Consider the following 144,179-nt stretch of genomic DNA (forward strand, 5'->3'; position numbering starts at 1 on the left):
AAAGTGTTAAGTAGTAAGATTAAGTAAAAGTTTGAATTTGTTTGAATTATATTTTGATACGCTTGAAAAGCATGTTGTTGAACCATATTGTTTTAGTACTTTAGTTTTGATCTAGTAAGTTTCTAATTAAAGTAAATATTACAAAACTGTATTAATCGGTTTAAATATTTTAAGTTAAGTAGGTTTGTCTGTTTTTAAAAATCAGTTTCTTGTATGTTGTAGAATTTCGGTATTTCAAAAGAAAAATACCTGTAATTAAGCTCATAATATTCATTAATCTAATAGTTAATTTCAATTTTCAAAAGGTTATTAGTAACGTTTTATTTTAATCTGTGATTTTTGTATTGATTTTTTAAAAAGTAAGTATAAATTTAGTAACTGTTGTAGACTACTTTTGGTTATACTACGAGTTCTACCAAAGTTAACCCAAACAATTAAATTATATCTGATTAAAACTTTTGGCTATGTAGAATTTTTGTTTTAACATTTTAATTTATTTTTTATTCTAATATATAAATCATAAAAATGTTCGAAAGACACTTGTTTCAGTTTCTTTATTAAGTATTAATAAAACTTTTACCTTACATGGCTGGGATGGTCTTTTTTGAAACAATTGGTCTTTCAAGTTTGATTTTTGTTGACGTACTTTGGCAGTCGAAACCCTTTCATGAATAACAAAACCTAACTCTCTATAAAAAAATCTTTACGGGTCAAGCTATCGGGAAATCGTATTTTTAGCTATGGTGTTTTCAAAACATACACCTTCAAAGTTTAAAAGTTTACATAGACAAATAATTATAAAAAAAGAAGCAAAATTATAGAAAAAATAATAAAACACAAGCAAAATCAACTGTTGTAACAAAAAATTATAAAACTTATTATTTGTATATAGCCGCAGTTTTAGGACAACTTTTGTACTTGGAAATTTTTTTGTTATATAAAAAAGATAAAATTAATTTTCTTATGTTCAAAAATTTCTATTTAAAAAGTAACTAAGCAGCTAAAAGCTATATTTAAGTACCTAGATTTTAAATTTTAAAAACATTACTAACAATTTAAGTTACGCTAGTTCTATGGAGATTTTGTTGTCAGTGCTACTTTTTGTCAACATGATTTTTGCGCATTTGTTGCTCGTCAGTTTTATGTTTTGATACATTGCCACAAACTTTTAAAGTATCTAAAGAAAATATTAGGTTTATCAATAAAAAAAAAAAACGGTTTAAGTACTATCAAAATCGAAATTCATTTACTTAAACTGATACGTAACTTTTGTAAGTTTTAGTGTTTTACAAATAAGTAATGTGTAACTTTAGAAGTTTATCTTTGCAATAGTTAACCACATATCTAATTCTTGATAACTGATATAGATGTTATATAATTATATGTTATACAATATGAATATGATGTAAAAAATAGTACATTTATTAAAGTTAATTTTTTTTTAACTAAATGACTACAAATGATTTACAGTACTGTAAGTGTTAATATCTAAGTATTCATTCTAAAATGTAAATTTTAAAACATATTGTCGAACCTAAAAATTAACAACACAAAATAATGTTTTTTTTTTCCTTTTTTGGTTCAAACATATTCTTTTTTTTTTATTATAATCATAGTTAATTATTGGTTTTAAACTACCACTTAATTTAAAAATCGAGATAAAATTAAAAACAATTTCTCATCAACTACTACTGATATTTAAAAAAAATATCAGATACAATATTTTAGTTTAAGTTTTTGATCGAATATGATTGTTGGTTTTTACAATGTTATTTTATACATTTTTTTCCTAAAATTAACCTTTTTGAAATTATTATGCCAAGTGCTTAAAGTGAATAAGTTGTGTGTCAAATTATAAAAAAGTTATACGACAAAAATTTTAAAAGCATATATTTACGTTTGAAAATTAAAAAATGCAATAAGTTACGACACTATAATAAAAGCTTGATTAAGTTTGGCTATTATATCAATTTGTGTTATCAAAATTTCAATTTATTTTACAAAACTGCAGTGCTGATTATTTCTAACCTAATATTTAAAACGGTTGTGATTTAACTTGAGTTGGCTTTCATAAAACCAACTAAACTATTTTAAAATAAGCTTGAATGTTTTAGTTTTAATAACTAAAACAGAGCCTATTAATTGCAAGGCCTAAAATATTTAGCTTTTAGAATTACTTATTCTTGCTTAAGAATTTTCTCTAATATTACAGACTTTCTTGAATTAAGTTTTATTAGCTATAAGACTTTTACGATTCATTCAATCTCTAACAGTATAAAACTTTTTTGATAATGCAAAACTTAAAAAAGATTGTTACAGACTTTTAAAAGCAAGTTTGTTTGCAAGCAAAATATACTAATAAACTTATTAAACTAAGACACAGAGAAATTGAAACTAGTTAGCTAAAATGCAAGTATACATTTTTAATAGAGTGTTTTAAATTATGTTTGTTCTTACTTTTGCACTATACATTTTGTTTCAGTTGTTGATTATTTTTGTGGCACCGGTATCTATTTTTAATTAGAGTACTAGTTGAACATATGTAAAATGTTGTAAAGTTTATTATTTTGTTTTGACATTTAAAAAAGTTTTCATCTCATGTAGCTTTGTTTATTTGGTTATAAAGTACATTTTTCTTTTTGAAATTATTTTACTAATTTATTTTTGCTTGCTTACATTGAAATAAAACTTGACAATAATTAAGAACTGTATTAGTATTATTCTTAAAATGTCAGTTTTTCGACTAATTGGCTACTAAAGTTTGTGCTGATTTAAAAAAATCAACTAAATATTTTTAGTACGAGTACAATCGATTGATTTTTTTTTTAAATTACCCTAATAAGACTGTATTTTTTATTGAGTAATTTTTTTATATACACAATGGTTCATTTAACTTTAAGTGTAAATAAAAAACTGAGAAAAACATCAATTCAAGGCACACCAAGGTTTGTTTACAGTGTTTTAGACCAATCACATTTAGTTATCGACAATTTTACACTTATCACGACTTTACTGTTTATTATAAACATTTAATCAATCAGTTGAAAATTTATTTAAAACTATTTATACGAGTAAAATAATAAAACAATTGTTTTATCCTACCACTTTGATCATTACATGCTTTCGGACCTAGGTTTTGTTCTAATTAGAACTTATCAGTCAGTCGTAATTGAAATATTTGCACTAATCAATCTACAAAAGGTTTTAATGTTTGAACATGAAGCTAACGTTTGCTAGCATGATCAGTGACGTCAGCTTTGTACGTTTGCCACGCATAATATTTCATACATTGTCTACTAGACAACACAGCTGGTACGCTCGGTTTATATCAGATAAAACAAAAGATCAGCGAATGTCAAAACAGCCTAAGCCCGGACTATCGTTTAACGTGAGACAAGCTCAAGTTAGCATAAAGATTTATGATATCTCAGGTCATCAGGCAACAAGTTTACGGTAGACTAAGACCCGGTTGCGACTAATTGACGAATATCAATTAGAACAAAACATGTTTCTTAGTCTAACGAAAGCTTTGGTTTGATGATCGAAAACTTTATGGAAACTCAAGTTTGTCTCACGGCACAAGTAAGTCGAGGTTTAGGCTCTCAATTTTGACCAAGTTCACAGGCTTGAAGTAAAAAAAAACTACGCATTGTTGTTACAGTTTAACTAAAAATCTTTATATAAATGGTAAATCTTATCATCTAAACTGTTTTAAGTTTTAGATATTCAAAATAAAAATTTACCTAAAGTTAAATGAAACAGTTTTTATATTGTCTCTTTATTTTTTCTTTTAAAGTAATAATGATGGTTTAATTTACATATAAAATTACTTTAAGTAAGGCTTTTAAGTAGTAGTAAAGTAACGTTAAAAATTAAGAATAAAATTGTTTTTAAGGACATAAAAATAAATGTGTTTTTATAAAAAATGTTACATTAAATTTAACCCATGTGTCGCAGTTGTACAAACTGTATATTTTATAAATCAGCAACTAATTTTTTTTTTTGTTTTTCCTAAAAATATTATTATCTTTTAATTAATTGTCTAATAACGAGTTTTATTTTGACATCATAATTTAACTTTGAAGTTTAAATCTAACGGTTCATGATATTTTAAACTAAGTTGAGAGACAAATTAAAATTGACCAAAATATTAATAAGGATGTTTTTGGTGTAAACATTCATTATCGTAAATTAAGCTTTTAATTAGTGATAACATTTAAAATTTACTCTGATAAGCTATTAACTTTGGTAATTAAAAGTTTACATTGTGGTCTCCTTTAATCTTGCACTAAAATTTTAAATAATAATGTTTTGTACGCTTTACTTATTAACTGTTTTTCAAATTTATTCAGTTAGATTTATTTAGAAAGAGTTAGTTTTATTACAACTTATAATACTTTGTGACTATAAAAGTATGCATTACATACTGATCATATTAAATTCATATATTGATTAAATGATAGGTATTGACAGTACTAAAGCTATATTGTTATTGTTTGAAAACTTCTAAAAAAAAATACACACTAATATTTTTAATCAGTTTTGTATATACATGGGCTGGACACTATTTAAGAAACACTGCTCTTATATAACTAGTACTATAGAATAGGGGCGTGTCTAGACTTTTTTCAAAGGGGGCTCACAATTTTTTTTTCTTCCTAACTTCCCGCGTAAGTACACATTTCTTAGGTATGTACTGCCAGTTAAGTACGCAATATTTAGCCGAAAAACTCTGTTTTTAAAATGCTTTTTTCTGCTCAGAAATAAAAAAATATAAGTAGTAATGGAAAAATATTATGTATTTTTATTTATTATACTGTATTTAATTTAGATAAACTAAAACTAAAAGAGCCGGAATAAAATTAATTTATAATAAAAACATTTTTTCAAGTAATTTCATCTATAAAAATTTAAATTTCACTAAAAAAATGGATAATTGCCTAGGATGATGTCGCACCAATATCAAGCTAACATTATATTAAATTCAATTTTGTCATTTTTTAAGTAATCTCTTTTACCATACTTATAGGCTAAATAATTATATTTTATAAATACATAAACAAAACTTATTTTTCATAAACTAATAAAACTTAAATATTTAATTGCTTTTTTTATGAATTAAAGCAAATGATACAATAACTTATATACATTACTATACTGTAAAATAAAATCAATTAAGTATTTTAGTTTAAAACAAATGAATTTTATTCTAGTTATGTATTTATATAGCTTGTTTAAAACGAAGTATAGTTTTAGATCAATCATACAAGGCTTAAAATATTAATTTTAAGCCTAAAATTATGGTTCAAAAAGTTATTAAACACTATATAATTTCAGCTTGATATTTTTGCGACATCATCCTAGGTAATAACCAAAAATGTTTAGACTTTTACAACTGAATTAAAATATCTTTAAGTTATAATTAAATGTTTGCCTGATGGTGCAGGAATTCTAATAATGATTTTGAAATCTCTCTAAGTTAAAAACATCAAAAAACCAAGAATTAATTTTTTGGCCAAAAGATGTACAAAAATAAAACAACTTAAATAAAAAAAATATTAAAATACCATTAAATGATACAGGAATAAATTGAACTTTTCAAGGTTTAAACCAAGTTGGTTGACACATAAACAAAAAATATAAATTTTTAAGTACAAAAGCTTCACAGAACATTATTATATACAATCAAATAGGTAAAATAAAAATTTAAGTGATTATATTGGACATTTTTTAAGTAAAATTGTAGTACTAGTTCAAAAACAATACTGTATTAAAAGTTATTTACACTAAGTAACAATTTATAGTTTGAACTAAGAGCATCTTAGTAAAAACTTTCCTAGAAAGAAAGTGCTACTTTAAAACTTTTACCTATTATGACGTCACGATTGAAACTTTATTTAAAATCTATTTCAGCTGGGCAAAAAAGAGCATTTTTTGTTAAGAAAACTTTTTAATCTTTCAGTTTTATAAATTCAACATTCATTATTCAAAGTTTATTTCATAACCAAAACAAAGTCAATAAACAACGTTTTTAGTGATATTCTAAGAATTTTTTTTTCTTTTTTCTTTTCTTTTTTTTTCAGGGAGTTCTTAGGAAACAGGAAAACAGTCAAAACACGCTCCTGCTATAGAAAAAAAAATAATTCATACTTTGTTATAACTTTTGTTAAATTGTTTGTTATGAACATGACAAGTTAAAGTTTATGTATTTTTGATTTTAATTTTTTTTCTTAAAATAAAATATTCTTCGTTATTTAAAAAAATATATTGTTACAACACAGTAAAAAAGTATTTAACTTTTTAAATAAAAAAATAAAGCAACAAAAAAATTAAAAGATAAATAAAACTGTCGCAAATAACAGCAACACTCTCTGTTATTTATTTCTCAATCATTCTTTCACATTAAAAAAATATTATTTTCAAACAGTTGTTCTATGTGTAAGTTATTAATTAATATCAAATTATTATCACATATCAAAGTTCGTAAACCTTTTCTTCAACCTCAACGTTAATTAACACTGGTTGAATTTTCTTATTTATTTTTAAACAATAAGAACAAAAATGTTATAAACTCAACAAAAGTTAACATTGAACAACCAAGGCGTAACATTTTCTAATGAGATTAAACTCTATGATAAAATCTAAACTAGCAGCTGTTTATATCATACTAAGATCGGAGTATATGTTAGCAAAAGTTTAGTTTCAACGTAAACAAAGCATAGTTTAGTTTGGTGTAAAGTAGCTAAAGTAGACAGTAGTATTAAATTGTTTAAAAAAAAATAATTTCAATACTTTAGGCTGAGTTTATACAACAAACAAATATTGTTAAGTTCAACATAGTTTTTACCATTAAAAGTTTTAATAAAAAGTAGTAGCTTCTATTCTTATACAATCATAATAAAAACAAATACAATTATTATTAAATTTAGCTCATTAGAATTACACACATAGTTAGTAAAGTACTTAATTATAAATGGTAAACAGTGACTTTTAATTACACTATTTCTGTAATCAAAAATGCAGTAAACGAAGACTAATAAGTTTTAGTAGTTACTTAATTGAATTGTTTTAATTTTCTCACTTTGTTTGTTAATTTAGATTGCTTCACAAATTAATCAATGGCAACAAAACTTAAACTAGTACAATTTTCAATTACTGAGCTGAATAATATTATAAAGTTGACATAACTTTGTTTTAAACGTAGAAAAGTTATATTTTGAATTTTACAAAAAGTATATAAATGTTTTATTTTCATGAAGTAATTTCTAATTATTTGTACAAAGTACTTCAAAATAGTTTAATAAATTTTTTGCAGCATAAAGACTAAGCTTTTATGAATAAGAAACTTAACAAAAAGTAGTCAAAAGAAGTTTTGATATATTGTTTAGATGTAATAATTTAAATTAAGGTAAAAATAGTTGATGAAACATTTCAAAACAATTTTAAAGATAATTTTCATTAAATAAAAAAATAATTTATTTAAATAAACTGTTAATTTGTTGTAATGTAGTGTTTAAATAACTAAGTGCATAACAGTCTCAATAAAAGTGTAAGCTTGGAATGACTTTAAAACTTTTTTGCAATTGTTGCCTGTTTTTCATATAGCTTGTCATCAAAAAACACAAAAATATAAGTCTATTGTACTGAACTTTACGGGTTGTAATTACAGCATAACGTTTGAAGTTTTTTTTTGCAGTTCATACTTTATTTACTTGTACAAAATTGTATTACTCGTTAATATGCTTACCATTATAATTGTATACACTATCGACAGTTAACATGTTTAAAAGTTAATCGATAATTGTTGTGATCTTATTACAACTTTTGAGTATGTTTTCATTAAAGCAAAAAAGCTTTAAAGTCTTTAATGATTTAAATAATTTTCTTTTTGAAGTTTAAGTTTGTTTACTTTTTTATTTAGTATAAAATAAGGTCTGTCAGGTAAAAATAATAGAGAAAAGTATTAACTTACTTGTACCGAAGAATATTTTAAGAGTTTACGATATTGTCCCTTTTGAGAAACTTTGGCTATCAGGTTTCAACAACAGTAAAATTGTAAAAGATGTAAACGGATAACTAATTAGAAAAAGAACTATATCTTATAAAAGAGTGGTGCGATTATTTTCTAAGTTTTGCCAAGCAAGCAATTATTAAAATAAGTTTTGAAAACGCAAAAAAGTAGATCAAAAAAGTCCTTCATGCTTCAAAGTAAAGTGACTTGTATGCTCTGTATCGTAAAGCTTTCTGTAAGTATAGAGTAAATTTACAGAAAACCTAAATTATTTTTGTTAATGTTTTATTACAGTAAAAACTTATGTAAAGCTTGTATGGCCTTTACTGTTTTATAAACGCTACTTAAATGCTTAATAAAATATTTCAAAGACTGAAAACTAGCCCAACTAGACATATTCAAAATATTTACGTAAAAATAAAAATAATAAAATGTTATAAAACCGCTAAACTTTGTCTGATTAGATTTTATTGACTTTGTTAGTTACTTTAATTATACTGTTCTACATTTTAAGCTGTACTTTAAAAACATTTATAAACTAATTAAATGTATTATTTTCTTTCTACATTTGTTTTTGTTATTTTATAAACATTTACGTTTTAAAAATTTTCAATCAAAATTTGTTTGTAAGTATAGATAGTCAAATTTGTTTCACTTAAAGAAAACATTTGAACATTAAATTTTTTTAATACTCCCTAATTTTATTTAAATTATTTATTTTCTAATCTTTTAAAAACATTAACTAAATCCTTTGTGTTTTCAAATATAATAAAAGTGCTTGATGTTTTAAATTGAACAGTTTGTTGTTTAAATATAATAAATAAATTAATATTACTCTAAAATCCAAAAACTAATCTTTAAATAGAAAAGAATTTCTTTAATGATATATTGAATACTTTTATTTTCGCAATACCACGAAACTGGTGTTTATGTTAAAGAATAATGTTGTAAAATGATTAAGACAAAAATAGGCGGTTTTAAAGGTGTTCATCTAAAATCTTATCTTTTTTGTAAAAAAACATTCCGCATTTTGTGGTATTTTTCATTCGTAATGAATAATTGCTTTGTTTTGACCGTTATTTTATTGTAAAAATAAACTTTAACCGTGTTTGATTTTGATCAGTTTAATACAAATTTTTTTATTATTGTTATCCTACGTTATATCTTGTTGTTGTGTTAATTTTGAAACTTAACTAAAATTTAACTTTACCATATACTCAATCTTGATGTTAACATTTAGTTTGTTCTGTTTTGAAGTTAATTATTTATTTTTATTTATTGTTTCCATAACTGTTACATTTCTTTTTAGAATTTTTATTTAAGCGCTAACGAGGTAACGAGGTCTTTGACCGAAACTTAGTTTGCAAAATAAATTCTTGAAAGAATAAATTTATTATTTCTCCTCTAGTAGTTTAGATCTCTTTATTTGTTTTCTCAAAATTGAAACATATAATATTATTGTCCGTCTTTAGTTTTCATAACCTAAAAATTTAGCTTTAAATTCTTTATTAGTACTTTTTTTTAATCAAACCGTGAAAAGAAATATCAACTAATGATAAACTTGGTTCTTAACACTTTTTTTAACAAACAGCTCGAAAACTGATAGTTCAAAGATCCTAAAAAAACATCGTTAATAGGCTAAAATTTGTAAAAAGAAACATGTTTGTGTAAAAGGTTAAATTTTAGTACACCTAATATTCATATAGTTTTTGTTGAACATGAAACTGTTTTGTTATAACATTATAACTACATTATAACAAATAGTTTTTTTTTTAAATGTTTATTTTTAAACACCACTCTTTAAAAAAAATATATTTTTAACTCTTTTAAACTTTCAGTCTGTGTATCACAAAGTTCTAAGTTTATAATGGTACAAACATACAAATTTGAACGAAGTTTTAAGTATGAAACAACTTAATTAAGAAATAAATTAATTGCAGACAAGTTGTCAACTGGTACAATTAAACCTCCTAATGTACGTGTTATATTTTAACGCTATTGACAAAATTGCTTCTCTTTACTTATAGTGATTTCCAAACCGTTTTTTAAATCTTTCAAGTTCTATTTTTTCATAAATAAATTCTAGTTATTAAACTATAATCTAAAAATTTAAACATAAAAGTTAAAATTATTGGTTATGGATTTCATACGGCTCGATACAATTTTGAATTTTAATAGGAACACTGAGTAAGAACTTAATAATCACACGTTTCTTATAATTAGTATTAGATTGAGCTTTAATTGAATCTAATTTTATAGTTGTTTCTTTTTATAGATTAAAGATTCAAAAACATCTTAACTTAACAAATATTTTATATTGTCAAAACAATCTTTAATATGCAATTATTAATTCTTGTTATTCATAAGTGTGAATTTTTTAAAGTAGTTCTTCACCGAGAAATTTTAATAGCTGATTAATCGGTTTTAACTTAAATCTGAAAAACGTTAACAAATATAACAAAATGTTGTATATAATTTAAAAAATGATTAGTACTTTTGATAAAAATTTAAAGAAGTTATATGCCATGTAAAAATAAAATATTGTTCTACAACTGTTTTTAAAGTTTTTTTTAAACATTTACAAAATTTAAACACACTCAATAAACACAAAATCACAAAATAAATTAGTCAAAAGAAATTTTAGATAACGGTGTAAATAATGGAAATATGACAACAAAACAATGGATACCGGATATGTGTTGTGGCAATCGACCTTATAATATTATTATGACAAATAAGAATTTGCTGTTTTGGAAAAACGATATCGAGAAGTATTATGAGATGTTGTCCTGATAGAACAATACTGCCTATAAATACTATTTGGTAATAATTTATTAACGTTTAAATATTAATCCTTGTATACTTGTATTAATTTGTATTTTATGAGCTTTAAAGTTACTAAAAACTAGCTTTAGTGTAATGCTTAAGTTAAACAATTTCATTTTGTAGTAGGTTTTCAAATAATTGTAGTTGATTTTTTTCAAAACTATATTTAGAATACTTTTAGGTCAATAAATGTAAAATAACTTAATACAGTGTTTTTGTACAATTATACTTACAAAGTATTTATTAAGAATTAGTATATATTTAATTTAAACTTAGTTTTCAAATATAAAAATTATTCTATACATCTAAAACACAAACATTATAGTTCAGAATTAAAAAAAAAACAGTAAAGTATATAAACAGTTAAGTTTAATTTTATTTTTATAAAACTAATTCTTTTTTGACTTAATATAAACTAAGATCATAAAACTATCAAAACTAGCAGAGTTATTTATTATAAAAATCATAATTAAATAAGTATATAACTTTATGTTTAACAAAATGATTTTATTTTTTAAGTTTAAATACTTTATAAAAAGTTCGGAGTTAATTTTGTTTCTTTTTTTATCTGTTTCTTTATAGTTTTTTTTATGTAAAATTGGTCTTTAAGTTGTTTACAAATGTCTAATTTTGTCTCATTTAAATTGCAGTTACTTTTTCTCACAATTTTGTTTATAAAAAAGCTTGAAAAATTTGAAATTAACTATAAGTAGACTGTGTGAAATTCTGCGTCGATAAAGTTTTTAACTTTTAAAGTATGTGTGTTTAATTAAAGGCTCAAAGTTACGTTTCTTAAACTTTCTACTCTGGTATTATACTATAGTTTTAAAACTATAGTTAAAAACTTTAAATTTCTTTTAACTATTTTATAATGTAATACAAAATTACTTTGAAAAATTTTTGATGTAACATTAAGTTTTGTCTTTAGACAAAAAATACTTGGTTTAATAAAAAATAACGAAGATATAAAAATAAAAAATATTTCAAAACGTTATTAACAATATTCTGTTTTTTTTTTCTATTTTATTAGAAAATTTTAAACTATGAAATGTATTTAAGTTAAGCATAGTTAAGTCTAAATTTTCTAGAAGCTTAGACTTTTTTATAGTTTATGCAAAATAATATTTTCTAACTTTATTAGAATAAAGGCTTTGAAACATGCACAAGAATCTCAACTATAACATGTCGTTTAAAAACAATTTCTCTTTCAAGTTAATTCAAATTAAAAAATTATAAACATAAATTTTAATTAAGCCGTTGTTTTCATTTATGCCGTTTATTTTTGATTATTTTGAGTCTTTCAAATTAATCTTTAAGCCACTGTCATTTTGGTTGAGGAAGCAATTACATGAAGTGTCAAATATTGAAAAGCGACAGATCAATTTAGAGAAAGAAATCAAAACATTAATAATACAAACTAAGACTTCGTCCAACGTTATATTGCTTATTCTGATAATTTATTATTTTGTAAATTTTTTCACATGTTATGCTGCTATAAAATTTTTGTGGATTAAATTCTTTAAGTTCTACTACACAACATTATTAGCTGTCGTAAAATAAAACATTACTTACTCTAAGAATTTGCAAACAGTTTCAAAATAAACTTCTAAAGAATTTTTAAGGCAACTATGATTTTAACTATTTAAGTTTCAAAATTAAGTTTTCAACAAAATATCAGTAGTAGTTTTATCGCTTTACATTGTCGATTTGCCATCCTTTTTGTATAGTTGTATTACAACTCACCGTAACTTTATCTAATTACAAAAAATAGTACATTTCAGTAGATTGGTTCAGAAGATATAGTACGTAAGTCATACTATTTTTTTTAAGTTAACAATTTAAAGTAAACCTTAAAAACAAAAACTTAAGTATACCAACTGTTTTTTCCAAAATAAACGTAATTGTTAACTGTTTTATTTTACTTATAATTGTTTACTTCAAATAGAGTAAGCTGTTATTCAAAATAACTTAAGTTAAGTTGACAATAAGATATACAAGACACACAATTTAAAAAAAATTAAATATATTTCGAGCAATTCTCATCAGTAGAGTACAAAGCTAACAAGTAATAAGACTTTACAAACTTATATAGTAACCAAGTAATCAAGTAATCATAAAGTAATCAAAAGAATGTTAAAAGATAAAAGCAATTAGTAACAGTTAAAATCATATAATTTTACTTACGTTATAATTAATCAAATGTAAAACTAGAGATAAACAAAATTAAAACAACCCTTATAAAGTATTACGAAAAAAAAGAAATAGTGTTGTCAAAATCCTTTTGCTAACATAAAACAGGTTTCCTTAACAAAATACAAATGGCTTCTAATTTAAACAAGTCAAGTTTACTTTACTACAAGCTTTAATAATTTTAAATCTACTTGAGTTAAAACAGTTTGCACAAGTTGAATTATTAAACAAATGTTCTGCAATCGATGAACGTTTAAATGCATTCAAAATCTGGACCGTAACAAAGTATTAGTAACAAACAGCTTTTTTTATAATTTAACCTGTACATAAGTGTTTGATTTCAATAGTTTAAGCTACTCAATCGGTATTATAATTTATAACCTATTACTTCGACTAATTTCTATCATAAAGTATACAAATACTAAAGTATTGATTTCTAGTTTTATTCTTAGTTTTATATAAAATATCAGTTGCAACTAGTTTATTTTTATGCACTCAAATAAAAAACGGAGAACAATGTTTTAGTTTTAGTTTTCATAATGCAATTTTCCACTTAACTATGTAATAAGTCGTTTTCATTAAAAAAATTTAATGCTTCGACTTTTCAGCAACCATACTTAAGACAAACTTTATGTATATAAAAGACTAAAAATGCAAAAAAAAAAAGTTTTCAATTGCTTGACCATTGAGCAATACTCAAAACAGCTTAAAACAGCAGTTTAAAACAAAAAAAACTTATTTTTTTCAGTTATTTCTTACACATATAGGTTCTTCTTAAACATTAGTATACTGAATTATTTAGAAGTTCTTTTAAAAGATCTATTTTCATATATTTTTTCATAACAAATAAACATTTTCTACTCTACTACAATTAAATTTAAGAATTTCCAAAAAAAAATTAAATTGCTACACAAATAAAACATTATTATTTAACGTTTGAATATTTAAAAGTCGATATTTTTAAAAATGAAAACTTGTCTAACCAAAGAATAACATAGCTTTATAACCTAATTTTAAATAACTTAACATATTCAAAGTATCTAAATTAAAGTTTAATGCCAAAAGTCCAAAAGAATTTAATTAATATTTAAATATTTTTTTATAATAATAAAAATGTAGTTAAAGATAGTATATTTAATTTTCTGTGCTTTTATGCTTGAAACAAGTCTTAAATCTAGAAAGTCAAGCATAGGTAATTAGTTTTCAAATATTCAATTTAGGCTTTTAAGCACATATTTGTTAAAAAATTAGTTAAATTCGATTTGGTTGTCCTTATTCGAATCAAAAATGTTTAACTAGTGTACATAAAATTTATTTAAAAAGTATTTAAAATTGAAATAAAAGCAAAAGAAAAAAAATATGTAGTATGTGTAGTAAATTTACTTAAGCATTATATTTTCAATCAAATCTGAAGAAGTACATTAATAGAATCTGGTTAAAAATACTCTTACAATTATTTTAAATAGTTAGAAAAATAAGATGAGGTGTCAAATATTGAAAAGCTAAACCATAATTTAGCGAAAAAAAAACAAATTTTTTATACCATAAACTTAAACGCTAAACTTAATTATGAAGTAGCAAGTTTATTTCTACCAACTCAATCTAATTACAGTTTATTTTTGTCACATATGTTAAAATTATTGAAAATTATGTGGTAAAAAATCACAAGTTTCACCATACTACTTAATTGACTGTTATTGAGTGCTGTAACAATAAGTAAAAAATATTATTATATTTTGGAAACCTAACATTAACGACAAAACAATTCAAAAAAATTAAAGATAACATTTTTTAAAACGATTATTTTTTAAACGTAAACCTAGTTTATAAAAACTATCATCAAAAAAATACTTTGTGAGTTAATTTTACTACTTATTGAATATAGATTAAACCAAGCTAAATTTCTTTGCAACTTTCATATTATTCATAAACTAAAAATTAAAAGTTTACACTCAAAATAACTTAAAATTATTTGTTTGAAAATGAGTTAAAACATCTCAATAAGCTGTAAATGATAAAATAAAAAACAAATTTATTGTGTGATTAAATAGCTAGCAAAAGAACATAATATATGGATGTTATAGAAATTATTTTTACTAGTTAAATTTTTCAAACCTTAACTGTAGAGTTATATATAGTAAAAAAGAGTTAAATTTACTTCTAATTATAACCTGAGAAAATTTTTAGAAAATTACCTTATCTTAAATGATTCAATTGTAACTAAAATTTTGTTAAATTTGTAATAAATCATTTACACTGTTTTATAGTTTTATAAAGCAACGTAAAATTGTATTAAACAAGTATATACAAAATAAAATCATATATTAACTTGCATATAACAATAAATTTGTAAACAAAAATAAAACTGTTAGGTTTAGAACCAAGTCGTTTAAACGTATTTGAGTTAATTAAAAATCATATATAGTTTTACATACTTTTCACAATTTTTTAATACGTAAAAAAGGTTATATAAAATGATTGAGCTACAACTTGAAAATTTTCAAGAGGAAAAGTAAATCAAATAAAATTATTAAGTATTTGATTAAAAACAATTTTTTTTTAAAGTAAAGACACAAGACAAGTTTAAAAGGTAATATTTTGCAATAAAATTCTAATCAATTTCTTTTAAAACAATAATTTTTACTTTTAAACAAATTTAAAATAAATAAATTTAATAAAAAGTTAAAAAAAAACACTAAAAATAAATTATTTTAAAAATGTAAAAAAAAGAATTAACTTTTTTTTTGTTTTTAGTTGTAGTGTACGTTAAGAGAAATTTTAATAGGTATATCTTATATTAGTTTTAAAATAATGACTTGTTTAAATATATTTAACTTTTGCACTAACATTTAAAGTTCTTTTCTTACAATAACTAAATTTATTTATGTGATTATTGTAATTATCAAAAGTCAAATAAAATAAATCGTACAAAATAAAAAGTTATATCAAAAGAAAGTTTATTTATAGCGTTATACGTTAAGGATACGACAAAGTTAACATAATGGAAACCGTTGGAATACTTTATTTAGATAGCTACAAACTTTAAGAAAATTTCCGCTGAAAACGAACAAGACATTACGTTTGAAATGAAAACATCAATTAGCAAATTTTAGAATTTATAGTACGTATAGGCTAGAATACTTTTAATTACGATTCATTTTTAACTTATAACATTTTTATAACTTACAGAATGAAAATTTTAATTAGAATATCCGCATAGTTTTAAACTTGAAATAAACAATTTCTAACTTAATTATACTATACTCTGTAAATGTATATTACAAACATTTTTTTTTGTATTTGAAAAGTACTATTAAGTAAACTTTATTTCCTAAAAAGTGTTTTTTTTTAACTTTATTTGTTGTTTTTAATATTTTTCTGATAGTTTTTATTTTTTATTGTTTAAGTTTGTTTTATAAGACACTGTTTCATTTTTAGATAAAACTAGGTTTGTTTCAAATTTTTCAAATATTCAGTCCATTTTGTAAAATTGCACAAGTTATCTTTGAAATTGAAACTTTTTCAATCTTGCTTTTTACTTTTGTTTTTTAAAAAACCACCTTTGTTGTCTTTGAAAAACTGCTGTTTCAGTTTCAGATGCTTAAATTCAAGACTTTGAGTGTAATCATTCACATGGAAGCCAGCATTAACTTTCGCTTCAGGATATTCCACAGCCAATGAGCTTTCAATCTTCAAAACATCTGTCATAATCTCGTCAAAAGTGTTTCTGAAGTCAATAATCAGCTGATGATCGTTTTCAGTTATCATAAAAAGTTCATTTTCCAGTTCAAAAAGCAACATGACCTTTGTCAGCTTTTGGTGTTTTTTTGAAACTTTCATCAACATTGATTGACGTTTAAAAACCAGGCTTTCAACTTTGTTGATTTCATTTCTTAATTTTACGCTTCTTTTAGCCTGTTTCAAAGATATCTTAAAATTATTTTAAGCCTTTTAATTTAAAATTTAGATATTTTATAGTTCAAAATCTGTTACTTTTTCAACACATTTAATTACCGTAAACAATGTTTCTAAACCACACAACAGACTTTATTCATTGTAAAACAAAAAATATTTTTTTGTTTCAATCTTTAATTTACATATACCACGTTTGAAAACTGGGGTAGCTGTCTAAATTGCGTGAGCGTACAAAATTGCACGAGGGGACAAAATTGCACGAAAACACAAAATTGCACGAAGATACTTTTGCACGAAGACTGATTTGCACGAGAGCACAAAATTGCACGAAGATAAAATTGCACGTAGACAAAATTGCACGAAGGTTCACTTTTGCACGAGGGTACATTTTTGCCTGAGCAGACAATGATGCACGCAGACACTTATGCACGAAGGGTCATTTTTGCACGAGTGACTATTTAGCACGGAGGGTCAATTTTGCACGAGTTTTGTTTCCTACCCAGAGACGGGTCAAAATTGCGCGTAGACATTTTTGCACGAGGGGACAAAATTGTACGAGAAAATTTTGCACGAAAAAATGTATATAATATATTTATAAAAAAATCAGAAATAAAAAAAATATATAATTAAATAATAGAAAAATACGAAAAAAAAACTATATAATATTAAAAAAATAAAAAAATAAGTAAACAATATTAAGTAAAATTAAAAAAAAACAATTAAATATAAAATAAGTAAATAAAAAAAAAATTTAGTAACTAGAAAAATAAAAAAATGATATTTTTAAGTTAAAAAAAGTTATTTCTCAGAAAAAAATAAATGTTAAATAGATTAAAGTAAATAATAAAGAAGTCAGAATTTAAAAAATCAAATAACTAAATAGTAAATAAATTTTGAACAAATCAAAAAATAAATAAGATTTATAAAAATTAATAAACTTAATAATAAATACATAAAATAAAAGTCCAAAACAAAAGTTAATAAAATTATTAAAAAAAGTTAAAATAAATGAAATAAATAATTAAAAAAGTTTAAAAGAAATACTAATAATTAAAAAATTCAAAATTAACAAACTAAATAATTTGTAAAAATAAAAATAAAACTAGTTTATAAAATTAGATTCTAAACGTTAATAAAATATTACTACCAAAAAGAGTTTTGTTTATACTAATAATTTTTTTTTGTTAAAAATAGAAATTAAGTAATTCTAGCTGTTGTAGTATCTTGTTTGTCTTATTTTCGTCAAAAGCTTGTATCTCCTTTTTCTTCTAAAAAAGTAAGAAGAAAATTGCTTCTGCCAGTGCTTTTGCGCAAGTCTGGGTTAGATAAAGAGAAAAAACAGAGCAGGAGAAACTTAAGATATAATTAGAGCAAAACGCGTGCAAATAGTAATGCAACTAAGATAAAGTTTAGACAAGTAGAAAATAATGATAGATAAATTATGTTTAAAAGGTTAAAAAAAAAAAACAATTTAAGTATAATTTATGGAAGTACACAGCCGTAACAGAATTTTCTACACAATGCACAATAAAAATTTCATCGAACGGATTTTCTCCTTTCTAAATTTTTTTAATTGATTCACTGTTTTGCATGCTCGTTTTTTTCTGTGCAAAAGTATCTTCGTGCAATTTTGTCCCCTCGTGCAATTTTGTACGCTCGTGCAATTTTAACACCTACCCATGTAAATGTTATTATTTTTATTCTATTTTTTAATCTTGTTTTGTTTTATATTAAAGTTTATATAATTTAAATTTAATTTAAGTTTACATCAATACATGTTTATTCTTTAATAAGGGATATTTTTATTAAAATAAAACCCTATTTTTATTTTTATTAAAAACTTTTTTAATTTTTTATAAGTTAATAAACACAATAATTTAGTTTCAATCTCAAAAAAGTAAAAAAATTAAAAAATGAATAAAACTAATATAAACCTAAATAACTTAAAATTAACTACACTAATACATGCTTATTTTATTTTTTTTATAAAATATAAAGGTTTTTATATATTTCTTATTTAGTTATTTTAAGTTATAACTATTTGTGCAAAATTGACCCTCGGTGCATAACTGTCTGTCGTGCAAAATTGACCTTCCGTGCAAAATTGTAACTCGTGCAAAATTGAGCTTCCGTGCAAATTAGTCTTTGTGCAATTTTGTCCCCTCGTGCAATTTTGTACCTGCGTGCAAACTAGTCTTCGTGCAAAAGTATCTTCGTGCAATTTTGTACACTCGTGCAATTTTGTGCTCATGCAATTTAGTCCCCACGTGCAATTTAGTAACCTCGTGCAATTTTATCTTCGCGCAATTTAGACCCGTTCCCTAAAAACTGATAAAACATTTTCTAACAACATTTATTTTTAAAGTAACGTTTGTAAAGTCTAAATATGAAAACTTAGACATCTCTGCAGTTTATTTTAAAACTCTTTACTTTTAATATTTTTTTTAGCAATATTTATAGAAAAATTAATTCCTAGTAAAGTATATACCTTAAAGAATAAAAAAAAATAAGAAACAGGTTTATTTTAGATTTTACATTTAACGTATGTGATAATAAAATCCAAACAAAGTTTTTGTTTTTAACAATAGTTTCTGAACTACATATTTTTGTAGTAAATTTTTAAAAACTTTTATGCCAAACGTAAATTACTTTTTTTTAACCGAAAATTTGCACATTGAAAACTTAATTATTTTAATGCTTACTATATTTAGATTAATACTTTTAATTTAATCTCATTTTACATATTCATATAATAGAATTAAAACAAAACAGCAAAAAATTAAAACTATAGACTAACTTATTTACAACTTTATGTTTTAGAACTATCAGAAACATTCAATGGTAGAAAAAGCAACATTTTAAATAATTTAAAATAAAAGAAATTAGTTAAAGTTAACTAAATCCACTTCCGTTTTTAGGTTTAGCGTGTTAGGTCTATTAAAACTTTTGCAAAAAAAATAGTAGCTTTTAGTTAACATACACATACAAACAAACTATTAATTACTTCAAAATTTAAAATATGCGTCAAGGGTTCAAATAAAGTTTAAGTTTTTTATAGTTAGTTCCATACCACAAAGCATTTTAATCTAAATTCTAAAGGAAACGTAGACGTCAAAGCGTTTTAAAATTACTTTAATTATTATTTTGGTTGAAACAATAAAAATAACGATTTATTAGCAGTAGTTTTTTTCATTAATTAAGAAAAATATATTGGTAACTATAAGAAAATAATTGTATCAAGTTAGAAGTTTTTATTAGTTTTTAAAAATCAACATAAACAATAGCATTACGAGTAGAGTTTTAATTAAATTTAATATGCGAAAGTAAACATACTTTTATTTTTTATTTTTTATGAATTTATGTTCGTATTATGTTGCATGTTACTCAAAAGTCAGTGCTAGAGAAAAATAAAAGAAGTTTTATTAAGCATTATAATATCAAAAGCTTTAAAAAAATAAATAATTTAATCCATTTTATTATTTTTTGAAATAAATTTGATCTGCTTTTTTTTTTCTTTGAAATTTTATCTGAATTATGTTGTGCAAAGTTTTAGTTGAAAAAATATAAGTAATTAAATAAGACAATCATTGATGTGAACAAATTCGCTTTTTTAGTCTTCTGATATAAAGTGACATAAACATTGTTTCAAAAAGAATCAAAAATATTGTAATCTCGCATATTTTGTACAATATTATTATAACCTTTCTAAGAACAACTTTCAGCTGTGATATTTGAGGTATTTGTGATTTTTCTGATTGATTACCTTCGTTTTCCATTTTATTTTCGTTGCCGTACTTGAAATTAATCTGTTTATGTTATTAATAGATTTATATGAAAAATAGTCCAATTCTCATTATTCTAATATAATATAAATTGTATAATGTATTTATTCTTTCAAAAATTTATTTTGCAAACTAAGTTTCGGTCAAAAATTGACCGAAACTTAGTTTGCAAAAATAAATTTTTGAAAGAATAAATATATTACTTCTCCTCCAGCAGTTGAGATCTCTCTATTTGTTTTCTTAAAACCAAAACATATAATAAATTGTATAAGAAAATTCTTTAACGATAACAACCTTCGAATCTTCTTAAAACTGTTTTAGAAACCATAGCTTTTAATAACAATAATAAAAAACAATTTAAATTTTTTTTATTTTAAAGCAAGGTAAAATGCTAACAATATTTATAACATTTTGAGCTTCTGTTGAATCATCAATGTCAATATTTATTTTTCTAACAAAAACTTCGTAAAGTTGCTGTGCTTGGGAATCCAATGTTTTAATTTCTTCTTGTAAATTTATTATATGCCTTAAAGGTTTAGTATTATTTATAACTGATTAAAATGAAATTAAGCCTCAGTCTAAAATTTAGTCATTGCTTATTTAGTTTTATCTCCAAACTAAGAATTTTGTTTTTTTATAAAACTCTTGACGTATAATAATTACAATTAACTGTCCACATACATTTATGACATACAAAAGTATAACTGAATGAAGTGTGGGAAGTATTAAGAATTAATTATATTACAAGTGTTAAGCGTACATGTACTAGCTGTAATTTAAAAGAATACAAAATCGTGTTCTATTCTGACTGTGTTTAACTTACAAGTGCTTCTAAGCTCTAAAAGTATCGATAAATGTTTAAGTAAGACTATAGGATGGAATGTTACCTCATTCAAAAACATAATAAAACTGTAATTTTTTTACAAAATTAAAGTAGGAAAACTCTATATAAGATTAAAAATTTAAGTCAATCATTTAAATTTATACTTTTATTTTGTAAGTCATCTTAGGTTCGCTAATGAGCACAAAGATATTTGTAAAGAGATTCGATTGAGTAAAATAATTAAGATAGTTTTAAGCTTTAACTTTACTTTCCTTAGAATTAGCTGTAGAATTTTAAAACCGTATAGTTCAATACAAAATAAACCATTTACAACAGACAACTAAAAGTTCAAAAACTATTATAAAAAACAAACTAAAGCTTGTGCATAAAAATATATTAATCAGTTTACTAAATCGAAATTATTTGAAAGTATCTTTGTGCTCATTAACGAAACTAAATTGACTTTAAAACTAAGAATTTAATTTAAAATGATTAACTAAAATTTAAAATTTTAAACGACGTTTGCTTCATATCATTGCAGTCAACAAGGCACTGTGGTCTACATAAAAATTTCTTACCACTAAAACGCGAAAGTAGTGTAACATGTGAGAAAAAGAGCTTTGTAAATTTTTTAAAGGTTATAAACTAAGAGATTAACAAAGTTCAACTAACGCTTTGGTTTTTGTTATCAAAGCTTTGATTTCCTTCACTAAATTGATCTGTCGCTTTTCAATATTTGCCATTTCATCTAATTGCTTTCTCACCCAAATTGACTGTGGATGACAGCGACTGAAAATTTTAATATTAAACTCTAGTTTTATAGTGTAGATAAGTATAAGTATGAACAAAGGAAAGTACAGTAATTTAAAAATTAATTTGTGTAAAAATCGTTTTTCAGGAAAGCAAATGCTTTAACAACTGTATATATTTTAAGCTATTAAACACAAGTTAAGAAGCTTACTTTTAAAGAGAGAAACATACTTAAAATTACAAAAACTTTAATAGTTTTCAATTTCTCCAAAACTTAAACCTAAGTATTGTAAATTACTTGCTTTTGGAAATTTATATTTATTTCGACAAAAAAAAGTGCATTTAAACAAACTCCAATTATCTTTAATTTAAAGGATAAAAACTTAAGATAATCTTAACGTAAATATTTGTTGAAAACTACCAAATTTAACTCTCTAATTTTTATTTATTAAAATTAGAATGTTTACTTAAGTAAAGTATGTTTTACATTTTACTGTCAAAATTATAAACAGCACGAGAATTATGTCAACTATATTTTACTTTTATCTTGTTCAAGCGGAAAATTAGCTTGGCATCAATAAATTTTATATAAACAAGGTACAAAGTATAAGCAGTTTGACTGCTTTACTTTACGTAAATTGAATAAATGTAACATAATACTAACATTAAAAACTTAAAAATTTGTCTTTGTTCTCCATAAGTGTCAAGTAAAATGTTTTAAAGCTTGTTTGTAACTAAATTTCAATTTTAAGCTTTAAATATCAACCTCAACCATTGATTATCGAAATTTAAGATAAATTTGTTGTTCAGACTAAACGTGCAGTGATACATAATAAATTTAACAAACTACTATCATAGCATAAATTGTCGCATTTATTCACACAATTTTCATTAAATTTAAAAGTTTAAAACTTCACAAGTTGTTATATAAACTAAGCTGTGGGAACAAAGTCTACAGTTAAAATAAATCTGTAAAATAAATATTTTTGTATAAAAAAAAATAATTTTAGCGACTTCAAACGTTTTGTAGGCTCCCCTTACGAAAAATTTATAATAAAAAGTTTTCAATTAGATTAAATTGAAAAATAAGATAAATTTTGAAAACAAACGATATGTGTGACACTTATATTAGTGGTTTTTATACCTTAAACGTATGTTAAAACAAAAAATTTGATTAAAACTACTATTTTTATCTAGTGTTTTGTTTCATGTAAACAAATAACTTTTTTTTTAAGTCAAATACAACAAATAGAACTAAAATAAGTTTTAAATTTACTTTGAATAAGTCTAAAATGTATAATTTACTAACAAAAACAAAGTTAAAGTTTTTAGTTAGTTTTGGGAATGGAAACTATTTTAGTCTTTAAGGCAAATAAAAAACAATATTTTTTACTTAAATTTTCTTTATTAAAAAACTAATTTACTCAAGACTTATGGTTAATTTCTATAACTAGATATTAAATAAAATTTAAAAACCAAACTAAGTAAGTTTTAATGATTTATTTCAAAAAATTGATAATCAAAAATAAAACTTAAGTAGAAAACTCGGTAATTACTTTTACTTTTATCATATCTTACTTTTTAAAATCCAAATAAAAAGATATAGTGTTTATATTTATTGAAACTCGTATATAAAGTATAAGGGTGTACAGTAAGAAAATGTTTAAATCAATAACTTTTATTAAAACTTAGAAAAAAATTGATTACCAAATAGTATCTATAGGCATTATTGTTCCATCAGGACAACATCTCATAATATTTCTTGATATTGTTTTTCCAAAACAGCACATTCTAATTTGTGAATTATAAGGTCGATTGCCACAACACATATCCGGTATCCATTGTTTTGTTGTTAAGTTTCCGTTATTTACACCGTTATCTGAAATTAGTTTTAATTTTTCATGCAGTTTTTTGTTACTTAAATTATTTAGGATGTTTATTGCACAGATTATGTTACTCCTTGCAAAAGAAAATAAAATATAAAACAACAATTTTGTTAGCATATGAAACTATCTATAGCTATAAATCAACGAAAAGTTACAATTATAGAGAACGAACAGCATTATTTTTTTCGTTGAGCTTTGTCTAACTACGTGACATCATAAACTCACTTTATCGTATAATTATTCATTGATTCAGAGTTGATAATAAATATTTGGTAAATATTAAGTGTTTAAATGAACGTTGTTATGATATAACAAATAAAAGCTTTAGTTTTTTCAATTTAAAAAGTACAAGCTAAGCTTATTACTAAATTTAGTTTTTGTATTTAATACGGAAATCAAAGATTTTGTTTTGCAAGCCGCATTTTGTCCGCGGACCAAAGTTTGAAAACCCCTGATTTAAAGTATTGATAACATTTGAACAACTTTAAATAATAAATATCTATCAATCTTAAAATTTTCTTCAAATTTAATTTAAGTTGTTTTCTACCAACACGTAAGAATTTTTATTCTTAGTTTTTATATGAGATAAATCAATATAATTTTAACGTACTAAAACAATCTTGTGGTGTAACTTACATGAATTCTTGAAGGTCGAAACTTTACTAAGCCTAAGTAATATCGAAAAGTATTTTAAGCATATTAGTTTTAGTTTAAATGCATACTTTAATGTATAAGTATTTTTTTTGAAATCAAGACTGTAATTTAAAAACAGTTTTTTTTTTACTTATTAACAAAATACTCATTTAACATTAACTTGAATTTGTTTTTTAAACAACAAAATTAATGATTTAACACTTTTTAAAGCTATTTGCTATTAATAACAATTTAATAATGAATTTTTTTTAAATTTTGTAGCATATATTTTGAATTTTTTCTCCAATTTAAATAGGATAACATTGGTTAGAGATAAACTAGATATTTTAAGACATCTAAACTATTTATGACATCAAACCTGCAAACGTATGTTTCCTATTTTCACGTTTCTGACAAAACAGTTTCTCTTTACCTGAAGTAATTCGCATGATCATAAATACGACTGTGAAACTAATAAGCCTCTTAAACATCGTTATACCATTGTTTGTTCTTAAAAATACATCTATCATTTGTTGATTCTATCTTAAAAAATAATATAAAATTTTTAAACTAGTAAGTTCTAACTATTTAAAAAAGCTTTTCTCTTACTTTATAAACAAAATTTTATATTTGATAAAAAATACTAATAATTTCAATTATCATTAGTGAAAAGGCTAAACTGTAGTTTTAAAGCAACGATAATTTAGATTAAAGTACTTCCAAGAATTTTATAAAGAATGCTCAAAACTAATGACAAATTGCTAAAAGAAAAAAAAAATCAAAGAGTTTTTGGTAAAAGTTGATAAAAGAAACTTCTTAAAAATAAACTTTTAAACATAAAAATTTAAAAACATAATGATGTAACACAACTTATATATTTTTTTTTAATAGTACAAACTTTACTATTTACCTATAATGTTTTTATACTTTAAGTTCAATGATCTTTAAAACAATTGAAGCTAAAAGAGAAGCTAAATAATTTTTTACATGTGTTTATACCTTTAATGTTTTAGTAACAACAATAAGCTTTTATATCAGTACTAGAAAAATTGTAGACTTTCTAAAAACAATAAAGATTTAAGCTAGACATATTATTTTTCAAACCAAATAAATCTGTTTCAATTGAAAATATGTTATAAATTTTGAATACTATTCTAAATAAAACTACTCACACTTTTAACACTTCATGCAAACACAGCACAATATTTATTTAACATTCCTCGAACTTTTTTTCAACCTTTTTACTTAATCATATCTCTTCTCTTAGTAAAGTAGCCCTTGAGCGAATTTCAACAGTTTGGATCTTTAAAATTTGGAAGAAAGTTTCTATCTTTTTTACTTTTAACATAGCATGACGGTTAAGTATTCCAAAGCACAAAATAACTTTTTAACTGTTTTGATAAAAGTTTTATATATTGTCTATAAAATATAAATATTTATACTTTTTCAGTAAAAAGATGGTTTTGTAACATAAATCATAGTGTTTAGATTTAAACCAAATACTCAAACCGTTCAATAACATTTAAAATGATTTAAAACAAAATCCATAAACAATAGCTAAACAATTATTCATTTCGATTTAAAAAAAACTATAGTATTTTTGTGTCTGATAGATAAAACGAGGTAAGAAAAGTTTAACAACTAAAACCACCAGCAAAGGTTTAAGTTTGTTTTTATTTTGCAAATTTTTGTGTCGTAATTTATGCTGTGATTGATTTAAATTAGATAGCAATAATGTTAAAAGTTAAACCTGTACAAACTTTCGTTTTATTTAAAAACATTAAGTACCAAAAATTTTCACTGAATGATAAAAAAAATACAGTACAATAAGCTTTTAGCAAATAATATGTTTAAAACTAACCTCTAAGCAATAATAGCTAAGTTTTAAAATCAACTGTTACAATTTTTGTAAGACATAAACAATTTTGTTTTATTTCAGTTTCAAGTAAAATTCATATCTATATAGTTCAGAATAACTAGCAATAGGTATAAAAAACAATCTAGAAAAATCTATAGTTTTTTAAGCATAAGTAAACATATATTTAACAGTAATGTTGTACAATTACTATTTAGTTTTTTACATGTTTAAAAGTTAGGTTTTATAAAGTTGAAAGTAATTTTATACATATATTTTATCGTTATTATTTTATATACCTACGATGTTTTAAGTGTTGACTCAAACAAAATGTTTAGTTCTTAAAAATGTGTACCTCAAGTAACTTTGATTTTATTTCTTGTTACTTAAAATAGTTATTAATTTTATAATGTGTTATGCTTGTAATAGGTTTCAATTTGTTTCCCTTTTATATTTTTGAGTTTATAATTAATTAATTTTTGTTTTTAAAACGTGGTAGGCATTTTATAATTGAAAAAATCTACCTGATTGCGAATGTTACAGTTTGTCATAGATTACTTATTTAACACAACCTAACTGTTTAGTTCAAAGCAACTACTTAAAGACTTATTTAGCCTAACAAGAATAGTTTTGAGTTTCTTATAAAAACATTGTTAATTTAAGTTTGAATATACTAAACCTTAAAAATAATCATTAGTGTTATAAAACTTTTGAAAAATTTCGAAAGAAGAAAGTTAGTATTTTTCTTAGTAAAAACAAAAAGCTTAAAGGTGCAATTAATTGATTTCACAACTTTTATAGTATTAAACACTTAGTTTAGAACATGTAAAGTAACAACTAAGAAAAAACTTAGTCTAGAGTACATAAAATAATAATTAAACTGTTAAGAAATAAAACAAGAGGGTTGTTAAAAAAAAAGTTAAATAAAAGCAAAACATTAAAAATTTTATTTGCTATCAAATACTAGTTTAAAAATTTTTAGTTGTTAGTGTAAACAATTATTACTGTCTTCTTGTTTTTATGTAAGCTAATTAACGACTGGTACAGTTTTGCACATGTCAACTAAGTGTTAAGTAGATAAATACTTCAGAAAATTTGAAATAGTTTTACACTGGAAAGACCAGTGTAGATGACTTACCTCAAATGAAGTTTATAAGTTTTAACTAATAAAAAGTATTAAACAAAAATTTATATCAAAGTTAGTATATACTTCAAATGAAGTTTGTAACTTTCTTCAGGCTGTACTGCTGGTTATTTAAGTTAAAAACATATTTTTTACTGCATTAACCAAATTATTAAATTAAAAAAAATTAACTAAGATTATATTTCATAATATTTTTTCTATTTTAAGAACATTTGTATTCAGAAAAGTTTTTTTAGAAGTAATTTTCTGAAGAAATAATCATTTTAGAAGTAATAATATTTAATTAATTAGAAGTTATAGAAAAAAGGAGTCTATTGTAATTAATTGTATTTTGTAATACTTGAAACAAGCGCTAAGTTGCACCGCACGATCATTATAATTCTACCACCGATTTTTTCCTTATTAGAAATAATCACTCAGACATAATTGTTAAAGATTACAGTTGAAATTTAACTATTTAATTTGTTGTCTGAATATTGAAAATGCATTATATGACTATAAGTAGGGGTAGGGAGTACTTGGGTGATGTTTGCTAGACTTTTTTTTCTTTTCGATTTAGATGTGTTTTAGCATTATTAAGAAGAATTTGATATTGAAAACAAAAAAATTTCCAAAAAAAAAATTCCGAACCCAAAAATTGATTTTGACCCCAAAAATCACTTATTTTCATGATTTTTGACTTAAATAGTAATAAAATCACTTATACATGTCCTATACTTATAATTTTTATCTTAAATTAAAGTTTACAGTTATAGGCAAACATTTAAAGACATTTTAACTGTTTTTGTAACATTATGACGTCATAATCACACAAAATATGTAAATGTTGACTGTAAGGGTACATTTTATTAAAAAGAGCTAATTTATTCTGCTGTTGTGCTTTTACATTAGTGTAATGAACTAATGCTTGCATCATTCATTGTTGAACTCAAGAGAATATTTAGAGCTTGTTGCAGTTATGAGAAATGAAGTTTAAAATCAATGATGCAACTTTTTATCAGTTTTATTTTATCAGTGCAGTAAAACTGGCTAGTGCAACAAATCATCAATATATTAATTTTGAGTTTTAGATAAAAAGTTAAAGTTAAATTATATGTTATCTGCTTTATTTTATTTATTTTAAAAGTTTAATAGTTATTAAATTTTTTATAGTTTTATTACACACTAGATAGAAATTTATTTAATTTTTAGTTTATTGTTTAAGTGGTTTGAAAAGTATTAGATATCTACAAGATCTTCAAGTGTTTTATAGTTGACTCAAAAAATTTGATTACTTACTTCTTAGTTGCTTTTGTACTAAAGATTTATAAAGTTCACTATACTGTTAAAGATTAAAAAAACAGTTTTTGTTAATTTTTTACAGATGAATAATAGTAGTAATTTAAGTATAATTCTGGGAGATTGCCTACCAACAACTTATGATGTTGCTATTAACATTTTTAACATTTGTTCTAACCCAAAACCACAAAAGATGAAAAATTGTGTATTATATTGTAGTATTATAACTAAATGGTACAGTTCATTGTTCGTTTATTTTGCAATATTCTTTATTTCTTTATAATAATATAATCATTATTTGCAATCATTAACTTAATGATGCCATAAAAAATTATCTTGCCTATAATACATTATAATTTTTTAATGTTTGGTTATTTATTTTGTTGTTATACTAATTGAATAATTATCTAAGAGTTTTTTAAACACTTATGACTAAATGAATTATGACTTCAAACATCACGCTAATATACATACCAGTACCACATCATTTAAATCTTTAAAGGTAAGTAAGAAGTTTGTTTAAAATGTTAAAGTAACTGTTACTTTTAGAATAAAAAAATTTAAATAGAGCTATGCTTATTAAATTTTTAAAAAGTACTATTTTATCGAAAACATTTACATATTTTGTGTGATTATGACATCATAATGTAACAAAAACAGTTGAAATGTCTTTAAATGTTTGCCTATAACTGTAAACTTTAATTTAAGATAAAAACTATAAGTATAGGACATGTATAAGTGACTTTATGACTATTTAAGTCAAAAATAATGAAAATAAGTGATTTTTGGGGTCAAAATCAATTTTTGGGTTCGGAATTTTTTTTTTTTGCAATTTTTTTTTTAATATTAAATTCTTCTTAATGATGCTAAAACACATCTAAATCAAAAAGAAAAATATAAATTTTACAACATGACCAAAAAAATGTGGTGTACTCCCTACCCCTACTATAAGTAGCTTTAAACAAAATAACAGAATAAAAATAAGTTTCCATAGACAATAAATTCATTATACTGTTTTTCTGTGATGTTTTAAAATAGGTCTAAATATAAAATAAAGGGCTTAAAGTATAGATGCTATCACAAAATTTAAGCTTATTAAAAATCTTTAACGTTTTTGTTCATGAAATCGTTAGTTTGGATTATAAGCATAATTTCTTCACAATCACTTTTGTTTAATATAAAAAAGATAAAAAATGTTAGTATTTGGTTAAAATTTTGTTTCAAAATATTACAGTTAAATCTAATTTAATATAATATTATCTGCTTAACTTTTTTTTACTTTTAAAACTTTTGCAATAGTTTTGTAGTTATAACAGAATTTATACTAAAAAATGTACTTATTTTTTTACTTTTATGTATTGTAGTTATGATGAAAGAAAAAAAAAGTAGACATATTTTAGTTTAAATAAATGTTTGAGTTTGCTTGAATTATAGTACGTTACGCAAGAAAAGTAAGTTGTTGAATCATATTGTTTTAGTACCTAAGTTTTGATCTAGTAAGTTTTCAAATATTACAAAGCTGTATTAATCGGTTTAAAATTATTAAGTTAAGTAGGTTTGTCTGTTTTTAAAAATCAGTTTCTTGTATATTGTAGAATTTCGGTATTTCAAAAGAAAAGTACCTTTAATTAAGCTCATAATACTCATTAATCTAATAGATTATTTCAATTTTTTAAAAGGTTATTGGTAATTTTTTATTTAACCGTTTGAGTTTTGAATTGATTTTTTTTTAAGTAAGTATAAACTTAGCATCTGTCGTAGACTATTTTTGGTTATACTACAAGTTCTACCAAAGTTGACTTAAACAATTAAATTTTATCTGATTAAAACTTGCGGCTATGTAGAATTTTATTTTAATATTTTATTTTATTTTAATATTTTATTTTATCTTTAATTATTTTAAAACGTAATTCATAAATAATTCAAAAGATACTTGTTTCAGTTTCTTTGTTAAGTAATAACAAAACTTTTACCTTACATGGCTGGGATGGTCTTTTTTGAAACAATTAGTCTTTCAAGTTTGATTTTTGTTGACGTACTTTGGCAGCCGAAACCCTTTCATGAATAACAAAACCTAACTCTCTATAAAAAAATCTTTCGGGTCAAGCTATCGGAAAATCGTATTTTCAGCTATGGTGTTTTCAAAACATACACTTTCAAAGTTTAAAAGTTTACATAGGCAAATGTTATAAAAAGAAGCAAAATTATAGAAAAATTATCTCACATGCAAAATCCAACATGATTATCAACTGTTGTAACAAAAAATTATAAAACTTATTGTTTTGTATATAGCCGCAGTTTTAGGACAACTTTTGTACTTGGAAATTTTTTTGTCATATAAAAGTGATAAAAATAATTTTTTTATGTTCAAAAATTGCTATTTAGAAAATAACTAAGCAGGTAAAAGCTATATTTAAGTACCTAGATTTTGAATTTAAAAAACATTACTAACAATTTAAGTTACGCTAGTTCTATGGAGATTTTTGTTGTCAGTGCTACTTTTTGTCAACATGATTTTTGCGCATTTGTTGCTCGTCAATTTTATGTTTTGATACATTGCCACAAACTTTAACGTATTTAAAGAAAATATTAATTTTATTAATAAAAATAAAAAAAACGGTTTAAGTACTATGAAAATCGAAATTCATTTACTTAAACTGATACGTAACTTTTGTAAGTTTTAATGTTTTACAAATAAGTGAAAGTGTAACTTTAGAATTTTTTCTTTGCATTAGTTAACCACATATCTAATTCTTAATAACTGTAAAAAAATAGTACATTTATTAAAGTGAAATTTTTTTTTAACTAAATGACTACAAATGATTTACAGTACTGTAAGTGTTAATATCTAAGTATTCATTCTAAAATGTAAATATTAAAACATATTGTCGGACTTAAAAATTAACAACACAAAATAATGTTTTTTTTTTCCTCTTTTGGTTCAAACATATTCTTTATTTTTTTTATTGTAATCATAGTTAATTATTGGTTTTAAACTACCACTTAATTTAAAAATCAAGATAAAATTGAAAAAAAATTCTCATCAACTACTACTGATATTTAAAAAAAATATCAGATGCAATATTTTAGTTCAAGTTTTTGATCGAATATGATTGTTGGTTTTTAGAATGTTATTTTATACATTTTTTCTTAAAAATAACCTTATTGAAATTATTATGCCAAGTGCTTAAAGTGAATAAGTTGTGTGTCAAATTATAAAAAAGTTATACGACAAAAATTTTAAAAGCATATAATTACGTTTGAAAATTAAAAAATGCAATAAGTTACGACACTATAATAAAAGCTTGATTAAGTTTGGCTATTATATCAAGTTGTGTTATCAAAATTTTAATTTATTTTGCAAAACTGCAGTGCTGATTATTTCTAACCTAATATTTAAAACGGTTGTGATTTAACTTGAGTTGGCTTTCATAAAACCAACTAAACTATTTTAAAGTAAGCTTAGTTTTAATAACTAAAATAGCCTATTAATTGCAAGGCCTAAAATATTTAGCTTTTAGAATTACTTGTTCTTGCTTAAGATTTTTCTCTACTATTACATATTTTCTTGAAGAGGGTTTTATGAGCTATAAGAATTATATGTTTCATTCAATCTCTAACAGTATAAAACTTTTTTGATAATGCAGAACTTAAAAAAGATTGTTACAGACTTTTAAAAGCAAGTTTGTTTGCAAGCAAAATATACTAATAAACTTATTAAATTAAGGCACAGAGAAACTGTAATTAGTTAGTTAGCTAAAATGCAAGTATACTTGTATAATCGAGTGTTTTACATTATGTTTGTTCTTACTTTTGCATTATACATTTAGTTTCAGTTGTTGACCATTTTTGTGGCACCGGTATCTATTTTTAATTAGAGTACTAGTTGAACTTATGTAAAATGTTGTAAAGATTATTATTTTGTTTTGACATTTAAAAAAAGTTTTTATCTCATGTAGCTTTGTTTATTTGGTTATAAAGTACATTTTTCTTTTTAAAATTATTTTACTAATTTATTTTTGCTTGCTTACATTGAAATAAAACTTGACAATAATTAAAAACTGCATTAGTATTACTCTTAAAATGTCAGTTTTTCGACTAATTGGCTACTAAAGTTTGTGCTGATTTAAAAAAATCAACTAAATATTTTTAGTACAAGTACAATTGATTGATTTTTTTTAAATTACCCTAATAAGACTGTATTTTTTATTGAGAAATTTTTTTATATACACAATGGTTCATTTAACTTTAAGTGTAAATAAAAAACTGAGAAAAACATCAATTCAAGGCACACCAAGGTTTGTTTACAGTGTTTTAGACCAATCACATTTAGTTATCGACAATTTTACACTTATCACGACTTTACTGTTTATTATAAACATTTAATCAATCAGCTCAAAATTGATTTAAAACTATTTATACGAGTAAATTAATAAAACAATTGTTTTATCCTACCACTTTGATCATTACGTGCTTTCGGACCTAAGTTTTGTTCTAATTAGAACTCATCAGTCAGTCGTAACTGAAAAATTTGCACCAATCAATCTACAAAAGGTTTGTAATGTTTAAACATGGAGCTAACGTTTGCTAGTATGATCAGTGACGTCAGCTTTGTCCGTTTGCCGTGCATAAGATTTGATACATTGTCTACTAGACAACACAGCTGGTACGCTCGGTTTATATCAGATAAAAGAAAAGATCAGCGAATGTCAAAACAGCCTAAGCCCGTACTTTCATTTAACGTGAGACAAGATTAAGTTAGTTTAAAGATTTAGGATACCTCAGGTCCGCAGACAATAACTTTACGGTAGACTAAGACCCGGTTGCGACTAATTGACGAATATCAATTAGAACAAAACATGGGTCATAGTCTAACGAGAGCTGTGGTTTGATGATCAAAATGATATAATCGAAACTTTATGGAAACTCAAGTTTGTCTCACGGCACACGTAAGTCCAGGGTTAGGCTCTCAATTTTGATCAAGTTCACAGGCTTTAATTTTAATAATTACACATTGTCGTTACAGTTTAACTAAAAACCTTTATATAAAATGGTAAATCTTATCATATAAACTGTTTTAAATAAAAATATACCTAAAAATAAATAAAACATTTTTTTATATTGTTTCTTTATTTTTTCTTTTGAAGTAATAATGACGGTTTAATTTAGATGAAAAATTACTTTAAATAAAGCTTTTAAGTAGTAGTAAAGTAATGTTAAAAATAAAGAATAAAACTGTTTTGAAGGACATAAAGATAAATTTGTTTTTATAAAAATGTAACATTAAATTTAACCCCTGTGTCGCAGTTGTACAAACTGTATATTTTATAAATCAGCAACTAATTTTTTTTTGTTTATCCTAAAAATATTATTATCTTCTAATTAATTATCTAACAACGAGTTTTATTTTGACATCATAATTTAACTTTGAAGTTTAAACCTAACGCTTCATGATATTTTAAACTAAGTTGAGAGACAAAGTAAAATTATTTAAAATATTACTAAGAATGTTTTTGGTGTAAACATTCATTATCGTAAATTAAGCTTTTAATTAGTGATAACATTTAAAATTTACTCTGATGAGCTATTAACTTTGGTAGTTAAAAATTTACACTGTGGTCTCCTTTAACCTTACACTAAACTTTTAAATAATAATATTTTGTACACTTTATTTGTTAACTGTTATTCAAATTTAAACAGTTAGATTTATTTAGGAAGAGTTAGTTTTATTATAATTTATAATACTTTGTGACTATTAAAGTATGCATTACATGCTGATCACATTAAATTCATATTGATTAAATGATAGGTATTGACAGTACTAAAGATATATTGTTATTGTTTGAAAACCTCTAAAAAAAGTACAAACAAATATTTTTAATTAGTTTTGTATAGACATAGGTTTGACACTATTTAAGAAACACTGCTCTTACATAACTAGTACTATAGAATAAAAAATAATAATTCATACTTTGTTATAACTTTTGTTAAAAGTTTATTATGAAGATGACAAGTTAAAGTTTATGTACATCTGATAAACTAAAGACTTATTTTTGATTTTAATTTTTTTTCTTTCAATGAAATATTCTTCAAGATTCAAAAAAATATTGTTACAACACGGTAAAAAAGTATTTAATTTTTTAAATAGATAATAAAGCAGCAAAAAAAAAGTATAAGTTAAAACTGTCGCAAAAATGACAGCAACTTTTTCTGTTATTGATTTATCAAACTTGTTTCACATTAACAAAATATTATTTTCATACAGCTGTTCTATGTGTAAGTGATTAATTAATATCAAAATATTATCACATATCAAAGTTCGTGAACCTTTTGTTTAACATTAACATTAATTAACTGGTTGAAGGTTCTTATTTCTTTTTAAACAATAAGAAAGAAAAAGTTTTAAACTCAACAAAAGCTAACATTGAACAACGAAGGCGTAACAATTTTTATTGAGCTTAAATTTTATAGTAAAATTTAAATTTAAAGCTGTTTATATCGTATTAAGATCGGAGTAAAGTGTTAGCGAAAGTTTGCTTTCAACGTAAACAAAATTTTTTGTTCTGTCTGAAGTAGCTAAAGTAGACAGTAGTATTAAATTGTTTTAAAACATTTACTTTGAAAATTCAAGCTGAGTTTTAATAACAAATAAATATTGTTAAGTTTAACATAGTTTTTACTATTAAAATTAAAAAAAAATTGCAGCTGCAGATCTTATAAAATCATAATAAAAACAAATAAAATTATTAACAAATTTAAGCTTATTAGAAGTAAACACATAGTTTGTAAAGTGTATATTTTTTAAGGTAAATAAGTGACTTTTAATCACGATATTTCTAAACATTAAAAATGCAGTAAACGAAGAATGACAAGATTTTAGTAGTCAACTAGTTAAATTGTTTATTTTTCTCACTTTGTTTGTTTGTTTAGTTGGCTACACAAAGTTAAACAACAGTAACAAATCTAAAACTAGTACATTTTTTCAATTACTGAGCTGTATTATATTATGAATTCGATAGAACTTTGTTTTTAGCGAAGAAAGAACTATATATTGAATGTTACATACATAAATTATACAAGTAATTATTAGTTTGATTTCCAGATATAACTTTTGATTATTTGTACAAAGTACTTCAAAATAATTGAATAAAGTTTTTTGCAGCATAAAGATTAAGCTTTTATAAATAAAAGATTAAACAAAAAAAGTTTTGATAGACTTTTATGTATTTTTTAGATCTAATAATTTAAATTTAAGTAAAAATAGACAAAATAACAATGAATGACGGTTTTAAAAATAATTTCCAGTTAATAAAAAATTAAATAAACTATTAATTTGTTGTGATGTACTGTTTAAAAAACTTAGTGCATTAAAAATTTCAATAAAACTTTAAACGTTTAGCATCAGTTGCCCGTTTTTCATATAGCTAGTCATTAAAAAACACAAAAACGTAAATCTTTTGTTCTGAACTTTACGGGTTATAATTACAGCTTAAAGTTTGAAGTTCTTTTTTCCAGTTCATAGTTTATTTACTTGTTCAAAACTGTGCCAGTCGTTGATATGCTTACAAAAAAACAAGATGACCATTGTATTTGTTTGAACTATCGCCGAAAATTTTTTTAAAGTTGAACGACTATTGTTATGATATTTTTACAACTTTTTAGTATGTTTTAATAAACACAAAAACCTTTAAAGTCTTTATAAATTGCATTAGAAAAATATATTAAAAAAAACCTTTGGCTTCTTAAATTATATTGAATTTTTATTAAGTAGAAAATAAATAAAGTCTGTCAGGTAATAAAAATATTAAAAAACATAACTTAAATTGTACAGATAAAGGTTTTCAAAAGTTAACGGTTTTGTTCCTTTTGGGAAATTTTAGCTATCAGGTGTCAACAAAGTTAAAGTTGTGAAAGGTGTAAATGGATAACTAATTAGAAAAGGACTATATCTTATTTAAAAGGAGTGCCATTCAGTGGCGTAGCGTGGTATTTTGGTCAGGGGGTGCGCAATTTTTTTCTCAAAAAATCCCCTAAATTAAAACTTTTGGGCCGCAAATTTTTCGGGGTCAATTTTCAAGGAAATTTAAAAATTTTCTAAAAATCTATTTCCTACATCATTTTTCAAGCAATCTTCTTCAAATTTTAGAAAATGTTCCTTACATTACAGAAAAAAAATTTACTTATGAATTTAGATAATTAAAATAAATTAAAATTTTATAAAAAAAAAATAGTCTTTTTTTAAAAAAAAAAAAAAAAATTACTACAAATTTTTAAATTCACAAGTAATGTTTTTTTTTTATTGTATAAAGATTAAACTGTTAAAGTTTGAAGAAGATTGCTTGAAAAATGTATTAGGAGATAGATTTTAAACAAACTAGCCTTTTTTCGCTGTTTTAGTTTTCCCTTCCCATAGGGAACCTATTATGCGGCCCGACTTTGACTGGTCATATCTCAAAAAATAATTCAAATCTTTTAAAAAAATAAAAAGCATCTTAAAAAAAGTCTATAAAATAAGATCAACTTCTAAAAAACATGGCTTACCCCCCTCTCCCAACCCCCTATGGCCTTAAACTCTAAATAGTTAGTCAACTAAGTATAAAAATTAATACCTCAGAACATTTTTCTCTGTGCAATTTTTAAATAATGTTCAATATCTATTTTATATCAGCAAAAAAAAATTGTATTAAACTCAAAAAAATTCATACTTTTAGTTTGTTGCAGCTTTTAGTATACTATTTTAATCTTATATGTAAAAATGTTAAATCTTCAGTATTAAAATTGAAAGTTTTAAATCTAAAGCGCTAGTTTTTTTTTAACTTCTACATTTTTACCTATATTACAATATAAAACTGTAAAAATAAATCTTTATAAATGAAGAAAATTTATAATATAAACAAAATTAAAAATAAAAATTTCATACCACTTGAACTGCAGTCTTGAGTAATAGCAATATCTGATGTTGGTCTGCTATTTTTCAATTCAAGCTATTGAACTTCAGATAATTTTACTATCTGACATATTTTTAGACTTGCAACATTCCATACTATATCACTTTGAATATTTTTTTAAATAATATACTAAAAATTAATAAAAACAAGTGTTTACTTTTTCTTTAGTATAATAAAACATATTTTACAAAAAAACAAAAAACAATTAATTTTGAAGATATCAGGATTGCCTTGCCTCACTCTTTGAGTTAAATTAACTGTATTGAGGTAGTTTTTTATGTCATAAGCATTTTAAATTCTTTTAAAGAATTTTTTTATTGTTTTTAAACTTATAGAAACTAGGCTTTATAACAAAGCTTTTAAAACCACTAAATCTACCTTGAATTAAAAAAAAACAAATCTATCCTTAGTCAGCCTGAGCTTAAAAATATTTAAAACATTCTGAGTTATCCTGACTTTTACTGAGACATACTAAAGTTTTCCAAAACTTCATAAAATCCTGAGTTATCCTGATGGTGTGGAAAGATTTTACTAAATGTTTTTGATACAAAACAAAATGTTTAAAAGATAAATTTTTTAAGGTCAACTTTTTCAATGCTTTTAAAAATTCACAAGAAATATAACATTTCACTTATCTTAAAATCACTTTTTCTAAGATCTTTAGGGAATATCATTTTTTAAATACTAGAAACAGTTGGTAGAAAGATTTTTTTTTGAATACCATTTAAAATTTGATTTAAAACTAAATTAATTTAAAATTAATCTATTATGTCTTTCAGACTAAAAATTGATTGTAAAAATTTTGTTTTACAAGTTGCTATAAATTAATTCATGATGTAACTAAAGAAATTTTAAAATAACTTGCTACAAATTTTTAATTTGTTTAATTTTTAAACTTTATGGCTGATAGAATAACAAATTTTGATTTGTTTCTTACCTTAATAAAAAAAAGAAACTACTTTTAATAAAAATTTTAAGTTAAAATAATTCAAACAATAATTTTTGTATAGTAAGATTAAAACTGTAATCACAGTATGAACTGTTTGTTTATTATTTATTTTAATTTATTATTTTATTTTTTTCTGTTTTTTGTTACTTTTCTTTTAAATTATATTGTTAATAATTTTTATTCTTATTATCAATATATTTTTATTTTATTAGCAGTTGTTTATTGCTATTTTTACTACAATTTATTTATTCTTGAATCATTATCACTATAAAACAGGTTTAGCTTCATGGTTTGTTAACAAAATGTTAGCATTTGTCGTTTAAAAAAAATCTGTCATAAGGTTATACTAATGCGGTGCACTAGCTAGTTGCGTACTGTTTGAGTCTAAATTCATATGAATTTATTGAAGTTATAAAATTTTTCCTTATGGAGTTTTTCATCAACATCGGTGCGCATTTGCAATTACGCACCGAATCAGTATACTGGGTAATTTCCCTAACTTGTCACTAATTGGTATTCGAAATTTAGTTTTACTTTTAAAATACTAGAAAAACATAGTTGAAAAAAGGCAAATTAAGCAGAAAAAATAAACAATAAAGGATAAAGGTATTGCGTTTTTTTTCAACTCTTTTTTTTTGGGTGGCACGCATGCGCCAGCGTCCCTCCCCACGCTACGCCCCTGGTGCCATTACTTTTTAAGTTTCTGCTAAGCGAGCGGTTACTAAAATGAGTTTTAAAATGCAAAAACAAGTAGATAAAAAATATACTAAATACTTTAAAGTAAAGTGTCTTGTATGCTCTGTATCGTAAAGCTTTCTGTAAGTAAAGAGTAAATTTGCAAAATCCTCAAAATATTTTTTTTTTCTAATGTTTTATTACAGAAAAAACTTAAGAAAAGCTTTTATAGCCTTTTCTTTTTTATAAGTGCTTTTTAAATGCTTAAAAACACTACTAAAGACTGAAAAATAGCCCAACTAAAAATATTTAAAATATATAGGTAAAAATAAAATTTTAAAATGTTATAAAATTCCGAAAATTTTTCGAATTGAATACTTTGACTTTGTTAGCAATTTTAATTAAAATATTATATATTTTATGCTGTACTTTAAAACATTTACAAACTAATCAAAATTGCTAAAGAAAAATTAAAATCTGTTTGTAAGTATAAATGGTCAACTTTTTTTAACTTAAAGGAAAAATTTAATTAAACATCAAAATTCTTTAACAGTTCATAAATTTATTAAATTATTTACTATAAAATCTTTTAAAAACAATAACTAAATATTTTGTGTTTTTGAAATTTTAAAAGTGTATGGTGTTTTAAGTTGTACAATTTGTGTTTTAGATATACTATCTAAATTTAATTTTACTCTAAAAACCCAAAATATATATCTAAAAAAAAATAAACTTAATGAGATATTGAGTACTTTTATATCAAAATATCACAAAACAAATATTTGTGTTAGAAATAAAATGAAAAATTTGTAAAGAGATTAGGACAAATAGGCGGTTTTAAAGGTGTTAATCTAAAGTTTTATCTTTTTTGTTAACAAATATTCCGTATTTTGTGGTATTTTCCGATCGTAATGAATAATTGCTTTGTTTTGACCATGCTTTAAATGTAAAAAAAAAAAAAAAACGTGATTAGTTTTGATTAGTTTTAATACAAAAACTTTTTCTATTTATCTTATTTTAGTTTTCAAAATCTAAAATTTTAGCTTTATTTTTTTTTTACAAAAAAAAACAGTAAAAATTTATATTTTATAGTTGGTAATATTCACATAAAGTTAGCTCTTAATATTGTTTTTAAATAAAAGGATCTAACAATAATAGATCAATGATCCTAAAAGTAAATTATTGGTTAAGAGTTCAAATGTCTAAAAATTAATTTTTGGGTGAAAAGTTAGAATTTAAATTATACCCACACAATTTTTTAACACAAAAGTGTCTGAAAAAAGATTTTAACTACATTATAACAGAATAAATTTTAGTATATTTCTAAGATTGATCTGACAGAAACATATAATTTAAAAAAAAGTTATAAGTACAGTAACCTCTCGCTTATTTACGCACATTGTGTTCACAGAAAAAGTGCGTAAAGATATGAGAGATCGTAAAGAAACGAGAGGTACCAAATATACTCACTATAATGGCTGTTTTTTGTAGTTGCCTCTAGTTAAAAGCAGACTGGAGACTTTCCCACTTTTAACAAATTTTTTACTTTATTTATAAATTTGAAAACAAAAGATAAAACTATACACACTTAAGAAAAAAAGAATTTAAATTAATACAAAATAATAATACTTGTAGACAAATTTAACCAATTTTAATAATAATAAACAATTAAGATTTGTGTTTATTGTAAGCTCTGTATTTATTACGGATCACTGCTACTTTTTGCTTGGAAGTTTCATTAGCTTTCTACTAGATGTTTATTCATATATAGGGCAAGAGTATTTTTTATTTTTTTGTGTTTTTCACACATTATTTCAGTATACATTCATTGTTTGTTTTAATATAACTTCTTATTATTAACAAAAAATTCTAAAGCACTTAGGTGTAACTAAAAGTTAATCAATTAGTCAAGGAACATAAGTTTACAAAGTCTAAAGATATAGAGAGGTGCGTTAGCATTTAAAATTATATTTTAAATTAACAATATACAATAAACCTAATTTGTGCATTATTGAAATTAAAAAAAATTTTTTTTGAACTTTTTAGAATTCTAAAATGCGTAACTAAACGAGAGTGCGTAACGTCACGAGTGCGTAAAGATGCGAGAGGTTACTGTATGACATAAGTTATAGGAATACAATAAATTGCAGAGAAGTTGTCTACTGATACAACTAAACTTTGAAACAAATTAATTCTATTTTTACAATTTAAACAAAAATGCCTCCCTAAACTTGTTTGCTCTAAAACTAATTTGCAAACTATCTTTAAACACTTCTTCAAGTGTTGTGTTAAATTGCAAAAAAAGTTTTTAAACTATACTTTTCAAAATTTAAGCGAACAGTTAAAAACTATAGACTAAGGATTTAATACACTTAAACACAACTTTTGATTTTAAACGGAACGCAGAGTAATAAATGGTTTATTACATTTATTCGATAACCAGTATTAGATTGAGCATAATTGAATTTAGTTCTAAAGTTTTTATTTCTTGAAAAGTATTAAATTTTGAAAAACTACTAATAAAACTTCCATAATTTTATTAACAAAACATATTTTCAATAAATAGTCAAAATATTTCATATTACGTAACAAAGACATATGTTACATAATATATTTGTAATTATTAAAAGCTATAGTTTACCTATAATCGAGAAATATTATGAGACATTGTCGATATGAAACAACACTGCCTAAAAATACTATTTTCAATAGTTTATATATAGTTTAAAAACTAATTCTCGTGTATACTTCTAATAACTTTTAATTAATGAGCTTTAAAATTGCAAAAAGCTAGCGCTATTGTAGCGGTTGAGAAAAAAAAGTTTATTTTTAAAGAAGTTTTTTAAACAATTGTTGTCGAAAGGTTGCTTTAACACTGTAAACTATATTTGGAGTAATTTTTAGGCCGTTTTGATTTTAATATTATAAAACTAATAGAGTGTTTTTATATAAAACCCTTACAAATAAAACTTCAGAAGTTTTCACATGTTTAATTTGTACTAAGTAACTAAATTAGAGTCGAAGTTCAAACATATCTATTCGGCATTTTAAACAGAACCCAAAAAGTATTTAATCAGTACTGTTTTTGGTTTTTTGTAAAAGTAGTTCTTTGTTCGGCTTAATAAGTCATAAAACTATTAAAGTAAAATTAAATCTATGTACAAAAAAGTTATAAGAGATGAAGTAAACAACTGCATGTTATAAAAATGTTCATTTTTTATTGTATTCTAAAAAAGTTTATAAAGCTTTTCGTGTCATAGTAATTTGTTTTGCCAGTTTATTTTTAAGAAAAATAAATAAAACTAATACTACGGTATGTTTTTTAAAGTTGTTAATGATATATTTCTCATTCTTTTCAAGTATATAGATTTAAATATGGAAAATTAGCACATTCAAGTTTAAAATTTCTTGAAACTCTGACTTTTTATTATTTTTTTCAATCTATAATTTTTATATTTGTTTAAACTAAAAAACACAAACTATCATGTGAGTTTCAAAAATAAACACCTTATTAAACTAATTCTAAAATTATTATTTTAACGAAAAATTAAACTGCAGTTAGACGGTTGTTTTCGTTTTTTTATTTAGTTTTTCTAACTTTTCGAATTGTTCGAATTAGTCAAACTACTTCAAGTCGCTGTTCATCAACAGTCAATTTGGGCAAGGAATCAATTAGAAGAAATGTCGAATATTGAAAAACGACATAGAAATTTAGCGAAGGAAATCAAACCTTTGATAAAACAAACTAATATGTTAGTTGAACTTTGCCAAAAGTAAACTGTATATAGTCATAATTTGTTTCAATATAAACTATCTCACATGTTTAACTGCTTAAATTTTTTGTGGTATAAAATAGTTTATGGCCTACCACATATCCTTGTTAACTGTCGTAAAATTAAATAATATTCACAATAAAAGTTCACAAGCATCTTAAAAAAATATCAAATGATAATAGAACTTTTTTTTATGCTTTAATAAGACATCAAAAGCACATATGATCTTTGTTGTTTAAGTTGCGAACTTTAGGTTTCAAAAAATACTAATAGAAGGTTTATCTCTGTACATTGTTAAAATCCAATCTTTTTCGTATAGTTGACCACAATTCACTTACAAGTTGTTGAAGCAATTAATTTACTTATTAGCTGGTTTAATGCTATAAATTAAAAACCACTGATTGTAGTTGATTTTTTTGTAAATTTTTGAAAAGTTTTAACTTCAAAGAAAAATTCTTTTAGTTACTTAAAATGGTACATTAAAAAAGTGTTTTAAAAACTAGTTTATTTTTGCTCAGTAAATTGATTTAGTTGAACTAGGATTTACCTTTTATGTATACTTATACGAAAGAAAAATACTTTATAAAAAAAACGCACTGTTTTAAACAAAAAAAATAAGAGTTTTTTCTTTTTAAAGACTGATTAAAATCAAAAGATTAAATCATCGTGTTAACTTTTTTACTAACTTAAGTATGTCAGTATTTACATTATCAATCTTTAGTAGAATTAATAACTATAAAAAAATATCTCTGTCATATTTTTAAAGAAATTTGAAAAATCGAAAGGAGACACGTTAGTATAAATGAAAATTTAATGTGTATGTGGTAGTACTGAAATAAAATATTTTTCTAAGATAAAATCTTCGGTTTCAATAAATATTAAGTTATCTTGCTTGTAGTTAAAAATGGTACTAATGTATTTTTCATTGATTTAAAATACAGTAAAAACAGTAACAAATGTTTTTATTTAAAACATTCTTTAACATTTCGCATTTTCTGCAGTTTATTTGTTACTTTGAATGATTGATTAAATGTTTTTTTTTTTTTTTTTTTTCTAAATACATACTTTTCAAAGTTTTATTATCATATACTCCTTTTTCTTAATTATTAAGCTTCATCGTATTTAGATTGCTTTATGTTTAGTTATATTAAATTATAGTTAAGTATTTATACGAAAGTTGAGAACACTTGTGGACAACTCAGCGGGGCTAAAAATATCAGAAAAAGTGATTTGCAGAATAAAAAACATACATTTATTACAGATATAACTTTTTCAATTAAAAATTAAAACAAAATATTTATTTAAAGGACTTAGTCTGTCACCAAAATCGATCTAAAATAACTTTGAATACTATTTTAACAAAAAATCTCAATTTTATATGTTTTAAACAATTTGTTTTTAATCTTAGTTACACTTCAAAATAGTTAAATTTCTGCATATGATCCGAATCCGTCCCACGGTTCATATATATTTTTTTTGTACAAAATTTTCAATCCTTTGTTTGATAGTAGCATTCAAAAAAATTGTTTTTTTATTTAATTATTAAATTTTAGATCATTTTTATTATACTTACAGTTTAGTTAAACCTTTTGTTACTATTTCAATCCAAGGCTATGTTATTGTATAAATTATTGTTATGAGTGATACACTAACTATTATTCTATTAATTTAATCCTTGCAACATATCTCTGCTATAAACATTCAAAATTGAATTAAAACAACTTAACAAATGTTTTTTTTTTCTAATATAAAATTTATCATACTTGATATAGTTTGAGATATTCAATGAGGATAAATATAGGTTTTAATTTTAAATAACTAAAATTTGCTACAAATGCTGTTTAAATAATTAGTTTTTTAATAATTACTTTTAACTGTAATTTACAAAGTAAAAATTGTATAATCACTTGCAAAAGTAAACTTTCAAAACAAGTGGTATTATGATTGTTAAAAAATTAATAGAGAAACTATTATCATTTATTGATTTTGAAGAAATACAAACAAATTTATTGAGTAAAACTCCAATAAGTAAAAAGTAAAAAATCACGTAATAAAATAGTAACTATCAACCAGTTCTTAAGAAAAATTTAATAATTTATGTTTGATGATTTTCAGAGGTAAGTCAAATCTTACTGAAGTTAACTTCACTTCAAACAGTTATTTTAATCTGTTAAGTTGAGTATAAGATATTTTATCGGAATTGAATCTTGTTGGTTTACACATGTTTAAATAGTGAGACGCATGTATGAAGCTAAATTTAAGAAATAATCTTCCCGGCTCTTTTCCTTTCAAAATAACATTAGTTAAAGCTATAATATTAATTTGTGTTTTTTTTTTGTATTGTTTATAATTTTTTAAAAAGAACATTTTTCATGAGATATTTAGATTCAGCATTCAAAATCAAATAATGATAACTTTAAATATATTTTAATCGATCAGATATGAGTTTACACAAAAATAAACATTTGAATTTTACTCATTGACGGTTCGACAAGATATGTGTCATGAAATAAGCTAAAATAAGAAATTAATGTCAAAAAATAAAATAACGAGTTCTTATAACCCTTAAAAATATATTTTTTTAATCGAATCGAATGTTTTATGTTAAAGTAAGATTAATATAAATTTTCAAATACGTTAAAGTCTAATTCGATGTTGTCTAAGGTATTTAAGACTTTATTTGTTTTTTATACGTGTTCAGGTGCCATAATTACTTTAAAATATTAGTTAAGTGGTAAATTGTAACTTGAAACTGAATATTTAAATAAAAAGCAATTAAATTTGTTTATCATAAAGTTTTGACTTATTATGCATTTTTGTTTTACTTTGAAAAAAGTATTATTTGTTTACATGAGATTTTTTTATCGAAGACTTCACAATTGTTGCCATAAACAATCAGTTTGGGTGTAAAAGAAGTTAGATGAAATCTCAAAAGTTGTAAAATGTAATAGACGTTATATGATATATATATATATGTATTTGATACAACAACGAAAATGATAGTAAAACTAAAGTAAACATTTTATAGTTGAGTTTATATATGTTTATGTTATTTTCGCATACTTAATGCTAAAACACTTTGTGCTAATAAATATTACAATTTAAAACACACTATCTTTTTGATTGCTATCATATTGATAACAATCACCAGAAGTAAGGTTTTTACAAAATTTGACATAAAAACTATAATTTTAAATAATTTTATAATTTATATACTTGCCTTTTCAACAGCATCATTATTTCTTTCAAAGATATTATTACATTTATAAAACTAACAATTCTCTTGTTGGTGTTTAAAGGACTTTGTGCTTTAATTAAACTTTTAAAAATATTTTAAATGACGTAAAGAAAAATTTTAAAGTTTTCTATAGTTTTTTGAAAGATTATATTTATTTCAACAGTTCACACGGTTTAAATACTTTAAGTCAATATGTTAACGTTAATAACGTTAAAATAGGTTAAAAGTTTATTAGAAAGAAATTAGATTTGTTTATGGAGTACAAATATATACCTTCAACTATAATTTAAATAATAAAATAATTTTTAGAAATATGTAATCTAACTAGAAATAAGAAAATAAAAAATTTGTCTTTAATTAAATTAATCAAAATCTTTAATAAGCTTTTCAAGGTTTTTGTGCACACTTGAATACTTAGTTTTTAGCTACGCTATTCAAAGTTTTATATTTTTAATTATTTATGTTTGTTATATGTTTAGTAAACTTGGAGAATATTTATGTGAGTTAATAAATATTTTTACTTAACCATACAATACTATAATAGAAATTTGATAAAATCACAATTATCATATACGACTATTTGACATATCTGAATATAAATTTATTACTCTACTACAAAACCTTTTTTAAGTTGAAAACAAAATTTCATAATATTTAAAAAACACAATTGAAGTACAACTAACAATTTCAAGTATGAAAATAACCTTAAACTTATAATACATAATTAAGTTTAATAATTTTTAATAAGTTTTAAATTGTTAACTACATAATTGCACACTTAGTATTTTATTTTTAATATGTTGCTTAAGTATTTTAGTGAATTATATTTACTGAGATACTTATGTTGAACTATAAGCACGAGTTTTTATATATTACTAATTTAGAAACAGCTTAGTTTATTGTTTGAGCTAGCTACTTTAAAAATTTTTATTCTGGTGATTTGTCTAAAAGCAAAACTTTTTAATTTTCTGTATAATGAAAGAAACGCTTATAAATAAATGATTATTTATGATTTTAGGTTTCACTAAAGTTATTGTTTGCACTAAAACATTTCTAAACCTTTTTTTTTAGCTTAATATTAATTATAGGTTCAATGTAGTTTTATATAACAGTCACTCAAAGTAGTTATGCACAAAATTCTAGTAAGCGTTTTCAGTAACAAAAACATATAAAATAATTTTTAAGCTTAAATTTAAATAAAATGTATTATGGAGTTTTTTCAGTTGTAAATTTGTGTAAAAAGTCTTATAATATCATAAAAATTAACCCAACAAGATTGTTTTAGACCAAAATGAATTCGAAACCAATCAAAAGAAAGCAAATAGTTCTTAAATGTATAAGTACTGCATTACTTTATAATTTTTTTTCTATTAAGTAACCGCAAACTAATGCTGGTAAAATATTTCAGGAAAAATTATAATATTCAAGGAAAACTTTATAGAATGTAAAGGATTAAAAGCAAGTTAATTTTATTTACTGCTTATTACTTGTGCAAATCTGTACCAGTGGTTAATAAGTTCACCTATAACCAGGATGACAGTTACAGTTGTTTGCCAAAATAAATACTAAAGTATTGCTAAAGTAGAAGTTAAAAGTTATTTTAGTGCATTTTAAATATTTTATGATTTATATTATAAAATTCTAATACCTAAATTGTAAAGATAAAGTTACTTTATACGTGATTTATTGCTTTAAAAATAAAGTTTTTAATTTAATTTGTAGGTATATTATTGTTTTTATTTGGACAAAACATAACACAGTCTTATCAACTATATTCTTTTTTAAAAATTTAGGCTTTAATAAAATGTTGTCTATTTTAAAAATATATAGTTTACATTTATAAAAATTTACTAAAATTATATAAAACTCTGTTTGTAATATAAATTTTAGGCTAGCAACGTTAGTTTAACTTTGCTAATACTTTGTAGTTACTACTAAACAATTTTGATTAAACCTTTAAGTAATATTCAAAAGTTTTCATTTCCCGTGATTAATGGCTTAAATTTTCAAATTCACACTTCTTTTCAATTAAAGTAAAAAAATGTAATTCTAATAAACAAAAAAATGTACGAATCATGTAGACTAGCCAATATAGAAATATTCATTTAGGTATTATGACGTTAGAAACTAAATATTTAAGAAAATTTAAATTTACACACAAGTAACATTTTTATAAATACAACATTTTATTAGTAGTAAACGTAAATTTTTTGTACTTACAAAATATTAAACCTATGAGTTGTGAAATTAGAAAAAAATTGTTGACAACTATGTTAAAACTATGTTAAAGCTATTGACATATTTATTAGTAAGTCAACTAAAAGAAATAAACTACAAATTAGTTTTAAATTTAGAAATATTTTTATAAGTTATATAAAGATTTCACATATGGTTTTACTCGATTTAGTTATTAAAAACATGAAAAATACTTATCAAGATTTTTAACGGATTCAATACATACTTTACAAAACCTAATCAATTACAGTTATTAAACAAACTGATAACTATTTTTTTAAAAGCTAAAATACTTTTATTTTATTTTATTTTCTTTTAAAAAACAACAAGTTTTTCTTTTTTTATTTTATAAGCTTTTTTAATCTGCTCATAAATTACAAAATTATTCTTTTTAAATAACTTTTTTTATTTTTAGAGTTATTTATTTTTAATTTATTTATAAAATTTAGAATTAAAGCTTATTTAAGCACATAATAACAGTTTTTTAAATAACTGTTTGGCATTGTATGTATTATGATATTTCTAACCGAAATGTTTAAACTTAGATTATACTTTTAACATCAATATTAATCACAATTATTAAGGATAAGTATAATGTTTAATTTAATGTCGTTTTTAGCAAAGTTGAATTTAGTAATAGAAATTAAAATTTTGGTAAAACAAACAAATAACTAACTGAACAGAAAAAAGATGATAACTTGAACTATAATTTTGTTTTTCTCTCATGCTTAAATATTTTTTAAAAGTTTGTGTTCAGCTGTGTTTTTAACACCACTAGTTGCAAATGTTAGACTTTTTTTTATACATTCAGTATTTTTAGTAAGCTTTTGGTAAAAGTTAAAATTAAGGTATATTAAATAAAACTAAATATTTATAAACTTTTTACAGGTGTTATCAGAGAAAACAAACAATAAAAAAAATTGTGGTGTTAATAATTGAAATTCAAAACATACCATGTTGAATTTTATTAAATTCATTCATAATTACTAATTAATAAAAACATATAAAGTTTTTTTTATATATGTTTATTAAGTAATAATATAACTTTTAGTTAAACTTTAGGAACACAATAATTAATCAAACGAAAATGTAGTTAATTTACCTTTGATGAAATATTTTTAAGGTTTAAGTTTATTCTACGAACATTTGAAACTAGACTGAACCAAACTAAAATACCTAACAGTTTTTAAGTAAATTAAAAATCAAAAATAAAACTGAAAGTCTTAATTAAAAAGAACTATATTATTATTTATTTAAAAATTAAATACGATATCTCATTAAGCTTTTTATGATAAATAAAGAATACAATTGATTTTTTTGCTATATAGTTCGCAAAAAACATCATGTATAAAAGTTTTAGGTTTTTTTGACAGTTGTGTTTTACAAACCTTGAGCTGTTGACTCAATTTTTTAAATATAACTTAAAATTAAATTCTAACTTTTAACAAATAAAATTTTCAAAAACTTAATCTTATCATAAATAATTCACTTGTAACTAAACTATATTTAACAAATCTTACAATTCGTTGTAGATAATTTATACTGTTTTTTACAATTCATTAAGTTATAGTATTAGTTTTTGAAGAAGTAACAACGGATAAAGTAATTTATTAATTTGCACATAGCAATACATTTGTAGGAAAAAAAAAGTCTTTTGAACGTATTACGGTTAATCAAAAAAAAATATTAAATAGCTATGACTATTTTTTAATTCGTAAAAAAGGTTATCTAAAATGATTGATTTACAATTTTAAAAATATAAAGGAAAAACATAAATAACTAGGAAAAATAAAACATCTGAATTTTAATTGACTTTTTTTTATAAATAAATGAGCAATTTTTATAAAACATTGTTTAGTAACTTTTTGTTTTAAAACTTTTATAAAAACATTTTCCTCTAAAGTAAAATTAAATATTTGTTTTATGTTGACAAAAGCTTAATGAAAAAGATATTTATTAAAACACTAAAAACAAATTATAAAATCATGTAAAACATAGAGTTAAACTGTTTTATATTTTTGATTGTACCGAACTTATTGATTAAATTCGTTAGGTCAAGTTAATGTAAGTCTTAATAAAAATAAACTATTTTTTATGTATAATGTGTTCATAAAAATTTAAAGGTAATTTTCTTATAAAACTTAAAATTACTTATGTGAAAAAATTAGTTGTTAATACAAAAAAAAAATAAAACCGTTTCACATAAAAAACATTATCAAAACAAAATATAAATAAATTTATACGTTAAAGCAACTCTCTTATTATATAGTATGCGAGATTTTTTTAAAGTTAGTTTAGTGGAAACCGTTGATTTAGATTACTAACACAATAATTACGAATAGTAAACTAGTAATAAAAATGAGTTTACTTTCTAAAGTTTTAATAACTCAAAATTAAAATTATTAAAAGTATTAACGAATATACTTGAAAAATCCTTAACTAGTCACTTTTATACTGTACTCTTATTGTATAAAACAGACATAAATAACTTTGTAAAAAAAATACTGTTTAGTATTCATTCTCTAAGAAATATAGTTGTTTAAAGCTTATTTGTTGTTAATACTTAATATAGTTTTCTATTTACTGTCTTAAGTTTGTTTTTAAAAGCCATTGTTTCATTTTTAAACAAAATTAAGTTTGTTTCAAAACTCTTCAAATACTCTGTCCATTTTGTAAAACTGCACAAGTTATCTTTGACAACTAATTTTTTCAAATCTTGCTTTTTACTTTTGTTATTGAAAATATTTTCGTTATTGTCTTTGAAAAGCTGCTGTTTCAGTTTCAGATGCTTAAATTCAAGACTTTGAGTATAATCCTTTATATTTAAGCCAGTATTAACTTTCGTTTCAGGATATTCCACAGCAAATGAGCTTTCAATCTTTAAAACATCTGTCATAATCTCGTCAAAATTATTTCTGAAGTGAATAATCAGCTGATGATCGTTTTCAGTTATCATAAAAAGTTTATTTTCCAGTTCAAAAAGCGACGTGAGCTTAGTAAGTTTTTCGTGTTTTTCTGAAATTTTCACCAACATTGATTGACGTTTGAAAACAAGACTTTCAACTCTGTTGATTTCGTTGCTTAATTTTACGCTTCTTTTAGCCTGTTTTAAAAACATTTAAAAATTAATCTAAGCCTTTTAAACGGTGAAATTCCATTAAATTTTGTTCAAATCTGTTACTTTTCAAACAAATTTAATTACCGTAAACAATGTTTTTAAGCCACACAACAGGCTTTATTCATTGTAAAACAAAAAAATATTTTTTTGTTTAAATCATTAATTTACATATACCACGCTTAAAAACTAATAAAACATTTTCTCTGAAATTTTTTTTTAAAGTCACGTTTGTAAAGTCTAAATATGAAAACTTAGACATCTCTGCAGTTTATTTTAAAACTCTTTACTTTTAATAGTTTTTTTAGCAATATTTATAGAAAAATTAATTCCTAGTAAAGTATATACATTTAAGAATAATTAAAAAAAAAAGAAACAGGTTTATTTTAGATTTTACATTTAACGTATGTGATAATAAAATCCAAACAAAGATTTTGTTTTTAACAATAGTTTCTGAACTACATATTTTTGTAGTAAATTTTTAGAAACTTTTATGCCAAACGTAAATTACTTTTTTTTTAACCGAAAATTTGCACATTGAAAACTTAATTATTTTAATGCTTACGATATTTAGATTAATACTTTTAATTTAATCTCATTTTACACATTCATATAATATAATTAAAACAAAACAACATAAAATTAAAACTATAGACTAACTTATTTACAACTTTATGTTTTAGAACTATTAGAAACATTCAATGGTAGAAAAAGTAAAATTTTATATAATTTAAAATAAAAGAAATTAGTTAAAGTTAACTAAATCCACTTCCGTTTTTAGGTTTAGCGTGTTAGGTCTATTAAAACTTTTGCCAAAAAAAAAATAGTAGCTTTTAGTTAACATACACATATAAACAAACTATTAATTACTTATTGATTTTAAATATGCGTAAATGGTTCAAATAAAACTTAATTTAATTCATTTTTTATAGTTAATTCTATACCACAAGGTATTTTAATCTAAATTATAAAGGAAACGTAGACGTCAAAGCGTTTTAAAATTACTTTAATTATTATTTTGGTTGAAACAATAAAAATAACGATTTATTAGTAGTAAATGTTTTCATTAATTAAGAAAAATATATTGGTAACTATAAGAAAATAATTGTATTAAGTTAGAAGTTTTTATTAAATTTTAATAAAAATCAACATAAACGATAGCATTACGAGAAGAGTTTTAATTAAATTTAATATGCGAAAGTAAATATACTTTTATTTTTTATTTTTTATGAATTTATGTTCGTATTATGTTGCATGTTACTCAAAAGTCAGGGCTAGAGAAAAATAAAAGAAGTTTTATTAAGCATTATAATATCAAAAGCTTTAAAAAAATTAATAATTTAATCCATTTTATTATCTTTTAAAATAATTTTTTTCTCTTTAAAATTTTATCTGAATTATGTTGTGCAAAATTTTAGTTGAAAAAATATAAGTAATTGAATAAGACAATCATTGATGTGAACAAATTCGCTTTTTTAGTCTTCTGATATAAAGTGACATAAACATTGTTTCAAAAAGAATCAAAAATATTGTAATCTCACATATTTTGTACATAGTCATTGCTAACCTTTCTGAAAACAACTTTCAGCTGTGATATTTGAGGTATTTGTGATTCTTCTGATTGATTACCTTCGTTTTCCATTTTATTTTCGTTGCCGTACTTTAAATTAATCTGTTTATGTTATTAATAGATTTATATGAAAAATAGTCCAATTCTCATTATTCTAATTTAATATAAACTGTATAATATATTTATTCTTTAAAAAATTTATTTTGCAAACTAAGTTTCGGTCAAAAATTGACCGAAACTTAGTTTGCAAAAATAAATTTTTGAAAGAATAAATATATTACTTCTCCTCCAGCAGTTGAGATCTCTCTATTTGTTTTCTTAAAACCAAAACATATAATAAATTGTATAAGAAAATTCTTTATCGATAACAACCTTCGAATCTTCTTAAAACTGTTTTAAAAACCATAGCTTTTCATAATAATAACAAAAAACATTTTAATTTTTTTTTACTTTAAATCAAGGTAAAATGCTAACAATGTTTATAACATTTTGAGCTTCTGTTGAATCATCAATGTCAATATTTATTTTTCTAACAAAATTTTCGTAAAGTTGCTGTGCTTGGGAATCCAATGTTTTAATTTCTTCTTGTAAATTTATTATGTGCCCTAAAGATTTAGTATTATTTATAAGTGATTAAAAAAAATAATAAGCCTTAGTCTAAAATTTAGTCATTGCTTATTTAGTTTTATCTTCAAATTTAGAATTTTGTTTTTTTATAAAACTCTTGACGTATAATAATTACAATTAACTGTCCACATACATTTATGACATACAAAAGTATAACTGAATGAAGTGTGGGAAGTACTAAGAATTAATTATATTACAAGTGTTAAGCGTACATGTACTAGTTGTAATTTAAAAGAATACAAAATCGTGTTCTATTCTGACTGTGTGTAACTTACAAGTGCTTCTAAGCTCTAAAAGTATCGATAAATGTTCAAGTAAGACTATAAGATGGAATGTTACCTCATTCAAAAACATAAAAAAACTGTATCTTTTTTACAAAATTAAAGTAGGAAAACTCTATATAAGATTAAAAATTTAAGTTAATCATTTAAAATTATACTTTTATTTTACAAGTCATCTTAGGTTCGTTAATGAGCACAAAGATATTTGTAAATAGATTCGATTGAGTAAACTAATTAAGATAGTTTTATGCTTTAACTTTACTTTCCTAGAATTAGTTGTAGAATTTTAAAACCGTATAGTTCAATATAAAATAAACCATTTACAACAGACAACTAAAAGTTCAAAAACTATTATAAAAAATAAACTAAAGCTTGTGCATAGAAATATATTAATCAGTTTACTAAATCGAAATTATTTGAAAGTATCTTTGTGCTCATTAACGAAACTGAATTGACTTTAAGACTAAGAATTTAATTTAAAATGATTAACTAAAATTTAAAATTTTAAACGACGTTTGCTTCATATCATTGCAGTCAACAAGGCAGTGTGGTCTACATAAAAATTTCTTACCACTAAAACGCGAAAGTAGTGTAACATGTGAGAAAAAGAGCTTTGTAAATTATTTAAAGGTTATAAACTAAGAGATTAACAAAGTTCAACTAACGCTTTGGTTTTTGTTATCAAAGCTTTGATTTCCTTCACTAAATTGATCTGTCGCTTTTCAATATTTGCCATTTCATCTAATTGCTTTCTCACCCAAATTGACTGTGGATGACAGCGACTGTAAATTTGATAATAAACTCTAGTTTTATAGTGTAGATAAGTATAAGTATGAACAAAGAAAAGTACAGTAATTTAAAAAATAATTTGTGTAAAAATCGTTCTTCAGGAAAGCAAATGCTTTAACAACTGTATATATTTTAAGCTATTAAACGCAAGTTAAGAAGCTTACTCTTAAATATAGAAACATACTTAAAATTACAAAAACTTTAATAGTTTTGAAACTCTCTAAAACTTAAACTTAAGTATTGTAAATTACTTGCTTTTGGAAATTTATATTTATTTCGACAAAAAAAAAGTGCATTTAAACAAACTTCAATTATCTTTAATTTAAAGGGTAAAAACTTAAGATAATGATAACGTAAATATTTGTCGAAAACTACCAAATTTTACTCTCTAATTTTTATTCATTAAAATAAGAATGTTTGCTTAAGTAAAGTATGTTTTACATTTTACTGTCAAAATTATAAACAGTACGAGCATTATGTCAACTATATTTTACTTTTATCTTGTTCAAGCGGAAAATAAGCTTGGCATCAATCAATTTTATATAAACAAGGTACAAAGTATAAGCAGTTTAACTGCTTTACTTTACGTAAATTGAATAAATGTAACATAATACTAACATTAAAAATTTGAAAATTTTTCTTTGTTTTCCATAAGTGTCAAGTAAAATGTTTTGAAGCTTGTTTGTAACAAAATTTCAATTTTAAGGTTTAAATATCAACCTCAACCATTGATTATCGAATGTTAAGATAAATTTGTTGTTCAGACTAAACGTGCAGTGATACATAATAAATTGAACAAACTACTATCATAGCATAAATTGTCGCATCAATTTACACAATTTTCATTAAATTTTAAAGTTTAAAATTTCACAAGTTGTTATATAAACCAAGCTGTGGTAACAAAGTCTACAGTTGAAATAAATCTGTAAAATCAATATTTTTGTACAAAAAAAGTTAATTTTAGCGACTTCAAACGTTTTGTAGGCTCCCCTTAAGAAAAATATATAACAAAAAGTTTTCAATTAGATTAAATTGAAAAATAAGATAAATTTTGAAAACAAACGATATGTGTGACACTTATATTAGTGGTTTTTATACCTTAAACGTATGTTAAAACAAAACATTTAATTAAAACTACTATTTTTATCTAGTGTTTTGTTTCATGTAAACAAAAAACTTTTTTTAACATCAAATAAAACAAATAGAACTAAAATAAGTTTTAAATTTACTTTGAATAAGTCTAAAATGTATAATTTACTAACAAAAACAAAGTTAAAGTTTTTAGTTAGTTTTTGGTATGGAAACTATTTTAGTCTTTAAGGCAAATAAAAAACAATATTTTTTACTTAAATTTTCTTTATTAAAAAGCTAATTTACTCAAGACTTTAGGTTGATTTCTATAACTAGATGTTAAATAAAGTTTAAAAACCAAACTAAGAAAGTTTTAATGATTTATTTCAAAAAAAGTTGATAATCAAAAATAAAACTTAAGTAGAAAACTCGGTAAATCCTTTTACTTTTATCATGTCTTACTTTTTAAAATCCAAATAAAAAGATATAGTGTTTATATTTATTGAAACTCGTATATAAAGTATAAGGGTGTACAGTAAGAAAATGTTTAAACCAATAACTTTTATTAAAATTTAGAAAAAAATTGATCACCAAATAGTATCTATAGGCAGTATTGTTCCATCAGGACAGCATCTCATAATATTTCTTGATATTGTTTTTCCAAAACAACACATTCTTATTTGTGAATTATAAGGTCGATTTCCACAACACATATCCGGTATCCATTGTTTTGTTGTTAAGTTTCCATTATTTACACCGTTATCTGAAATTAATTTTAGTTTTTTCAAACAGCTTTTTGGTACTTAAATCTTTTAGGATGTTTATTGCATAGACTATTTTACTCCTTGCAAAATAAAATAAAATATAAAACAACGATTTTGTTAGCATATGAATCTATCTATTGCTATAAATCAATTAAAAGTTAGAAGTATAGAGAACGAACAGCATTATTTTTTTCGTTCAGCTTTGTCTAACTACGTGACATCATTTACTCACTTTATCGTATAATTTTTTATTGATCCAGAGTTAATAATAAATATTTGGTAAATATTAAGTGTTTAAATGAACGTTGATATGATATAACAAATAAAAGCTTTAGTTTTTTGAATTAAAAAATTACAAGCTAAGCTTATCACTAAATTTAGTTTTCATATTTAATACGGAAATCAAAGATTTTGTTTTGCAAGCCGCATTTTGTCCGCGGAGCAAAGTTTGAAAATCCCTGATTTAAAGCACTGATAACATTTGAACAACTTTAAATAATCAAACTTTACTATCAATCTTAAAACTTTTTAAAGATTTAATTTAAATTGGTTTTTACTAACACGTAAGAATTTTTACTCTTAGTTTTTATATAAGATAAATTAATATAATATTAACGTACTAAAACAAGCTTGTGGTGTAACTTACATGAATTTTTGAATGTCGAAACTTTACTTAGCCTAAGTAATATCTAAAAGTATTTAAAGCATATTAGTTTTAGTTTAAATGCATATTTTAAAGTATAAGTAGTTTATCATTTTATTTAATTATTTTTGAAAATCAAGACTGTAATTTAAAAATAGTTTTTTTTTCTCTTTTAAATATAATACTCATTTAACATTAACTTTAATTTTATTTTAAAACAACAAATTTAATGATTTAACTCTTTTTAAAGCTATTTACTATTAATAAAAACTTAATAATGAATTTTGTTAAAATTTTCTATCTTATATTTTTAATTGGTTCTACAATTAATATAGGATAACATTGGTTAAAGATAAACTAGATATTTTTAGACATCTAAACTATTTATAACATAAAACCTGCAAACGTATGTTTTCTATGTTCACGTTTTTGACAAAAAATCTTCTCTTTACCTAAAGTAATTTGCATGATCATAATTAAGACAGTGAAACTAAAAAGCTTCTCAAACATCGTTATACCATTGTTTCTTCTTAAAAATGCATTTATCATTTGTTGATTCTATCTGAAAAAATTAATCTTAAAAAATTTTAAACTAGTAAGTTCTAACTATTTCAAAAACCTTTTCTCTTACTTTATAAACAAAATTTTATATTAAGTAAAAAATACTAAAAATTTCAATTTTCATTAGTAAAAAGGAAAAACTGTGGTTATAAAGTCACGATAATTTAGATTAGAGTAATTAAAAGAATTTTATAAAGAATGCTTAAAACTAATGACAAATTGCTAAGAGAAAAAAGAATCCAAAAGTTTTTGGTAAAAGTTGATAAAAGAAATTTCTTAAAAATATTTTTTTTTAACATAAAAGTTTAAAAACATAATTTTTTTTTAATAGTAAAAATTTTACTATTTACCTATAATATTTTTATGCTTTAAGTTTAATGATCTTTAAAACAATTGAAGCTAAAAGAGAAGCTAAAGAATGTTTTACATGTTTTTATACCTTTAATGTTTAGTAACAACAAAAAGCTTTTATATCAGTACTAAAAAAGTTGTAGAGTTTCTAAAAACAATAAAGATTTAAGCTAGACATATTATTTTTCAAACCAAATAAATCTGTTTCAATTGAAAATATGTTATAAATTTTGAATATTTTTTGAATAAAACTACTCACAATTTTAACACCTTATGCAAACACAACATAATATTTATTTGACGTTCGTCGAACTTTTTTCAAGCTTTTTTCTTAAACATGTCTCTTCTCTTAGTAAAGTAGCCCTGGAGCTAATTTCAACAGTTCGGATCTTTAAAGTTTGGAAGAAAGTTTCTATATTTTATAGTTTTAAGATAGCATGACGGTTAAGTATTCCAAAGCACAAAATAATTTTTTAACTGTTTTGATAAAAGTTTTATATATTGTCTATAAAATATAAATATTTATACTTTTTCAGTAAAAAGACGGTTCTGTAACATAAATCATAGTGTTTAGATTTAAACAAAATACTCAAACCGATCAATAACATTTAAAATGATTCAAAACAAAATCCATAGACAATAGCTAAACAGTTATTCATTTCGATTTAAAAACACTACAGTATTTATAGTGTCTGATAGATAAAATGAGGTTAGAAAAGTTTAACACCTAAAACCACCACCAAAGGTTTAAGTTTGTTTTTATTTTGCAAGTTTTTGTGTCGTAATTTATGCTGTGATTGATTTAAATTAGATAGCAATAATGTTAAAAGTTAAACCTGTACTAACTTTCGTTTTATTAAAAACATTAAGTACCAAAAATTTTCACTGAATGATAAAAAAAAATACAGTACAATAAGCTTTTAGCAAATAATATGTTTTAAACTAACCTCTAAGCAATAATAGCTAAGTTTTAAAATCAACTGTTACAATTTTTGTAAGACATAAACAATTGTGTTTTATTTCAGTTTCAAATAAAATTCATATCTAGATAGTTCAGAATAACTAGCAATAGGTATAAAAAACAATCTAGAAAAATCTACACTTTTTTAAGCATAAGTAAACATATATTTAACAGTAATGTTGTACAATTACTATTTAGTTTTTTACATGTTTAAAAGTTAGGTTTTATAAAGTTGAAAGTAATTTTATACATATATTTTATCGTTATTATTTTATAAACCTACGATGTTTTAAGTGTTGACTCAAACAAAATTTTTAGTTCTTAAAAATGTGTACCTCAAGTAACTTTGATTTTATTTCTTGTTACTTAAAATAGTTATTAATTTTATAATGTGTTATGCTTGTAATAGATTTCAATTTGTTTCCCTTTTATATTTTTGAGTTAATAATTAATTAATTTTTGTTTTTAAAACGTGGTAGGAATTTTATAATTGAAACAATCTACCTGATTGCGAATGTTACAGTTTGTTATAGATTACTTATTTAACACAACCTAACTGTTTAGTTCAAAGCAACTACTTAAAGACTTATTTAGCCTAACAAGAATAGTTTTGAGTTTCTTATAAAAACATTGTTAATCTAAGTTTGAATATACTAAACGTTAAAAATAATCATTAGTGTTATAATACTTTTGAAAAATTTCGAAAGAAGAAAGTTAGTATTTTTCTTAGTAAAAACAAAAAGCTTAAAGGTGCAATTAATTGATTTCACAACTTTTATAGTATTAAACACTTAGTTAAGAACATATAAAGTATCAATTAAAAAAAAAACTTAGTCTAGAGTATATAAAATAATAATTAAACTGTTAAAAAATAAAACAAGAGGGTTGTTAAAAAGAAGTTAAATAAAAGCAAAACATTAAAAGTTTCATTTGCTATCAAATACTAGTTTAAAAATTTTTAGTTGTTAGTGTAAACAATTATTACCGTCTTCTTGTTTTTGTGTAAGCTTATTAACGACTGGTACAGTTTTGTACATGTCAACTAAGTGTTAAGTTGATAAATGCTTCAGAAGATTAAAAATAGTTTTACACTGGAAAGTCCAGTACAAATGACTGACCTAAAATGCAGTTTATATGTTTTAACTGATAAAAAGTATTAAACAAAAAATTAGTTTAAAGTTAATATATATTTTAAATGAAGTTTACAACTTTCCTTAGGGTTTAAGGTTGGTTATATAAGTTTAAAACATAGTTTTTACTGCATTTTTGTTTATTAAGTAATATTTTCTTCTATTTTAAGAATATTTTCTTTAGAAGTAGTTTTCTGAAGAAGTAATCATTTTAGAAGTAATAATATTTAATTAATTAGAAGTGATAGAAGCAAGGTTTCTATTGTAATTAATTTTGTTTTGTAATATTTGAAACAAGCACTAAGCTTCACCGCACAATCATTTGAATTCTACCACCGATTTTGTCCTAATTAAAACTAATCAGTCAGACATAATTGTTAAAGATTACAGTTGAAGTTTAACTATTTAATTTGTTGTCGGAATATTGAAAATGCATTATATGACTATAAGTAGCTTTAAACATAATAGCAGAATAAAAATTAGTTTCCATAGACAATAAATTCATTATACTGTTTTTCTGTGATGTTTTAAAATAGGTCTAAATATAAAATAAAGGGCTTAAAGTATAGATGCTATCACAAAATTTAAGCTCATTAAAAGTCTTCAACGTTTTTGTTCATGAAATCGTTAGTTTGGATTATAAGCATAATTTATCCACAATCATTTTTGTTAAATATAAAAAAGATAAAAAACGTTAGTATTTGGTTAAAATTTTGTTTCAAAATATTACAGTTAAATTCAAATTGTGAACTTTATTTATTAAACGATAAGAAAATATACGAATCAAAACGGTTACACATTGTATTTTTGATGTGATTTGCATAATAAATATGTTTATGTTAGTTTAATCAACAATAACAAAAACAAAAACTATTGTTACCTAATATAATTATTTTAAGTCATAATATTCAAAACAATAAATTTTTATGTATAGTTTTACGCAGAACAGTTAAATAGGACTATTTATTGAAATTTATCTTTATTTAACTCAATTCAATAAAATATTTATGTTATAAGATTTAAATTAACAAAAACATAATATGCTTGTATAAAATTTAAATTAAGATTCTTTGTCAGTATATGTTAGTTATACTATAGCTGTGCTTCTTCAAAAATTAAAAATTAAAATTAACTTATTTTGAAGAAAATGTTTTATGTCGAAGTCGTTATAAATACATTTTTGTAAACTGTTTTCCAATTTTAGACAACTGTTTGCATGTGATTAAAAAAATTTCAATCATAATGACTTAAACATTTTAAATAAAAGTTCAAACAGTTTAAATAGCAAACGCTGTTGATCAAAATCATATAAAATTAGCTATTTTTAAGCTATGTAGAGACAGTATTGTTTGTAAACCATACAATAAGGTTTAATTATTTCAGTGAATATTTTGGTTTTTAACCAATAATTTAATTTTTTTTCAATAAACATTTTCAAGTTGTCTAGATTTACCTTTTTTTAAAAAAAACGTCTGTGAAATCTAAAATATGATCATGTGTACAACAATTAGTCATGGATATTTCAATTATTTAAATCGTGATTATACAGTTTAACCCAATTTTTTTTTATATCAATATTTTTCGTTTATATTTGCAACATTAAGAATCTACCTGTTGACAGTTCAAAATATTTTTATACTCTAGTATTTAAATCGTTTTAAAATTAAATAAATAAGATTTTTTGAAAATACTGTTATGCTCAAAAAATTTTTATTAGCTGATTAAAAAACTTTACAAGTGGAAGACATATATCAATATAATATTATTTGCTTAATTTTTTTTTTACTTTTAAAACTTTTAAAACATACACCTTCAAAGTTTAAAAGTTTACATAGGCAAATGGTATAAAAAGAAGCAAAATTATAGAAAAATTATCTCACATGCAAAATACACTGTTGTAACAAAAAATTATAAAACTTATTTTTTGTATATAGCCGCAGTGTTAGGACAACTTTTGTACTTGGAAATTTTTTTGTTATATAAAAGTGATAAAATTAATTTTCTTATGTTAAAAAAATTGCTATTTAAAGTGTAACTAAGCAGTTAAAAGCTTTATTTAAGTACCTAGATTTTAAATTTTAAAAACATTACTAACAATTTAAGTTACGCTAGTTCTATGGAGATTTTTGTTGTCAGTGCTACTTTTTGTCAACATGATTTTTGCGCATTTGTTGCTCGTCAGTTTTATATTTTGATACGTTGCGACAAACTTTAAAGTATTTAAAGAAAATATTAATTTTATCAATAAAAATAAAAAAACGGTTTAAGTACTATCAAAATCGAAATTCATTAACTTAAACTGATACGTAACTTTTGTAAGTTTTAGTGTTTTACAAATAAGTAAAAGTGTAACTTTAGAAGTTTATCTTTGCAGTAGTTAACCGCATATCTAATTCTTAATAACTGTAAAAAAATAGTACATTTATTAAAGTGAATTTTTTTTTAACTAAATGACTACCAATGATTTACAGTACTGTAAGTGTTAATATCTAAGTATTCATTTTATAATGTAAATATTAAAACATATTGTCGGACCTAAAAATTAACAACAGAAAATAATGTTTTTTTATTCCTCTTTTGGTTCAAACATATTCTTTATTTTTTTATTGTAATCATAGTTAATTATTGGTTTCAAACTACCACTTAATTTAAAAATAAAGATAAAATTAAAAACAATTTCTCATCAACTAATACTGATATTTAAAAAAAATATCAGATGCAATATTTTAGTTCAAGTTTTTGATCGAACATGATTGTTGGTTTTTAAAATGTTATTTTATACATTTTTTCTTAAAAATAACCTTTTTGAAATTATTATGCCAAGTGCTTAAAGTGAATAAGTTGTGTGTCAAATTATAAAAAAGTTATACGACAAAAATTTTAAAAGCATATAATTCGTTTGAAAATTAAAAAATGCAATAAGTAACGACACTTTAATAAAAGCTTGATTAAGTTTGGCTATTATATCAATTTGTGTTATCAAAATTTTAATTTATTTTACTAAACTGCAGTGCTGATTATTTCTAACCTGATATTTTAAACGGTTGTGATTTAACTTGAGTTGGCTTTCATAAAACCAACTAAACTATTTTAAAATAAGCTTGAATGTTTTAATTTTAATAACTAAAATAGCCTATTAACTGCAAGGCCTAAAATATTTAGTTTATAAAATTACTTATTCTTGCTTAAGATTTTTCTTTAATATTACAGATTTTCTAGAATTAAGTTTTATAAGCTATGAGACTTTTACGTTTCATTCAATCTCTAACAATCTCTAACAATCTCTAACTTTTTTGATAATGCAAAACTTAAAAAAAATTGTTACAGACTTTTAAAAGCAAGTTTGTTTGCAAGCAAAATATACTAATAAACTTATTAAATTAAGGCACAGAAAAACTGTAATTTGTTAGTAAGCTAAAATGCAAGTATACTTGTATAATAGAGTGTTTTATATTGTGTTTGTTCTTACTTTTGCACTATACATTTTGTTTCAGTTGTTGATTATTTTTATGGCACCGGTATCTATTTTTAATTAGAGTACTAGTTGAACATATGTAAAAGTTGTAAAGATTATTATTTTTTTTTACATTTAAAAAAAAATTTCATCTCATGTAGCTTTGTTTATTTGGTTATAAAGTACATTTTTCTTTTTAAAATTATTTTACTAATTTGTTTTTGCTTGCTTACATTGAAATAAAACTTGACAATAATTAAGACCTGTATTAGTATTACTCTTAAAATGTCGGTTTTTCGACTAATTGGCTACTAAAGTTTGTGCTGATTTAAAAAAATCAACTAAATATTTTTAGTACAAGTACAATTGATTGATTTTTTTTAAATTACCCTAATAAGACAGTAATCTTTATTGAGTAGTTTTTTTTATACACAATGGTTCATTTAACTTTAAGTGTAAATAAAAAACTGAGAAAAACATCAATTCAAGGCACACCAAGGTTTGTTTACAGTGTTTTAGACCAATCATATTTAGTTATCGACAATTTTACACTTTTCACGACTTTACTGTTTATTATAAACATTTAATCAATCAGTTGAAAATTGATTTAAAACTATTTATTCGAGTAAAATAATAAAACAATTGTTTTATCCTACCACTTTGATCATTACATGCTTTCGGACCTAAGTTTTGTTCTAATTAGAACTCATCAGTCAGTCGTAATTGAAATATTTGCACTAATCAACCTACAAAAGGTGTTAATGTTTGAACATGGAGCTAACGTTTGCTGGTATGATCAGTGACGTCAGCTTTGTACGTTTGCCACGCATAATATTTCATACATTGTCTACTAGACAACACAGCTGGTACGCTCGATTTAAATCAGATAAAACAAAAGATCAGCGAAAGTCAAAAGAGCCTAAGCCTGGACTTTTATTTAAAGCGAGACAAGTCCAAGTTAGCATAAAGACTTATTATACCTCAGGTCATCAGGCAACAAGTTTACGGTAGACTGAGACCCGGTTGCGACTAATTGACGATTTTCAATTAGAACAAAACCTGGGTCTTAATCTAACGAAAGCGTATGGTTTGATGATCGAAATAATATAATCAAAGCTTTATGGAAACTCAAGTTTGTCTCACGGCACACGTAGGTCCAAAATTTTGATCAAGTTCACAGGCTTGAAATAAAAACAAACTACACAATGTCGTAACAGTTTAACTAAAAACCTTTATATAAATGATAAATCTTATCATATAAATTGTTTTAAATTTTAGATATTCAAAATAAAAATTTACCTAAAGTTAAATGAAACATTTTTTATATTGTATCTTTTTTTTTTCTTTTTAAGTAATAATGACGGTTTAATTTAGATAAAAAACTACTTTAAGTAAGGCTTTTAAGTAGTAGTAAAGTAACGTTAAAAATAAAGAATAAAATTGTTTTTAAGGACATAAAAATGAATGTGTTTTTATAAAAAATGTTACATTAAACTTAACCCATGTGTCGCAGTTGTACAATCTGTATATTTTATAAATAAGCAACTTTTTTTTTTTGTTTATCTTCAAAATATTACTATCTTCTAATTAATTGTCTAATAATTAGTTTTATTTTGACGTCATGATCAATTTCGAAATCTAAATCTAACCCTCTATGATATTTTAAACTAAGTTGAGAGACAAATTAAAATTGACCAAAATATTACTAAGAATGTTTTTGATGTAAACATTCATTATCGTGAATTAAGCTTTTAATTAGCGATAACATTTAAAATTTACTCTGATAAGCTATTAACTTTGGTAGTTAAAAATTTACACTGTGGTCTCCTTAAACCTTACACTAAGCTTTTAAATAATAATATTTTGTACGCTTTACTTGGTAACTGTTTTTCAAATTTATTCAGTTAGATTTATTTAGAAAGAGTTAGTTTTATTATAATTTATACTACTTTGTGACTATAAAAGTATGCATTACATACTGATCACATTAAATTCATATATTGATTTAATGATAGGTATTGACAGTACTAAAGCTATATTGTTACTGTTTTAAAAACATTAAAAGAAGTACAAACTAATATTTTTATTTAGTTTTTTATATACATGGGCTGGACACTATTTAAGAAACACTGCTCTTACATAACTAGTACTATAGAACAAAAAATAATAATTCATGCTTTGTTATAACTTTTGTTTAAAGTTTGTTAGGAACATGACAAGTTAAAATTTATGTATATTTGATAAAGTGAAGACTTGTTGTTGATTTTATTTTTCTTTCAAATGAAATATTCTTAATTATACAAAAAAATACAACACGGTACAAAAGTATTTAATTTTTTAAATAGGTAATAAAGCAACAAATAAATTAATAGATAAATTAAAACTGTCGCAAAAATGACAGCAACACTCTCTGATATTTATTTATCAAACTTATTTCACATTAACAAAATAATATTTCCATACAGTTGTTCTATGTGTAAGTGATTAATTAATATCAAAATATTATCACATATCAAAATTCGTGAACCTTTTCTTTAACCTCAACATTAATTAACAGGTTGAGTGTTCTTATTTATTTTCAAACAATAAGAAAGAAAAAGTTTTAAACTCAACAAAAGCTAACATTGAACAACGAAGGCGTAACATTTTTTATTGAGCTTAAATTTTATAGTAAAATTAATACTTAAAGCTGTTTATTTCATATTAAGATCGGAGTAAAGTGTTAGCGAAAGTTTGCTTTCAACGTAAACAAAGTTTTTTGTTCTGTCTGAAGTAGCTAAAGTAGACAGTAGTATTAAATTGTTTTAAAACATTTACTTTGAAAATTTAAGCTGAGTTTTGATAACAAATAGATATTGTTAAGTTCAACATAGTTTTTACCATAAAAAGTTTTAATAAAAAGTAGCAGCTTCTATTCTTATACAATCATAATAAAAACTAATACAATTATTAATAAATTTAGCTTATTAGAATTACACACATAGTTAGTAAAGTACTTAATTATAAATGGTAAACAGTGACTTTTAATTACGATTTTTCTGAAAATCACAAACGCAGTAAACGAAGACTGCCAAAATTTTAGTAGTTACTTAGTTAAACTGTTTTAATTTTCTCACTTTGTTTGTTAATTTAGATTGCTACACAAATTAATCAATGGCAACAAAACTCAAACTAGTACAATCTTCAATTACTGAGCTGAATAATATTATAAAGTTGACATAACTTTGTTTTAAACGTAGAAAAGTTATATTTAGAATTTTACGTACAAAAAGTATATAATTGTTTTATTTTTATCAAATAATTTCTAATTATTTGTACAAAGTACTTCAAAATAGTTTAATAATTTTTTTGCAGCATAAAGACTAAGCTTTTATGAATAAGAAACTAAAAAAAGTAGTTAAAAAATTTTTTAATATATTGTTTAGATGTAATAATTTAAATTAAGGTAAAAATAGTTGATGAAACATTTCAAAACGATTTCAAATTTAATTTCTATTAAATAAAAAAATAACTTATTTAAATAAACTGTTTATTTGTTGTAATGTAATCATAGAAGCCAAATGTAGCTGAAACGCAGAAAATTAGTTAAAAAATGAGCTATTTTCCACAATAGCTGTTAGCTTAGCATAAACCTCTTTTAACCTAAATTTTGATTTTTATAGCAGAACGGCCTTGAGGGGCGTCACGTAAACGTAAAGGGGAATCTCGTTGTACAAAACATTTTGAAAAATAATTTGTCAAAATTTATAAACTGTAGTAACAATGCTTGTAACTACAAGTTGTAAGGCTTAAAATAATAAATTTAAACTGACAAGTTAAAACATTATAAAAGGTTTTAAAAGAACACTGCTCTTCAAATAAATTAAATTTGGAAATATTTAAAAAATGCTCATGCTCATAACTTTTATAAAAAAAATCATCAGTATTAAAAAGTAAATTCAGTATATTCAGTAAATTTCAGTTAGTTATATATTTTTTTCATTATTTTAGGTAGAAAATTAATTATTTAAATGTTAATTTAAGCTTATATAAACTTTTTTATATTGTTTAACGAAAATAAGACAAATAAGACTTTCAGCAAAATATTAAGCTTAGTAAGTTGTCTATGAAACATTTCCAAATTCTTAATTACACTGATAATACAAATTTTTAAATTGACAAAGTGTTCAATTTAATGTTAAGAAGCAAAATAGAGGGTGAAGTAAATCTGATGGTTGTCTACCATAAAAAATTAAAATATCCTAGAAATAAAAAATAAATTGTAATTAAAGTCTTAAAATACTTAAAGATTTTTATCAAAAAGTTTTCTTTTTTGTTTAATTTTTGTAATCTATTTTATATATTTGAATGTTATAATGAATTTTTAAATTACTATTTATTCAAACATAAGTTTATCATTTTTTCAAAAACGAAAATAAAGTTTAAATTTTTTTTTTAAATTGCCTCTTTGGCTTAATTTTTGCACATTTTTGCTGGTCACTATTTACTCAAAAAAAAAAAACAACAGATTGAGTATTAATGAAATGGGTAAATAAGATTTCTTGAAACAACCTATCTGCAAAATTTAATGTAAAACTTCTCGCAGTGCAAAACAAAAAAGTTCAAAATTTACTTTCCGTAATGTTTACGCCAAAGTTACTAGTTCAATCAAACCCAAATTTCGTATACGTAATCAGTATGATGTAACGATTCTAGCAAGTTTAAATTTTTTTAAAAATATTCATTTATGACGTCACAATAAAAAAAACTGTGCTTTCCGTAATGTTTACGTCAAAGTTACTAGTTCAATCGAACCTAAATTTCGTATACGTAATCAGTATGACGTAACGATTCTAGCAATTTTAAATTTTTTTAAAAATATTCATTTATGACGTCACAATAAAAAAAACTGTGCTTTCCGTAATGTTTACGTCAAAGTTACTCGTTCAATCGAACCCAAATTTCGTATACGTAATCAGTATGACGTAAAGATTCTAGCAAATTTAAAATTTTTCAAAAATATTCATTTATGACGTCACAATAAAAAAAACTGTGCTTTCCGTAATGTTTACGTCAAAGTTACTAGTTCAATCGAACCCAAATTTCGTATACGTAATCAGTATGACGTAACGATTCTAGCAAATTTAAAATTAAAAAAAAATATTCATTTATGACGTCACATTAAAAAATACTGTGCTTTCCGTAATGTTTACGTCAAAGTTACTAGTTCAATCGAACCCAAATTTCGTATACGTAATCAGTATGACGTAACGATTCTAGCAAATTTAAATTTTTTTAAAAATATTCATTTATGACGTCACAATAAAAAAAACTGTGCTTTCCGTAATGTTTACGTCAAAGTTACTAGTTCAATCGAACCCAAATTTCGTATACGTAATCAGTATGACGTAACGATTCTAGCAAATTTAAAATTAAAAAAAAATATTCATTTATGACGTCACAATAAAAAAAACTGTGCTTTCCGTAATGTTTACGTCAAAGTTACTAGTTCAATCGAACCCAAATTTCGTATACGTAATCAGTATGATGTAACGATTCTAGCAAGTTTAAATTTTTTAAAAAATATTCATTTATGACGTCACAATAAAAAAAACTGTGCTTTCCGTAATGTTTACGTCAAAGTTACTCGTTCAATCGAACCCAAATTTCGTATACGTAATCAGTATGACGTAACGATTCTAGCAAATTCAAAATTAAAAAAAAATATTCATTTATGACGTCACAATAAAAAAACTGTGCTTTCCGTAAGTATTAATTGAAAAATTTGTTTTAGAAAATTATATTAACATAAATAATTCAAAAAACTTTAAAGAATGCGTCCGAAGATAGATATTACCTTGGAAAACTTTTCAGAAACCTTAAAAGTCATTAATCAAACATCTTTTTTTACTATTTGGCAGTCTAGTCCAAAGGAAGCATCTGAGGTGTTTGTCAAGTTTGTACTTACTGGTTGGAGGAAGTTTAAGAAGGATAAGTTGCTTAAAGAAACTTACAAAGTGAGAAACTTTTTTATGAACAAGAAGATTTCAAACGTAGAAGACTTGAGATTAAGTTATGGTCAAGCCCCGGAATATTCTTCGAGAGTTATGTTGGGATCTGAAAAGATTAAGGAAGTGAAATGCAGCTCTAGTGATAGTAAAAACCAAAACCAACCAATTGAAAGTGTACCGGAGTTGGAACCTTCATTTGAACAAAACCTACATAATGTAATTCACCTTTTATTTTTATTTTATATTATTTATTACAGAAAGTTTAATAAACATATTTTAGGACAATGTACTAAATAAAGAAATAAAGAAACTAAAATAAGTTATTTAAAGTTTTTAACGTATGATATTATAATATTTATTTAAGATACTATATTTCAGACGGATTGTTCTAGTTGTGCAAGATGGTTTCATAAAAGTTGTGCCAAACAAAAAAATGAGGATTTTTTTTGCGATTTATGTACTTGATTTAATTTTTATTCAAATTAAGCATAAATTTAAATTAAGCTTATATTAACAGTTATTGTTAAAATTGTTATTTTATTGATTTTCAACTACTTCATTCAATATTGCATCATTTTGACACTTATTTTGTCGTGCAGTTATTTTCTAGTTTTGTTTAAACATTTTTCATTTTCTCATTACGGAAAGAACAGTTTTTTTTTATTTAGACGTCATAAATGAATATATTAAATTTGTTTTAAATCTACTAGAATCCTCACGTCATACTCATATATGTATAAAATTTTAACTTGATAATTAAGTACTTTAATAATTTTATATAGTATTGAAAACTATAATGTTGAAGTTATAGTTTATTGAACGACAAAAATTTTTGATTCTAGGACCTGGTGCACGAAAAACTTTTAGGTTATCGAGTTGCTCATCACGGATACCTTTTAACGTCTTGTCAAGGAATTTTTATTTTTTGCATAATTTGTTTTTCTTTGTGATTAAACGGGTCCGATTTTAAGTGAAACGTAGTTCTTCTGATATTTGCTGAGTCAGCATTTTTTTAAATTAGTCTTTTAATTTTTTTTATTTTTTTAACTTTAACCTTTGATTTTAGCAACATATGAAATATTTACTTTTTCTTTTGCACTTTGAGTGGACTAATGTAATTCTGCACTTTTTGTTCTGCACTTTGAGTAAAATGATGAAATATTGCACTTTTTGCACTTTTTGTTTTGAACTTTTTGTTTTGCACTTCCAAAAGTTGAACATCAAAATTTAATTTAATAATGCCACACATTTTTAAAGTCTAGGACTGTTTGTATAGTAGCCATATACAAAGTAGCCTACAAATGTGCATAACTGTGATAACCATTAAAATAATAAAATTGGTTAACATGTGTTATTAAGTTAGTCCAGTTTTATAAGCTAACTCTTATTAAAAATATCTTTAAACACTCTCCTTTTGTAACTACTAAATATTTTAACTGTATACTTATTAATTATTCAAGAGTTAGCTAAATGACTTTAGACTAGTAAAAAACATTTTAAGTATTATTTTAGAACTTAACAGTTATATAATGTTTTCTTTTTAATTTTTAACACTTTATTTACTCTATTTAGCTCTTCTTTGACTTCTTAAATAAGTTCTTCTGTTATTTGATAAATGTTTTTGTTTCAATTTTGGTTTTGATAAATCATGTTTTTGAAGAATTCTAGAAGTTATGATTTCATAGCTTAAGTTTAGAAGTGTACAAATTTTTCTAAAAACAGCTGTGTTTAAATCAAAATCTAAACAATGTCTTTTATTCACTAAAAAAATTAACAAAGTATTATGTAAAATAATCCTAAAAAATTTAAAAATAAGTTTTGTGTAATAAGTATATTAAAATGGTAGTTAAATAATTGATCCTAATCATCTAATTGTTACAAAAAGGAATCATTAAGAACAGTTTTAATAAAATATTCATTAAAAAAATTTGATGGATTTGCTTCATTAAAAAAAATTTCTGCTCACATTTCCCATATCCTACAATATATGAGCAAAAAATAAAATTATTTCTTTTAAAGCATTCAAATAGTCAATGAAAATGTACATTAATTTTTGTGGTGGACTTTAGATAAAATGATTGTGCTAAAAATTAATGTTTCAGTTTTAAAATTTGTTTGTATCATGTAGAAATTTCACATCAGTAGATTAGTTTTTTTATAGTATCATCCATAAAGTCTATAGTAAGATTTTTTATACAACCAAAAACAGTTTCAATTAACTTTTAAGATATATTCAGTTTAAAAAAGTTTTAGATACATACTGTGTGTGGCACTCTTCGGCTAGTATGAACTTTTTTTGAAATCTCATGCTAGTGCTGATTTTTAAGTATCTCATACCAGTTTTTATTTCTTACAATTATTGATTTTTAAAGTTCTTTTGTAATTATTTAGGTATCTTTTTGTATTTAAACTTAACTAGTATTATTTTTATTCGAAAATTTGCTAACCAAAACGTTCTGTTTCTATTTTATTATAAACTCTAACTAGTCTCAGGTAACACAGGCTGACTATTTTGCCTCAAAGATAGGCAATTCTGATTATTATTAACTCAGCTAAATTATAACTACTTCAACTTAGTAGTTAGAATAGTTAAAAGCAAAGTATACATTTGTAAGTTGTTTAAAAAGTAGGAAAAACATCTATCTAACTAACTAATGAATTTTTATTAAGTATTAAGTAAAAAAAAATATTTAATATTTATTTTAATACCTTATTACTAACAAAACAATGTTTTACTCCTATATTTGCTTATAGGAGATCCTCAGTTGTTGTTAACAAATCTGAAAAAAAAAAATGAACAAATAAATGGAAGTAAAATAAAATTAAAAACAAAATATTTAAATAGGCATTTAAGTCAAGAACTTTAAATTGATTAATTTAAAAAAAGTAACAATATTAGTAAAAAATATGTACAATTATGATTCCAAAGATTTATTTAATCCAAAATACTAAAAAAATATTATTTGTTATTTTATGATAGTTAACTTTATAACAGCCTATTTAATATAAAGCACTAAAACATTTATTTGTCACAGCTGGTTAAAAATGATAACAGTCGAAATGGAAGCACCTACTAGGAACAATAAACAAAAATACACTTCTAAATGGAAATCTGTTCCTGAGTTTAAAGGTAAAGTAGTTGATTATTGCTTTACATAAATAAGACTTATCTATTAAATACAGAATATGATTTTACTAATAGACTGGATTATGCCTGATGTTTCTAGTTCATACCACATAAGATGTAGATATTGTAAGAAGAGATTACAAGCGAAATGCTCAAGTCTTAAATACCATGCTAATACTAGCCAACATTTGAAAAAAGTTAATTTTAATTAATCATCCTACCAAAAATTTTGAATAACAATTAAAAACATGTTAAGGGCTTAGGGATGTAGATCACCATTTTTACAATTTAGTCTTATAATATTGAATTTTAAGTACTACAAGTTACAAGTTGCTTTTTACAAATTAAAAAAAATCAAATAACTTTTTGAGATATAGCAGATCAAATTGGACGACAACAATAGGTTCCTTTTGGGAGGGGAAAACTAAAACAGCAAAAAAAGACTACTTCACTAAAAATCCATCTTCTTCTACGTAACGTTTTTGAGATAAATGCCACAAACTTACAGAATATACTCCTTGCAATTTTAAAAAAATTGTGTAGGAAGAGAATTTAAAAAAATAAAAATAAATAATTTGTGACAAAAAAACAAAAAAAAAACTGTTTGTTTTTTGTTTATTTTTTTATAATTTTATTTTTTTAATTTTAAAAACATTCTTTCTGAAAAAGTTTTAAAGATTTTTAAACAACATATCCTGAAAGTTTGAGGTATTTATCTCAAAAAACGTAAGAGAATATAGATTTTTAGTGAAATAGTCTTTTTTTGCTATTTTAGTTTGCCCCTCCCAAAAGGAATCTATTGTTGCCTCCCACTTTGACCTGATATATCTCAAAAATTGTTTTTTATTATTAAAATCAGTAAAAATCATCTTGTAGCTTAAAAACTCAATAAAATAAGATCAAAATGTGAAAAAGTGTTTAACTCCCCTATGCCCTTAATACTTTTATTACAATTTTGTTAGTACTGCTTGATTTTAAAAATAACTAAGTTAATTTTCCTACTGATCTACTATTAGCATGTAGTTTTTATAGATATTCATGATTAAAACTTCAGTAACAGGTTTTATTCATTATTTTTTTCATAAATGGACTAGACTATGCATGCTTGTTTTCTAAAATATTATCATTTTGTATAAACTTTACCTGAACACAGTAAGCTGAAAACGGATTAAAGCGGCCATTGGTTATAATAAAATAATTTTGCTGAAAAAAAATTGTACAAAGTGTTAAACATAGTTTGATTTCTTTGTTTTAAAATTGGTTTTGTTGTTTTTCTGCTTAAAGTATTTAAGAAGTTATGTAAGTTTAAATCCAACTATTTTTTGACTATACAGTTTGAAAACTACTCCGAATTCTTCATAGTTTTGACAAATTTTTTTTGCAGAATGTTAGAGAAAAATTTCTGTAAGACTAATTTAGAGAAACTTTTTTAGCATTTTTCTTAAACTTTGTTGGAATAGTATTGGTAAACACAATAAGTTATTTAAAAACTTAAAATTTTTAACTTAATTTTTTTTATTTGGTATTTTTTCAAGAAAAAAGTGCAAATAGGCATCAGGATGTTGTTTGTATAAACCTAAAATTACTTAATTTCCTAATGATAATTTGTTTTGTAAAATTGTATATAGAATTTTTATCGTATTTGCTAAAACATAAAAATGAAGATATTTTAGCACCAAGCAGTTGAAATACTTATTCTCTTTTAGAAATACTTTGTAATTACCATAAATACATCAATGAAATTTTCAAAAGATTATAAGTTTTAAATTGAGAAAATATACACTTTTTTTCAACTTTTCAAAGAATTCTGACATTTTTTAACACTAAACCAAAGAAAACAAAAAACCTAAAAAAAGGTTTTATATAAAAGCTTCTAAGGTATTTTTTAGCAGTTGATGTTGGCCTTAATTTTGACATAAATTTAAGTTTTTTTCAACTTATTTTTCTCTATTTAAAAAGTAAAAATTTGCTACAATTAAGCTTACATAATTTAATTTAATTCACTGGCCACTAGTGAGATATTTATATAACAATACTTTTATATTTTTTTTTACTGAGAGATTGTTTCTTCCAAAGTATGTTAAAGTCCACAGTTTTCATTTAATAAAAGTGTTTAATATTGAAGAATAATATACTACACGTACATGTTTTGCATATGAAAGCAATTTAAATCTAACTAAATTCTATTCGAACATTTTATAAACATTAAAAGTATTATCAGTAAACATCCAATTATTTCTAGTAATCTATTAAGTTTGATAAAGTGTATTTTGTATTTGTATCAAAGTTGTTTTTTATTTTTTATTTAACTTTTTTATTAAAATATTTGTACAAATTGATTAATTTTTAATGTTTTATACTTGAATAAATTTTATAGCTTTCTATTTTTAATGATATTTTTTGTTTAGTATTAATGTGTTTATTCTAGTTCAACCTATTTAACAAAAAACTTTTTTGACTAAACAGGAATTCATATCACTTGAAGCACATTTTAGTAAAGCCAATCGCAAAAATTTGGTTAAGATTTCGAGAGACTGTTCCAATTTGATAGTTGTTCCAGGAGCACTCATCTCTTTAAGTTAGTTTTTTTCAATATTTCATTTATTCTAAATAACTCATCAGTGTTTGTAATTTATCTATTTATTTATTTTTAGACCATCTTCCCTAATTAAAAAGATACTTTGGTCTTTAAGTTAGTTAAAAAAAAAAGTTTTTTACCTTTAAAATTTTTTTTTTCAACTTAATAAAAGTATGATTCCAATTTTTCCACTTCATAATACTTATATTGTTTTTCTAACTCTTCGTTTTAAAATGTATAATAATATTATATTTAACTACAATGGATTTTCAAATATTTAAAAATTTATTTTTGAGTGATAAACAAGTTTTTGAAATTCTAATTTCTGTAAAAAGTTTCAAATACAAACATATGTAAAACAAAGCTTTTGTAGTAATATTTTAAAAGTTTTAACTAATTTACACAACCTTTTATATGTTCTTAACAAATAATAAGCAAAAAACCTTGAATTTGCTTTATTTTTTTTTTGCAATTAAGAAAAACATTAAATATATCAATTAAACTTAGATATAAATTTACTAAAATGCAAAAAAAAATCAACAAATTTTAAAACTTTTGTATAAAAATTTTTATTTTTATTAGAAAGCTAATCCAAGTTTAAGTAAACATTAGAGATTGAAAATACTCAAAATGCTTTATTTTCTGTTATAATTTGCTCTTGTTTTGTGGCATGTAATACAACTTTCTGATCAAAAGAACTGTAATTTTTATTTTTAGTTAACTTTAATATTACTTCATGAATACTGTATCGGTTGAATTGAAGTTTAATAGATGCTAAAGAATTTTGAAAAAATGTATAGCTTGGTCTTACTCTGTAGATTTTTAACTAAATTATATGTTGTTTATTTAAAATTTTTAACTAATTTTTAAATATAGCTGTTTAAAATTAAGAGCACATTTAATTTTAAAAATATTTAACAAATGTTAAATTTACAATGATAGACAATAAAATGATTTAGATAATTGTTTGAACTAAAAGAAAAAAAATTAAATTGGTTTTATATATGTTTTGTAACTATAAATATATGAATTTTTGTTATATACTAAGTATTTCATTTCCTAATTGTTTGCAATTTTAATTATAATACATTAAAAATAACATACTTCACTCCTAGGGTAACTTGAAGTAATTTGTTCTAAATGTTTTTTCAGGCAAACTTTAAAAAAATATTTTTTTTTAACCTTTTTTATTTTCAATTAGTTCAGTGCATATTTATTATTTTATTATCAACAGTTTTATGTAACAAATTTTGCACTTAATTAAATTTAGTTGTGTTCTAAATGTTCACAAAATGTTGTTCTTGTGTTTTTTGAAGATATAGAACTAATAGTTTCAAAACAACTTAAGTAATTATATAAACTACTTCTTTTTTAATTAAAGTGTGTTCAAAAAAATTTTTTTTTGTATTATTAGATCTTTTAAATTTATTTAGTTTTGAACAAAAAATAAATTTTTGGTTATTATTAATAGTCATGTTTATTAAAAGATCAAACATTTTAAAATTATATACTGTAGCAGTTAACTTTTTTAAGTGATGTATGTTGAAAGATTGAGGGTTTCAATAAAAAATTCCTCCTTGTATGGTTTTTTTTACATTTTGGTGTTATTTTTTAGACAGAAAAATTAATTAAGTGGCTTAAAAATAAAAAACAGTTACTGTTTAAAGCAATTTGTTTTAATTGCTTTGGAGTTTCTTTATGTTTTAAGCCAACTTTACAATCTACAATGTTATTACTGATGTTTTTTCTACTTATTTTTTATTAGTTACGAGTTTATTTAGTTTTAGTCTATTTAAACTATTTTTTACATTAAATGTAAAATTTTACTAACTTAGTATACAAACTTTTTTTAAAATTTTAGAAATAGTAAACAGTTTTTTATTCAGTGTTTCAACTTATGAATTGTTGGTTTTGTTAAAACTTATTTGTCTTGTTGATTTCTGATTTACAAGTTTTTTAGAAATGCTTAAACAAATCAGTTGTATAAACCAAGCTTATGTAACATTTTAAAATATTTTTAAATTCATATTGTTTTTTTATTAAACCTCTATTTTCGTTCAGATGTTTAAAATAATTGAATGTTTAAAACTAAGTTAAATTTTTACCTCGTACCTTGGAAGTTTTGTTTTTAATAGAATATTTTGATATTTAGTAGTTTTGATCTTAAAATGCTTTTTAAGCTGTATCTTTCTATATTTTCTTCATACTAAATTTAAAGTTATTCATAATTTTTTTATCATAAAAGCTTTTATAGAAATGAAATTTTGAAACTACAAATGTAAGCTCTACATTTTATGTGAAAACTACCTTTTAGAAAAAATAGTGTAGAAATTTTTAAAAATCTACTTGATTAGTCTTTTTAATTTCACAGTAGATAATTTGATGTTTTTTGACCTTTTTCTTATTAATTTTTCAAATAAATACCTAAAATAATGACATAAAACATTTAGTTATGAAGCTTAAATAGTATTACCTATTATTTTTATGGTTTAGTTTTAAGGAGTACCAATAGAAGCAATTTAATTCTAATAGCTTTAATCCATTTGTTTTTCATTATTATGATGAACAAAAAAGATTAAAAGACCAGCTTAAAATTTAAAATAAATTCTTCTAGGTGTTTTATATTGTAAAATAAGTTTTACTGTTTATAAGATGTGATTTTTAGTTATGTAAATAGTTTTGCAGGATTTTAGACAGTGAACTATTACAATTTCTGCAATTAATATTTCTGCATTTACTTTGATTTGTTTTTATTATTTGATTTTTTTATATGTTAACTATGATAAAGCTTTAGTTTTTAATACATTTTTTTAGCTAGTTTATTGCAAATTTTTTCAACAAGTTACTTAATATATTTCAAGTATTGGAAAAAATACTTAAATTAGCTACAAAAATTAAACTAGCTACTTTAAGCTAATGAATTTTTTACATCTAAAAGTTTTCTGTATCCTAAAGGTAAATGTACTGAATTTGTATACGTCCAATTATTAGAAAAGATATCTTTTTTTTTTAAGTTTATCCAAAAATTCTGTTCACTGTAGGAATATATACAAACTAAATAAATAAAGATTTTTTTGTTAATAAAATTTATTATAAAACTGATAAATAACCTTTTCATTAAGTACACTTGCTAAATTTCACTTTGTATTCAAAATAAAAGTCTAAAACTATATAAATTTACAGTTCGATAATAAATTAATGTATTTTTTAAAATACTCTACTAATAATAAGAAAAAAAAGCTTTTATCCACTATTATCGTTAAAATTTAAACCAAAATTTATTACAAAAAGGTTACATATTTTGAAGTTACTGTAAATTATAAAAAAATCATTGTCTAAACATTAAGTACCATTTCATTTACATAATTTTAAAAGAATCGTTTTTTTTATAAAAATATAAAAACAATCTTATAATTTGCTTTTTTTCAAAAAAAAGTGTTTATTACTGCTATTTTGAGACTGAATTTACAGAAATATATGATTAAAGTTCTTAATCAAGAAATGATTTCTTTGATTAGAACATTTAGTACATTTAAAAATTTTTTGTTTTGTTTTTCTTTAATTTTATAATGTTTTTATACATTTATTTAAATAAATTAGAAAAAAAAAACTCATAAATAATAATATTCTGAAGCAAATATTAAACTTAAATTCACTTAACTTAAAATTGAAAAAGTTACATACTATGCAATTTTTTTTAATTCTAAATCCAAAATTAAACAGCAGTGCGAACTCAATATTTGCAAATTTAACCGACTGTGCGAACTCAAAAAACTCGAACCTAACTTATAGATTTCTGCATTTGAAAATAATTTTAAGTATGAGCAAAAAACTGTAAGCAACTTTTAAATACCGGAATTTGTACTTTTAGTTTGCAAGAATTATTCTTTTAGTATTTTAGTCTAAAGAAGTTAATTTTAGTAAACTGAAAGTTAATAAGAATAGCACTATAGTATAGTGTTTTATTTGTAGACTAATTCATTTACTGAAATTCAAAGAAAGCCAAACTTAGCTCTTGGGCGATACTTAACGGTTAAAAATTTATATATGTCAATTTTCCTATAGAAGTTGAATGAGGGCAAAAATAGCAGAAAAATTCTGGCAACTATGAATGTAATGTTTAAGTAACTAAGTGCATAACAGTCTCAATAAAAGTATAAGCTTGGAATGACTTTAAAACTTTTTTGCAATTGTTGCCTGTTTTTCATATAGCTTGTCATCAAAAAACACAAAAATATAAGTCTATTGTACTGAACTTTACGGGTTGTAATTACAGCATAACGTTTTAAGTTATTTTTTTAAGTTCATACTTTATTTAATTGTACAAAACTGTATTACTCGTTAATATGCTTACCAATATAATTGTATACACTATCGACACTTAAAATGTTTAAAAGTTAATCGACAATTGTTGTGATCTTTTTACAACTTACAAGTATGTTTTCATTAAAGCAAAAAAGCTTTAAAGTCTGTAATGATTTAAATAAAAAAAAATTTTGAAGTTTAAGTTTGTTAACTTTTTTATTTAGTGTAAAATAAATAAAGTCTGTCAGGTAAAAATAACGAAACTGGTGTTATGTTAAAAAATAATGTTGTAAAAAGACTAAGATAAAATAAGGCGTTTTAAAAGGTGTTAATCTAAAATTTATCTTTTTTGTAAACAAATATTCCCATTTCGAGGTATTTACCAATCGTAATGAAAAATATCATTGTTTTGACCGATATTTTATTGTATTTGATTTTGATCAGTCTTAATACAAAACTTAGTTTTTTTATTGTTTTCCTACGTTATATCTTGTTGTTATGTTGATTTTGAAACTTGACTAAAATATAATTTACCATATACTCAATCTTGATGTTAACATTTAGTTTGTTCTGTTTTAAATTAAAAATTTTAAGTAAAAATCTGTTTTTATTTATTTTTATTTATTTTTTTCATGACAGCTACATTTCTTTTTAGATTTTTTATTTAAGCGCTAACGAGGTCTTTGACCGAACCTTAGTTTGCAAAATAAATTCTTGAAAGAATAAATTTATTATTTCTCCTCTAGTAGTTTAGATCTCTTTATTTGTTTTCTTAAAACTAAAACATATAATATTATTGACCGACTTTAGTTTTCATAACCTAAAATTTTAGCTTTAAATTCTTTATTAGTACTTTTTTTAATCAAACAGTGAAAATAAATATCAATTAATGATAAATTTGGTTCTTAACACTTTTTTTAACAAACATCTCGAAAACTGATAGTTCAAAGATCCTAAAAAACATCGTTAATAGGCTAAAATTTGTAAAAAGAAACATGTTTGTGTAAAAGGTTAAATTTTAGTACACCTAATATTCATATAGTTTTTTTTGAACATGAAACTGTTTTGTTATAACATTATAACTACATTATAACAAATAGTTTTTTTTTTAATGTTTATTTTCAAACACCACTCTATAATTTTTTTTTTTTTAATTATTTTAAACTTTCAGTCTGTGGATCACAAAGTTTTAAGTTTATAATGGTACAAATATACAAATTTGAACGAAGTTTTAAGTATGACACAAGTTAATTAAGATATAAATTAATTGCAGACAAGTTGTCAACTGGTACAATTAAACCTCCTAATGTACGTGTTATATTTTAACGCTATTGACAAAATTGCTTCTCTTTACTTATAGTGATTTCCAAACCGTTTTTGAAATCTTTCAAGTGCTATTTTATCATAAATAAATTCTAGTTATTAAACTATAATCTAAAAATTTAAACATAAAAGTTGAAATTATTGCTTATGGATTTCATACGGCTCGATACAATTTTGAATTTTAATAGGAACACTGAGTAAGAACTTAATAATCACACGTTTCTTATAATTAGTATTAGATTGAGCTTTAATTGAATATAATTTTATAGTTGTTTCTTTTTATAGATTAAAGATTCAAAACATCCAAAACAATCTTAACTTAACAAATACTTTATATTGTCAAAACAATCTTTAATATGCAATTATTAATTCTTGCACTTCATAAGTATGAATTTTTTTAAAGTAGTTCTTTATTGAGAAATTTCAATAGCTGATTAATCGGTTTTAACTTAAATCTGAAAAACGTTAACAAATATAACAAAATGTTGTATATAATTTAAACAATGATTAGTACTTTTGATAAAAATTTAAAGAAGTTATATGCCATGTAAAAATAAAATATTGTTCTACAACTGTTTTTAAAGTTTTTTTTTCAACATTTACAAAAGTTAAACACACTCAATAAATATAAAATCACAAAATAAATTAGTCAAAAGAAATTTCAGATAACGGTGTAAATAATGGAAGTTTAACAACAAAACAATGGATACCAGATATGTGTTGTGGCAATCGACCTTATAATTCACAAATTAGAATGTGCTGTTTTGGAAAAACAATATCGAGAAATATTATGAGATGTTGTCCTGATGGAACAATACTGCCTATAGATACTATTTGGTAATAATTTATTAACGTTTAAATATTAATTTGTGTTTTATGAGCTTTAAAGTTACTAAAAACTAGCTTTAGTGTAATGCTTAAGTTAAACAATTTCTTTTTGTAGTAGGTTTTCAAATAATTGTAGTTGATTTTTTTCAAAACTTTATTTAGAATACTTTTAGGTCAATAAATGTAGAATAACTTAATACAGTGTTTTTGTACAATTATACTTACAAAGTATTTATTAAGAATTAGTATATATTTAATTTAAACTTAGTTTTCAAATATAAAAATTATCCTATACAGCTAAACCACAAACATATTAGTTCAGAATTAAAAAAAAAAACAGTAAAGTATATAAACAGTTGAGTTAAATTTTATCTCTTTAAAACTAGTTCTTTTTTGACTTAATATAAATTAAGATCATAAAACTATCAAAACTAGCAGAAGCAGAGTTATTTATTACAAAAATTATAACTTAATAAGTGTATAACTTTATGTTTAACCAAAATAATTTTATTTTTTAAATCTAAATAGTTTATAAAAAGTTCGAAGTTAATTTTGTTTGTTTTTTTATCTATTTCTTTATAGTTTTTTTATGTAAAATTGGTCTTTAAGTTGTTTACAAATGTCTAATTTTAAAGATCTCATTTAAATTGCAGTTACTTTTTCTCACAATTTTGTTTATAAAAAAGCTTGTAAAATTTGAAATTAACTAAAATAAGACTGTGTGAAATTCTGCGTCGATAAAGTTTTTAACTTTTAAAGTATGTGTGTTTAATTAAAGGCTCAAAGTTACGTTTCTTAAACTTTCTACTCTGGTATTATACTATGATTTTAAAACTATAGTTTAAAACTTTAAATTTCTTTTAACTATGTTATAATGTAATACAAAATTGCTTTGACAAAATTTTGATGTAAGATTAAGTTTTGTCTTTAGACAAAAAATACTTGTTTTAATAAAAAATAACGAAGACATAAAAAAAAAAATTTTAAACGTTGTTAACGATATTCTGTTTTTTTTTTTTCTGTTTTATTAGAAAATTTTAAACTATGAAATATATTAGCATAGTTAAGTCTAAATTTTCTAGAAGCTTAGACTTTTTTATAGTTTATGCAAAATAATATTTTCTAACTTTATTAGAATAAAGGCTTTGAAACATGCACAAAAATCTCAACTATAACAGGTCGTTTAAAAACAATTTATCTTTCAAATTAATTCAAATTAAAAAATTATAAACATAAATTTTAATTAAGCCGTTGTTTTCATTTATGCCGTTTATTTTTGATTATTTTGAGTCTTTTAAATTAATCTTTAAGCCACTGTCATTTTGGTTGAGGAAGCAATTACATGAAATGTCAAATATTGAAAAGTGACAGATCTATTTAGAGAAAGAAATCAAAACATTAATAAAACAAACTAAGACTTTGTCCAACGTTATATTGCTTATTCTGATAATTTATTATTTTATAAATTTTTTCACATGTTAAGCTGCTTGAAAATTTTTGTGGATAAAAATTATTTAACTTCTACTACACAACATTAGCTGTCGTAAAATAAAACATTACTTACTCTAAGAATTTGCAAACAGTTTCAAAATAAACTTCTTAAGAATTTTTAAGGCAACTATGATTTTAACTATTTAAGTTTCAAAATTAAGTTTTCAACAATATATCAGTAGTAGTTTTATCGCTTTACATTGTCGATTTGCCATCCTTTTTGTATAGTTGTATTACAACTCACCGTAACTTTATCTAATTACAAAAAGTAGTACATTTCAGTAGATTGGTTCAGAAGATATGGTACGTAAGTCATACTATTTTTTTTAAGTTGACAATTTAAAGTATACCTTAAAAACAAAAACTTAAGTATACCAACTGTTTATTCCAAAATAAACGTAATTGTTAACTGTTTTACTTTACTTAAAATTGTTATTTCAAATAGAGTAAGCTATTATTCAAAATATCTTAAGTTAAATAGACAATAAGATATACAAGACACACAATTTCAATAAAACTTAATATTTTTCCGCAATTCTCATCAGTAGAGTACAAAGCTAACAGGTAATAAGACTTTACAAACTTATATAGTAACCAAGTAATCAAGTAATTATAAAGTATTCAAGAAAATATTAAAAGATAAAAGCAATTAGTAACAGTTTAAATTATATAAGTTTACTTACGTTATAAATAATCAAATGTAAAACTAAAGATAAACAATTATAAAACAACCCTTATAAAGTATTACGAAAAAAAGAAATGGTGTAGTCAAAATCTTTTTGCTAACATAAAACAGGTTTCCTTAACAAAATACAAATGGCTTCTAATTTAATCAAGTCAAGTTTACTTTACTACAAGCTTTAATAATTTTAAATCTACTTGAATTAAAACTGTTTGCACAAGTTGAATTATTAACCAAATTTTCTGCAATCGATAAACGTTTAAATGCATTCAAAATCTTGACCGTAACAAAGTCTTAGTAACAAACAAATATTTTTTATAATTCAACCTGTACATAAATGTTTTATTTCAATAGTTTAAGTTACTCAATCGGTATTATAATTTATAATCTATTACTGCGACTAATTTGTATCATAAAGTATACAAATACTAAAGTACTGATTTCTAGTTTTATTCTTAGCTTTACATAAAATATCAGTTGCAACTAGTTTATTTTTATTCACTCAAATAAAAAACGGAGAACAATGTTTTAGTTTTAGTTTTTATAATGCAATTTTCCACTTAACTATATAATAAGTCGTTTTCATTAAAAAATTTTAATGCTTCGACTTTTCAGCAACCATACTTAAGACAAACTTTATGTATATAAAAGACTAAAAATGCAAAAAAAATTATAATGTTTTTAATTGCTTGAACATTGAGCAATACTCAAAACAGCTTAAAACAGCAGTTTAAAACAAAAAAAAAACTTATTTTTTTCAGTTTTTGCTTACATCTATAGGTTCTTCTTAAACATTAGTATACTGAATTATTTAGAAGTTCTTTTAAAAGATCTATTTTCATAAAAAATAAACATTTTCTACTCTATTACAGTTAAGTTTAAGAATTTCCAAAAAAAATTAAATTGCTACACAAATAAAACATTATTATTTAACGTTTGAATGTTTAAAAGTCAATATTTTTAAAAATGAAAACTTGTCTAACCAAAGAATAACATAGCTTTATAACCTAATTTTAAATAACTTAACATATTCGAAGTATCTAAATTAAAATTTAATGCCAAAGGTCCAAAAGAATTTAATTAAATTTTAAATATTTTTTTATAATAATAAAAATGTAGTTAAAGATAGTATATTTAATTTTCTGCGCTTTTATGCTTGAAACAAGTCTTAAATCTAGAAAGTCAAGCATAGGTAATTAGTTTTCAAATATTCAATTTAGGCTTATAAGAACATATTTGTTAAAAAATTAGTTTAATTCGATTTGGTTGTCCTTATTCGAATCAAAAATGTTTAACTAGTGTACATAAAGTTTATTTAAAAAGTATTTAAAATTGAAATAAAAGCAAAATAAAAAAATGTGTAGTATGTGTAGTAAATTTACTTAAGCATTATATTTTCTATCAAATCTGAAGAAGTAAATTAATAGAATCTGGTTAAAAATACTCTTACAATTATTTTAAATAAGTAGAAAAATAAGATTAGGTGTCAAATATTGAAAAGCTAAACCATAATTTAGCGAAAAAAAACAAAATTTTTATAACATAAACTTAAACGCTAAACTTAATTATGTAGTAGCAAGTTTAGTTCTACCAATTCAATCTAATTATAGTTTATTTTTGTCACATATTTTAAAATTATTGAAAATTATGTGGTATAAATCACAAGTTTCACCATACTACTTAACTGACTGTTATTGAGTGCTGTAACAATAAGTAAAAAATATTATTATATTTTGGAAACCTAACATTAACGACAAAACAATTCAAAAAAATTGAAGATAAAATTTTTTTAAACGATTATTTCTTTAACGTAAACATAGTTTATAATAACTATCATCAAAAAAATACTTTGTGAGTTAATTTTACTACTTATTGAATATAGATTAAACCAAGCTAAAATGCTTTGCAACTTTTATATTAATCATAAACTAAAAATTAAAAGTTTACACTCAAAGTAACTTAAAATTATTTGTTTGAAAATGAGTTAAAATATCTCAATAAGCTGTAAATGATAAAATTAAAAACACATTTATTGTGTGATTAAATAGCTAGCAAAAGAACATAGTATATGAATATTATAGAAACTGTTTTTACTAGTTAAATTTTTCAAACCTTGACTGTAGAGTTATATATAGTAAAAAAGAATTAACTTTACTTCTAATTATAACCTGAGAAATTTTTTTGTAAATTTACCTTTTCTTAAACGATTCACTTGTAACTAAAATTTTGTTAAATATGTAATAAATCATTTACACTGTTTTATAGTTTTATAAAGCAACGTAAAATTGTTTTAAACAAGTATATACAAAATAAAATCATATATTAACTTGCATATAATAATAAATTTGTAAACAAAAATAAAACTGTTAGGTTTAGAACCAAGTCGTTTGAACGTATTTGAGTTAATTAATATCATATATAGTTTTACAATACTTTTCACAATTTTTTAATACGTAAAAAAGGTTATATAAAATGATTGAGCTACAACTTAAAAATTTTCAAGAGGAAAAGTATATCAAATAAAATTATTAAGCATTTGATCGAAAACAATTTTTTTTTTTAAGTAAAGACACAAGACAAGTTTAAAAGGTAATATTTTGCAATTAAATTCTAATCAATTTCTTTTAAAACAATAATTTTTACTTTTAAAAAAATTTTAAATAAATAAATTTGATAAAAAGTTGAATAAAACACTAAAAATAATTTATTTAAAAAAAATAAAAAAAAAGAATTAACTGGTTTTTTATTTTTACTTGTAGTGTACGTTAAGAGCAATTTTAATAGGTATATCTTATATTAGTTTTAAAATAATGACTTGTTTAAATATATATAACTTTTGCACTAACATTTAAAGTTCTTTTCTTACAATAACTAAATTTATTTATGTGACCATTGTAATTATCAAAAGTCAAATAAAATAAATCGTACAAAATAAAAAGTTATATCAAAGGAAAGTTTATATATAGCGTTATACGTTAAGGATACGACAAAGTTAACATAATGGAAACCGTTGGAATATGTACTTTATTTAGATAGCTACAAACTTTAAGAAAATTTCCGCTGAAAAAGATAACGACATTACGTTTGAAATGAAAACATCAACTAGAAAATTTTAGAATTTATAGTACGTATAGGCTGGAATACTTTTAATTACGATTCATTTTTAACTTATAACATTTTTATAACTTACAGAATGAAAATTTTAATTAGAATATCCGCATAGTTTTAAACTTGAAATAAACAATTTCTAATTTAATTATACTATACTCTTTAAATGTATATTACAAACATTTTTTTTTGTATTCGAAAAGTACTATTAAGTAAACTTTATTTTCTAAAAGGTGTTTTTTTTTTTAAGTTTGTCTGTTGTTTTTAATATTTTTCTGATAGTTTTTATTTTTTATTGTCCTAAGTTTGTTTTTCTAAGACACTGTTTCATTTTTAGACAAAACTAGGTTTGTTTCAAAACTTTTCAAATATTCAGTCCATTTTGTAAAACTGCACAAATTATCTTTGAAATTGAAACTTTTCCAATCTTGCTTTTTACTTTTGTTTTTTAAAAAACCACCTTTATTATCTTTGAAAAACTGCAGTTTCAGTTTCAGATGCTTAAATTCAAGACTTTGAGTGTAATCATTCACATGGAAGCCAGCATTAACTTTTGCTTCAGGATATTCAATAGCCAATGAGCTTTAAATTTTCAAAACATCTGTCATAATTTCGTCAAAATTATTTCTGAAGTGAATAATCAGCTGATGATCGTTTTCAGTTATCATAAAAAGTTTATTTTCCAGTTCAAAAAGCGACGTGAGCTTAGTCAGTTTTTTATGTTTTTCTAAAATTTTCACCAACATTGATTGACGTTTAAAAACGAGACTTTCAACTTTGTTGATTTCGTTTCTTAATTTTACGCTTCTTTTAGCCTGTTTCAAAGATAAATTTATCTAAGCCTTTTAAACGGTGATATTCCATTAAATTTTGTTCAAATCTGTTACTTTTCAAACAAATTTAATTACCGTAAACAATGTTTCTAAGCCACACAACAGGCTTTATTCATTATAAAACAAAAATATGTTTTGGTTTCAAGTTTTTCATGTACAAATACCACGCTTAAAAACTGATAAAACATTTTCTCTGATATTTTAATTTTAAGGTCACGTTTGTAAAGTCTAAACATGAAAACTTAAACATCTGTACAAGTTGTTTTAAGTTTGTTACTTTTGTTAGTTTGTTTTAATAGTAATTATAGATAAATTAATTTCTAGTAGTAAAGTATACAGTTTTAACTACCTAAATGAAAAAATGATAATTTAAGAAAGAGCTTTTTTTTAGATTTCACAATTAACGTATGTTATAAAAATTCATAATAAAGTTTTTATTTCTAACAATAGTGTCTTAATTACATACGTTTGTAGTGAATTTTTACAAAGTAATTTGCCAAACGTAATCTACTGTTAGTTAATCGAGAACTTGCATGTTGTAATTTATTAATTTTAATGCTTACTGTATTTAGACTAAGATTTTTAATTTAATCTCATTAATCATTGTACACCTTCATGACATATAATTAAAACAAAACAACAGAAAGTTTCAATTGTAGGTTAATATTGATATATATGACTTGATAATTTAAAACTATTATAAATATTTATTTTTAGAAGAAGCAACATTTTGAAAAATCTTAAATAAAAGAAATTAATTAAAATTAACTAAATTGATTTTAATGTTTAGGTTTAGCGTGTTAAATCTTGTATAACTTTTAAAAAGAGAAAAATAGTTTTGAGTGTAAATACACATATAAACAAACTACTAATTACTTGAAAATTGAAAATATGTTTCCATGGTTCAAATAAAGCTTAATTTTTTTTTAGTTTTTTTTATACCACTAAGTGTTTTAATCTAAACTCTAAAGGAAACGTAGACGTCAAAGCGTTTTAAATTACTTTAATTATTATTTAGGTTGACACAAAAAAATAACGATATATTAGCAGGAATTTTTTTCATTAACTAAGAACTGGTAATACTAAGAAAAAACTTTTATTAAATTTAAGTTTAATTAGTAAACAGTTTATATTATTTCTTAATAAAATTTAACGTAGACATAAGCACTATCCGAAGGATTTTAGTTTAACTTTTTAAACTAGAAAATACATACTTTTAGTTTTTATTTGTTTATGATTTTGTTATAATGCTATGTTTCATGTTACTCAAAAATCAATGATACTAGAAAATAAACATTTCATTAAGTAAAATGTTATTAAAAGCTTTACAAATTTTTATTAATTCAATCCATTTTAATATGCTTTGAAAAAAATTAGATCTGTATTTTTTTTTCTTTTGATATTTAATCTAAATTATGTTGTGGAAAACGTTAGTTGAAAATATGTAAGTAGTTGAATAAAACAGTCATTGCTGTTAAAAAAAAAAGTTTTTAAATATTCTCATATAAGTAATAAAAGCTTACAATAAACAATATTACAATCTCATATGTTTTGTACATGATTATTAACAACCTTTCTGAGAACAACTTTCAGCTGTGATATTTGAGGTATTTGTGATTTTACAGACAGATTATGCTCGTTTTCCATGTTAACTTTATTTTCGTTTGCATACTTGAAATTAATCTGTTTATTTTGTTAATAGATTCACATGATAAGTTGTTCAACTCTAATATAACCACACATGTTTTATAAGAAAATTGTTTACCTAAAATAATCTTAAAAGTTTCTTAAGACTGCTTTAAAAATCAAAGCTTTTAACGATAATAAAAACATCTTAAAAATTTTCATTTTTAATCAAGGTAATACTCTAACCATTTTTATAACATTTTGAGCTTCTGTTGAATCATCAATGTCAATATTTATTTTTCTAACAAAAGTTTCGTAAAGTTGCTGTGCTTGGGAATCCAATGTTTTTATTTCTTCTTGTAAATTAATTATGTGCCTTAAAAATATAATATTTATTATATCCAGCAATAAAAAATATTTTTTTACCTAATTTTAAAAAATACAGTCTAAGTCTAAAATTCAAATACTGCTCATTTAATTTTATCTCCAAATATTCGTTAAATATTTTATTTTTCAATTAATGCTTTACATATAATAATTCCAATTAACTAACGACATACTAAAGTATAGATGAATGTAGTTTGGGATGTATTAAGAATTAAACTTATTACAAAAGTTAAGCGCACATGTACTAGTTGTAATTTAAAATAAGATAAAATCGTGCTCTTTTTTGACTATGAGTAAGTTACAAGTGAAATTTTATAGCTTTAAAAATATCAGTGAGTGTTTAATTAAGACTATAAACAGGAATGCTACCTCATTAAAAAAAAAGAAATACAGTAGATAACTTTATAAAATAAAATTTGAACTTAAAAAAAATAACTTATTTATTTTAAGTTAATCATATTAAATTAAATTAAAGTCTAGAAGTCAACTTAGGTTCGTTAAGAAAAACAAATATATTTTCAAACAATTTCGATTGGGCAAACTGATTAAAATAGTTATATGCTTTAACTTTAGTTTTCTTTAGAATTAGTTGTAGAGCTTTAAAATATGTATTGTTTAATTAGAAAAAACATTATTTATTATAACAAAAAGGTTATATAACATTGTAAAAATAAAGTAAAATTTAAGCATAAAACTATCTTAATCAGTATACTTAACCGAAATTATTTACAAATATCTTTGTGCTCATTAACAAACCTAAATTGAATTATAGACAAGCAATTAAATTTAAAATGATTAACTTAAAGTTAAAACTTTACTCATATTACTAATATTGCGTATCATTACAGTCAACATAACAGTGTCGCTAACTTAAAAACGTAATACCTATAAAACACAAAACTAGTATTATTTATAAGAAAAATAAGCATTATAAGTTTTGAAAATTTGTCAAATTTGAACCAACATTTTAGTTTGTGTTATCAGAGTTTTGATTTCTTTCACTAAATTTATCTGTCGCTTTTCAATATTTGACATTTCATCTAATTGCTTTCTCACCCAAGTTGACTGTGGATGACAGCGACTGTAAAATTTAATAATAAACTTTTATTTTATGGTGTAGAGAAGTACAAGTATGAACAAAGGAAAGTACAGTAATTCTAAAATAAATTATGTAAAAATCAATTTTCAAGAAAGCAAATACTTTAACAACTGTATATCTTTTAAGCTACTAAACACAAGTTTAGAAGCTTAGTTTTTAAAATAGAAGCATACTTAAAATTACAAAAACTTTAATAGTTTTGAATTTCTCCGAAACTTAAACCTAAGTATTCTAAATTACTTGCCTTTGGACATTTACATTTATTTTGACAAAATAGTGCACTCAAACAGACTTCAATTATCTTATGTTTAAAAGATAAAAACTTAAGATAATGTTAATTTAAATGTTTGTCAAAACTGCAAAATTTTACTCTTTAAATATTATTTACTAAAACAAGCATGTTTATTTAAATAAAAGGCTTTTTACATTTTACTTTTAAAATTATAAAAATATTATATATAAACAAGATATAAAGTATATTTATAAAATCTAAGTAATTTATTTTAAAATGTAACGTAATACAATTAACTATAAAACTTTTAAAACTATATTTTTGTTTTCCGAAAATGTCAATTAATACGATTAAAAGTGTATTTTTTACTAAGATTAAATTTAAATGTTTATCATAAATAAACCAAATGTAAGAGATAAATGTGATTCAAAGTAAACTTCCTACTTAGTAAATTAAACAAACTGCTTTCATAGTATAAACTGTCGAATCAATTTACACAAATTCCGTTCAACTAGTTTTATATTTCACAAATTGTTTTATTAACAAACTTGGTAAAAAATGTCTGCATTGAAAACGAGGTTACAACTTCTTTTTTTAATAAAGTATAGTTATGTACAAAATAAGTGAGGTTTTATTTATACTTAAGCCATTGCATACGGTTCAAAAATAGTACAATTGCAACTTTTATTAGAACTTAAACAAATTGGTCACCAAATAGTATCTATAGGCATTATTGTTCCATCAGGACAACATCTCATAATATTTCTTGATATTGTTTTTCCAAAACAACACATTCTAATTTGTGAATTATAAGGTCGATTTCCACAACACATATCGGTATCCATTGTTTTGTTGTTAAACTTCCATTATTCTCACCTTTATCTGAAATTATTTTTGATGTTTTAATGATGAATACTTATTGCTAGAATATTTAAGTCATTGCAAAACTCATACTTTTTCAGAAAATTTGAATTTAGTCATTTAAGATAATTATGACTTTGTAACCTTTAATTAACTTTAAATTTAGATAATTATTAAAACTTTTAATTTTTAAGGCTTTTGATTAAAAGGAGGCTTTTGATTAAAAGTTTAATAAAACTAACAAACAAAACAAAAAGTGTATTATAATAGCGCAGAGTTTACAGCAATAAATAACAAAAATGTTCATTTGGTACAAAACTTTGAAAAAAATCATTTTCCTGCCACAAAAAAAAGGTTAAAAAATTCTAAATTGTTTATCGATTCATAGTTTATAGTCAATAGTTGGTTAATTTTAAGTACTTTAAGGTAAAAAGCTATAAAAATACAAATTTAAGCTATAGTTTTTTATTTAGTATAAAAATCAAGATTTTAATAAGTGAATTAAATTATCATTTATAAAGCATGGATCGCATATTTGTTTTGCAGACAGCATTGGACCCGCATCCCACAATTTGCCAATCCCTGACATAAAGTAATGTTTAATACTCATACTTTAAACAAAAAGTACCTATCAATCTTATTATTTTATTGGATTTTATTTGATATTCTTTCTACTAACACGCATAAGTTTTACATTTGGTTTTATTTTAATTTAAAATATGAGTTAAATAAAACTAAAACAAGTTTGTGGCTCACTTAACATAACTGTTTTTTGAGTAGAAACTTTACTTAGCCTAAGTACTACCTAAACTAAATTTAAACAAGTAGTTTGATATATTTTTATACTCTAGCATTTATAATTTTTTTTAAATAACATCTTGTGAAATAATAAAGCTGTAATTTAATAATAGATTTTTATCCTTTCAAATAAGTATGCTTAAATATTCAAAGTATGTTTAAGTTTCGTTTTAATAAATACTGATAATAAGTTTTTATACCTTTAGGCTTTTAGTAAAAGTTGCTACTTTAATAGCACTGGAATATAAGGTTTTGAAAATTAGTTCTATAACTTAAATAGCATTAGTAACAGTTAAACTAAATGTAGTTAGACAAAAATACTATTTGCAAGAACATTAAATCAAACCTTTAAACGTATGTTTTCTATTTTCACGTTTCTGACAAAACAGTTTCTCTTTACCTAAAGTAATTTGCATGATCATAAACACGACAGTTAAATTGATAAGGTTGTTAAACATCATTATACCATTGTTTCTTCATAAAACATTTATAATTTCTTGATTCTATCTTGAGAAAAACAAACAATTACCAAAGGTCAAAACCTGTAAATTTAAATTCTTTTTCAAAATCCCTCTTAAAATTTATAAATTAAATTTAATGTTTGATAAAAAATACTAACAGTTTCCTTTTTTATTATGCTCTAGTCAAATAGTAATATGTTGTTTTAAAAGTCACGATAGTTAAGTTTGAAGTTAAAAACAAAGAGTTTTTAAAAATACTTAGTGTTAATGGAATAATATTTAGTTGGGAAAAGTACAAAAATATTCTAAATCCATAAGTTGATAAATAAAGTTTCTTAAACTTTAGTAAACCTAATAGTTTAAAAAACATAATTATTTAACAGAATTTATCTGAGTTAACTAGATTAAACTTTTAAGACTCTAATTTTCATCCTAGTTTTGTTTTTTACTTAAAGTTTAGTCATTTATAAAATACAGCTCAAGTAAACTTTATCTTTGTTTTTGAACAGCATATTTAAACAAACAACGGCAGGCTTTAATATAAGCAGTAAAAATGTATTTGTAATTTTTCTAAAAATATAGTTTTTTAAGTTATGTTCCTTTAGACCAAACAAATATGACTTAATAATATGTATGTAATAAAAAACTTCTTCAACAAAACCTCTCACACTTTTAACACTTCATGCAAACACAACATATTTTTCATTCGTCGAACTTTTGTTTCAACCTTTTTCCTTTATCATATCTCTTCTCTTAGTATAATAGACCTTAGAGCGAATTTGAACATCTTGGATCTTTAAAATTTGGAAATAAATCTACGTTTGATAAACTTGAAACAGCTTGAGGGTTAAATATTCTAAATAACAAAATATATTTATCAATGTTTCTTATTGTTTTGATAAAAATATGATATATAGGATATGAAAATATGTATTTACAAATTTTTAGTTAAGAAAAAGAATTTTCCTAACATAAATCATAATGTTTGGTTTTAAACTAAAAGATTTGCACCGTTCAATAATAATAAAAAATAGATTACAGACAATAACAAAGTAATTATTCATTTTGATTTAAAAAACCAAAGCGTTTGAAGAAATATAATGAGGTTACAAAATTTTAATACCTTTAACCACTAATAAAAGTTTGAGTTTGTTTTTATTTACATATATTGTATTGTAATATATGTTGAAATTGATCTTAATTAAGTAGCAATAATGTTAAACAAAAACGTCTACGAACTTTCGATTTATTTAAAATCACTGAGTGACTACAAAAACAAAAGGACAGTAAAGTAAACTTTTAGCAAACAACATTTTTTAGATTAATCTAAGTTGTTAACAATAAAAGTAAAATTTTAAAACTGTCTGATCGAAATGTTATATGACTTGAATGAATTCGTTTAGCTTTAAATTTAAATATATACTTAGAAAATGCACTAAAAATATCAACTGGTATACAGTAACATTCTAGAAAAACATACGTCACTTTAAATCTATGCAAAATACATTTATTTAACATCATAAGTTTTCTTACATTTTGTTATTAGGTTTTGTAAATATTCAAAAGTTACGATTTTTACTTGAAAACAGTTGTAAACAATTAAAATGTACTTATATTTGAAAAATAAGGTTAAAAGTTAAATTTAATTTTTTAAACGACAAAGTTAAGAACTTAAAAAAGATTACTTAAATCTTTAAATAATGTTTAAATATCCATTCAAACAAATGTTCAGTTGTTCAAAAGTTTATACCTTAGGTAGCATTTCGTTTGTTTTTAGAAAAGTTTATGTTGTATAAACTAGCTTGTAAACTTTATTATGCTTATAATTGTTTTTTGACTTGGTCAGTTTAATATTTTGGGCTAAAAAGTTTTTGTTTTTTTATATTTAGTTGATATTTTAACTGGTAACAATGTAAAGTCTATTGATTTGCAAATGTTACAATAAGTTATAGGTTACTTATTTAAAATAACTTAATGGTTTATTTCATACCTTAAAATATTAATTTTATTCATCAAGAATAGTTTTGTGTTATTTAAATGAGCGATATTGCTTTAAGTTTAAATGAACTTAAGCTTAAAAAAAGGATTAGTGTTGAGTATTTAAGATAAAGTTTAATAAGAAATACCAAAAAAAAACGAGCTAAAACTTGCTATTAGATTATTTAATTTTATTTTATTACTTTATGCTCAATCTAGAATATATAAAGTATTTATTAAGTTATTAATAATTATACTACAGGGTTGTTCGGAAATTCAAGTTAAAGGAAATAAATAAAATGCTTCAATTACTATTAAGTGATAGTCTAAAGTAATTTTAGTTGTTAGTGTAAACAATTATTACCGTCTTCTTGTTGGGAGCGGGTCAGAATGACACAGCGACAAAATGACACGGTCGTCAAATAGACACGGTGCGTCACTTTGGCACAGCGACAAAATGACACGGTGCGTCACCTTGGCACAGTGCGTCAGTTTGGCACGGAGGGTCACTTTGGCACGGCGACAAAATGACACGGTGCGTCACTTAGGCACAGAGGGTCACTTTGGCACGGCGACAAGATGACACGGTGCGTCACTTTGGCACAGCGACAAAATGACACGGTGCGTCACCTTGGCACGGTGCGTCACTTTGGCACAGAGGGTCACTTTGGCACACGACAAAATGACACGGTGCGTCACTTTGGCACAGAGGGTCACTTTGGCACGGCGACAAAATGACACGGTGCGTCACTTTGGCACAGAGGGTCACTTTGGCACAGCGACAAAACGACATGGTGCGTCACTTTGGCACGGAGGGTCACTTTGGCACAGCGACAAAACGACACGGTGCGTCACTTTGGCACGGAGGGTCACTTTGGCACAGCGACAAAACGACACGGTGCGTCACTTTGGCACGGAGGGTCACTTTGGCACAGCGACAAAATGACATGGTGCGTCACTTTGGCACAGCGACAAAATGACACGGTGCGTCACTTTGGCGCAGCGACAAAATGACACGGAAGGTCACTTTAGCACAGCGACAAAATGACACGGTGGTTAATAAGGGAGGGAACGATTTGTTGTGAAACTTCAATTTTTATTGGTATGGACAACGATCTTATTTTTCTAGGAAACTTTTCGGTTTCCTGTCTTCTAACCGGTTTTGTAGAATCAGCAACAATCACATTAATTAACTTTAAAAACAAAGACCGCAGGAATTTTTGATCGTGACTTCATAAAATAAAGTGAAACTTGTAATGTTTATACCTTCTATTCTCATCGTCGTACTTATAAAAAACATGCTCGTTTTTAAGCAATAGCAAGTGTTAGGTGTGCTTAAAATCTGTGCTTAATAAACAACAACTAGTTGTTTATACCAAACAACGTTCACAAAGATGCAAAAGCAGCAATTTTTTTAACAAAATACGACTGCAAAAATTAACGAAAATTTATTTTTGATTACTTTCGAATGGAAAATTTTAAACACAGTTTAGTACTAGAACTTAAAACGAGTAATAAAAATTAGAAAATGACTTGCCATTTTACGACTAAAAAGATAAAAACTCATATAATTTAAACTTCAGCAACATTCTGATTTAAAAAATACAATCTTCATTTTAGATCAATCATTCAGTAGATCAAAACAATAAACTAGTAGATGTAAATACAGAGGAAAATTTGTTTTATAAACTAAAACTCGGACGTTATCGAAAGCAACTTTTCTGCTGTTGTAATTCTAAATTCTAATGCATTTCTTATTTTACGTTTTTATGCTTACAAAAATTTATACTTGCGCTATTTTGGCGACTTCATAGGTTGCAAGATTAAAAATAGAAAATTAAATATTATTTTCATAACAGAGTTAAGACAAAACCGAGTTTTTTAAAACTTTGTAATAAAGCTCAAGAATATAAAGTAGAAGAAATGTTTTACACGAAAATTAAAATCTGCTTTTACTGTATCATTATAAAATTTATTTACTGATTTTGTATTAAATACAAATGCAATTAAATCCTTATATGCAATAAAATACTATAATATCTGTCATACTCTAAGTTTAATTTTTTGTATTTTAGACTAAAACGTTTTGTAAAAATAAAAAAGACTTAAAGTATTAACTTTGATAGAATGGCTGCAGCTTTAATTAGAAGGCTGCAGCAGCAATGTTGTATGTATAACCTCTTCTAGTGATTTTTTTTAAGTGATAAATATATAAATGCGCATGAATGGTTGCATCAGACTCTTAATTTTCTTTCAACTGTTCATAATACTATTTTTAACTTTTTCATAAATTTAGGCTCCAGGTCCGTTTATTTTAATTATTTGCTTTCAGACAAGTTTATAACATATTTTCAATACAGAGTTTTAAATAAACATCCTAACTTATTAATTTTTGTTAAATATAAATATATATACATATTTAATATAAATGGCTAGTTACTACAAAAGCAGCTTAACTCTGTATTTTTATAAACTACAGTTAAAACACGCATGACTTATTCTTACTACGAAATAACTCTGTATTAATTTAAATCTTAGTTATTTTTTTAAACAATTCCTGATAATAAATTAATTAAACTTAACAACAAAAAATACTAAATTTTATTCATTACATAAATATGAAAAGTCGTGAAACGTAAAAAACAAACTTAAGAAATTTATGTTTTTATACTATGACTTAAATTTTAAAGCAATGTAACATATATAGTTTCAAATGTATCAAGCTACTATAGTTTGAAAAACGTATAATAAATCTTTTGTTTAACTAATTACTATCAAAATTTTACAATTAAAAGTTATATTACTGAAGAAGTTTAGTTTTGCATATAAGTTTGTTAATCCATGCTATCGTGACGCACCGTGTCATTTAGTCGCTGTGTCAAAGTGACGTACCGTGTCATTTTGTCGCTGTGCCAAAGTGACGCACCATGTTATTTTGTCGCTGTGCCAAAGTGACCCTCTGTGCCAAAGTGACGCACCGTGTCATTTTGTCGCTGTGCCAAAATGACGCACCGTGCCTAAGTGACGCACCAAGTCATTTTGTCGCTGTGCCAAAGTGACCCTCCGTGCCAAAGTAACGCACCGTGTCGCTTTGTCGCTGTGCCAAAGTGACCCTCTGTGCCAAAGTGACGCACCATGTCATTTTGTCGCTGTGCCAAAGTGACGCACCATGTCATTTAGTCGCCGTGCCAAAGTGACACACCGTGCCAAGGTGACGCACCGTGTCATTTTGTCGCTGTGCCAAAGTGACGCACCGTGCCAGAGTGACGCACCGTGTCATTTTGTCGCTGTGCCAAAGTGACGCACCGTGTCATTTTGTCGCCGTGCCAAAGTGACCCTCCGTGTCGAAGTGACGCACCGTGCCAAAGTGACGCACCGTGTCATTTTGTCGCTGTGTCATTCTGACACCCGAACCTTCTTGTTTTTATGTAAGCTTTTTAACGACTGGTACAGTTTTGTACAAGTCAACTAACTGTTAGGTAGATAAATGTTTCAGAAGATAAGAAATAGTTTTACACTTGAATGTCCAGTTTAGATGACTTTCACTGAACATTTTCAATTACATTATCAGACTTAAAAATTTAAAACACTAATTAAGTCATCTTCAAAGTAAAAATGTAATTAATTTTAATAATTTAAAGTATATGCTTAAAGATTTTGCTGTAAAAAAAATATAATTTATTTTTTCTCTTCTTTTGGTTCATAGATATTCTTTTAAATGTTTTATCATAATGATAGCTAACTATTGGTTTATATCTACTACTTAATTTAATACTATAACTTATAAATTCTTAAAAAATTGAATTTTTTTTTTTAATTGTTATGGAATGTGTTGACATTTAACAAGTTGTGTGTTATACGTTTAAATATTTATACCACAATAATTTTAAAAGCACATAATTATGTGAGAAAATTTAAAAATGCAATAAATTATGTCACTACAGTAAAAGTTTGATCAAGTTCGGTTATTGTATCAATTTGTGTTATCAAAGTTTTAATTTATTTTACTAAACTGCACTGTTGATTATTTTTAACCTAACATTTAAAACAGTTGTGATTTAACTTAAATTGGCTTTCAGAAATCAACAAAATATTTTTTAAGAAACTTGAATGTTGTAGTTTTAACAACTATAATAGCCTATTAAGTGCAAGGCCTAAACTGCTTGGTTTAACAAATTAAATATTCTTGCTAATGATTTTTTCTAAAGTTATAGATTTTCTTGAATTAAAATTTTAAGATTGAAAGCATTTATGTTTTCTTCTTTATCAAACAATTTAAAAACACTTTTGAAGGTGAAAAACTTTGAAATAACTAATTAAAACTTAAAATGTTTGAATCAAAATGTACAATGTTTAACTGTGTTTTATTTTTCTACATATTTTTTCTAAACTAAGTAGAAAATAAATTAAGAATATAAAATAAACATTACTAATAAAAATCAAGCAAGTCATACACAACTTAAATAAATATTTTTTGTAATTGAACTGTTTACAAAATACATTCAAAATTTAAGATAAGGAAGCTACTTTGGCAAATAAGTGCTCAATTATGGTATATTTCTTCTGACGTAAACAATAAGTTTTATATTATAAAGGTGAAAAAGTAAAGAGTTCTTACAAACTCATATTAATAATTTTTACAAAAATCGAATAAAATTACCAATGCTAAAGAAATTAGTGCACTGGAAAACCAAAAAAATTATTTCAAAAAACTGACTATTTTTTCCAAAAGGTGATGGCATTGTATTAAACAAAATTACTTAAGTAATTTATAAGCTAAGTATTTTAATTGTTTTTATGGAAAACAAACAAAAACAGTAGTGAAAAGTTGACAATTTAAAATAACTGTGCAAATATACATAAACAGTGTTTAAGTACATTTGCCTAGTTATTCTTAATGGCAGCCGTAGTTTTTGATGTGTATATTAAAAACATTTTAAATTATGGCTGCCATTATATTTGAAGACTCAGTTTATATTTGATTTTTATATTTAGTTTAAAAAAATTAAGTTTTTTATAATGAAAATCAAGTTGTTAGAAAAATTTCTACAATCACAACAACGTTTTAAAAGTTGTAGCTTATGTAAACAATTTTCTTTATAAGTTGACAGCTAATTAAAGAAAAAACATTTTAGAATTTAGAAATATTTTTCAACAAAATATGTTTGCTGAAAAATTTTTATTCGGTGTTGTTTGTATTTAAAAAGTTTTTTTTAGTTACTAACAAAGAATAAAATATATATATAGTTTTTAGATATTATGTTAGGAAATGAGGATATTAAAATATTACATTTAAAATAAAACCTAATGATTTGTTTTAAGAACTATGAAAAACTATCGACTGAGAAATTTTTTAAAGAAAAACAATACAATCATTTACAACAAATTAAAATAACCACAAAATTTTAAAGCACTTGCAATTAAAATTGAGATTACATAACTTCAGCACGATTAAAACCACAATTTTTTGTCGTAAAGCTTTTTTACAAACGTTATTGTGGTTTACTTAGTGTGAATTTTTTTTTGTCATTACAATTAGTAGACATCTTAAAAAATTTATTTATTAAGTAATGATTTATATTATTTGGTATATCAACACGATTATCCTTAGTAAAACCTACAAACATATAAAACATTTAGTTATGAATACATAACTTACTACGCTGAATAAAAACAGGTATTTTTTAATATTATTTACAACAAACTTGTCATCTTTTGCAAACTTTTTAAAGCAAGTTTACTCGCAAGCAAATTATACTGATAAACACATTAAATTAAGACACAGATTAACAGAAATTAGTTACTTACATAATTTCAGAAATGCAAGTATACTTGTATAATAGGGTGTTTTATATGGTGTTTGTTTTTATTTTTTAATTATAAATTTTGTGTCAGTAGTTCATTATATTTTGGCACCGGTATCTTTCTTAAAATGGTGTAAAGATCGTGTTATTGTGACCTTTGTTTGTTTGGTTATAATATATTATTTTTTTCATTTAAACACATTCTACTATTTTATGTTTACTTGCTAACATAAAAATGAAAATTGACAAACATTTTAAACTGTATTAGTACTAATTTTAAAATACTAGTTTTTCGACTAATTGGCTACTAAAAGTTGTGCTGATTTTAAAAAATGAACAAAATAATTTTAGTACAAATACATATGATTAATATTTTCAAAATTTCACTAAAAAGACTGTAGTTTTTGTGGAGTAATTATTTTTTATATACACAATGGTTCTTTTAACTTTGAATATATGTTTATTAGAAAAATGTCAATTTAATGCATACCTAGGTTTGTTTACTGTTTATAAAACCAATCATACTTAGTTATCAAAAATTTTTACACTTATAACGACTTTACTGTTTATTATAAACATTTAATCAATCAGTAGAAATTCGATTTAAAACTATTTATCCGAGTAAAATAACAACATAAATGTTTTATTACACCCTTTCGATCATTACAACCTTTCGGACTTAAGTTTTGTTCTAATCAAAACTCATCAGTCAGTTTTAACCAAAAAATTGGGGCCATTATTCTACAAAAAGGTTTGTCATGTTTAACCATGGAGCTAACGTTTGCTAATATGATCAGTGACGTCAGCTTTGTCCTTTTGCCGTGCATAAGATTAGATACATTTTCTATTAAGCATCACAGCTGGTACGCTCGGATTAAATCAGATAAAATAAAAGATCGGCGAATGTCAAAAGAGCCTTAGCCCGGACTTTTATTTAAAGTGAGGTAAGCTTAAGTTAGTTTAAATGTTTATGATACCTCAGATCATCAGGCAATAAGTTTACGGTAGACTGAGACCCGGTTGCAACTAATTGACGATTATCAATTAGAACAAAACTTGGGTCTTAATCTAATGAAAGCGTATGGTCTGATAATCGAAATTATATAATCAAAGCTTTATGGAAACTCAAGTTTGTCTCACGGCACACGTAAGTCCATGTTTAGGCTCTCAGTTTTGATCAAGTTCACAGGCTTGAAATAAAAACAAACTACACAATGTCGTAACAGTCTAACTAAAAACATTTATATAAAATGGTAAATCTTATCATATAAATTGTTTTAAGTTTTAGATATTCGAAATAAAAATTTAACTTAAGTTAAGTAAAAAACTTTTTTATATTGTTTCTTTATTTTTTCTTTTGAAGTACCAATGACGGTTTAATTTAGATAAAAAATTACTTTAAGTAAGCCTTATAAGTAGTAGTAAAGTAACGTTAAAAATTAAGAATAAAACTGTTTTGAAGGACATAAAAATAAATGTGTTTTTATAAAAAAATGATACATTAAATTTAACCCATGTGTCGCAGTTGTACAAACTGCATATTTTTAAATCAGCAACTAATTTGTTTTTGTTTATCCTAAAAATGTAATTATCTTCTAATTAATTGTCTAATAACGAGTTTTATTTTGACATCATAATTTAACTTTGAAGTTTAAATCTAACGCTTCATGATATTTTAAACTAAGTTGAGAGACAAATTAAAATTGACCAAAGTATTACTAAGAATGTTTTTGGTTTAAACATTTATTATTGTAAATTAAGCTTTTAATTAGTGATAACATTTAAAATTTACTCTGATAAGCTATTAACTTTAGTAATTAAAAATTTACATTGTGGTCTCCTTTAACCTTACACTCCACTTTAAAACAATAATGTTTTGTACGCTTTACTTGTTAACTGTTTTTCAAATTTAATCAGTTAGATTTTTTCAGAAAGAGTTAGTTTTATTATAACTTATTATACTTTGTGTACTATAAAAGTATACATTACATACTGATCACATTAAATTCATATTGATTAAATGATAGGTATTGACAGTACTAAAGATATATTGTTATTGTTTGAAAACCTCTAAAAAAAAAGTACAAACTAATATTTTTATTTAGTTTTGTATATACATGGGCTGGACTCTATTAGCACTGCTTTAACATAACAGTTTGTTTAAAGTTTGTTATGAACATGAAAATTTAAAGATTATGTATATCTAATAAAGTGAAGACTTGTTTTTGGTTTTAACTAATTTTCTTCAAATAAAACATTATTCATAATTCAAAAAAAATTGCTTCAACACGGTAAAAAAGTATTTAACTTTTTAAATAGTTAATAAAGCAGCAAAAAATTAAAAGATAAGTTAAAACTATCGCAAAAATGACAGCAACACTCTCTGATATTTATTTATCAAACTTATTACCAAAATATTATTTTCAAACAGTTGTTCTATGTGTAGGTTATTAATTAATATCAAATTATTATCACATATCAAAGTTCGTGAACCTTTTCTTCAACCTCAATGTTAATTAACACTGGTTGAATGTTCTTATTTATTTTTAAACAATAAGAAAAAAAATGTTATAAACTCAACAAAAGTTAACATTGAACAACCAAGGCGTAACATTTTTTAATGAGATTAAACTTTATGGTAAAATCTAAACTGAAAGCTGTTTATATCATATTAATATCGGAGTAAAGTGTTAGCAAAAGTTTAGTTTCAATGTAAACAAAGCATAGTTTAGTTTGGTGTAAAGTAGCTAAAGTATACAGTAGTATTAAATTGTTTAAAAAAAAAATTCAAAGCTTTAGGCTGAGTTTATACAACAAACAAATATTGTTAAGTTCAACATAGTTTTTACCATAAAAAGTTTTAATAGAAAGTAGCAGCTTCTATTCTTATACAATCATAATAAAAACAAATACAATTATTAATAAATTTAGCTTATTAGAATTACACACATAGTTAGTAAAGTACTTAATTATAAATGGTAAACAGTGACTTTTAATTACGATATTTCTAAACATTACAAATGCAGTAAACGAAAACTAATAAGTTTTAGTAGTTACTTAGTTAAATTGTTTTGATTTTCTCACTTTGTTTGTAAATTTAGATTGCTACACAAATTAACCAATGGCAACAAAACTTAAACTAGTACAATCTTCAATTACTGAGCTGAATAATATTATAAAGTTGACATAACTTTGTGTTAAACGTAGAAAAGTTATATTTTGAATTTTACGTACAAAAAGTATATAATTGTTTTATTTTTATGAAATAATTTCTAATTATTTGTACAAAGTACTTCAAAATAGTTTAATAAATTTTTTGCAGCAAAAAGACTAAGCTTTTATGAATAATAAACTAAAAAAAGTAGTTAAAAGAAATTTGATATATTGTTTAGATGTAATAATTTAAATTAAGGTAAAAATAGTTGATGAAACAGTTCAAAACGATTTTAAATATAATTTTTATTATATAAAAAAATAATTTATTTAAACAAACTGTTAATTTGTTGTAATGTTTAAATAACTAAGTGCATAACAGTCTCAATAAAAGTATAAGCTTGTAATGACTTTAAAACTTTTTTGCTATTTTTGCCTGTTTTTCATATAGCTTGTCATCAAAAAACACAAAAATATAAGTCTATTGTACTGAACTTTACAGGTTGTAATTACAGCATAACGTTTGAAGTTATTTTTTGCAGTTCATACTTTATTTACTTGAACAAAACTGTATTACTCGTTAATATGCTTACCATTATAATTGTATACACTATCGACAGTTAAAATGTTTAAAAGTTAATCGACAATTGTTGTGATCTTATTACAACTTTTGAGTATGTTTTCATTAAAGCAAAAAAGCTTTAAAGTCTGTAATGATTTAAATAAAAAAAATTTTTTAAGTTTAAGTTTGTTAACTTTTTTATTTAGTATAAAATAAATAAAGTCTGTCAGGTAAAAATAACGAAACTGGTGTTTATGCTGAAAAATAATGTTGTAAAAAGATTAAGATAAAAATAGGGGGTTTTAAAGGTGATAATCTAAAATTTTATCTTTTTTGTAAACAAATATTCCGCATTTTGTGGTAATTTTCATTCTTAATGAATAATTGCTTTGTTTTAACCGTTATTTTATTGTAAAAATAAAATTAAACCGTGTTTGATTTTGATCAGTCTTAATACAAAACTTAGTTTTTTTTTTATTGTTGTCCTGCGTTATATGTTGTTGTGTTGATTTTGAAACTTAACTAAAATTTAACTTTACCATATACTCAATCTTGATGTTAACATTTAGTTTGTTCTGTTTTGAAATTATTTATTTATTTTTATTTATTATTTCCATGACTGTTACATTTCTTTTTAGAATTTTTATTTAAGCGCTAACGAGGTCTTTGACCGAAACTTAGTTTGCAAAATAAATTCTTTAGAGAATAAATTTATTATTTCTCCTCTAGTAGTTTAGATCTCTTTATTTGTTTTCTTAAAACTAAAACATATAATATTATTGTCCGACTTTAGTTTTCATAACCTAAAAATTTAGCTTTAAATTCTTTATTAGTACTTTTTTTTAATCAAACAGTGAAAAGAAATATCAATTAATGATAAGCTTGGTTCTTAACACTTTTTTTAACAAACAGCTCGAAAACTGATAGTTCAAAGATCCTAAAAAACATCGTTTATAGGCTAAAATTTGTAAAAAGAAACATGTTGGTGTAAAAGGTTAAATTTTAGTACACCTAATATTCATATAGTTTTTTTTGAACATGAAACTGTTTTGTTTTAACATTATAACTAAATTATAACAAATAGTTTTTTTTTTTAAATGTTTATTTTTAAACACCACTCTTTAAAAAAAATATTTTTAACTCTTTTAAACTTTCAGTCTGTGTATCACAAAATTCTAAGTTTATAATGGTACAAACATACCAACTTGAACGAAGTTTTAAGTATGACACAAGTTAATTAAGACATAAATTAATTGCAGACAAGTTGTCAACTGGTACAATTAAACCTCCTAATGTACGTGTTATATTTTAACGCTATTGACAAATTTGCTTTTCTTTACTTATAGTGATTTCCAAACTGTTTTTGAAATCTTTCAAGTGCTACTTTTTCATAAATAAATTCTAGTTATTAAACTATAATCTAAAAATTTAAACATAAAATTTGAAATTATTGGTTATCGATTTCATACGGCTCAAAACAATTTTGAATTTCAATAGGAACACTGAGTAAGAACTTAATAATCACACGTTTCTTATAATTAGTATTAGATTGAGCTTTAATTGAATATAATTTAATAGTTGTTTCTTTTTATAGATTAAAGATTCAAAAACATCTTAACTTAACAAATAATTTATATTGTCAAAACAATCTTTAATATGCAATTATTAATTCTTGCACTTCACAAGTGTGAAATTTTTTAAAGTAGTTCTTCACCGAGAAATTTTAATAGCTGATTAATCGGTTTTAACTTAAATCTGAAAAACGTTAACAAATATAACAAAATGTTGTATATAATTTAAAAAATGATAAGTACTTTTGATAAATATTTAAAGAAGTTATATGCCATGTAAAAATAAAATATTGTTCTACAACTGTTTTTAAAGTTTTTTTTTCAACATTTACAAAATTTAAACACACTCAATAAATACAAAATCACAAAATAAATTAGTCAAAAGAAATTCCAGATAACGGTGTAAATAATGGAAGTTTAACAACAAAACAATGGATACCAGATATGTGTTGTGGCAATCGACCTTATAATTCACAAATAAGAATGTGTTGTTTTGGAAAAACAATATCAAGAAATATTATGAGATGTTGTCCTGATGGAACAATACTGCCTATAAATACTATTTGGTAATAATTTATTAACGTTTAAATATTAATTTGTGTTTTATGAGCTTTAAAGTTACTAAAAACTAGCTTTAGTGTAATGCTTAAGTTAAACAATTTCTTTTTGTAGTAGGTTTTCAAATAATTGTAGTTGATTTTTTTCAAAACTATATTTAGAATACTTTTAGGTCAATAAATGTAAAATAACTTAATACAGTGTTTTTGTACAATTATACTTACAAAGTATTTATTAAGAATTAGTATATATTTAATATAAACTTAGTTTTCAAATACAAAAATTATCCAATACAGCTAAAACACAAACATATTAGTTCAGAATTAAAAAAAAAACAGTAAAGTATATAAACAGTTGAGTTTAATTTTATTTTTATAAAACTAGTTCTTTTTTGACTTAATATAAACTAAGATCATAAAACTATCAAAACTAGCAGAGTTATTTATTATAAAAATCATAACTAAATAAGTATATAACTTTATGTTTAACCAAAATGATTTTATTTTTTAAGTTTAAATACTTTATAAAAAGTTCGGAGTTAATTTTGTTTGTTTTTTTATCTGTTTCTTTATAGTTTATTTTATGTAAAATTGGTCTTTAATTTGTTTACAAATGTCAAATTTTAAAGATCTCATTTAAATTGCAGTCACTTTTTCTCACAATTTTGTTTATAAAAAAGCTTGTAAAATTTGAAATTAACTAAAAATAGACTGTGTGAAATTCTGCGTCGATAAAGTTTTTAACTTTTAAAGTATGTGTGTTTAATTAAAGCCTCAAAGTTACGTTTCTTAAACTTTCTACTCTGGTATTATACTATAGTTTTAAAACTATAGTTTAAAACTTTAAATTTCTTTTAAATATGTTATAATGTAATACAAAATTACTTTGACAAAATTTTGATGTAACATTAAGTTTTGTCTTTGACAAAAATACTTGTTTTAATAAAAAATAACGAAGATATAAAAATAAAAAAATATTTTTAATTGTTATTAACGATATTCTGTTTTTTTTCTATTTTATTAGAACATTTTAAACTATAAAATATATTAGCATAGTTAAGTCTAAATTTTCTAGAAGCTTAGACTTTTTAATAGTTTATGCAAAATAATATTTTCAAACTTTATTAGAATATAGGCTTTTAAACATGCACAAAAATCTCAACTATTACAGGTCGTTTAAAAACAATTTCTTTTTCAAGTTAATTCAAATTAAAAAATTATAAACATAAATTTTAATTAAGCCGTTGTTTTCATTTATGCCGTTTATTTTTGATTATTTTGAGTCTTTTAAATTAATCTTTAAGCCATTGTCATTTTGGTTGAGGAAGCAATTACATGAAGTGTCAAATATTGAAAAGCGACAGATCAATTTAGAGAAAGAAATCAAAACATTAATAATACAAACTAAGACTTTGTCCAACGTTATATTGCTTATTCTGATAATTTATTATTTTGTAAATTTTTTCACATGTTAAGCTGCTCGAAAGTTTTTGTGGATAAAAATGTCTTTAAGTTCTACTACACAACCTTTATAGCTGTCGTAAAATAAAACATCACTTACTCTAAGAATTTGCAAACAGTTTCAAAATAAACTTCTAAAGAATTTTTAAGGCAACTATGATTTTAACTATTTAAGTTTCAAAATTAAGTTTTCAACAAAATATCAGTAGTAGTTTTATCGCTTTACATTGTCGATTTGCCATCCTTTTTGTATAGTTGTATTACAACTCACCGTAACTTTATCTAATTACAAAAAGTAGTACATTTCAGTAGATTGGTTCAGAAGATATGGTACGTAAGTCATACTATTTTTTTTAAGTTGACAATTTAAAGTATACCTTAAAACAAAAACTTAAGTATACCAACTGTTTATTCCAAAATAACGTAATTGTTAACTGCTTTACTTTACTTAAAATTGTTTATTTCAAATCGAGTAAGCTGTTATTCAAAATAATTTAAGTTAAATAGACAATAAGATATACAAGACACACAATTTCAATAAAACTTAATATTTTTCTGCAATTCTCATCAGTAGAGTACAAAGCTAACAAGTAATAAGACTTTACAAACTTACACAGTAACCAAGTAATCAAGTAATCATAAAGTAATCAAGAAAATTTTAAAAGATAAAAGCAATTAGTAACAGTTTAAATTATATAAGTTTACTTACGTTATAATTAATCAAATGTAAAACTAAAGATAAACAATGATAAAACAACCCTTATAAAGTATTACGAAAAAAAGAAATAGTGTTGTCAAAATCCGTTTGCTAACACCAGAACAGGTTTCCTTAACAAAATACAAATGGCTTCTAATTTAATCAAGTAAAGTTTACTTTACTACAAGCTTTAATAATTTTAAATCTACTTTAGTTAAAACTGTTTCCACAAATTGAATTATTAACCAAATGTTCTGCAATCGATTAACGTTTAAATGCATTCAAAATCTTGACCGTAACAAAGTCTTAGTAACAAACAGATTTTTTTATAATTCAACCTGTACATAAATATTTGATTTCAATAATTTAAGTTACTCAATCGGTATTATAATTTATAATCTATTACTTCGACTAATTTGTATAATAAAGTGTACAAATACTAAAGTATTGATTTCTAGTCTTATTCTTAGTTTTATATAAAATATCAGTTAAAACTAGTTTTATTTTTATTCACTCAAATAAAAAACGGAGAACAATGTTTTAGTTTTAGTTTTCATAATGCAATTTTCCACTTAACTATGTAATAAGTCGTTTTCATTAAAAAATTTTAATGCTTCGACTTTTCAGCAACCATACTTAAGACAAACTTTATGTATATAAAAGACTAAAATGCAAAGAAAAAAAATGTTTTCAATTGCTTGAACATTGAGCAATACTCAAAACAGCTTAAAACAGCAGTTTAAAACAAGAAAATTTTTTTTTTTCAGTTATTGCTTACACATATAGGTTCTTCTTAAACATTAGTATACTGAATTATTTAGAAGTTCTTTTAAAAGATCTATTTTCATATATTTTTTCATAACAAATAAACATTTTCTACTCTACTACAATTAAATTTAAGAATTTCCAAAAAAAAATAAATTGCTACACAAATAAAACATTATTATTTAACGTTTGAATATTTAAAAGTCGATATTTTAAAAAATTAAGACTTGTATAACCAAAGAATAACATAGCTTTATAACCTAATTTTAAATAACTTAACATATTCGAAGTATCTAAATTAAAGTTTAATGCTAAAGGTCCAAAAGAATTTAATTAATATTTAAATTTTTTTTTATAATAATAAAAACTCAGTTAAAGATAGTATATCTAATTTTCTGCGCTTTTATGCTTGAAACAAGTCTTAAATCTAGAAATCAAGCATAGGTAACTAGTATTCAAATATTTAATTTAGGCTTTTAAGCACATATTTGTTAAAAAATTAGTTAAATTCGATTTGGTTGTCCTTATTCGAATCAAAAATGTTTAACTAGTGTACATAAAATTTATTTAAAAAGGTTTTAAAATTGAAATAAAAGCAAAAGAAAAAATATGTAGTATGTGTAATAAATATACTTGACCATTATATTTTCTACCAAATCTAAAATAGTACATTAATAGAATCTGGTTAAAAATACTCTTACAATTATTTTAAATAAATAGAAAAATAAGATGAGGTGTCAAATATTGAAAAGCTAAACCATAATTTAGCGAAAAAAAACAAAATTTTTATAACATAAACTTAAACGCTAAACTTAGTTATGTAGTAGCAAGTTTATTTCTACCAACTCAATCTAATTACAGTTTATTTTTGTCACATATTTTAAAATTATTGAAAATTATGTGGTAAAAAATCACAAGTTTCACCATACTACTTAACTGACTGTTATTGAGTGCTGTAACAATAAGTAAAAAATATTATTATATTTTGGAAACCTAACATTAACGACAAAACAATTCAAAAAAATTAAAGATAAAATTTTTTAAAACGATTATTTCTTAAACGTAAACCTAGTTTATAAAAACTATCATCAAAAAAATACTTTGTGAGTTAATTTTACTACTTATTGAATATAGATTAAACCAAGCTAAATTGCTTTGCAACTTTTATATTAATCATAAACTAAAAATTAAAAGTTTACACTCAAAGTAACTTAAAATTATTTGTTTGAAAATGAGTTAAAATATCTCAATAAGCTGTAAATGATAAAATAAAAAACACATTTATTGTGTGATTAAATAGCTGTCAAAATAACATAATATATGAATATTATAGAAACTATTTTTACTAGTTAAATTTTTCAAACCTTAACTGTAGAGTTATATATAGTAAAAAAGAGTTAACTTTACTTCTAATTATAACCTGAGAAAATTTTTAGAAAATTTACCTTATCTTAAATGATTCCCTTGTAATTAAGATTTTGTTAAATTTATAATAAATCATTTACACTGTTTTATAGTTTTATAAAGCAACATAAAATTGTTTTAAACAAGTATATACAAAATAAAATCATATATTAACTTGCATATAACAATAAATTTGTAAACAAAAATAAAACTGTTAGGTTTAGAACTAAGTCGTTTGAACGTATTTCAGTTAATTAAAAATCATATATAGTTTTATATACTTTTCACAATTTTTTAATACGTAAAAAAGGTTATATAAAATGATTAAGCTACAACTTGAAAATTTTCAAGAGGAAAAGTAAATTAAATAAAATTATTAAGCATTTGATTGAAAACAATTTTTTTTTAAAGTAAAGACACAAGACAAGTTTAAAAGGTAATATTTTGCAATTAAATTCTAATCAATTTCTTTTAAAACAGTAATTTTTACTTTTAAAAAATTTATAAATAAATAAATTTGATCAAAAGTTAAATAAAACACTAAAAATAATTTATTTAAAAAGTGTAAAAAAAAGAATTAACTGGTTTTTTATTTTTAGTTGTAGTGTACGTTAAGAGAAATTTTAATAGGTATGTCTTATATTAGTTTTAAAATAATGACCTGTTTAAATATATATAACTTTTGCACTAACATTTAAAGTTCTTTTCTTACAATAACTAAATTTATTTATGTGATTATTGTAATTATCAAAAGTCAAATAAAATAAATCGTACAAAATAAAAAGTAATATCAAAAGAATGTTTATATATAGCGTTATACGTTAAGGATACGACAAAGTTAACATAATGGAAACCGTTGGAATACTTTATTTAGATAGCTACAAACTTTAAGAAAATTTCCGCTGAAAACGAAAAATACATTACGTTTGAAATGAAAACATCAATTAGAAAATTTTAGAAATTATAGTACGTATAGGCTGGAATACTTTTAATTACGATTCATTTTTAACTTATAACATTTTTATAACTTACAGAATGAAAATTTTAATTAGAATATCCGCATAGTTTTAAACTTGAAATAAACAATTTCTAACTTAATTATACTATACTCTTTAAATGTATATTACAAACATTTTTTTTTGTATTTGAAAAGTACTATTAAGTAAACTTTATTTTCTAAAAAGTGTTTTTTTTTAAGTTTATTTGTTGTTTTTAATATTTTTCTGATAGTTTTCATTTTTTATTGTCTTAAGTTTGTTTTTATAAGACACTGTTTCATTTTTAGACAAAACTAGGTTTGTTTCAAAACTTTTCAAATATTCAGTCCATTTTGTAAAACTGCACAAATTATCTTTAATATTGAAACTTTTCCAATCTTGCTTTTTACTTTTGTTTTTTAAAAAACCACCTTTGTTGTCTTTGAAAAACTGCTGTTTCAGTTTCAGATGCTTAAATTCAAGGCTTTGAGTATAATCCTTTATATTTAAGCCAGTATTAACTTTCGCTTCAGGATATTCCACAGCCAATGAGCTTTCAATCTTCAAAACATCTGTCATGATCTCGTCAAAAGTGTTTCTGAAGTGAATAATCAGCTGATGATCGTTTTCAGTTATCATATAAAGTTTGTTTTCCAGTTCAAAAAGCGACGTGAGTTTTGTCAGTTTTTCGTGTTTTTCTGAAATTTTCATCAACATTGATTGACGTTTAAAAACGAGGCTTTCAACTTTGTAAATTTCGTTGCTTAATAAAACGCTTCTTTTAGCCTGTTTCAAAGATATCTTAAAAATTATTTTAAGCCTTTTAATTTAAAATTTAGATATTTTATAGTTTAAAATCTGTTATTTTTTTAACACATTGAATTACCGTAAACAATGTTTCTAAACCACACAACAGACTTTATTCATTGTAAAACAAAAAATATTTTTTTGTTTTAATCTTTAATTTACATATACCACGCTTACAAACTGATAAAACATTTTCTCTGAAAATTTATTTTTAAAGTCACGTTTGTAAAGTCTAAATATGAAAACTTAGACATCTCTGCAGTTTATTTTAAAACTCTTTACTTTTAATAGTTTTTTTTAGCAACATTTATAGAAAAATTAATTTCTAATAAAGTATATACCTTTAAGAATAAAAAACAAAATTAAATAAGAAACAGGTTTATTTTAGATTTTACATTCAACGTATGTGATAATAAAGTCCAAACTAAGTTTTTGTTTTTAACAATAGTTTCTGAACAACATATTTTTGTAGTAAATTTTTAGAAACTTGTATGCCAAACGTAAATTACTTTTTTTTTAACCGGAAAATTTGCACATTGAAAACTTAATTATTTTAATGCTTACTATATTTAGATTGATACTTTTAATTTAATCTCATTTTACACATTCATATAATAGAATTAAAACAAAACAACAGGAAATTAAAACTATAGACTAACTTATATATAACTTTATGTTTTAGAACTATTAGAAACATTCAATGGTAGAAAAAGCAACATTTTATATAATTTAGAATAAAAGAAATTGGTTAAAGTTAACTAAATCTACTTCCGTTTTTAGGTTTAGCGTGTTAGGTCTATTAAAACTTTTGCAAAAAAAAATAGTAGCTTTTAGTTAACATACATATATAAACAAACTATCAATTACTTCAAAATTTAAAATATGCGTCAATGGTTCAAATAAAGTTTAAGTTTTTTATAGTTAGTTCTATACCACAAAGCATTTTAATCTAAATTCTAAAGGAAATGTAGACGTCAAAGCGTTTTAAAATTACATTAATTATTATTTTGGTTGAAACAATAAAAATAACGATTTATTAGCAGTATATTTTTCCATTAATTAAGAAAAATATATTGGTAACTATAAGAAAATAATTGTATTAAGTTAGAAGTTTTTATTAGTTTTTAATAAAAATCAACATAAACGATAGCATTACGAGAAGAGTTTTAATTAAATTTAATATGCGAAAGTAAATATACTTTTATTTTTTATTTTTTATGAATTTATGTTCGTATTATGTTGCATGTTACTCAAAAGTCAGTGCTAGAGAAAAATAAAAGAAGTTTTATTAAGCATTATAATATCAAAAGCTTTAAATAAATTAATAATATAATCTATTTTATTATCTTTTAAAATAAATTTTTTCTCTTTGAAATTTATCTGAATTATGTTGTGCAAAATTTTAGTTGAAAAAATATAAGTTATTGAATACGACAATCATTGATGTGAACAATTCGCTTTTTTAGTCTTCTGATATAAAGTGACATAAACATTGTTTCAAAAAGAATAAAAAATATTGTAATCTCACATATTTTGTACATAGTCATTGCTAACCTTTCTGAAAACAACTTTCAGCTGTGATATTTGAGGTATTTGTGATTTTTCTGATTGATTACCTTCGTTTTCCATTTTATTTTCGTTGCCGTACTTGAAATTAATCTGTTTATGTTATTAATAGATTTATATGAAAAATAGTCCAATTCTCATTATTCTAATTTAATATAAATTGTATAAGAAAATTCTTTACCGATAACAACCTTCGAATCTTCTTAAAACTGTTTTAAAAACCATAGCTTTTGATAATGATAATAAAAAACATTTTAATTTTTTTTTTTTAAATCAAGGTAAAATGCTAACCATTTTTATAACATTTTGAGCTTCTGTTGAATCATTAATGTCAATATTTATTTTTCTAACAAAAATTTCGTAAAGTTGTTGTGCTTGGGAATCCAATGTTTTAATTTCTTCTTGTAAATTTATTATGTGCCTAAAAGATTTAGTATTATTTATAACTGATTAAAAAAAATTAAGCCTCAGTCTAAAATTTAGTCATTGCTTATTTAGTTTTATCTCCAAATTTAGAATTTTGTTTTTTTATAAAACTCTTGACGTATAATAATTACAATTAACCGTCCACATACATTTATGACATACAAAAGTATAACTGAATGAAGTGTGGGAAGTATTAAGAATTAATTATATTACAAGTGTAAAGCGTACATGTACTAGTTAGAAGCACTTGTAAGTTACACACAGTCAGAATAGAACACGATTTTGTATTCTTTTAAATTACAACTAGTACAAGCTCTAAAAGTATCGATAAATGTTTAAGTAAGACTATAAGATGGAATGTTACCTCATTCAGAAACATAATAAAACTGTAATTTTTTTACAAAATTAAAGTAGGAAAACTCTATAAAAGATTAAAAATTTAAGTCAATCATTTAAAATTGTACTTTTATTTTACAAGTCATCTTAGGTTCGTTAATGAGCACAAAGATATTTGTAAATAGATTCGATTGAGTAAACTAATTAAGATAGTTTTATGCTTTAACTTTACTTTCCTTAGAATTAGTTGTAGAATTTTAAAACTGTATAGTTCAATATGAAAAAAACCATTCACAACAGACAACTAAAAGTTCAAAAACTATCATAAAAAATAAACTAAAGCTTGTGCATAGAAATATATTAATCAGTTTACTAAATCGAAATTATTTGAAAGTATATTTGTGCTCATTAACGAAACTAAATTGACTTTAAAACTAAGAATTTAATTTAAAATGATTAACTAAAATTTAAAATTTTACTCATATGACTTATACTTCATATCATTGCAGTCAACAAGGCAGTGTGGTCTACATAAAAATTTCTTACCACTAAAACGCGAAAGTAGTGTAACATGTGAGAAAAAGAGCTTTGTAAATTTTTTAAAGGTTATAAACTAAGAGATTAACAAAGTTCAACTAACGCTTTGGTTTTTGTTATCAAAGCTTTGATTTCCTTCACTAAATTTATCTGTCGCTTTTCAATATTTGCCATTTCATCTAATTGCTTTCTCACCCAAATTGACTGTGGATGACAGCGACTGTAAATTTTAATAGTAAACTCTAGTTTTATAGTGTAAATAAGTACAAGTATGAACAAAGGAATGTACAGTAATTTAGAAAATAATTTGTGTAAAAATCGTTTTTCAGGAAAGCAAATGCTTTAACAACTGTATATATTTTAAGCTATTAAACGCAAGTTAAGAAGCTTACTCTTAAAGAGAGAAACATACTTAAAATTACAAAAACATTAATAGTTTTAAAACTCTCTAAAACTTAAACCTAAGTATTGTAAATTACTTGCTTTTGGAAATTTATATTTATTTCGACAAAAAAAAAGTGCATTTAAACAAACTTCAATTATCTTTAATTTAAAGGATAAAAACTTAAGATAATGTTAAGGTAAATATTTGTTTAAAACTACCGAATTTTACTCTCTAATTTTTATTTATTAAAATAAGAATGTTTGCTTAAGTAAAGTATGTTTTACATTTTACTGTCATAAATATAAACAGCACGAGAATTATGTCAACTATATTTTACTTTTATCTTGTCAAGCGGAAAATAAGCTTGGCATCAATCAATTTTATATAAACAAGGTACAAAGTATAAGCAGTTTAACTGCTTTACTTTACGTAAATTGAATAAATGTAACATAATACTAACATTAAAAAATTAGAAATTTATCTTTGTTCTCCATAAGTGTCAAGTAAAATGTTTTAAAGTTTGTTTGTAACTAAATTTCAATTTTAAGGTTTAAATATCAACCTCAACCATTGATTATCGAAATTTAAGACAAATTTGTTGTTCAGACTAAACGTGCAGTGATACATAATAAATTAAACAAACTACTATCATAGTAAAAATTGTCGCATCAATTTACACAATTTTCATTAAATTTTAAAGTTTAAAATTTCACAAGTTGTTATATAAACCAAGCTGTGAGAACAAAGTCTACAGTTGAAATAAATCAGTAAAATCAATATTTTTGTATAAAAAAGTTAATTTTAGCGACTTCAAACGTTTTGTAGGCTGCCCTTACGAAAAATATATAATAAAAAGTTTTCAATTAGATTAAATTGAAAAATAAGATATATTTTGAAACCAAACGATATGTGTGACACTTATATTAATGGTTTTTATACCTTAAACGTATGTTAAAACAAAAAATTTAATTAAAACTACTATTTTTATCTAGTGTTTTGTTTCATGTAAACAAAAAACTTTTTTTAAAGTCAAGTACAACAAATAGAACTAAAATAAGTTATAAATTTACTTTGAATAAGTCTAAAATGTATAATTTACTAACAAAAACAAAGTTAAAGTTTTTAGTTAGTTTTGGGTATGGAAACTATTTTAGTCTTTAACGCAAATAAAAAACAATATTTTTTACTTAAATTTTCTTTATTAAAAAACTAATTTACTCAAGACTTATCGTTGATTTCTATAACTAGATATTAAATATAATTTAAAAACCAAACTAAGTAAGTTTTAATGATTTATTTCAAAAAAAAGTTGATAATCAAAAATAAAACTTAAGTAGAAAACTCGGTAATTACTTTTACTTTTATCATGTCTTACTTTTTAAGATCCATATAAAAAGATATAGTCATAGTGTTTATATTTATTGAAACTCGTATATAAAGTATAAGGGTGTACAGTAAGAAAATGTTTAAACCAATAACTTTTATTAAAACTTAGAAAAAAATTGATCACCAAATAGTATCTATAGGCAGTATTGTTCCATCAGGACAACATCTCATAGTATTTCTTGATATCTTTTTTCCAAAACAACACATTCTAATTTGTGAATTATAAGGTCGATTGCCACAACACATATCCGGTATCCATTGTTTTGTTGTTAATCTTCCATTGTTTACACCGTTATCTGAAATTAATTTTAATTTTTTCAAACAGCTTTTTGTTACTTTAATTATTAAGGGTGTTTATTGCATAGACTATTTTACTCCTTGCAAAATAAAATAAAATATAAAACAACGATTTTGTTAGCATATGAAACTATCTATAGCTATAAATCAATGAAAAGTTACAATTATAGAGAACGAACAGCATTAGTTTTTCGTTGAGCTTTGTCTAAATACTTGACATCATATACTCACTTTATCGTATGATTTTTCATTGATTCAGAGTTGATATTAATTGTTGGTAAATATTAAGTGTTTAAATGAACGTTGTTTTAGTATAACAAATAAATGCTTTAGTTTAATTAAATTTAAAAAAGTACAAGTTAAGCTTATTACTAAATTTAGTTTTTATATTTAATACGGAAATCAAAGATTTTCTTTTGCAAGCCGCATTTGATCCGCGGAACAAAGTTTGAAAATCCCTGATTTAAAGCACTGATAACATTTGAACAACTTTAAATAATAAGTATCTATCAATCTTAAAACTTTCTTCAAGTTTAATTTAAATTGTTTTTTACTAACACGTAAGAATTTTTACTCTTAGTTTTTATATAAGATAAATTAATATAATTTTAACGTACTAAAACAAGCTTGTGGTGTAACTTACATGAATTTTTGAATGTCGAAACTTTACTTAGCCTAAGTAATATCTAAAAGTATTTAAAGCATATTAGTTTTAGTTTAAATGCATATTTTAAAGTATAAGTAATTTATCATTTTATTTAATTATTTTTAAGATCAAGATTGTAATTTAAAAATAGTCTTTTTTCTTGTTTTAATATAATACCCATTTAACATTAACTTTAATTTTATTTTAAAACAACAAATTTAATGATTTAACACTTTTTAAAGCTATTTGCTATTAATAAAAATTTAATAATGAATTTTGTTAAAACTTTCTATCTTATATTTTAAATTGGTTCTACAATTAATATAGGATAACATTAGTTAAAGATAAACTAGATATTTTAAGACATCTAAACTATTTATAACATCAAACCTAAAAACGTATGATTCCTATTTTCACGTTTTTGACAAAAAAGCTTCTCTTTACCTGAAGTGATTTGCATGATCATAATTAAGACAGTGAAACTAAAAATCTTCTCAAACATCGTTATACCATTGTTTCTTCTTAAAAATGCATTTATCATTTGTTGATTCTATCTGAAAAAATTAATATAAAATTTTTAAACTAGTAAGTTCTAACTATTTCAAAAAACTTTTCTCTTACTTTATAAACAAAATTTTATATTAAATAAAAAATACTAAACATTTCAATTTTCATTAGTAAAAAGGAAAAACTGTGGTTTTAAAGTCACGATAATTTAGATTAAAGTAATTCCAAGAATTTTATAAAGAATGCTTAAAACTAATGACAAATTGCTAAGAGAAAAAAGAATCCAAGAGTTTTTGGTAAAAGTTGATAAAAGAAACTTCTTAAAAATAATTGTTTTTAACAAAAAAGTTTAAAAACATATGTTTTTTTTTTAATAGTACAAATTTTACTGTTTACCTATAATATTTTTATGCTTTAAGTTTAATGATCGTTAAAACATTTGAAGCTAAAAGAGAAGCTAAAGAATGTTTTACATGTGTACATATATACCTTTAATGTTTTAGTAACAACAAAAAGCTTTTATATCGGTACTAATAAAATGTAGAGTTTCTAAAAACAAAAAAGATTTCAACTAGACATATTATTTTTCAAACCAAATAAATCTGCTTCAATTGAAAATATGTAATAAATTTTGAATATTTTTTTAAATAAAACTACTCACACTTTTAACACCTCATGCAAACACAACATAATATTTATTTGACGTTCGTCGAACTTTTTTCAACCTTTTTTCTTAAACATGTCTCTTCTCTTAGTAAAGTAGCCCTGGAGCTAATTTCAACAGTTCGGATCTTTAAAGTTTGGAAGAAAGTTTCTATATTTTATAGTTTTAAGATAGCATGACGGTTAAGTATTCCAAAGCACAAAATAATTTTTTAACTGTTTTGATAAAAGTTTTATATATTGTCTATAAAATATAAATATTTATACTTTTTCAGTAAAATGATGGTTTTGTAACATAAATCATAGTGTTTAGATTTAAACCAAATACTCAAACCGTTCAATAACATTTAAAATGATTTAAAACAAAATCCATAGACAATAGCTAAACAATTATTCATTTCGATTTAAAAAAAACTACAGTATTTTTGTGTCTGATAGATAAAATGAGGTAAGAAAAGTTTACCACCTAAAACCACCAGCAAAGGTTTAAGTTTGTTTTTATTTTGCAAGTTTTTGTGTCGTAATTTATGCTGTGATTGATTTAAATTAGATAGCAATAATGTTAAAAGTTAAACCTGTACAAACTTTCGTTTTATTTAAAAACATTAAGTACCAAAAATTTTCACTGAATGATTAAAAAAAAATAGTACAATAAGCTTTTAGCAAATAACACGTTTTAAACTAATTTCTAAACAATAATAGCTAAATTTCAAAATTAACTGTTACAATTTTTGTAAGACATAAATAATTTTGTTTTATTTCAGTTTCAAGTAAAATTCATATCTAGATAGTTTAGAATAACTAACAATAGGTATAAAAAACAATCTAGAAAAATCTACACTTTTTTAAGCATAAGTAAAGTAAACATATATTCAACAGTAATGTTGTACAATTACTATTTAGTTTTTTACATGTTTAAAAGTTAGGTTTTATAAAGTTGAAAGTAATTTTATACATATATTTTATCGTTATATTTTTATATACCTACGATGTTTTAAGTGTTGACTCAAACAAAATGTTTAGTTCTTAAAAATGTGTACCTCAAGTAACTTTGCTTTTATTATTTTGTTACTTAAAAATGTTATTAAGTTTTATTATAATTTATGGTTGTAATAGGTTTCAATTTGTTTCGCTTTTATATTTTTGAGTTGATAATTAATTAATTTTTGTTTCTAATACGTGGTAGGCATTTTATAATTGTAACAATGTACAATCTACTAGATTGCGAATGTTGCAATTTGTTATAGATTAATTATTTAATATAACTTAATTGTTTAGTTTAAAGAAACTAGTTATAGATTTATTTAGCTTAACTAGAATAGTTTTGTGTTTTTTTATTGTTATTTTTTATTTCATTGTTATTTGTTATTACATTTGTTATTTGTGTTATTGTTATTTGTTATTAAATTGTTATTTCAACTTTGAATATACTCAACCTTAAAAAAAATCATTAGTGTTATAATATTTTGAAAAAAATTTAAAAACGAGAAAGTTAGTATTTTTCTTACTAGAAACAAAATAATTAAAGTTGCAATTAATTGATTTAACAAGTATTGTAGTATTATACATTTTGTTTAGAACATGTAAGGTATTAATTAATAAAAAACTTAGTCCATAGTATATAAAATAATAATTAAGTTGTTAAGAAATAAAACAAGAGGGTTGTTAAAAAAAGTTAAATAAAAGCAAAACATTAAAAGTGTCATTTGCTATCAAATACTAGTTTAAAGTATTTTTAGTTGTTAGTGTAAACAACTATTACCGTCTTCTTGTTTTTATGTAAGCTTATAAAAGACTGGTACAGTTTTGTACAAGTCAACTAAGTGTTAAGTTGATAAACGCTTCAGAAGATTAAAAATAGTTTTACACTGGAAAGTCCAGTGTAGATGACTTACCTCAAATGAAGTTTATAAGTTTTAACTAATAAAAAGTATTAAACAAAAATTTATATCAAAGTTAATATATATTTCAAATGAAGTTTGTAACTTTCTCCAGGCTGTACTGCTGGTTATTTAAGTTAAAAACATATTTTTTACTGCATTAACCAAATTATTAAATTAAAAAAAATTAACTAAGATTATATTTCATAATATTTTTTCTATTTTAAGAACATTTGTATTCAGAAAAGTTTTTTTAGAAGTAATTTTCGGAAGAAATAATCATTTTAGAAGTAATAATATTTAATTAATTAGAAGTTATAGAAAAAAGGAGTCTATTGTAATTAATTGTATTTTGTAATACTTGAAACAAGCGCTAAGTTGCACCGCACGATCATTATAATTCTACCACCGATTTTTTCCTTATTAGAAATAATCACTCAGACATAATTGTTAAAGATTACAGTTGAAATTTAACTATTTAATTTGTTGTCTGAATATTGAAAATGCATTATATGACTATAAGTGAGGTAGGGAGTACTTGGGTGATGTTTGCTAGACTTTTTTTTCTTTTCGATTTAGATGTGTTTTAGCATTATTAAGAAGAATTTGATATTGAAAACAAAAAAATTTCCAAAAAAAAAATTCCGAACCCAAAAATTGATTTTGACCCCAAAAATCACTTATTTTCATGATTTTTGACTTAAATAGTAATAAAATCACTTATACATGTCCTATACTTATAATTTTTATCTTAAATTAAAGTTTACAGTTATAGGCAAACATTTAAAGACATTTTAACTGTTTTTGTAACATTATGACGTCATAATCACACAAAATATGTAAATGTTGACTGTAAGGGTACATTTTATTAAAAAGAGCTAATTTATTCTGCTGTTGTGCTTTTACATTAGTGTAATGAACTAATGCTTGCATCATTCATTGTTGAACTCAAGAGAATATTTAGAGCTTGTTGCAGTTATGAGAAATGAAGTTTAAAATCAATGATGCAACTTTTTATCAGTTTTATTTTATCAGTGCAGTAAAACTGGCTAGTGCAACAAATCATCAATATATTAATTTTGAGTTTTAGATAAAAAGTTAAAGTTAAATTATATGTTATCTGCTTTATTTTATTTATTTTAAAAGTTTAATAGTTATTAAATTTTTTATAGTTTTATTACACACTAGATAGAAATTTATTTAATTTTTAGTTTATTGTTTAAGTGGTTTGAAAAGTATTAGATATCTACAAGATCTTCAAGTGTTTTATAGTTGACTCAAAAAATTTGATTACTTACTTCTTAGTTGCTTTTGTACTAAAGATTTATAAAGTTCACTATACTGTTAAAGATTAAAAAAACAGTTTTTGTTAATTTTTTACAGATGAATAATAGTAGTAATTTAAGTATAATTCTGGGAGATTGCCTACCAACAACTTATGATGTTGCTATTAACATTTTTAACATTTGTTCTAACCCAAAATCACAAAAGATGAAAAATTGTGTATTATATTGTAGTATTATAACTAAATGGTACAGTTCATTGTTCGTTTATTTTGCAATATTCTTTATTTCTTTATAATAATATAATCATTATTTGCAATCATTAACTTAATGATGCCATAAAAAATTATCTTGCCTATAATACATTATAATTTTTTAATGTTTGGTTATTTATTTTGTTGTTATACTAATTGAATAATTATCTAAGAGTTTTTTAAACACTTATGACTGAATGAATTATGACTTCAAACATCACGCTAATATACATACCAGTACCACATCATTTAAATCTTTAAAGGTAAGTAAGAAGTTTGTTTAAAATGTTAAAGTAACTGTTACTTTTAGAATAAAAAAATTTAAATAGAGCTATGCTTATTAAATTTTTAAAAAGTACTATTTTATCGAAAACATTTACATATTTTGTGTGATTATGACATCATAATGTAACAAAAACAGTTGAAATGTCTTTAAATGTTTGCCTATAACTGTAAACTTTAATTTAAGATAAAAACTATAAGTATAGGACATGTATAAGTGACTTTATGACTATTTAAGTCAAAAATAATGAAAATAAGTGATTTTTTGGGTCAAAATCAATTTTTGGGTTCGGAATTTTTTTTTTTTGCAATTTTTTTTTTTTAATATTAAATTCTTCTTAATGATGCTAAAACACATCTAAATCAAAAAGAAAAATATAAATTTTACAACATGACCAAAAAAATGTGGTGTACTCCCTACCCCTACTATAAGTAGCTTTAAACAAAATAACAGAATAAAAATAAGTTTCCATAGACAATAAATTCATTATACTGTTTTTCTGTGATGTTTTAAAATAGGTCTAAATATAAAATAAAGGGCTTAAAGTATAGATGCTATCACAAAATTTAAGCTCATTAAAAATCTTTAACGTTTTTGTTCATGAACTCGTTAGTTTGGATTATAAGCATAATTTCTTCACAATCACTTTTGTTTAATATAAAAAAGATAAAAAATGTTAGTATTTGGTTAAAATTTTGTTTCAAAATATTACAGTTAAATTCAAATTGTGAACTTTATTTAGTAAACGATAAGAAAATATACGAATCAAAACGGTTATACTTTATATTTTTGATGTGATTTGCATAATAAATATGTTTATGTTAGTTTAATTAACCATAAAAAAAACAAAAACTATTGTTACGTAATATAATAATTTTAAGTCAATAATATTCAAAGCAGTAAACTTTTATGTATAGTTCAACGCAGAGCAGTTAAATAGCGTTATTTATTGAAATTTATCTCCATTTAACTCATTTCAATAAAATATTTTATTATAAGATTAAACATTAACAAAAAAATCATATGCTTGTATAAAATTTGTATAAAGATTATACATTCATATATGTTAGTTATACTATACCTTTGCTTCTTCAAAAATAAAGAAATAAAATTACTTATTTTGAAGAAAATTTTTTATGTCGAAGTCGTCATAAATACATTTTTGTAAACTGTTTTCTAATTTTAGACAACTGCTTGCATGTGGTGAAAAATTTTCAATCATAATGACTTAAACATTTTAAATAAAAGTTCAAACAATATAAATAGCAAACGCTGTTAATCAAAAACATATAAAATTAGTCATTTTTTAGCTATGTAGAGACAGTATTATTTGTAAACCATACAATAAGGTTTAATCATTTTAGTAAATATTTTGGTTTCTAACCGAAAATTTAATTTTTTTTCAATAAACATTTTCAAATGTCTAGATTTACCTTTTTTTATAAAAATGTCTGTGAAATCTAAAATATGATCATGTGTACAACAATTAGTCATAGATATTTCAATTGCCTAAGTTGTGTTTATACAGTTTAACTTTTTATTTTCTATCAATGTTTTTCGTTTATATTTACAACAATAAAAATCTACCTGTTGACAGTTCAATGTTTAAATTGTTTTTAAAATTAAAAATAAATAAGATTTTTTAAACACATAGACTTACTCAAAAAAAAACTTTTTCGCTAACTAAAAAACTTTACAAGTGTAAGACATATATCAATATAATAATATCTGCTTAATTTTTTTTTTACTTTTAAAACTTTTGCAATAGTTTTGTAGTTATAATAGAATTTATACTAAAAAATGTACTTATTTTTTTACTTTTATGTATTGTAGTTATGATGAAAGAAAAAAAAAGTAGACATTTTTAAGATTAAATAAAAGTTTGAGTTTGTTTGAATTATATTTTGATACGCAGGAAAAGTAAGTTCTTGAATAATATTGTTTTAGTACTTAAGTTTTAATCTAGTAAGTTTTTAATTAAAGTAAATATTACAAAACTGTATTAATCGGTTTAAAGTTATTAAATTAAGTAGGTTTGTCTGTTTTTAATAACCAGTTTCTTGTATCTTGTAGAATTTCGGTATTTAAAAAGAAAAGTACCTTTAATTAAGCTCATAATGTTCTTTAATCTGATAGATAATTTCAGTTTTTTAAAAGGTTTTTGGTAACTTTTTATTTTAATCTGTGATTTTTGTATTGATTTTTTTAAAAGTAAGTATAAATTTAGTAACTGTTGTAGACTACTTTTGGTTATACTACGAGTTCTACCAAAGTTAACCTAAACAATTAAATTGTATCTGATTAAAACTTTTGGCTATGTAGAATTTTTACTTTAACATTTTAATTTATTTTTTATTTTAATATATAAATCATAAAAATGTTCAAAAGATACTTGTTTCAGTTTCTTTATTAAGTATTAAAAAAACTTTTACCTTACATGGCTGGGATGGTCTTTTTTGAAACAATTAGTCTTTCAAGTTTGATTTTTGTTGATGTACTTTGGCAGTCGAAACCCTTTCATGAATAACAAAACCCAACTCTCTATAAAAAAATCTTTACGGGTCAAGCTATCGGAAAATCGTATTTTTAGCTATGGTGTTTTCAAAACATGCACCTTCAAAATTTAAAAGTTTACATAGACAAATAATTATAAAAAAAGAAGAAAAATGTAGATCAACTATCTTACAAGCAAAATACAACATGATTATCAACTTTTGTAACAAAAAGTTATAAAATTTATTGTTTTGTATATAGCCGCAGTTTTAGGACAACTTTTGTAATTGGAAATTTTTTTGTTATATAAAAGTGATAAAATTAATTTTCTTTTTAAAAATTGCTATTTAAAAAGTAACTAAGCAGTTAAAAGCTATATTTAAGTACCTAGATTTTAAATTTAAAAAACATTACTAACAATTTAAGTTACGCTAGTTCTATGGAGATTTTTGTTGTCAGTGCTACTTTTTGTCATCATGATTTTTGCGCATTTGATGCTTGTCAGTTTTATGTTTTGTTACATTGCCACAAACTTTTAACGTATTTAAAGAAAATATTAGTTTTGTCAATAAAAATAAAAAAACGGCTTAAGTACTATCAAAATCGAAATTCATTAACTTAAACTGATACGTAACTTTTGTAAGTTTTAGTGTTTTACAAATAAGTAAAAGTGTAACTTTAGAAGTTTATCTTTGCAATAGTTAACCACATATCTAATTCTTAATAACTGTAAAAAAATAGCACATTTATTAAAGTGATTTTTTTTTAAACTAATTGACTACAAATGATTTACAGTACTGTAAGTGTTAATATCTAAGTATTCATTCTAAAATGTAAATATTAAAACATATTGTCGGACCTAAAAATTAACAACACAAAATAATGTTTTTTTATTCCTCTTTTGGTTCAAAAATATTGTTTATTTTTTTTTATTGTAATCATAGTTAATTATTGGTTTCAAACTACCACTTAATTTAAAAATAAATATAAAATTAAAAACAATTTCTCATCAACTACTACTGATATTTAAAAAAAATATCAGATGCAATATTTTAGTTCAAGTTTTTTATCGAATATGATTGTTGGTTTTTAGAATGTTATTTTATACATTTTTTTTCTTAAAAATAACCTTTTTGAAATTATTATGCCAAGTGCTTAAAGTGAATAAGTTGTGTGTCAAATTATAAAAAAGTTATACGACAAAAATTTTAAAAGCATATAATTACGTTTGAAAATTAAAAAATGCTATAAGTTACGACACTATAATAAAAGCTTGATTAAGTTTGGCTATTATATCAATTTGTGTTATCAAAATTTAAATTTATTTTACAAAACTGCAGTGCTGATTATTTCTAACCTAATATTTAAAACGGTTGTGATTTAACTTGAGTTGGCTTTCATAAAACCAACTAAACTATTTTGAAGTAAGCTTGAATGTTTTAATTTTAATAACTAAACTAGCCTATTAACTGCAAGGCCTAAAATATTTAGTTTATAAAATTACTTATTCTTGCTTAAGATTTTTCTCTAATATTACAGATTTTTTTGAATTAAGTTTTATAAGCTATAAGACTTTTACGTTTCATTCAATCTCTAAAAGTATAAAACTTTTTTGATAATGCGAAACTTAAAAAAAATTGTTACAGACTTTTAAAAGCAAGTTTGTTTGCAAGCAAAATATACTAATAAACTTATTAAATTAAGGCACAGAGAAACTGTAATTTGTTTGTAAGCTAAAATGCAAGTATACTTGTATAATAGAGTGTTTTATATTATGTTTGTTCTTACTTTTGCACTATACATTTTGTTTCAGTTGTTGATTATTTTTGTGGCACCTGGATCTATTTTTAATTAGAGTACTAGTTGAACATATGTAAAATGTTGTAAAGATTATTGTTTTGTTTTGACATTTAAAAAAGTTTTCATCTCATGTAGCTTTGTTCATTTGGTTATAAAGTACATTTTTCTTTTTAAATAATTTATTTTACTAATTTATTTTTGCTTGCTTACATTGAAATAAAACTTGACAATAATTAAGAACTGTATTAGTATTACTCTTAAAATGTCAGTTTTTCGACTAATTGGCTACTAAAGTTTGTGCTGATTTAAAAAAAATCAACTAAATATTTTTAGTACAAGTACAATTGATTGATTTTTTTGAAATTACCCTAATAAGACTGTATTTTTTATTGAGTAGTTTTTTTATATACACAATGGTTCATTTAACTTTAAGTGTAAATAAAAAACTGAGAAAAACATCAATTCAAGGCACACCAAGGTTTGTTTACAGTGTTTTAGACCAATCACATTTAGTTATCGACAACTTTACACTTATCACGACTTTACTGTTTATTATAAACATTTAATGAATCAATAAAACTTTGATTGAAAACGATTTACACGAGTAAAATAAATGTCTTATCCTACCACTTCGATCATTACACGCTTTCGGATCTAAGTTTTGTTCTAATTAGAACTCATCAGTCAGTCGGAACCGAAAATTTTGCACTAATCAATCTACAAAAGGTTTGTCATGTTTAACCATGGAGCTAACGTTTTCTAGTATGATCAGTGACGTTAGCTTTGTACGTTTGCCGTGCATAATATTAAATTGCCTACTAGACAACACAGCTGGTACGCTCGGTTTATATCAGATAAAAGAAAAGATCGGCGAATGTCAAAACAGCCTAATCCCGGACTTTTATTTAAGGTGAGACAAGCTCAAGTCAGCAACTAATGTCATCAGACAATAAGTTTACGGTAGACTGAGACCCGGTTGCGACTAATTGACGAATATCAATTATAAAAAAAAACCTGGGTCTTAATCTAACGAGAGCTGTGGTCTGATGATCAAAATGATATAATCAAAGCTTTATGGAAACTCAAGTTTGTCTCACGGCACACGTAAGTCCATGTTTAGGCTCTCAGTTTTGATCAAGTTCACAGGCTTGTGATAAAAACAAACTACCACAATGTCGTAACAGTTTAACTAAAAACCTTTATATAAAATGGTAAATCTTATCATATAAATAGTTTTAAGTTTTAGATATTCAAAACAAAAATTTAACTTAAGTTAAGTGATTTTTTTTTAATATTGTTTCTTTGTTTTTTCTTTTGAAGTAATAATGACGGTTTAATTTACATAAAAATTACTTTAAGTAAGGCTTTTAAGTAGTAGTAAAGTAACGTTAAAAATTAAGAATAAAATTGTTTTTAAGGACATAAAAATAAATATGTTTTTATAAAAAATGTTACATTAAATTTAACCCATGTGTCGCAGTTGTACAAACTGTATATTTTATAAATCAGCAACTAATTTTTTTTGTTTATCCTAAAAATATTATTATCTTCTAATTAATTGTCTAATAACGAGTTTTATTTTGACATCATAATTTAACTTTGAAGTTTAAATCTAACGCTTTATGATATTTTAAACTAAGTTGAGAGACAAATTAAAATTGACCAAAATATTACTAAGAATGTTTTTGGTGTAAACATTCATTATCGTAAATTAAGCTTTTAATTAGTGATAACATTTAAAATTTACTCTGATGAGCTATTAACTTTAGTAATTAAAAATTTACATTGTGGTCTCCTTTAACCTTACACTAAACTTTTAAATAATAATATTTTGTACGCTTTACTTTTTAACTGTTTTTCAAATTTATTCAGTTAGATTAATTTAGAAAGAGTTAGTTTTATTATAACTTATAATACTTTGTGTACTATAAAATTATACATTACATACTGATCACATTAAATTCATATTGATTAAATGATAGGTATTGACAGTACTAAAGCTATATTTTTATTGTTTGAAAACTTCTAAAAAAAAAGTACAAAATAATATTTATAATTATTTTTGTATATGCATGGGCTGGACACTATTAAATAGCACTGCTTTAACATAACATTTCGTTAAAAGTTTGTTATGAACATGAAAATTTAAAGTTTATGTATATCTGATAAAGTGAAGACTTGTTTTTGGTTTTAATTATTTTTCTTCAAATAAAATATTCTTCATAGTTCAAAAAAATATTGTTACAACACGATAAAAAAATATTTAATTTTTTAAATAGATAATAAAGCAGCAAAAAAAAAAAAGATAAGTTAAAACTGTCGCAAAAATGACATCAAACCTTGTTTTACATTAACAAAATATTATTTTTAAACAGTTGTTTCTATGTGTGATTAATTAATATCAAAATATTATCACATATCAAAGTTTATGAACCTTTTCTTTAACCTCAACATTAATTAACAGGTTGAGTGTTCTTATTTATTTTTAAACAATAAGAAAGAAAAAGTTTTAAACTCAACAAAAGTTAACATTGAACAACGAAGGCGTAACATTTTTTATTGAGCTTAAATTTTATAGTAAAATTTAAACTTAAAGCTGTTTATATCATATTAAGATCGGAGTAAAGTTTTAGCGAAAGTTTGCTTTCAACGTAAACAAAGTTTTTTGTTCTGTCTGAAGTAGCTAAAGTAGACAGTAGTATTAAATTGTTTTAAAACATTTACTTTGAAAATTTAAGCTGAGTTTTAATAACAAATAAGTATTGTTAAGTTTAACATAGTTTTTACCATAAAAAGTTTTTAAAAAAGTTGCAGCTGCAGATCTTATAAAATCATAATAAAAACAAATAAAACTATTAACAAATTTAAGCTTATTAGAAGTAAACACATAGTTTGTAAAGTATATATTTTTTAAGGTAAATAATGACTTTTAATTACGATATTTCTAAACATTACAAATGCAGTAAACGAAGCCTGACAAATTTTAGTAGTCAATTAGTTAAATTGTTTTAATTTTCTCACTTTGTTTGTTAGTTTAGTTGGCTACACAAAGTTAAACAACAGTAACAAATTTAAAACTAGTACATTTTTTCAATCACTGAGCTGAATTATGTTATAAATTTGACAGAATTTTTTTTCAACGAAAAAGAACTATATATTGAATGTTGCACACATGATTTATACAAGTAATTATTAATTTGATTCCCAGATATAACTTTCGATTATTTGTACAAAATACTTAAAAACATTTGAATAAAGTTTTTTTGCAGCATAACGACTAACTTTTATAAATAAAAGTTTAAACAAAAAAAGTTTAGATAGACTTTGATGTTTTGTTTGATGTAATTATTTAAATTTAAATAAAAATTGCCAAAATAACAATGAATAACGATTTTAAAGATAATTTCCAATTAAAGAAAAATTATTTATTTGTTGTTGTGTACTGTTTAAAAAATTAAGTGCATTAAGAATTTCAATAAAAGTATAAGCTTGGAATGAATTTAAAACGTTTAGCATTAGTTGCCCGTTTTCCATATAGCTAGTCATTTAAAAACACAAAAACGTAAATCTTTTGTTCTGAACTTTACGGGTTATAATTACAGCGTAAAGTTTGAAGATTTTTTTTCCAGTTCATACTTTATTTACTTGTAAAAAACTGTACCAGTCGTTGATATGCTTACCAAAAAACAAGATGACCATTGTATTTGTTTGAACTATCGACGGTTAAATTTTTTTTTAAAGTTAAACGACTATTGTTATGATATTTTTACAACTTTTTAGTATGTTTTAATAAATACAAAAACCTTTAAAGTCTTTATAAATTGCATTTGAAAAATATATTAAAAAAAACCTTTGATTTCTTAAATTATATTGAATTTTTAATAAGTAGAAAATAAATATAGTCTGTCAGGTAATAAAAATGTTAAAAAACATAACTTAAATTGTACAGATAAAGGTTTTCAAAAGTTAACGGTTTTGTTCCTTTTGGGAAATTTTGGCTATCAGGTGTCAACAAAATTAAAGTTGTGAAAGGTGTAAATGGATAACTAATTAGAAAAAGGACTATATCTTATTTAAAAGAGTGGTGCCATTACTTTTTAAGTTTTTGCCAAGCGAGCGGTTACTAAAATGAGTATGAAAATGCAAAAACAAGTAAATAAAAAAATACTAAACACTTTAAAGTAAAGTGTCTTGTATGCTCTGTATCGTAAAGCTTTCTGTAAGTATAGAGTAAATTTACAAAAACCCTCAAAGTAATTTTTTTGTTGATGTTTATTACAGAAAAAACTTAAGAAAAGCTTTTATAGCCTTTTCTTTTTTAAAAGTGCTATTTAAATGCTTAAAAACACTATTTAAGACTGAAAAATAGCCCAACTAAAAATATTTTAAATATATAGGTAAAGATAAAATTTTAAAATGTTATAAAATTCCGAAAGTTTTTCGAATTGAATATTTTAACTTTGTTAGCAATTTTAATTAAAATATTATATGTTTTATGCTGTACTTTAAAACATTTACAAACTAATCAAAATTGCTAATGAAAATAAAAGTTAGTTTGTAAGTATAAATGGTCAACTTTGTTTCACTTAAAGGAAACATTTAATTAAACACCAAAATTCTCTAATAGTCCATAAATTTATTATATTATATACTATAAAATCTTTTAAAAACAATAACTAGATATTTTGTGTTTTTAAAATTATAAAAGTGTATGGTGTTTTAAGTTGTGCAATTTGTGTTTTAGATATACTCTCTAAATTTAATTTTACTCTAAAAACCCAAAATATGTATCTAAAAATAAATAAACTTAATGAGATATTGAGTACTTTTATATCAAAATATCACAAAACGTATATTTGTATTAGAAATAAAATGAAAAACTTGTAAATAGATTAGGACAAATAGGCGGTTTTAAAGGTGTTAATCTAAAGTTTTATCTTTTTTGTTAACAAACATTCTGTATTTTGTGGTATTTTCCGATTGTAATGAATAATTGCTTTGTTTTGACCGTCATTTTATTATAAAAATAAAATACAAACGTGATTAGTTTTGATTAGTCTTGATTAGTTTTAATACGAAAAGTATTAATTTTTTATTCTATTTATGCTATTTTAGTTTAGAATTAGTATTTTTTTTTACAAAATAAACAGTATAAATTTATATTTTATAGTTGGTATAATTTACAATAAAGTTAATTCTTAATATTGGTTTTAAATAAAAGGGTCTAACAATAAAAGATTAATGTTCCTAAAAGTAGATTATTGGTTAAGGGTTCAAATGTCTAAAACGAAACATTTGTGGGTAAAAAGTTAAAATTTAAATGACACTGACACAATGTTTTTAACACAAAAGTGTTTGAAAGTAGATTTTAACTACATTATAATAGAATAACTTTAAGTATAGTTCTAAGATTGAACTGATACAAACATATAATTTTGAAAAACTTTCTAAGTATAACACAAGTTAATAGGAATACAATAAATTGCAGAGAAGTTGTCTACTGATACAACCAAACTTTGAAACAAATTTATTCTATTTTTACAATTTTAACAAAAGTGCTTCCCCAAACTCGTTTGCTCTAAAACTAATTTGCAAACTATCTTTAAACACTTTTTCAAGTGTTATGTTTTATTAAATTGCAAAAAAAGTTTTTAAACTATACTTTTCAAAATTTAAGCGAACAGTTAAAAACTATAGACTAAGGATTTAACACACTTGAACACAACTTTTAATTTTAAACGGAACGCAGAGTAATAAATTATTAATTAATTTTATTCGATAACCAGTATTAGATTGAGCGCTTTAACTGATTTTAATTCTAAAGTTTTTTTCTTGAAAAATATTAAATTTTGAAAATCTATTAAAAAAAACTTCTTAAAATTTATTTACAAAATTTCTTTTTTGTAAGTGGTCAAAACAATTCATATTATGTAACAAAGACATATATTACATAATATAATTGTGATAAATATTAAAAGCTATAGTTTACCTTATAATCGAGAAATATTATGAAACATTGTCAAAATGGAACAACACTGCCTAAAGATACTATTTTCAATAGTTTATATATAGTTTAAATACTAATTCTCGTGTATATTAATAATAACTTTTAGCTTTAAAGTTGGTAAAAGCTAGCGCTACTGTGGCGGTTGAGAAAAAAAGTTTATTTTTAAAGAAGTTTTTTAAACAATTGTTGTCGAAAGGTTGCTTTAACACTGTAAACTATATTTGGACTAATTTTTAGGCCGTTTTGATTTTAATATTATAAAACTAATAGAGTGTTTTTATATGAAAACCCTTACAAATAAAACTTCAGAAGTTTTCACATGTTTAATTTGTACTTAGTAACTAAATTAGAGTCGAAGTTCAAACATATCTATTCGGCATTTTAAACAGTACCCAAAAAGTAATTAATCAATACAGTTTTTGTTTTTTTGTAATAGTAGTTCTTTATTCGGCTTAATTAAGTCATAAAACTATTAAAGTAAAATTAAATCCATGTACAAAAAAGTTATAAGAGATGAAGTACACAACTGCATGTTATAAAAATGTTCTTTTTTTATTGTATTCTAAAAAAGTTTATAAAGCTTTCGTGTCATAGTATTTTGTTTTGCCACCTGTTTCTTTATAGTATTTCTAATCAAGTTAAAATAACAAACAAATTGGTTTCAAATTTAAATTTCACATTTTATTTTAGTCTCTTTTTCTCACAATTTTGTTTATAAGCAACTTGTGAAACTAGAAACCAATAAAAAGTAGATTGTGTGAAAATGTGCATCAACAAAAATACTGAAAGTAATTTTATAAGTAAGAATTTGCCACTTCATGTTTATTTGGGAAGTTTCTTAAAAAAAAGTACACTAGAAATTAAAGATAATTTTCAAAATTGTCTAAAACATATTTTGCTAAATTTTTAAAGATGTTGTTAGATTATGGTTTAATAGGTTTTTTTTTTGCTCAAAATTTTAATAATTTTTGAACAAAACTATAACGTATTATAGAAGAACTTTGACAAAACTTAGATGCTTGTTTAAATTTTTACTGGAAAACAAAAACAATTTATTTTTAAGAAAAAATAATAAAACTAATACTACGGTATATTTTTTAAAGTTGTTAATGATATATTTCTCATATTCTTTTTAAGTATATAGATTTAAATATGGAAAATTAGCACATTTAAGTTTAAAATTTCTTGAAACTCTGACTTTTTATTATTTTTTTCAATCTATTATTTTTATATTTGTTTAAACTAAAAAACTCAAACTATCATTGGAGTTTTAAAAATAAGTACCTTTTTAAATTAATTCTAAAATTATTTTTTTAACGAAAAATTAAACTACAGTTAGGCGGTTTTTTTCGTTTTTTTATTTAGTTTTTCTAACTTTTCGAATTGTTCGAATTAGTCAAACTACTTCAAGTCGCTGTTCATCAACAGTCAATTTGGGCAAGAAATCAATTAGAAGAAATGTCGAATATTGAAAAACGACATAGTAATTTAGCGAAGGAAATCAAACCTTTGATAAAACAAACTAATATGTTAGTTGAACTTTGCCAAAAGTAAACTGTATATAGTCATAATTTGTTTCAATACAAACTATCTCACATGTTTAACTGCTTAAATTTTTTGTGATATAAAATATTTTATGGCCTACTACATAACCTTGTTAACTGTCGTAAAATTAAATAATATTCACAATAAAAGTTCACAAACATCTTAAAAAAATATCAAATGATAATAGAACTTTTTTTTATGCTTTAATAAGACATCAAAAGCACATATGATCTTTGTTGTTTAAGTTGCAAACTTCAGGTTTAAAAAATACTTATAGAAGGTTTATATCTGTACATTGTTAAAACCCAATCTTTTTCGTATATTTGTTTACAATTCACATACAAGTTCTTGAAGCAAATTTAAAAATCTACTCATTAGCTTGTTTAATGCTATAAATTAAAAAAACACTGATTGTAGTTGATTTTTTTGTAAATTTTGGAAAGTTTTAACTTCAAAGAAAAATTCGTTTAGTTACTTAAAACGGTACATTAAAAAATTGTTTTATAAACTAGTTTATTTTTGCTCAGTAAATTGATTTAGTTGAACTAGAATTTACCTTTTATGTATACTTATACGAAAAAAAAATAATTTGAAAAAAAAGACGCACTGTTTTAAATAAAAAATTGAGAATTTTTTTTTTAAAGACTGATTAAAATCGAAAGATTAAATCATCGTGTTAACTTTTTTACTTACAAAAGTATGTCAGTATTTACATTATCAATCTTTAGTAGAATTAAAATCTTTAAAAAAAATATCTGTTATATTCTTAAAGAAGTTTGAAAAATTGAAAGGAGACACGTTAGTTTTCAATGAAATTTAATGTGTATGTGGTAGTACTAAAATAAAATATTTTTTTAAGATAAAATATTCGGTTTCAATAAATATTAAGTTTTCTTGCTTGTAGTTAAAAATAATACTAATGTAATTTTTATTGATTTAAAATACAGTAAAAAAAGTAACAAATGTTTTTGTTTGAAACTTTCTGTAACATTTCGCATTTTCTGCAGTTTGTTTGTTACTTTAGAATGATTAACTGATTTTTTTTTATGAAAAAAAATAATTTCAATATTTTACTATGATACTCTTCTTTTTCTTAATTACTAAACTTTTTTTTTATTTAGATTGCTTTAAGTTTAGTTTTCTTAAAATATAGTTAATTTTTTTTAATAAAGTTAAGAACATTTGTGGACAACTCAGCGGGGCAAAAAATATCAGAAAAATCAATTTGCAGAATAAAAAACATACATTTATTATAGATATAACTTTTTAAGTGAAAAATTATAACATAATGTCAATTTAAAAAAATTGTTCTATAGCCAAAGTCGACGTAAAATAATATTTAATAAAATTTTAACAAACAATCTCAATTTTATATGTTTCAAAGAAATTGTTTTTAATCTTAATTTCACTTTAAAATATTAAATTTCTGTAAATGAGCTGAATCCGTCCACGGGTCATGTGTTTCATGTAATTTTTATTTTGAATACAGTTTCAATCCTTTGTTTGATAGTAGCATTTAGAAAAATATTTGTATTCAATTATTAAATATTAGATTATTTTTATTATACTTACTGTTTAGTAAAACCTCTTGTTACTGTTTTACTCTTAGGCTAAGTTATCGTATAAATTATTTTCATGACTGCTACACTGACTATTGTTCTAATCAAATTTAATCCATGTAACATATTTCTGTTTTAAACATTTGAACATAAATTAAAATAATTAAACAAATGTCTTTTTTTCTAATAACTAAAATTTTAATACTTGATTTAGGTTGATATAATCAATGAAGATAACTATTAGTTTAAGATAATTATGAACAACAAAAATCTCCTACAAATGCTTGTTTAAATACTATGCTTTTTTAATATTGCTTTAATTTTCAAAGTAAAACTTTTATTACCAATTGCAAAAGTAAAATTTTAAAACAATTGGTATTAAGACTGACCAAAAACTAATTAAGAAACTGTTATCATATATATAATTTTTATAATTACAAATAAACTGATTGATTCAAACTCCAATAAGCAAAAAGTAAAAAATCACGTAAAAATTAGTAATTATTAATTAGTTCCTAAGAAAAATTTGTTAATTTCTGTTTGATGATATTCAGAGATAAGTCCAATCTTAATGAAGTTAAGTTCACATCAAACAGTTGTAAAAATCCGTTAAGTTTAGCTTAAGATATTTTATCGGAATTTAATCTTCTTGCTTTATTTATGTTTAAATAGTGCTGACGCATATATAAAGCTTAAATTAAAAAATAATCCTTCCGGTTTTTTTTTCTTTTAAAATACCTTTAGTTAAAGAAAAAATATTATTTTGTGTTTTTTTGTGTATTTTTTAAATTAATTATTAAAAAAAAAAAACATTTTATCTTAATTATCTAAATTCAGCCTTTAAAATTAACTAGTCATAATTATAGATATATTTTAATCGTTCAGATACCAGTTTACACAGAAGTATATGTTTGGATTTCAATCATTTTCATTGACGTTTTGACACGACATGTTTCATAAAATAAGCTAGAGTAAAAAATTAATGAACTAAAATAACGAGTTCTTATACACCCTTAAAATATATTTAATTTAATCGAATCGAACGTTTTATGTCGAAGTAAGATTAGTATAAATTTTCAAACACGTTAAAGTTTAATTCGATGTTGTAAAAGGTATTTTAGACTTTAATTGTTTATTATACTTGTTCAGGTGTCATAATTATTTTAAAACCCAAGTTAAGTGGTAATTGTAACTTGAAACTGAATATTTAAATAAAAAGCAGTTAAGTTTGTTTATCATAAAGTTTTGACTTATAAAGCATCTAGGTTTTACTTTGAAAAATTGTATTATCTGTTTACATGAGATTTTTTATCAAAAACTTCACAATTGTTGCCATAAACAACCAGTTTGGGTGTTGAAGAAGTTAGGTGAAATCTCAAAAGTTGTAAAATGTAATAGATGTTATATGAAATATATGTGTATATGTATTTGACACAACAACGAAAATGACAGTAAAACTTAAATAAACATTTTATAGTTGAGTTTAAATATGTTTATGTTATTTTCGCATACTTAATGCTAAAACATTTTGTGCTAATAAATATTACAATTTAAAACACACTATCTTTTTGATTGTGATCGTATTGATAACAATCACCAAAAGTAAGGTTTTTACAAAGTTTGACATAAAAACTATAATTTTAAATAATTTTATAATTTATATATTTGCCTTTTCAACAGCAACCTGAATTATTTATATCAAAGATATTATTGCATTTATAAAACTAACAATTCTCTTGTTGGTCTTTAAAGGACTTTTTGCTTTAATTAAACTTTTAAAAATATCTTAAATGACGTAAAGAAAAATTTTAAAGTTTTCTATAGTTCTTTGAAAGATTATATTTATTTCAACAGTTCACACGGTTTAAATACTTTAAGTCAATATGTTAACGTTAATAACGTTAAAATAGGTTAAAAGTTTGTTAAAAAGAAATTAGATTTGTTTATGGAGTACAAATATATACCTTCAACTATGTTTTAGATAATAAAATCACTTTTAGAAATATGTAATCTAACTAGAAATAAGAAAATAAAAAATTTGTTTTTAATTAAATTAATCAAAATCTTTAATAAGCTTTTCAAGGTTTTTGTGCACACTTGAATACTTAGTTTTTAGCTACGCTATTCAAATTTTTATATTTTTAATTATTAATGTTTGTTATATGTTTAGTATGTTTGTTATATGTTTAGTAAACTTGGAGAATATTTATGTGAGTTAATAAATATTTTTTACTTAACCATACAATACTATGATAGAAATTTGATAAAATCACACTTATCATATACGACTATTTGACATATCCGAATATAAATTTATTACTCTACTACAAAAGCTTCTTTTAGTTGAAAACAAAATTTCATAATATTTAAGAAACACAATTGAAGTACAATTAACAATTTCAAGTATGAAAATAACCTTCAGTTTATAATACATAATTAAGTTTAATAATTTTTTATAAGTATTAAATTGTTAACTACATAATTGCACACTTAGTATTTTATTTTTAATATGTTGCTTAAGTATTTTAGTGAATTATATTTACTGAGATACTTATGTTGAACTATAAGCACGAGTTTTTATATAATACTAATGTAAAGACAGCTTGATTTATTGTTTGAGCTAGCTACTTTAAAAAGTTTTACTCTGGTGATTTGTCTAAAACAAGCAAAGCTTTTTAATTTTCTGTATAATGAAAGAAACGCTTATAAATAAATGTTTATTTATGCTTTTAGGTTTCACTAAAGTTATTGTTTGCACTAAAACATTTTTTAACCTTCTTTTTAGCTTAATATTAAGTATAGGTTCAATGTAGTTTTATATAACAGTTACTCAATGTAGTTATGCAATAATTCTAGCAAGCGATTGCAATAAAAAAAACATATAAATTAATTTTTAAGCTTAAAATTAAATAAAATGTATTATGGAGTTTTTTCAGTTGTAAATTTAAAGTACATAATATTTAATGTACATCTTATAATATCATAACAATTAACTTAACAAGATTGTTTTAGGCCAAAATGAAATCGAAACCAATCAAAAGAAAGCAAATGGCTCTTAAATATATAAGTACTGCATTACTTTATAATTTTTTTTCTATTAAGTAATCGCAAACTAATGCTGGTAAAATCTTTCAGAAAAAAATTATAAAACTCAAGGCAAATTTTATAGAACTTACAGGATTAAAAGAAAGTTAATCTTATTTACTGCTTTATTACTTGTGCAAATATGTTCCAGTAGTTAATAAGTTCACCTAAAACCAGGGTGACACTTGTTTACCAAAATAAAAACTAAAGTATTGCTCAAGTAGAAGCTAAAAGTTATTTTAGTGCATTTTATATTTTTTATGATTTATACTTTAAAATTTCATACGTAAATTGTTAAGATAAAGTCACTTTACACGTGATTTATTGCTTTAAAAATAAAGTTTTTAATTTGTAGGTATATTATTGTTTTTATTTTGACAAAACAAAACACAGTCTTTTTAACTATATATTTTTATAAACAATTTAGGCTTTAATAAAATGTTGTCTTTTTTAAAAATTTATAGTTTACATTTATACAAATTTACTAAAGTTATATAAAACTTTGTTTGTAATATAACTTTTAGTCTAGCAACGTATGTTTAACTTTGCTAATACTTTGTAGTTACTACTAAACAATTTTGATTTAACCTTTTAGTAATATACAAAAAATTTTCATTTTCCGTGATTAATAGCTGAAATTTTAAATTTACACTTCTTATCAATTAAAGTAAAAAAATGTAATTCTAATAAACAGAAAAACTGTAAAAATAATGTAGACTAAGCAATATAAAAATAATCATTTAGGTATTATGACGTTAGAAAATACACATTTAAGAAAACTTAAATTATTATTTACACACAAGTAACAGTTTTATGAATGCAACATTTCATTAGTAGTAAACGTAAATTTTTTGTAACAAAATATTAAACCTATTAGTTATAAAAAAAAAAAAGTTATTGAAAAGTATGTTAAAACTATATTAAAACTATTGACATATTTATTAGTAAGTTAACTGAAAGAAATAAACTACAAATTAATTTTAAATTTAGAAATATTTGTATAAGTTATATAAAAATTTCACATATGGTTTTACTTGAATTAATTATTGAAAACATGAAAAGTACTTATCAAGATTTTAACGGATTCAATATATACTTTACAAAAGTTAATCAACCACGGTTATTAAGCAAACTGATAACTTATTTTTTAAAAGCTTAAATACTTTTTTTAATTGTATTTTCTTTTAAAAAACAACAAGTTTTTCTTTTTTTATTTTATAAGCTTAAACTTTTTTAACCAGCTTATAAATTACAAAATTTCCCTTTTTTTTTAAACGTTTTTTATTTTAAAAGCTGTTTAGTTTAAACTCATTTATAAAATTTAGAATTAAAGCTTTTTTAGCACATAATAACAGTTGTCATTAACTGTTTCGCATTGTTTGTATACTATGATATTTTTTAACCGAAATATTTAAACTTAGATTATACTATTAAAATCAATATTAATCAAAATTTTTAAGAATAATTAAAAATTTTTAATGAAATGTTAATTTTAGCAAAGTTGAATTTAGTAATAAAAATAAAAATTTTAGTAACACAAACAAATAACTAATTGAAGCAAAAAAAAAAGATGATAACTTGAACTACAATTTTTTTTTCGCACAAGCTTAAGTGTTTAAAAAAAAAGGTGTAAAATAAATAAAAATCACAACATACAATATTGAATTTCATCAAATGCATTAATAACTAGTAAAAACATGTTAAGTTTTTTTTTTATATATGTTTATTACGTAATAAAAGAACTTTTAGTTAAACTTTAGGAACACAATAATTAATCAAACGAAAATATAATTAATATACCTTTGATGAAATATCTTTTTTAGGTTTAAGTTTATTCTGCTAACATTTGAAACTAGACTGAACAAACTAACATACTTATCAATTTTTACGTAAATCAAAAAAAACTTAAAGTAAAAGTTAAAAATAATTATTTATATAATTTTTTTTAATGAATTATGATACTTATCAAGCTTTTTATTACATTTAAAGAATACATTTGATTGTATTGTTATAAAGTTTGCAAATAAACATCAAGTATAAATTTTTTTTAATTTTTTATGGTTATGTTTTACAAACCTTGTGATGTAGACTAAATTCGTTAGATATGAGTTAATATTGAGTTCTAATTTTAAACAAAGAAAATTTTAAAAACTTAATCTTTTCATAAACAATTTACTTGTAACTAAACTGTCTTTAAACAGTCTTACGATTCGTTGTAGATAATTTATACTGTTTTATAAAGTTCATTAAGTTATAGTATTAGTTTTTAAACAAGTAACAACAAATAAAATAATTTACTAATTTGCAGATAGCAATAGACTTGTACAAAAAAAACTCAAGTTTTTTGAACGTATTTCGGTTAATCAAAAAATAAAAACAAATCGCTATGACCATTTGTTAATACGTAAAAATTGGTTAGTGAAATGATTGATTTACAACTTGAAAAATATAAAGGATAAACACAAATAAGTATGAAAAATAAAACATCTGAATTTTTAATGATTTTTATTACAAATAAGAAAATTTTATAAAACAATGATTTATTATTTTTTTATTTTAAAACTTTTATAAAATTATTTTATTCTAAAGTAAAAATAAGATATTTGTTTTATGATGACAAAAGCTTAATTAGAAAAAAATTATTAAAACACTAAAAAAAACTATGAAATCATGTTAAACATAGAGTTAAACTATTTTATATTTTTGATTGTACTGTACGTAATGATAAAATTCTTTAGGTTATGTTAATGTAAATCTTAATAAAAATAACCTTATTTTTATGTATAATGTGTTCATAAAAATTTAAAAGTTATTTTCTTATAAAACTTAAAATTACTTATGTGATAAAATTAGTTGTTAATAGAAAAAAATTAAAACTGTTTCACATTAAAAACAATATCATAATAAAATATAAATAAAGTTATACGTTAAAGCAACTCTTTTTTATGTATAATATGCGAAAATCGTTTTTAAGCTACTTTAGTGGAAACCGTTGATGTAGTTTGCTAACAAAATACTTACTAATAATTACAAATTTCAAAAATGTTTTCTTTGAAAAGCACAAAAGCACTACATTTGAAAAAAAAAAACTATGTATAATCAATTACGTTTAAAAATCTTAAGTACGCTGAGGAAAAAATAACATTTAATTACGAATTATTTTTAAAGTTTTAAAAGCTCAAAATTGAAAGTATTAAAAATATAAACGAAAATACTTGAATAACATTTTACTTGTCACTTTTATACTGTACTCTTATTGTATAAAACAGACAAAAATAACTTTATATAAAAAATACTGTTTACTATTCATTCTATTAGAAATATATTTGTTTAAAGCTTATTTGAATTTAATACTTAATATTGTTTTCTATCTACTATTTTAAGTTTGTTTTTAAAAGCCACTGTTTTATTTTTAGACAAAATTAAGTTTGTTTCAAAACTTTTTAAATATTCAGTCCATTTTGTAAAGCTGCACAAATTATCTTTGAAATTAAAATTTTTCCAATCTTGCTTTTTACTTTTTTCTTTTAAAAAATGACCTTTGTTGTCT

At 23.0% G+C, this 144,179-nt stretch overlaps 3 protein-coding genes across 5 annotated transcripts in view; all 3 read right to left on the reverse strand.

Moving 5' to 3' along the window:
• Positions 1-16,391: 16,391 nt before the first annotated feature.
• LOC145829880 (uncharacterized) lies at positions 16,392-25,308 on the reverse strand. Its single transcript, XM_082937755.1, has 6 exons — positions 25,196-25,308; positions 24,005-24,176; positions 22,220-22,336; positions 21,121-21,250; positions 20,644-20,748; positions 16,392-16,942 (listed from the first exon to the last, which is right to left on the reverse strand). Exons 1-6 carry the CDS (start codon positions 25,305-25,307, stop codon positions 16,550-16,552), a joined length of 1,029 nt encoding a protein of 342 aa, XP_082793881.1. The 5' UTR covers position 25,308; the 3' UTR covers positions 16,392-16,549.
• Positions 25,309-51,372: 26,064 nt separating this feature from the next.
• Positions 51,373-120,450, reverse strand: LOC145849865 (uncharacterized). Of its 3 annotated transcripts, none has more exons than XM_082954954.1 (7): positions 120,440-120,450; positions 119,662-119,825; positions 118,453-118,624; positions 91,471-91,587; positions 90,366-90,495; positions 53,594-53,698; positions 51,373-52,014 (listed from the first exon to the last, which is right to left on the reverse strand). In XM_082954954.1, the coding sequence occupies exons 2-7, from the start codon at positions 119,810-119,812 to the stop codon at positions 51,475-51,477; spliced, it is 1,215 nt and encodes a 404-aa protein (XP_082811080.1). In that variant the 5' UTR covers positions 119,813-119,825; positions 120,440-120,450; the 3' UTR covers positions 51,373-51,474. The 3 variants fall into 3 exon arrangements, with proteins under 3 accessions (XP_082811080.1, XP_082811079.1, XP_082811081.1); XM_082954953.1 differs by lacking the exons at positions 51,373-52,014; positions 53,594-53,698; positions 90,366-90,495; positions 91,471-91,587 and adding exons at positions 112,578-113,671; positions 115,247-115,351; positions 115,550-115,679; positions 116,661-116,777; XM_082954955.1 differs by lacking the exons at positions 51,373-52,014; positions 53,594-53,698; positions 90,366-90,495; positions 91,471-91,587; positions 120,440-120,450 and adding exons at positions 112,578-113,671; positions 115,247-115,351; positions 115,550-115,679; positions 116,661-116,777 and having other exon boundaries at positions 119,716-119,820.
• Positions 120,451-143,930: 23,480 nt separating this feature from the next.
• LOC145849866 (uncharacterized) overlaps positions 143,931-144,179 on the reverse strand; it is a 6,789-nt gene continuing 6,540 nt past the window's right edge. The window contains exon 6 of the mRNA XM_082954957.1: positions 143,931-144,179. This exon is cut by the window's right edge and continues 344 nt beyond it. Within this exon, the coding sequence (XP_082811083.1) occupies positions 143,984-144,179 (196 nt within the window). The 3' untranslated portion in view covers positions 143,931-143,983.

Source organism: Thalia democratica, chromosome 2, assembly GCF_965202585.1.
Source record: "Thalia democratica chromosome 2, ktThaDemo2.hap1.1, whole genome shotgun sequence".
NCBI lineage: Eukaryota > Metazoa > Chordata > Thaliacea > Salpida > Salpidae > Thalia > Thalia democratica.

Coding starts and splice junctions, on each gene's coding strand:
- LOC145849865 (XM_082954953.1), bottom strand. CDS start 119,812: ATGATAAATGCATTTTTAAGAAGAAACAATGGTATAACGATGTTTGAG. Junction 118,625..119,661: donor TAGGAATCATACGTTTTTAG/GTTTGATGTTAT, acceptor AATTAATTTCAG/ATAACGGTGTAAACAATGGA. Junction 115,352..115,549: donor CTCAAAATGTTATAAAAATG/GTTAGCATTTTA, acceptor TAACATAAACAG/ATTAATTTCAAGTACGGCAA.
- LOC145829880 (XM_082937755.1), bottom strand. CDS start 25,307: ATGTTTAAGAGGCTTATTAGTTTCACAGTCGTATTTATGATCATGCGA. Junction 24,177..25,195: donor TAGGAAACATACGTTTGCAG/GTTTGATGTCAT, acceptor AACTAATTTCAG/ATAACGGTGTAAATAACGGA. Junction 20,749..21,120: donor CTCAAAATGTTATAAATATT/GTTAGCATTTTA, acceptor TAACATAAACAG/ATTAATTTCAAGTACGGCAA.